This window comes from Simochromis diagramma, unplaced genomic scaffold (assembly GCF_900408965.1).
Source record: "Simochromis diagramma unplaced genomic scaffold, fSimDia1.1 OVJJ01000822.1, whole genome shotgun sequence".
Lineage (NCBI taxonomy): Eukaryota > Metazoa > Chordata > Actinopteri > Cichliformes > Cichlidae > Simochromis > Simochromis diagramma.
Genome location: NW_024387520.1, coordinates 8,720,975 through 8,852,493, shown reverse-complemented (window position 1 = coordinate 8,852,493; position 131,519 = coordinate 8,720,975). Strand labels below are relative to the sequence as shown.

Genomic DNA, 131,519 nt, shown 5'->3' with positions numbered 1-131,519 from the left:
ATTAGCTCCAAGATCAGACCATGCAACGTTCAGAGATACACAACAGTTACATCTCACACTCTACAGGCCTCAGTCAGTATGTTAAATGTTAAAGTTCATGACAGTACAATTACTGAACAAGGACGACTTGTTTGGAAGGGTTGTCAGGAGAAAGCCTCCTCTCTCTAAAATGAGCGTGGCAGCATGGATTAGGTTTGCAAAGTTGCAACAAATCACAAGACTGCTGGAACAATGTCCTTTGGATAGGCCGGAGTGCAGATGCTTGGCCATAATACACAGCACCATGTTTGGTGAAAACCAAATATCAGCACAAACACCTCATATCAACTGTGAGCATAGTGGTAGAGAGGTGATGATTTGGGTTTGCTTTGCAGGTCTAGGATTTGGGCAGCTTGCAGTCATTGAGTCAACCATGAACTAAATCTTTGCTAAAATTAGGTCATGCAATAGGACAATCATCCCAGTCAGACCTGCCTACAACAGAATGACTGAAAAAGAGAAGAATCAAGATGCTGCAATAATCCAGTCAAACCACTCAAATGCTGTGGTTGTACCTTAAGAGAGCTGTGTATACCTGAATGCCTGCAAATCTCAATGAATTGAAGCAATGATGCAAAGAAGAGTGTAAAGAAGTCATACTGCTGCTAAACCTGGTTGAATAAGCTGCTGAAATGTGCACTGTCCTGAGAAAACGTTCTTCATCACATGACCGTAGGCCTATTCTGCACAGATCAGAAAATGTTATCAATGAGTTAAAAGAAACGATTCTCTTTTTAAAACAAAACAAAACAAACTATAACTGTGAAGGACAGTAACACTATATTCAAGTTTTTGTGAAAAACATGTGGTCTCTCACCTGATTGTGAGGCATGTTTATGTTTCAATTACATTTAACAGCTCACCTTTTTCTAACTTCTAACTCTGCGTTAGCTTCCACTGACTTCCAAAGGAAGCATCAGACTGCTTCACATCTAGTTGAAATCTTTTTGTCCTTTTTAAAATATTATTTTCGCTGTCCCCGAGCAGACCAAAACCAAGGTTGATGATAATAAAGCGAAACAGTGAAAACAAAGCCGTTAGCTGGAAGACACTAACAAACTCCACAGACTTGAGGGGACCGCATGCAGAGTCAGCTGATGATTACCTGTGGGCTCATCACAACACCAGTGTGATCCATCTGTTACAACATAAATGTGTGACTTATTGAAATGCTGAACATTGTACTTGTCAGTGCTGAATAATGTGCACATCTTATATGTACCGCCCACCGTGTGCTGCTCCTTTAAGTCGCATTTTAAGCGAAGAGCACCGGGGTGAGCTCGATGTCAGATGTGATCTGTGCAACTGATGAGGGTTGTTTGTCATCGCAAGCTACCTGAGGCATTGTGGCATTTGCTCATTGCTGGGGTTATTTAAGGCCTCGGGGGATTTGTAGAACTGTGTTGCTGTGATGGTGTCAAGGATCACTTCAGCTTTATTCATGTAAGAGGCTGCGATACTGCAGGGGAGATTGTGTCACAGTTCAGACAGGAATTTAAAAGCACAGCACCCACAAAAAGGCACATTTGATTTATATGTAGTTTACTAGAGGTTAGTAGACTTACAAGACGGTGCGAACGAGACAAAGCGATCGGGTGTCCAACACAAACAAGCAACGACTGACATGAAAAGCAGACAATAGAGGAGAAAATTGAATATAAATAAAGGTCATGACAGAGTTTCCCTTTGTGGCTTTGACAGCAAAGTTCATGTTTATCTAGTGTTACCATTTCATTCACATGATAAATATGTTTTTGTTTTAAAAAGTTATAATGTAGGATTGCTTTATTTAAAATATATTATTGTTGGCTATTGATTTTTAGGCCAAGGGTGTCAAACATCAGGTCCTGGGATGTAAATGTGAAGGATACAAAATGCAAAGGAGTGGATCGACTTTAAGCTTTAAATCAGGAATGTCAAACTCATTTTATATACTGACCACTTTAAGTGGACCAGACTGGTAAAACTTTCTGTCAGTTAAAAGTAGTTCAACTTCATATTTAATATCACAGACATCTCAGTACAAGAAAAACAAGTTCACTTTCGTATATCAGTAAGTCTCTACATGATAAAGAAAATGTTTTTGTAGTTAATGAAAGAAATCAGTCAGCGCAACTCTTTGGGCTTACATTGTAAGAAATGAATGTGTAGCCCGTTGGATTACTATCCTGTAATTATAAAGCAGAAAGTTTTTGTTAATTCACAAAAGATTTATTTTATGTTATTTATTTTTACTTTGCAAAAAAAAAAAAAAAAAAAAGAAATCCCAGGAATTTCTATAGTGGTGAAAATGTTGCAGGATGTGGCATGGTGGAATAATTGAGAGAATCTCCCACTAAACATTGGGTTGGCATCATTTTCCATTTCAATTATTATTGGTTTGGTGTTTTTGTGGATTGTGTGGGATATAGGCCACACCAATGTAGGAGTGGAGTTTCCACTCTAGTCCAGCTATTTGGAGTTGAGTACAGGGAGTAGTTGATTGGTAATGGTTTTAAGCCTTATCTATAAAGGAGAAAACAGGAAGGAGTTTTTTCTGTAGGACACAGTTGCAGCAGGGAAGCTGGTTTAAATTTGGAAACTCCAGTGAGAGAAGTGAATATTTTAAAGGAAAATAGTTTTAATCTGGCCTGGAAGGTTTTGCTTTTAAAATAATCAAATGACACTGGAGGGAGGACTCGTTTTAATCAGGGTTCATGTGGATTTGTTGTCATAAAAAGACTGGATTGGAAACTGTTGGTGTGCTGGGTTCAAGGAGGAAAAGCCTACTCCGGAATTGGGAGGTAACCAATGAGAGGAAATTGATCAAGACGTGTAGAGGAGGAGCTTGAGAGCTGAAGTCCCAGGATTTGATGTGGAAACCCACTCCCTAGCAAGACAAGGTTAACAATTCTGACCGTGCTGACTGTGGGCCTTGGATTGCAGGCCAGAACTGCATCTTCAGCCACTAGTCTGCTTCAGAGGAAAAATAAATCTTGTGTACCCCATTTTCAGTTCATTTTCAGTTCAGTTTCATTAGAACTTATTGCTTTCTTGTATGGAGGCCATTTTTATGGCCCACTTAACATAAATTGGAACTTTTCTGTCATTTAATTGTTTTCACTACTTCGGTGTATTATCACTGTGGGGAAGGTCTTTATCAGAAAGACAAGCTGCAAAATTGATGAAATTACAAAATTCCTCCAAAGTTTCCAAAGACGTCCAGTGGGCCACATGGGGTCAAAATTCTTGCCCCTGAGCGTCGTGTTTGACAACCCCGTTTAAAGCTTTTCCTATTGTTAAAGTCTCCCCCCTTACTGTTCATAGTAATTAACTAACAGATCAACAATTAAATGACAGGAAAGTCTCTGCTTTCCTTTTATTTGAAAAGTCCACAGTTTAAAATAAAAGGAACATTTTCTGGGAACTATAAAAAACTTTACATTTCATAATTACAGGACAGTCTGAGCAACAAACTAACCACTTTTCCTGTAATTTTTCACAAAAGGTTCATCATGTAGTTTGATGGGTATGACCCACTTAAGGTCACCATGATATAAGTTTGACATCCTTGTTTTAGGCCAGCACATGATTATATGTGAGATTTGCTGTATTGTTTGGCAGCTTTTATCATTTAGATTTTGCCAAAAACAAAAATTGAAAACAAAAGCAAAGTCATGTGTAAAAACTAAATACACCCATACAAAATAAAATAACAGTGTTCCAGATTATTTGCCAGTGATAAGACCCTCCTTTGGAGAGTGACAGGTGGGAGCTGTCTTATCCAAATCTCTGACATCTAAGATGTGGTGTTCCCATTCTTAGTGAGGCATCTGCTGCTTTCCTGCCAAAATACAGAGCTCTCTTAACACCTTAAAAATGGCAGAAGCTATGCATGAGTCTGTCAAGATGTCTAAATACTTTGAAAGAAGTCTCTCCCTTTTGAAGAAAGAAAACATTTTCTGCCAAAGTACTTTCTCAATCTGCATGTGGCAGATGCAGAAAGATTTCAATCATCTGCCGATTTCTTTGGGACCTCCTACCTCTCCGTATTCAGCCGAAGAGGAGCCTCATACCAACTGTGAATCATGGTGGTGGAAATGTTATAGTTTGAGGTTTGCTTACTGCCCTCGGGGACTGGGCAGCTTGCAGTCACTGATTCAGCTAGAAATTCTGCATCATATCAAGTGTGAGGCCATCTGTTTGAAGGCTGAAGCATATCCTTACTCCTTTCATAAAAGCCGATTACATCTCTGGATATTTTTGCCCCATAAATTAGCTTTTAAAAGCCCAGTTTGCTTGTGGTTATCTTCACTTATGACACTATTATATATGAAAGTGGATCAAGTATTTCATTTCTCATAATGTCAAAACACAAAAATTAAATTTAGATGCATATAAAAAGACTGTAATTAAAAAATAGTCAGCATCCCACTTTCTCAAAAAGTTCAATTTCCCCATCTCTGAATGACAGCATGGGTAGCAGGACAGCTTTTAGTTAGTGCATAGATCACACTTTACAAAATCAGCACATACATGTATGCATAAGGTTCCTTATCACTGCCTGACATATGGATGTATTTATACTAACTAATATGTGCTGCAATATAAAATACTGGCATGGAACAATATTGCTGTAACATGAGTGACTGATCCGTTCTGTCCTGATCATTTCATGCTTACATCATAGGTGAGCTGTAAACAGGGCCATAAACTAATTCCCTAAAAGAAAGACCTTGATCTAACCTGACTGAAACGTGTGTGAAAGGTAAACATGAAGAAGTGTTCAAATTTACAACGGTGTCACTATCAATACACGGTGTGTCTCTAGCACCTTGAGCGTCATTTGTGGAACAAACAATCATAATTCCTTTTAGTCTTACAGATTAGACAGTATCAGCACTACGAGACCGCTTACTACGCTAACAAGGTTAATAAGAATAAGGTTAATAAAGCTGAATAAAAGAAAAAGGAGACACACAGCAGTAAAGAGAGATGCTTGAAATAGCTTGGCAGTGCCAGGAGTTGCACAATCATGTAAATGGAGGTTTGTAGACCTCTGTTCTGTTCTGAACATGTGCAGGCTGATTTAAGGAAACCTCTCAATTAAGCGGATTACAGTGTCACACTTATAAAAGGGTGTCTAGAAGTATGTTTGTGCACACAGCGTGCTCAAGCTGCGATTGATTTTACTCCGGGCCAGAAGAAATGCATCAGCAGTCTGTTCAAAGACTTTGACTCCCATGTGTCCCGCCAAGAATCTGCCAGATGCAAAATATCAAAGCGATAAGGACCTGGAACAACAACTTGGCCCAGAGTGGCCCAGTCACCCTCATAAATCATCACATATTCATAAGCACACTGTTAGTGATAAGCTATCGCCGAGAAATATCGGATGTCATCCTTAGCATCAGATCTTAAAATTTACATGAAACTTTATTTAGTTCCCACTCTTCTCTATATTTTGTTTAAACAAAATATAGTCCACACGCCTCCACAGGTGTGGGAGGAGTTCAGTGAGTGAACTCCTCCCACACCTGAGTTTTTGTTTCAGCTATAGGTGCCTGTGCGACGTTCCGGTTGGCCTTTCACAGGCTGCCAGGCATTCCCAGCAAACCCTCACTATACGTTTAGGTGTGGCAGAACATCAGACTAGCATTCTCCCACGCTACCTGATGGGTCTGTCTAGCAAAAACCCCTATTGCTGGAACGCCAAGACAATTCTATTATGACAGCAAAAGCAAGACGCAAGTCACCAGAGCTCTTTGTGTTACTCGTGCACGAGGGAGAGAACTGTGACGAGCGCTGTTCCTTCCGCTCGAACCCCAGTCGCTCTTGTCTGCTCCCTCGTAGCACTGCTCTTTATTGAGGTTACATGAATATGCATAAGTTCATTAACATATGACGTCTTACATAGGCATACATGTGAACAAAGAGTACCTTGTCTGTGTGTACGTATAGGCATGCGTGTGTGTGTGGGGTCAAGATGTGACTCTGTGAAGACTCCCCACACCTGCTGGCGCCAGAGTCCAGCAGTTCACTTAAACATAAGGCTGTTTCACTCAAACAGATATAGGTGTGTTTGCTATATCAGCAAGAGAAGATACAACCTCTCTCATGACCCTAGGAGGTGGGTGATCTATGCCAGAACACTCTGAAGAGGAGTGAACGTACTCCCCTCTTCACGCTACACAGGGTTGTTACAGACCTAGGATGAGACATTCTTTCAATATGCAATCGATTATAAAACTCTAAGCATATATGAGTATATATTTCTAAGCATAAATGACAATCAACAATATAAACCTAACACTATCTGAACCAACTCCCCACCAGGTGTTCATCAGCTCCTCTTCACCTGATTGTCGGGAACATATAGTCGCAGATCTGATGATACAATTACAGAATCAATCATCAATCTGTGACCTAGGGCGTCCTGGTGCCTCGTGCACTTATAAACATCCTTATATTCGAACATGGTTTTCCATATAGACCAACTGTGATTTGCACAGAACTTGACTCGGTTCAGATCAGACAGGCTGTTCCTCCTAATCGTGCCCCTATAGGTCTTTCATCCACTGGCAAGCTGAGGGGACACGAATACCCACCCCTGCCTCCAACCTCATCATGGGCAAGTCTAAAGGAGGAGACTGGTTCCAGAGCCCAAGTCATGTGTTGAGGTGAACCCGACTATATCTCTCAGCCTCAGACACGAGCTCAGGCTCCTTCCCCGCCAGAGAGGTTACGTTTCATGTCCCCCTGGTCAGCATTAATAGAATTGCCAGGTCTCCGCCCTTGGCTGCTGCAAAACACACATTGCACCCAATTCCTACAGCACCTCCTGAAGGTGGTGGGCCTACAAGAGGGTGGTCTATGTCTTTTCTTCAGGCTGCATCCAACTGGGTCCCATGGGCTAAGGCACAGTTTGCCTTGGAGACCCTATCAGGGGGCAAGCACAAAAGCCCCCCAACAACACACCCCCTGGGATCACTGGAACACACAAACCCCTCCAACACAGTGAGCTGGCAATTCGACAATGGGCCTGAGCACCATTTAAAGCTCAATTAAACTCTAATATGAACCTAGGCTGTAGTCTAATATCTTAAATTATTTTGTTAAGTTATTAAGTTTCTGATTTATGTGGGATTTTTCTAATGGTAATAAAGTGCATGTCTAAGTAATCTGTCGATGTGACTAGTTTCATTTATCAGACTGCCTTGCACAGCAGTATGACTTTCTTTCTTTCTTTCTTTCCTTACATACCTACATACAAATGCAACTGAGCAAAGTGTGACATTTCACAGCACCACCCTTCCTTCCTTGTTTTAGCTTGCTAGTGTTAAAAACTACACACACTTGTACACATACCTTATGTAATATAAGCTTTCTGTCCAAATAAGGGCCCTATTTGAATCAAGTGTTGTGTACAAGCACAGGGGGACTAAATAGCAGATATTGTGTACCAACTGCAGTAAGTGATCAAAGAGTGCTTAAATCTTTTAAGTGACAGCAAGATGATGTTTCCAAAATGTTTAGAACATGTTGTCTGTTTCTTGTTCTACCTTATCATGTCATGTGAAACAAACCTCCCCCTGCTTTCTGGTTGTGTGCACTGTGAACTGCGACAGCATTTTTGGCTGGAGAAGCAATGTTCCCTTATCCACTCGAAGTCTTTTTAGACTGCCCCGACTTTACCGGCCACACTTCCTCTTACCGAATCAAGCTGTCGCTTTTCAATCAAACAGACATGGTGACACATGCGGTCAGGAAACACAATTTCATGTCATAACAGTGCACAACTGTCTAGACATTAGAGATTTGCTCCAAGAAGTGTTTTCTTCTTCTCCTTCCATCAAAACAGCTCCAGTTCAAAGAAAACTCAAAATGTGACTGACAGCAGCGCTGATTGCACAGAGAAAGGGCGACCGCGGCCAAATAATATAGCAATATTGCAGTCCTGGAGCATTTCTTTTTTTCATTTCAGCAGTCCTGCTCTCCTCTGAAAAATATGTGCATAGATTTGTCGTCTTGAGTGACTTGAAACTCGTGTCTCTATGTCGAGTAAACACCCACAGAGCTCTGGTGGCAAGTCATTACACAGTTCTGCTTCTCAGACAAACAGCTATTACTGTTGTTTCAAACAGGCTCCTCTTCATACAGGAATGTGTGGGGACAGTGCGAAGATGCAGTTAAGAATCTGTTGCACAAGCAAGGGAGGTGCAAAAAAAAAGGGTTTAAAATAGTTCTAGGTGTTAGCTGCAGAGGGATCAGAGCTGCGAGCTTATTCGTGATGATGCTTCAGTCGGTTTGGTGGAAGAAAAGCCTGTGATAGGTGCATATGGCAGATTCAGAGAACATTGCCCCTGGGTGGTTAGCAGATATGCAGATCTGAGACATCTCACAGACAATCACAAAGGCTGGTGATCTTTATAACTAATCGGGAAGTCAGCTTATGTCTTAATGCAGGCAGTGTCTATCAGTATTCATTATCAAACTCTGGCAGCAGATGATTTTAAGATGCGTCTCACTGGCTTTGGGGACATAACACACAGAAAGTTGTAGGCACATTAGACGCTGACATTCACATCCATCCAAAATTCATTCTGCAGAACTATAATGAGTGAAATCCGTGCCTGAATTTCTCAGTTCCATATACGGAAACAAAAGCACAATTATGATATACAGTACCGTACAAAACTCTTCAACCACCCCTCATTTATTTATAATGGGAAATAGGTGCTGTGCAGTGATTCATTGAAACGTTTGCAACATAGCATATAGGACAAAAACAGAGTTTATACAATTCTAACAAGCTTGAAAGTCAGTACTTGCTATGATCACTATTATTCTTCAACACAGCCTGAACTCTCTTAGCTACGCTTTCTTGTCATGTCTTTAAGTACTCTTCAGAAATAATTCTTCAGGCTTCTTGACGGACATTCAAAGCTCTTCTTTGGATGTTTCTGCTTTTTGTTACGTTCACTGTTGAGATGATCCAACACTCCTTCAATAATAATATGGTTCAGACTCTTGGAAAGACTAATCCATGACACTATCCATGTATGTTTTTACTGCATTAGAAGCGTTTAGAGCAGGGGTCCCCAACTCCAGGCCTCAATGGTCTTGCAGTTTTTAGATGTGTCCGTGATGTGTCCACCGTGTTTTACAGATGACTATAGACACTTTCTTCATAAGGAGGTGACTTTCATATACTGTTTGTCTGCTGTCAACAGTTTTCTGTGTGTTTTACACCTGCCACTTCTTCTCCTGTCCTCCAGTTGTCAAGCTACCCCTCAAAGTTTTTAAGCACATGGTGAGATATGCCAACTTTTTTGCCTAGTTGTTATTTGTGTATTGCTTTGTTGGTGTAAAAATACTCTTTTATACCTGTCAAACTGTGTTATCACTGATATATATTTTTATAGATTCAACTAAAGAAATGGGAACAAATTACGTGTTTTGTGACAGACTGCTCTCCATTAGGTACAATTTTTAAAACTACACCTTTGATGAATTTCTTGTTATGTGTGGACAAAACACTGGTTCATCCCTTAAGTTAATCACCTTTTTTCATGCTTGAATGCTTGTAAGTCAGGGTTAAGTGAACAAAAAAGGGGGAAAAGGTCAGGAACAAGGCCTGAATTCACAAGACTGAAAAACAGCCAGTGTCCAAAGAAAAACTCTGAAATAGTTTCAGAAAGCCTGGAGAACCACTGATCAAGACCACTTTAAAGAATTAGCAGAAACTCAGGCTCCCTGGAAGCCAAACAAAAAAAAAGGGACGACCGGCTCAAGACTTTTGCACAGTACTGGATTTCATTCTATACTTTATTGTTATACAGCAAGCACTGTCTGGTTTTTTAAAATGCGCTAAAAAAAAAAATTAACACGTGAATATAAATTTACTGTGATATTACGGCAATTCCTCATCTGGGAGACATGAAAGCTGACGTCGTTACGAGAAACCTCCGCGTGCCCCTTTTCCAAGAAACAAAAACGGATCATCTGATGTCACTAATACATGTCTCCAGGCTTCAGGTGGGTACGGCCAGCGTCGGTCTGGCTGAACCAAACCATATATCAAACAGCTGAATTTCCCCACTGGCCCCCGTGCGTGTGCGAGAGCGCGTGAGTGCGCGCGCGCCAACCACGGAGAACTTATTATGTAAGATGTTCCCAGTCGCATCTCTGCCTGCAAGTGTGAGGCATGAGGTCGCTTTAAGAGACATCTCAGCTCCTACCAGTGGTCCTGGCAGGACACCACCTACCTCCTCCTCGACCACAAACTCTCAGCTTTGTCTCACTTGATGCACAGCGGCGCGAAGAAGTCCTGGAAGAAATAAGACTCGGTAAGAAACGGTGGCTAATTAGTGTGCCATTTCCTCTTGCTTCTAACTCTTGCAGGTGGCGATGGGAGTGAGTAATTAAAATTCCCAGGAAGGTTATTTATTTTTCATCATATGCTAAAAGAAAGCTCTAATGACCGTTTTCTAGGTGATGGCTCTCTGTAGGCTCGTGCGTTCTTGCGCGTAGAGTTTTTAATAACCTGATCGCTCGCGCTGGGATTGTCGATTCCCGTCGCTTGTCGGTCTCCCCAGTCCAGTGGGATTTCCTTCCTTCCCTCGAAATATTTGCCCCCCTGGTCAGACTGATCTCCAAAATGACATGCTTAAAGTCTAAGTGGAGCTTTATATTGGACATTTACCGGTTTGTGATGTGGAAATGATTGACGAGTCTCCCCCCCGGACAGAAAAGCAGTTGGCACCTACCAACAGAGGTCTCCTTCACCTGTCCGGAGCTGAGAAAGTCCGCCCAAGTGCGAGCAGACGCACAGCTGCAGAGGGACAGTGGATCCAGGACAGAGCTACAAAGACCGAGGGTAGGGCGCGCGCACACAATCATACTATCATCCTTTTCATTGATTTATGCGTTTCAGCCTCTGTAATAATTCATGTGCTGACTTTGTGTCTTGGCAAAGTTGTTTGGTTTGGTGACAGAGCAGGGATAACAACACTGGGTGGGGGGAATCTACATTTTGCATTCATCTCTATTTCGAGACAAATCCCCACGAGATATAATTTCTCCTTCTGTGTGGTTTTTTTTTTTTTTTTCCCTGCAGTGACTTCACACATTCCTCCCATTCAGACTATTTTTATTGTTTCCCCACCCAGCAGTTTTCTTACTTGTGTGTAATCTGGAAATAATCGGTATAATTTCCACATTAAGGATGAAATCTAATGTCAGCTTTTAGCAAAATTTCTCGTTACTTTTGCTTCTACTCCTCCGCCTGCAGACACCGCACAATGGGAAGCACTGCGTCGCTTCACAAGTCCAAATTCTGTCATAAATATTCTGCATCAAGGCTCTGAAGGATGGGTCTTGGCTACATGTCTGCCATATGCGTTGAAACAGAGTCAGACTAAGTTTGGCACCCAGAAAAAGATTGTGTACCACAAATGAATTCAAGTCATTTTAGCCTCCAAGTTCAAGTATATACCTGAGTTATTCTGGTTCTATCTGTGTACCGCAGACGAAGCGACACATTCTAATAGGACACCAGGGCTCATTATAGAGACAGCCACGAGCAATTAATGTCCTATCTGTCAACATTTATCATTGTTAAGGAGTGCTCAATTAAAAATGATAAATACTTTCCATCCTTTGGTGATTTAATTCTGTCAGCATGTTTGCAAAATTATTTTCTAGGGAACTGAGCTGTGGGCAAACATCTCAGTTAATCAGGGCTCTTTTTACTGCTGTGCATATGCACTTACAATAATTATACACATGCGGACACACACACTACTCAGAAGTCCTTGGCCTTGGTGGAGTGGAATTGTATTTCTGCTGTTTTCCAGTGCAGCCGTTTCTCAGGAACTGTAAGGGCTGTGAGACTTCTGTGAATGTCCAGTGACAATGAAAGCTGTTACGGACAGAATAAATTCCCATCACTTGATAAGAGTGATTGGAGGGGGGGTGATTGTTTCTGAAGGAGCAGTCATTATCACTGTTATTGTGATGGAAATTTGAAGCAGCATGCCATTACAGCGACGCCGCAAAAACCTAGATCTGTGCTTTTTCTCTTATGATATTCCATCAGTGCATCATTTATTCTCATTGCCTGCTTGCAAAGATTTATAATTTAAAAAAAAGTTGGGGGCCTGTGTTCTGCTCGTGATATCTGCATAGCGAGATTAATTATCCCCTTCATCAGTTTCTGTTTTTGTTATATGGAAACATCCTCTGCTGCGTGCGAAGTTGAATCTCCAATACTGAACACACTCTTTTAAAAAGACACTTGTGGAATGGCATCCTGATGCGCTGCACATTTTAAAATCCTATCCTGCAGCATGGCAATCAGTTCTAATGGGTAAAATGAGCTTTTTAGCGAGCGAAGGTCAATTTCCTGTCGTGCTGGTGTGTTTGTGGTTGCTACATTTAAATTTGAGCAATAAACCGAAGTCTTCATTTCTTAAAATTCCATTACTGTGAAAATTAAAATATACTCCAATGATGGAAAATTTTGTTAAAGGTTGCACATTTCTTTTCCTGTTTTCTTTTTTCCAGGCCACAAAGGAAGACTGCTTTAAAGACTGGCTGAGCTTAAGGATTAGGGAAAACTCTTATTTAAAATTCAAATATCATTCATAAAATAATTACAGCAGGTGCTGCAAAACAATCTGGTTCGATTGGTCCTCTGTGTTCGAAGCGAGCCTGGGAAAACCATTGCCATGGAGCTGCAGCACAGCACCAATCACAACCAAGCCTCATGGAATTCGACTGAGGACTGCTTGCTGTCGGTGAGTGGCACCACGTTACTCATCATTGCTTACAGTACAGTCATGGCAGTGGGGCTCATTGGAAACTCCTGCCTGGTGTTTGTCATCACACGGCACAAAGAGATGCACAATGTGACCAACATCTTCATTGTCAATCTGTCCTGCTCAGACATTCTCACGTGCATTATATGCCTGCCGGTCACTATTATCTACACACTGATGGACCACTGGATCTTAGGAGAGACCCTCTGCAAGCTCACACCTTTCATCCAGTGTATATCAGTCACTGTCTCCATCTTCTCCCTCGTTCTGATCGCCATGGAACGCTACCAGCTTATTGTCCACCCGACAGGATGGAAACCCATGGTAGCCCACTCCTACCTGGCTGTGGCTATCACCTGGATTGTGGCCTGCATAATCTCAGTGCCTTTGCTTTCCTACAACGTACTCATTTTGCCTTTTCAGAACTTCAGCACTCCACTCCCAATAAATGACAACTTTATTTGCATGGAGCAGTGGCCGTCAGTTAAGGAACGGCGAGCTTACTTCACCTCCCTGCTCGTCTTTCAGTACTTCCTCCCGCTTATCCTCATCATGGTCTGCTACCTGCACGTCTACCTTCGCCTGAGGAGGAGGAAGGACATGGTGGACCGCAGCAGGAACACCGCTCAGAAAAAGAACAAGGGCTCCACGAGGATAAACGCCATGTTAGTCGCCATAGTCGTGGCCTTCGCCCTCTCCTGGCTCCCGCTCAACGTCTTCAACACGGTGTTTGACTGGCACCATGAGCTCATCCCGTCTTGCAGCCATGACATCATCTTCTCGCTGTGCCACCTCACTGCCATGATCTCCACCTGCGTCAACCCGATCATCTACGGTTTCCTCAACAGCAATTTCCAGAAACAGCTCAAGTCCACGCTGCTGCGCTGCCGCTGCTGGGCCGTGGTGGAGAGGTACGAGAGCGTGCCGCTCTCCACCGTCAGCACAGAGGTCACCAAGGGGTCGATTTTGAGCAACGGCTCTGTCAGCAACAATACGTAAATCCATACTTTTTTTTTTTTTTTTTTTTTTTTTTTTTTAACTGAAAGACAAAGAAAGCAGCTGGTGCTCTTCAGCCTTTATTGTGTCACTCTCCGGAGATTTTCTTTCTTTCTTGGTTTGACATTTGCAAAAGGTAGAATCCTCAGGACGGCAGTCCAGAAGGAGCAAGCTGAAGAGCCCTAAGCAGGATGGCAGGTTGTCCTCCAATCAGTATGAGTCCACATGTAAGAGGAAAGAGAACGCAGTGATGGTGCAAAGGTTGGACAGGTTTACAGGATATTTACAGTATGTATAGTCTTTTCCCCCACGTGCTGTCGCATATAAAAAAGAGGAGATGCCTTTTTACTCTGTTACACCATGTTTTCTCTCTGCAATGATCTGCTTGGAAATCATGTTTAAATGCATATTAGCACCCCAAGAGAGTGCTGGAAGGACAAAAAAGCAGGTGGGTCGTGGAGCAGCAAATGTTTTTATTTTTTATTGTTTTTATTTTTTATTTTTTTATCTGGTGTTAATAGTGATGACGAAAACATCGAGGGGTTGTGAACTGCAACATGTAAATGATTATCAACAGAGTAGCTTAGAATACAACCAAAGGAGGGAACATTCGTGCATTAGATGTAGCTCTAGGCGGAGGACTTACTGGCATCATTTTAATGCATTTCTTATTACCTAAACCCGCCACCGTCATCGCTTTAATGGTCTTTTGCAGAGAACCTTGGCAAAAGATGAATGCATTTCATGCTGTTTGACACATCCATGCTCCCGTGTGTGTGTATATATACAGATGTGTAGGGGGGTCATAAAATGTGCGACACGGCCACCATTTCTCAATCGCAATAAAACAAAATAGAAGTGGCAGTAAAGGACAAGAGCGGGCTCCTTCCGTTGTATATAAGATAAAGCACAGTTTTAGCGTGTGGTGTGCAATAAAAAGCACTGTGTAGCATAGCACTATAGAAAGTATCTCTAGGAAATGTGTTGTAATATTTGGTTCATGTTTAGCTCTTGTACTGACTTTTTTTGTTTTAACTCTTTTCTTTGTTTCTGCCTTGCTTTACATGCTGGTTTGAAGCTGTCATCTTGCAGGTCAAGTTACCCAGGAAAGTAAATGCTACCCTTTGACCAGAAGGCTGGTCAGTTAGCGCTGGTTTGATATATTTTTTTGTGTTATATAGTGTACATGGGGGGGGGAAACCCTCCAAACCCTTCAACTTCTAAATATTAAATATTTCAAACTCTTTGTTTCTTTCTGAGGTCAAATTCTGTGTGCTGCCTCTGTGTGCATTATTTAGAAGGGGGAAGTCTGAGATCACAACACATTTTAGATGCGCTCGTAGTGTTGAATAAATCAGTGTTGTGTTTGGTGCAATAGATGTTAAACAGCACGGGAAGGGGAGGAAAGTGTATGAGAGATCAATGGGAATTAGTGCTGAATATTCATATTCGGGGAATGCCTGCTAACGCTCATGCTTCGTCCTGTCTGAAAGGGAGATCAAAGACGAACTGCGAGAGATTTTTATTTTTTTTATTTTTTTATATTTATTTTATTTTTGCTGCCAGGTGCCTTGTAGCTTTTATGATATTTCAGGAGGTCGAGTGTAAGATGTTTTCACACTTTACAAAGACCCAAACCTGTTCACCTGCCATGCTGTTTTCCAAAAGGCAGCTTAGCCCTGAAGAGAGCTCTCAGGTCCTTGTCAGCATAATTGACTGCATGCTTCTGCTGGCCTGTGCTGCCCTTTGCTGACTTCCAATCCCCTCTCCTTTCCCATATTTCACTCCTCTAGTCTGTTTCCTTTCAGAACACCAGCCGAGTGAAGCAGAAGTGTTCATTCCCCCCCCCCCTCTTGCATTAAAGGACCCAAGATGCCAGAGGTAGTTGCAAACTCCAGTGGCACTTGACAATGAGTGGAACCTAAATTAGCCCCCCCCCCCCCCCCCCCCCTTTTTTTTTTTAATTTTTTTTTTTTATTACATTGTTACCCATTGTAACCCAGTCTACAAGCACATTACTGCACTATGAAATGAAGCTCAGCTGGAGACAAATACTTAATGAGTCCACAGGGCCAGTCTCTCCTTGTCAGTCGAGCTGTTCCAGGAAGACTGGGATCTTGGCTCTGTGCATTTTAATTTAGAGAGATTCTCTTTTTTCTTTTTTCTTTTTTTTAAAAAAAGGGAAAAAAAGAAAAAATCTCTCCAGATCACAGGAACAACATGAACTAGTTGGCCAGAGATTTGCTCAAGCTGTTGTTGTGAGCATTTCAATTCTCCTCAGTCATATTCTTGCTTTCCTTTCAACAGTGAGAATGATGTATAATTCATCTTGCTTTACCTTGTGTCAATATTCATAGCAAGAGGATCAATATTACAGTGGAAACCTGAGGGGTTTGTGCTACCTGTGCCAAAGGATTTGTGAAGAATTACAATATAGATGTGCTACAGAATGATTCTTCAGCTTGTACTCTTTGCTGCAATCTCATGAGACAAAGTCAATGGCACCTCTGATCCCGGCTGAGAAAGAACTAATCTTTAGACTTTGGCAGATGAAAAGGTCAAAGGAAGACCAGCTGCTGATTTTCGAATCCCAGTCCTGGTGTTATGCAAATACCGACATCCGTTAGACATGTAGGTTGCTCATTTACAGGTCAAACACATAGATCGGCTAGGTCAATATTTTCTTGTTCCCTTATCATTCTGCTGAATTGCCCTAATGGTCCTCCCACCTTGTGTTCATCAGATCTTGCAGGGAAGCTTTATCGTGACAGTGTTCAGTTTCATCTGCTGATTAGCAGATAAAACTGAACAAACACCATGACAGCGAGAATACATGACCACCTCCAGAATACAATTCTGCGTGTCTCCGGTATTAAAATACATCTGGAAATTTTTTTTTCTTTGTAGACTGCAAGATATTTCTTGCCGTCATTTACCTATGTGTCTTCTGTACTATTCAAAATAACACACACACAGTTGCTTCTTGCATAATGCAAGCAGACTTGACAGCTTGGAATAGCAACTCCCTGATTGGTGTCGGCCAGGTTGTACTCACGATTTTCTGTTGCGTGCATGAAAAGATAGATAGATAGGGTCTTGGCCTCTGCGTCCGGCCTTCCATTTTCTTTGAGGAAAAGACCACAGCCTCTTTTAGTTGCCTGGTTACAGCTTCCTCGGGGTATTCAATGGGTCTCCTTCAAGCTGACACAGAGCACCAAGCTATTAAAGTCACTTTATTAAACACTGACAGATGAGCTGCACAAGGCGGAAGCAGTTCAGTGGACCCATGTCAGCCAAACAGTCCTACGTAAGACATGATTGCTGAGGATGCTTGATGACGCACAGCAACTTTCCTTTTGACTTGCACTGGCTTGTGATAGTTGCATCACAGCAAGCAGTATTTTTTTTTTCTTAAAAGAGCATTTCCGGAAGCTGTAGCAGGGAAAGCACAGGCGTGTGTACCTACATTCATATTGGCAGTATGTCATTTGCCTGTGTCAAGGCCAGTTAATATTGCATGGTTTATTGCAAGGACACCAGAAGGAAAGGCTTTATTAAAGGAACAGTTTCATATTTTGGCAAAGACACAAGAGTCAGATTGGAAATTTCATTGCAATTCTCACTCCTGAAAAGCAAATATGAGATGGAGCCAGGAGCCGAAGACGCTTTAAAATCTGATCCAGATCACCAGAGACAAAACCTTTTTGTTTCTGCTTCACAGTCAGATCACATATTAGCCATGGGTTTGGTTTTGTTTCTGCTATTATAAATCCCTTTATTATTATTATTATTTTTCCAAGAATGGATGATATTGAAGAGTTAATGTGCGTTCACAGACCATTCAGCTGGGGGAACAGTGCACCCTGGAGTAGCGCACTCCCAGCAGACAATATATAAGACCACCTGCAGAAGCTGTTTATAGCTTAAAGACTAGAACATTTGGGTCCTGTTCAAGATTGCCTGAAGTATAAAAATTACCTTTGCACAGAGTCAAGTCTTTTCCAGCCTTTATATAAAAATATAGCAGATAAAACAGAGTTGGTTTCTTTTCTAACTCTTCCCAAGATTTTTTTTTTTTTTTTTTTAAAGAAAGCTTACTTCACTGTAATTTCTTCGCAATACACTTTCTCTTTAGTTTCACACATAAAATTGGTCTCCAGATTCAAAGCCTACAGAGGCTGCCAGCTCCGTGACTTTAAGGCCCCTGTTCTCTCTTATTAGTTCATCTATTCTCAGACTGGTCTCAGTGAAACTAATTACAAGTAACCTGGTGGACCTCACAGCTGGTGGGGGGTTCATGCTCAGCAGCAAGGAGCTCATTTCCTTGTACAGTGTGATTTAAAATCTTCTGCTGATGTTCCTCTTGAGGGAAGCAACAAGAATAATAATAACAGAAGTTTCTTATAGTCAGTAATGTTTGACATTTCAAATGGAGGGTGGTTATTGTACACGAGGGCATTGATCTCCGGTCGATATTTCATGTCCTGCTGCGCTGTTGCGTTTCATAGATGATTCAGCCCTTATCAAAGCTCTTTAAATAAAGGACAATACTTGACCCATGTGGTGTGGACTGTATGCTCAACCAAAGTAGCAGCAATCTCATCAGTAACTACGGAGACGATTTTCTGTCGTGCGTGCGTGTGTGCGTGTGTGTGCCCCAGTAACACCAGAGTGACAGACAGATTGAACTACTGTGAGAAAAAACAAAAAACACTTTCCATTGAAGATAAGAGTGCAGCAGCCCCACTCGCTCTTCAGCAGGATATTACAGGCTGCTGTATGGATGTCAAATCGTCGTGATGAATAAACTTCGATTTCTTGTGCAGTTTGTTTAAAATTCGAAGCACACATTGGCCCGGCTGAATAATTGTGCTTATCAAACCATAAATAAGCACTTTTATAATCCAGAGGAGATTGCGGAGTGCACATGAAATGGACCGAGCGAGCAATGAGCTGTTGCGATACAGTAAATTGGCTTCGGGCACATGTCCTGTTGGAAAGCAAACACAGTAATGTACAGTAAATGTCATTAAATGGTACTCTTGACAGGATCCGGTGCAGTAGGGAGGGGGCGGCAGTGGCGGTCCTAGCCTGTTTGGCGCCCCGGGCGAACACTCCCTCTGCGCCCCCCCCCCACACACACACACATACACACATAAAACATATTAAGGATTATACATTAACATAAAACTGTTGTCGGAACCATACTGAATTTCACCAGAGAAACACACACACACATATGAAGAGAGAGAGAGAGAGAGAGTATGCATTGAATGCAAACGGCTACCAAACAGCCACCATAATTCGTCATACAATGAGAACAGGAAGAATCAACAATTGACGATGACTAATTAATATTAAAATCTGTAACATAATGTATTGTTTGGAGTTTAGTCTGTTACTGTTACTATTTTTACCATTTCTTTTTGGAGCAACTGTAACCCACATCATTTCCTTAGGGATTAATAAAGTATTCTGATTCTGATTGTTTCAGGATGACCTGCCATTATCCAATGACACATCTGCTTACCTGCGTCTTTTGCTCGTTTCTCCTCCTCTTCTTTTCTATTTTTTCTAAACTGAGCACCTGATGGCTTTGAACTTTTCTTGTCCATCTTCCATTGGTTTTAATTTTGCACTCCAGTATGAACACAAATCCCCCAACTCGAGGATAGCCACAACATAACCTAATAGACCTACACCTTAGTTCACAGATTCACTTTGTCTAGGGTTTATTTCTGGGATTTCACACAACCCAGGATTCAAATCATGAATAGATAATGGGCTTGGATTTACAACATTATGAATGAAATGTGCTCTATTTGGAAGCAGCAGGCCCCCCTCCCCTGTCGACGGGTTGTGTGTGAGACTTTAAATCATCAAACTGTAAATTATAAATTTTCAATTGTTATTGATCCCTTTACCCCGAGTCCTAAAGTGTATATTTATTTTCTTACTCTTCTTATATTTATTGTTTGTTTACTTGCACTGCTGTAACTGGAGCCTCGTCGTCTCGTCTCTCTATATACTGGACTGTATGTGGCGGAGATGACAATAAAGTTTACTTTGACTTCAGCAGCAAGCAGGCATACCGAGGGCTCTCGCGCTCACTTTTCGCGTATAGAATTTCGAAAAACATCGGCGCAAATTACAAGTCTGTATCATAATGTCTGGCGTTTTCGTGTTTGTTGTTTTGTTTTTATTTTGTTTTATATTGTGAGTTGGTTATTAGATGCTGCTCCAGCCAGCCAGAGAATCCCGCCCCCCACTATGATGCCGCCCCGGGCAACCGCCCGTGTCGCCCGTAGATAGTCCACGCAGTAGATAAAACCTCAGAGGTACTCGGAGAGAGCATGCAGACTTTACAAAGTTGCAGCTCAATTTGTGAACATGACAGCTACAAAAATATCACACCGACACAAAAACATGGAAAGATGGACTGTCATGTTGTTGTCTAGTGACCCCTGGTGGCTAGAGACGCTGCATCAGGCTCGTGTGTGCTGCTTGAGCCAAACACAAGTATTTAAAAAATAAATAAATAAAAAATCTATATATCTCTATATATCTCTATATATCTCTATATATATCCATCTCTCTCTCTCTCTCTCTCTCTCTATATATATATATATATATATATATATATATATATATATATATATATATATATATATATATTTTTTTTTTTTTTTTTTTTTTTTTTTTTTTTTTAACCACAAAACTACATTAGTACACACGCCCTTATTTTTATTCGACCGACCAACACACACACACTCCTGCTGGATGGTTTTAGTTGTGGGGTGGAAAGAAATGTGTACAGGAGGACCAACATTTGTTTTAATGCTTACAAAACCTACATGCAAAAGCTGCGTGGGAACAAACTGTGTTACCACACCCTGCGATGCATTACTAGGACAAAAAAAAGACAAGTAACAGCGGAAGACAGACTGGTTGGGCTGGGCTCCTCCCAAAGAGAAATAAAGGTAGGCACACAAATGATGGCAGACCAGCACAGTCCTCAGACTCAAACCCCAGTCAAGCTTGTTTGGGATGAAGCAGACGGATGGGAGCAGCAGTACTGACTGAACTGAAAGGTTGAAAATAATGAAGAGGAAACAGAAGATGTGAGAGGGAGAATTTAAAGCTGAATAGAAAGACAAATGTATAAGAGTATGAAGAAGTAGGGTGAAGGAAAGGATGGTGAACTGAAGGGATGGGGGAGCAAAAAGACCGCTTAAAAAGAGAGAGAGAGAGATCCAGGTGGAGGACACAAATGGCAGGTAGGTTCAAAGGGTAGGAAGATGACAAAGGTAGTGGTGAGGAAAATAAAGGATTATGAAGATGAAGGAAAACAGAATGATGAAGAAGGATAGGAAGCTTCTTCCCAAGCATGACCAATAAGGTGTAATTTATACTTACATTTGCATATGTCTTTCTGAGGTAGAGAGATGTAAAGGTCAATGAGTGTAATAGAAAGAGAACAGAAAGTGTGGAAATTTTAATATTAATAAGGAAAAATATGGATAAAAGGGTTGAGAAAGGCAGGCCACTCAGCGAGAAGCACAAAGATGACATCAGTAGAAAGAAAAAGAAGATGGGTAGTAACAGGAGAAACAAAAGGAAACTGGATAAAATGGAAGAAGGATGAATGTGGAAAGAAAAGAACAGGGAACAGACAGAGTAGTCTAATCCACAGAGTAGACGATTAGTAAAACTGATCAGAGAGAAAGCAACTAGTTGGAGGGGTACAGTCCTCCTCCTGAATAAAGATGAAAGAAAATTAAAGACAAGGTGAGAGAGAGTGTGGACAAGAGATATTGGAAGATTTTTGTTTTTGTTTTTAGTTTTTTTTTAAAAAGCCAGTAGAAGAGAAAGACTGACAATAGAGAGGTCGAGTTAAAAAACCCCCCAGAAACGAGCGGCGTGACAGGCTACAGAAAAATGGATGAAGATCTGTTAGATGGCTTGGTGAAAGATTAAAAAAACAAGCCTGAGTGAAAAAGTAAGACAATCAAGATAGAAAGATAAAAAAACACAGAACAGAAGGTGTAGAAGTGAAAACAGAAAGAAAGAAGAGTGCAGAGGGTCCAAAATAAGGATGTAGGATACAAAGTAGAGAGAGGAAGGAATGAAAGTAGACAGAAAAGGAAGGACACAGAAGCAAAGAAGATGAACGCACAAAGGCGGGGAGGGCAGAATGGGAAAAGAAAATGCTAGGAGACAGGAGAGGGTGTGACACAGAGACAAAAGAAGCTGGAGAAGTGTATTAGAAATACAGAAGGTGTGAGGTGAAGCTGGAAGAAGATGAAGAGGACACGACGATGGCAGAGCGATGGAGGTTAGGAATGAATTGTATAAGCAGAGCAGTGGGGAAGATGAACAAAAGAAAGAGAGGATGATTAAATGATGGAACAGAAGCACAGAGAGGAAAAAGTACAGACTGTGACTGAAAGGGAGATGAGGACGGGCTGATGGTTTTAGGATAGGAGGTGGGGGTGCAGGATGAAGGAAAAGGTAGATAAAGAAGGTGAAGACTCAAGGGAAGATGAAAGAGGGGAAGGAAGATTGCTGAAGGAGCACACTGGAGAGCAGTGGAAGTGTAATGGAAATGGAGAGCAAGGCAGGGTTCAGAGGAAGAGGGGTGCCAGAGGCCATGACAACTCGATACAGGATAAGACGATGTAAAAGAAAAATGTCAAACAAAAATTGACAGCTGGATGGAAGAGAGAGAAAAGCCAAGGGGGTGGGGGATAGAGGGGGCTGGAAATATAGGGTTTGCATAGATAAGAAGGAAAGTTAGAAATTTTGATGAAGGGAGATGGAAAAAGAGAACAATATGGCTGAGAAAGTTAGAGGAAAGGCAGATAGGGAGATAAGAGATACATCATGTGATCGTCTGTACCAGAAAACAAGCAATGTTGAGAGAGGGGAGCTGAAAGCAGGAGCCAAAGAAGACAGCCAGAGGGAAAGGCTGGATGGACGAAGGCGGGAGATACTGGAAAGAAAAGAGACATAATAATAATAATAATGATAATACATTTTATTTGAGGGCGCCTTTCAGAAACCCAAGGTCTCCTTACAAAAAACACAATTAATAAAAGGAACAGTAGTCATAAAATACATAAAATAAGTTAAAATTACAAAACAGAGCGTGACAACAGATAAAATCAGCATTAAAGCGAATAAGCCAGTTTAAACAGGTGTGTTTTGAGCTGTGTCTTAAATACGGAGAGGGAGTCAATATTTCTTAGTGCAGGAGGAAGAGAGTTCCAGAGCCGGGGAGCAGAGCGACTGAAAGCTCTGTTCCCCATAGTGATAAGGTGTGAGGACGAACGGTAAGATGAGTAGCAGATGATGAGACGAGGGCGAGAAACAGGGTGATATGGAGCAGGTCACACAAATATGAAGGAGCAAGATTTATGGATACATTTGAACGTGAGAAGTAAGATTTAAATTTATCCTGGCTTCATGGGCAACCAGTGAAGCTGCTGAAGAACTGGGGGTAATATGAGCACTTAACAGAGTGCAAGTTATGACCCGAGCTGCAGAATACATGGCTCTTTCCTGCTTTCCAGTTGGAGTCAGTCACAGCATCTACTACTATACACATCTACTAAGTCAAAAAAGGTAAAGAGGATTTAAATAAAGAAATGTATACATATGAAAAATATTTTTCATATTATAGTGCCATAAACACACACACACACAACAATACATATATATAAGATAAATAGATATATATAGATATAATATAATATATAGATACATATATAAATATATAGATATACTTATACGAATATATATATATATAGCAGATATAACATATATAAGTATATAAGTATATACATATATATATATATAAGATAATACATAATAATATAGTACTACTATTAAGAGATATATATATGTACTAGTACGAATAAATATACTATATACATATATACATATACATATATATATATACATATATACATATATAGAATATACATATATAGATGTACATATATAATTACATATATATATATATACAGAATAAGAGATATATACATATATACATACAATTATACAGACATACAGATAGACTATATATATAGTATATATATACCTCTATATATATATATATATATTATATATATAACATATATATATAATAGATATATACATATATCATAGATATATCTCATACATATAGATATATATATATATACTATATATAGCATAGACATACATACTATATATATATATATATATACATATATATATATATATATATATATATATTTAAAACAGAAGAACTGGTAACATTTTATGTTCCAAGAGTCAGGTGTAAGGTGTACAGTAATTAAATGGATTTTCAGTGTATTTTATTTGAAATTATTATTAAATTATTATTATATTTAGATTTAAATACTTCAAGGTCCACTGATGCACCAAAAAGTATCGCGTATTTACAATATTAGAAGCAGTATTATTGTTTTTAGCAGAATTAGCAAAAAATACATTAAAAAATACATAAAATTACTATTTTCTAAAATTATAGAGTGTTTCTGAAGAAGAATTATATTGTGTCATTTTTAGTTGCCAATTTGTAACAATCTTCCAAATCCCTACACGACAATACTTACTGTACATAATACCATTAAATATCCCAAATTTATGCATATTGTTGTCATTGAACTGTGGCTGTAAATTTTCTCCTTAGCCAAACTTGACTAAAAGAGAAATTTTCCATTTGACATCAAATACAAAGGGCTTTTTTTTTCCTGGTACTGTTTGCTTGGATTTGGGTCATAAGATGAAAATAAATAAATAAATCGAGGTGCTGTTGCATCAAACATTACAAGCAAACTTAGCAGAAAACAAATTAGGTGAGTTGAAAGCTTTTATTTATAGTTTAGATAATAAAACAGGAGCAACATTCACAAAAAAATGTTTTATGCTTATATAAAAAATTAAATGTAGAATCAAAGAAATCTTTCATTTCTTGAATGTCCGGTGTCCGTTTTCCCTTTCGGCCACACTCGCCTGAAAGGAAAGGAGAAAATTCTTTTTTTTTTAAAAAGAAGACAAAAAAATGAGGTCAGGTCTTTGCCTGCCTTTTGACAGCAATGACAGATGCATCAGTGAATCTAAACACTGAATTATTCAGGAGAAAAACTTACAAGAAGTCCTTTCACTCTGTACATTTTGGCAAAAGGTGATTCCTCTGCACAACCGAAAACACTGCAAGGTGCTTCGACGCGTGGGAACTCTTCAACCATCTTTTGTCGAGGAAAAATGAAGAAACATTGCAGTGAAAAGCAACAGCTGCTAATGTACAGATAAAGAGTTGCTGTTAGACTAATGCTTACATTGCCCAGTGTGTCTGAGAAGTTGTCCAGATCCCTCTTCCCTCCTGGGCTCAGTCCGTATGACCAGTGCTGACAGCAGCCCTGTGGAAACACCGTCCCTGCGAGCAGCAGCCACAGTGCCAAGATTTTTGCAGCCATTCTGAGGATAAAGCTTCACATTTTGCACGTAAGCATGTTATTGATAGAATTTTTCCCCCATTTAACTCCAGATATTGTTTCAGTCCTTATCACATTTCAGATAAGACCTTACCTTCTGTGTATTAGACAAGAACTTCTGATCTCTTCTGCTGTCCTTTGTGAAGTCTGCTGCACATGATTTTCCAAGATTTATATAACTGTGCTTTGTTTCCTCCAACACTTCACTACAGGGGGTCACAAAGTGGGATTAAGCAACACTTGGCAACTCTGGCAACCCACAGAGCTGTTTGAACAATTGCACCTGATGTGTGATTTTTGCAGTTTCTGATCATTTTATGATGTACTTTGAACCAACTTCACAAGATATATGACAGTTATTCCAGAACTGCTTTGGTATGTTTTTCACCTCATGTGTACCCTGATGTACACAAACATCTGTTTTACAGAGCTGCACGTCTCTGGGCAAAAATGCTATGTTGATGTGAGAGAATGGGCAGGCTGCTTTGAACGGATAGTAAGGCAACAGTAACCCAAATAACCAATTATAACAACCAGGGTATGCAGAAGAACATCTGCAGCAGCAGAAGACCACACCAGGTGCCACTACTGTCAGCTAAGAGGAGGAAACTGAGGCTACAGTTTAAACTGGCTCACCAAAATTGGTCAGCATAAAATTTGGAAAACATTCTGATTCACAAGTCTCAATTTTTGTTGCAACATTTGGATGGTAGGGTCAGAATTTGGTGTAAATAATGAAAGCATGAATGCATCATGCCTTGTATCATGTCCATTGACCGTGTTCATCCCTTTTGACCATAATGTACCAGCAGGATTATGCGCTAAAATCTCCTGAAAGTGGTTTCTTTAAGATGAAAGTGAGCCACTGGGGTTAAATGGTCTCCACAGTTCTTTGTTTTGTCCCTAGCTGGCGGTCAGCAGGGGAGGTCGAAGCAAATACGTCGTTGTGGGTGCCGTAGGGTTTCCATCTTGGTCAACAATGCACTTCCAGTCATTGCGATCTGCCTTGACCTTTGCTTGCTTGATGGTTAGACATCTTTGTTTAAGATTATCTTCAATTTGCTTGATCCAAGTCGTCTTGGGTGCATCACACTCTATTCTCCAGTGGGCGGGCGGTGCACTGCTGCAGCAGAAGGCGATATGGCAGGTGATGGTTGCTCATGCAGCAGACATGGCCAAACCATTGCAGTCGTCACTTCAGGGTCAGCTCTTCCATTTAGGGCTGCTGGTGACATTGACTACGTGTCACGCTGTTGCTGAGGCGGTCACGGAGGGACACTCAGAGAATCTGACGCAAACGGCCCATTTGGGAGACCTCGAGCTTGTTGAGGTCGCGCTTGAGGATGACCCAGGGCTCGGATCAGTAGAGAAGAATGGGCAATACCAGTGAGCAGTACAAGCGGATTTTGGTGATGAGGGTGACGTTTGTCTTTTTCCAGATGCACCATCGTAAGGAGGGGAATGCCGCCGCCGCTTGACCGATTCTTGAGTACATTTCCGCTGTTGATGCCACTTTATTTTCTTGCACCAGAGAGCCGAGGTCTTTGAATTCCCGCAGTTGTTCGATTTGCATGGTGGCTGCATAAGGTCTTCTCGGTTACCAGCTTTCAATCTAACAGAGCATCTTTGGGATGTAGCAGAATGGGAGATTAACATCATAAATGTGTAGCCGACAAATCTGCAACAGTGCGACACTACCACCCTGGTGCTAATAAGGTGTAACTAATAAAGTGTCCAGCGAGTGTATGTTTTCCTAATACTCACAACATAGACCTTTAGTCTTTCCAGATGTTGGTCGTCAGATGTTGTATTTCAAAATATATTCCAAGTGTGTAAGAGTAGAACTATTCGGCCGATAGGAACATTATCCATTTTGCTCATAAAGACAAGTGCAACTAATGACAGCTCAAGCTGTAGACAGCTGTGCTGAGTCATAGGCCAAAATGTCTAAAAACATTTGCAAATTCTAACAAAGAATGACAAATGCTCATTCAAATGAGCACAAGCAGCAGTTCTGAAGGATGTGACATGTTGTTTAGATGACTGTCATTCGAGAACTGAGCCAAAGCAACAGAGAAAGAAAAACAGATGACAAAGACTTTTTCTTCATAGCAGTTTATTTATAACAGTCATTTATGGAAACATATTTCCATGGTCGAGTGCAATATTCATAGACAGGGATAACTACACAACTCCCTGCCTCAAACAAATCAACCCCTGCCCCATATTGCATTCAGTGAGATGTATTAAAATAAATAACCATAGCTCTTCCATTGGTTTTCACACTCAGGGTGAAATACACATTATGATTGCCTTCATCATTCATTCTCACAGGCCGGGTACCTTCCACTTCATTGAGTGAATAATATTGCATCATTGGTGCAGCTTCGAGCTACGGCCAGAGAAACTTCACTGGTCAAAGACACAGCTTTCCCCCTCCCCCCTCACATGCAAACGGACACTGTGGAACAAGAACTGAAGTTAGATCCTTCAGAAAACAGCTGACAACACCTCTGTCTACTCTAAGAATGACTTTTTGGGGAAGTTTTGGAAGCACTGGATTTGCTTTACACAAGATTACATAAGAAAAGCACCAAACCTTTTTGGTGAAAGGATATACCACGTTACACGTTAACATATACATGTGCAAACAAGTTTAAAGCATGATTAAGTGACATACATAAATACACGAAGCACGTTTCCAGGCAAACCCCACTTTAACAACATGAAAATGGACTCTCCTGCCGTACTGGGGATCGAATAAATAACGGATGATGTGCATGAACATTACGATAAGCTTTGCCACATCCGAATGCATGCAGTTGTGGATCACTCACACCTCGGGTTAATAAGAGGTAGATTCACAGAGCACAAAACCAGGGAAAGCTTTTTTTTTTTGTTTTGTTTTTTTAGGAGACAGAAAAACGTCAAACTAGAAAAACAAACCTCACAGCTATACATCTTGTATTGCATACTCGAGCTGTGTTTAAAACGAGCCTGTAGCATAGTTTTATGTTGCTCTAACAGCACTTTTAGCCTGTTAGACTGTGCTAGTGTATGGCTTTGGCTTGCATTATTTCTTTTATAATAATATGTTGTATATCCAGCAATATTAAGTTACATACTTAAAGAAGAATATATATATTGACACAGTTATTGGTAATTAACCCTCTTCCATTTCTGCTACAGCAGCATGCAGTGAAGCTCAATGCTCTGAGCTTTACTGCTCAAAGGTAAGCTGACTTTGATTCCTATTAACATGTCAAGTAATATGAAATAAAAGTATGACTCTAAATGAGTATAGTCACTTGATTACATCCAGACACATCTACACAAACTAGGAACCTTTTACTTTTTTTGGTGATAAACGCAGCTGTACATTCTCAAAACATCCTACCATACAAACATACATAAGACAACCCTGGATAAATTCTAGTGCAATATATTTAAAGCTAACATAATATTGGTGGAATGCCAGGGGTGTGCATACGTATACCTGTACTGCACTGATAGGTATAGAGAGATTGAAAAAGAGCGACTTGGGGAAAGCTGTAGCCCGCATTGGACTTGCAGGTGTGGTGTTGAGTTATCTAACACTCTGTGACATGTGCAGAGGGGTCAGCATCTCTTCAAAAATGGCTCCCTTGACATTGGACCCTCTCAGGTTAGCTTCTTGTAGATCGCAGCCAGACAGATCACAGTTCTGGACAGGAGAAAAACACCAAAAAAAACCCCAATAAAAATTCCTAAGTAATGAGGCGAGCCTTACCGTCTTTGGCCTGTGCTGTTAACACTGTGTGGATTGTGACAGATCGACCGGTTTCTTGTAAGTTTAGTGAAGCTTTTAATCAGCAGTTTAATCATTTACAAATGTGCTTCAGGTCAGTGTCTATTTGCTCCACAATCATTCGAAAAGCACAAAGTTTGAGATCTTCAAGTTAAAATGAACATAAAATGGAGAAAGAGCGATAAATTAAACCTGTTTTTGCATGTCATCTAGTTTTAAGATTTCAGGAAACATAAAAAGTAAAAAAAAAAAAAAAACAAACAAACAAAAAAAAAAACGTGGGACTTTGCTTTTCGCAAGCTGCATCACATATTGGGAATTTTATTCAGATTCGCAGTGTCATTATTTCTGCTCCTGATTTTGATGTCATAAACAAAACCTGCCACCTGAGCCCACTTTATTTTGTGCTTTTAAAGATAATCCTTGACTCACCTCGAGATCTGTCCCTGCTAAAGTAGCTCCCCGCAGATTACAGTTCTTCAGCTTTGCATTTTTGAGAGTGGCCACACGCAAGTTGATACCGGTCATTTGGCTTCCTTCCATGTCGACTCCTTTCAGGTTAGCGCCTGATTTAAAAAAAAAAAAAAATAATAATAATAAAAATCGTACAGTTAAAACAAAAACAAAAAATAAAAACTAAATTAAGGCTGCCTCCTTTTTCCATCAGAAAAGCTTTTAAAGATTACCTTCCAGATTGGCCTTCAGTCCAGATGGATCTTCAAAATTGCATCCTTTGAGAGAAGCTCCCTCAGCATTGGAACACAGCATCTTCACCCCTTGTAAGTTAGCACCCTGCAACCAGCAGAGCAAAGAGCAAAAGTTTTTATGATAGTCTGACCTAACCTCTACAAATTATTAATGGAAAGATTATGGAGAAAAAAAGTGCTGTTTTTTTAAATAAGCTGAATGTGAGAGGAAGATTTGTAGCAGTATCTTTAAGATATTAAAGAACAGAGTAGTCCTTTTTTCTACACAAGTGAGGGGGCAGCAGATAGAGAGACCAAAAATCCTTAGACAAGTACATTTTTGCATCACCACAAGGCCAACATTTAAAAAACATAACAAACAAAAAATAGCACATTAAGATACACGGAAGGAGGAAGCATTTACAGACGTGAATGGATATGTATAAGATTTAGCCTGAACAACACCAGAGCTGCCACGCTTACATCCAGGTTGGCTCCAGAGAGATCAGCCCGCTCCAGATTGGAGCAGCACAGGTTGGCATGTGTCAGATTGCAGCGGCTGAGGTTAGCCATCTTGAAATTGATGTAGCGCAGGTCAAGTCGGGACAGATCAGCGCCACTGAAATTGAGTCCCTAGAAACATTAAGAGCAATAGGGTCAAGTATAAATTTGATCAGATGATATGAGAGTGAATTAAAACAGTTTCATCTAACCGTACCTGACAGCGGAGCTCTGACTTGGTCGGTGTTGCCAAAAGAAAACGGACAAACTCTTTGCGGGAAATAGGAGAGTGGTCCTCGGGTGGCTGCGAGTTCTGTTTAAAAAGAAAGCATGCAAGGGAGAGATCACATTTTTAACAACCATGTTTCCAAAGAAGCAGAGGTGATATGTAAAAATCAAAATTCTCAGTTAAATTTGGGCTTTCAGTGAGTTCCAAATGACTCCATACTTTCTGCATTTACAAAGAAGATTAATATTTTATTATCATAATTATAATGTTAAAACTATTTTTTTTTTTTTAATAAATAATTGAAAAATATATTCTGATATTGAATTTCCCAAAAAACTGTGGGGGGAAAAAAAGCAATCACGTGGCAGATCATAATATCAAATAAAGTTAATTGACAACAGCTCATTAGCATAAATGAGTATTTATCCATTCCACTGCACACAATGGACAAGACCAAAAACTTGTATTGTTGTGTTTTAGTAACACAGACATGGACTCAGGAACATGTCTGAAAACAAATGACGGTAAACTGTTTCCAGGTGCACCCATAAATGGAGCGTCAATACGGAGAGAAATAATGGGATTAGCCGGCTTATTAAGAGCACAGCTCAAAGTCAGCATGTGTGGTGGAGGTGCATTAATGCACATGGCATGGGTAACTAGCACATCTGTGAACACACCATTTAAGATGAATGGCATACACAATTTGACGTGACATATTCTACCTCCCAGTTGATTTGTTTCCTTTTCAAGGAAAGCCTCTACACCATTCATGTAAGACAATGCCAACCACATTCTATGGCAGCTGTGACTCAGGAGGTAGAGCAGGTCGTGTATCAGTCGGAGCAGCGGTCCCAAACCTTTTTTGCACCACGGACCAGTTTAATGTCAGACAATATTTTCACAGACCGGCCTTTAAGGTGTCGCAGATAAATACAACAAAATAAAATGATACAGACAAAAACTGTGGCATTATGTAAATATAATAATAAATTCAGCTGTGTAATTGTGTAACTTTATTAGCAGCGTCCTCCTGAAATGCGCCAACAACATTGAGAGTAACATCCTCCTCTCTGGTTGCTATGGTAACACGTAAATATTTCCTTCAAAATAAGACACGACTACAACACGGGAAAAGACCCAGGGAAACCGACTTAACGATAAAAACCCTGAAAACCATACATTTCACACCCGAGCCTCAACTCTCGCGGCACGGTACCAAACGACTCACGGACCGCTACCGGTCCGTGGCCCGGGTGTTGGGGACCGCTGAGTCAGAGGATTGATTCCCCAGCCGGGGGTAGTTGGGCAAGATACTCAACCTCGAGTTGCTCCTAATGCAACCATTGGTGTGAGTATAAATGCTAGACAAAACGCTTGGGTGTAAGAAGAAAAAAAAGAAGTGGTTATATAGATATATGTGTAACGGGTGAATGTGGCTTGTAGTTATAAGCACTCTGCATGCTCAGTTACAGTTTACCAGCTTCACATATCAACATGGCTGCATAATAAAAGCATCTGAATGTGAAGCTGGCATGGACTGAAAGACTAAAAACAAAAACATGCACAAAAAGTACAACAATTGCTTTCCCAGAGTGTTGTTTCTTTAAAAAAAAGAAGAAAAAAAAAACCATTACAGACATCAAATTCAAAATGAGTATGCAATTTTAATACTTCTTGTTTTTTTTCTTCTTTGTACTGTTCTCTATCAAATATTGGGTTTAACTGGTTTACAAATTACTTCAGTTTGTTTTTATTAACGTTTTTAACAGCATAAAACATGATTTTATTGTAAACTAGCTTTTTGACTTCTGCATTAAAAACTACCTTGATCGCTACTTCAAGCTGTTCAGCAAGCTGCTCAATTCCAAAGAAGCGAGCCTCCTCGAGGACACCTGGAAAACATTCAGGAGATTGCTACATATCCCTCCATTTTTTTTTTTTAACATTTTAGACATTAGATCACTTCCATGCAGGTAGACCTCATCATTTAGGAATAACATTTTTAAAAGAAGGAAAAAAAGAAGAAAGGTTACCTCGTATATTTATGCCTTCATTGATAATGAGCTGACCGTGTCTCAAGTAGTTGAGAATAGGCTCAAAGTACTCAGGGCTGCGGTCAATGAGGTAAGCCCCATGCTCGTCCTGTTTGTTTCCCCACACATCTGAAAACAGACACAACACAGAGCTTGACGAAACTTACTCAATAACATGGCTGAATAAGAACTGAAATGCTCATTGATCAGCTGGTCTCAGTACCCTTCTCTCGAAACATGTGAGCGAGCATACTCTCCGGCTCCTTGCTGACCAAGGTGCTCCTGATTATAAAAGAAGATGCATTCAGCAACCAGAGAACAGAGAAACAACGAATGAGATATGGCATGAAAGCTGAATTTAAAGCGCAAATACCTGGTGGTGGTGAAAAGACGGCCACCAATGTTAAGGGTTAGCCAGTCAGTGTGAGCTGCCAGCGGATCTGATGTAATCTTGGCTTCATTTTGAGGGTCTGTGACAATAAAGTGAAGGAAGACAACAGAGACATTGAAACCTCTGGACACTCTGACAGTGGATGAGACTCCAGCAGCAGACATGCCAGCACTCACCAATAAATGGATCTCCTTCTGACACATACAGCACGTCGTCATCTCTGGGAGAGGCACAGACGCACATGTCAGAAACATAATGTAGAGAGGCGACCTTCAAATTTGTTGTCACAGCTGAGCTTACCTTATAAGGGCAATGTCATCAATGAGACCACCCTTTCCATTGTACAAACAGGAGGCTTTGATTCCTAACTTATTGCTTGCTACAGATAGTAAGTCAGACAAGGTTCCGTATACTGCTACAACCTAAAGAGAGGGGGGGAACGATGGATTAAGGACTGAAAGCAAAAGCGTCACTCCAGCCTAACATACACATGACATAAATGACTCACGGTGGAAATGGTGATTGACCTTAAAGTTCAACGGTAGTTTATTTGTGGAAAAAATGTAATAAAGTCAGAGATTAACCCTGTCATCATATGAGTACATGATGTGGCGTTTGAGTATCAGCAGTTAGCAGTGCATCCTGAAACACCTTAGGTACGTACAGTGGAAAAAGCCAGTCATTCTGCGGCCCAAGCTCTCACACTCAGCAGCCTCATCTATTACCCACCTTGCCATTTTTACATGTCCCGTTAACAAATAACGTGACTCTTCTCATTCTTCACGCGCTATGGCTGAAGGTCTAGTAAGGCTAAAATAATAGGACAATGACGTATCCTTTCCCAGCTAGTCTCCTTTTCGTGTGCCGAAACAAATGAAGCTGACTAGCTTGCTGCATCAGACAACAACACGAGACAAAAGATGCCTTCACAGCTGTCGGGAAAACTAGATATTCTTTGCAAGTGTAACTTGGAGGAATACTTATTGGCACAGCTGAACTTGGGAGTGTTATTATTATATTTAAATAGCTCAATGTGTTTTCTATTGAGTCAACTGTATTAATTTATTGTATCTGTGCTGTTGTCAAGCATTAAATAGAGCTGATGGTGTGATATGTATAAGTTTCAAACAGCATACGTAATTTTTGATGCTTATAAAATGATAATGCAAGCGTGAGCAGTTGCAGTCGCTGTAGAAGTGCATCACTGATAATAATTATGTCACCACAGGTCAAAGTTAACCGCGGCCGCTAATTTGCCTAAACAAATCCATTAATGTAACGCTACCAAATCTGAGAGCATCTGAAGGGGCCTGTAAACAGCTCTGTAATTGGCTGAGAGGCTTCTACGTAAGCACGTTTCGTGCGTAAGTTATTTGTAGCGCTAGCGTTTAGCCATCCTGAAGGTTTTCGTTTCGTGTGAAGAAAAGCGCCACTCATTCGCATCGCATCAGCCTTTATCTTATTTCAAATGTAACATGTCAACTTGTCATCGGGCCAAACATTCATTGGCTCATTAACAGCATTTTTGCGGCTTGTTTGTTGCGACGTAGTCCTGTTGGTGGTGGTAATGCGCCACAGAGCAGCCCAACAATAGCAGTAGAAGAAGAACAGTGTTACTGTCAACAGAGTAAGCTTTGACAGCATTTCTGTAACTATAAACTTGCGTTCACCTTCAGGTTTGAATGTTTTCATTTATCGCGTTTTTAAGAAATGTCTGACAGACAGCATTGTTTGTGCTGCTCTCATCCCGTCTCCTCTGCTGGTGTTTACCAGACGCTGTACGAAATGGATTTTGAACGAGGTTTGCATTCACCTTTCAGGCATGTGGTGATTGAGTTAAACCGCACTGCTATCAAATATGTAGACTAGGCCAAGCAATACTATTTTGTTCTGATTTGAAAGATGTGTCAGTGAAGTAGGGTGCTGTGCGTCCTGTGCAGGTATCTGGTCTGCTGCAATGAATGGAGACTTGGAGCGGGTAAAGTACTTAGTGCAGAAGGGGACAGACCCTAATTTGAGAGACTCAGCTGGATACACCGCTCTGGTGAGTTTACAGAAGACACGTTTGGCTGCACAGCATGAGCTCATGTACCTAATGTACCCATGTACCTAAACTTGTAATTTACTAATGCTGTTTTCCCTTTTAGCACTATGGAAGCCGCAGTGGTCATCTCTCTGTGTGCAAGTTTCTTCTTGAGAACGGTGCCTGTGCGTCTCCGCAGACGCCAGGCGGGGCCACGCCGCTCCATCGATCAGCTTACTGCGGTCATCTGAATGTGGTAAGACTCCTTCTGCAACACAGAGCAGATCCAGCACTCTGTGATGATGATGGCATGTCCCCTTTACACAAGGTACAGAATTTCCAGCAATAACACAGCCATTCTGCTGAGATATAATCATTTAACTTGTGTCTGCATCTTTTACTCTCTTACATGGTTGAGCAGGCTGCAGAAGGGGGCCACGAAGAGGTCTGTCAGCTCCTTGATGAGCACTGCCCAGCACTCCGCAGCCAGATGAACAAGAGGCTCCAGCTACCCTACCAGCTGGCACAACAGGGAGACCTGCAGGAGCTCTTAAAACCCCCCTGTTGATGGCAGATGCACTGAACCTGAGGCATGCTGTGTTACTAAGATCACACGAATGATCTCCCACATTTTCCTTAGCAAGCATCAGCATTCATGTTTGGAAGAGAAAGTTACAGCTGTTGATGAGAACTGAGACGTGGTGAAGAAATGGATTCGGAAGTGGGAAGAATCAATCGAACACGCCCACCTTTTGAGCTGAAGTGCTCTTGGTGGCTTAATGTTAAGATAACTGATGGTGCATTATAAGCTTTGATGTGTATTTGTGGAATTAAATTTATATCCGGACTCCTACGTTTGGTACAAGACCCAAAACAGTCACACAACTTGGCAACAGCAAGACAAGGACAACATGCCAGTGCAGAGTGCAGAGATCATTTGAAGGTGCAATGATGTCACAGAACTTGAACACGGAGTGCAGCTTTTAAAAGCTCACAGAGGAAACCCCTTGTGAGTGTTACACAATAGTACGAGTCACCTGTTACAGTCACAATATCAGTTTTTATAATTGGCTCTGTTGAGCATATGGCATGTGTTTCTATTAAAACTGTACGCCAACTTCTCGCCTGTTTTTGGGTCACTTTTATCTAAAAGTGATCCTTGTTGAACTTTTAAACTCTTAACAGTAGGGGGAGCTGTTGTCCTAAAAGGGCTGGACACTTTCCCTGGGACACCATCTGAATTAGATGGCAACAAGCACAAAGTGACCTCATTCAATCCTCCCAGCACATTGCTGGAGAACTAAACAGCGTAACTGTGAGAAAGAGGGAAATCTGTTACAGCTGATAGCAAGACATCACAGAAGGACTCTAGTGTCCAGGCAGTTTATGTTTATGCAGCTGTACTGCTGATATATTAGTGAACTAATTCCAACAGGTTTTTTTCTGGTTTCTGGTCATTTAAAAAACAAAACATGGGCCAGCTTAAAAAGGATAAATGGACTGGTACGTATGTCACACTTTTTTACCCAAACTGTGCCTTCAGAGTGTTGTTCACAACAAGCCACATTCACCCATTCCTACAGCACTTTATTCTGTGTATTTAAGTGCTTTCTAACTATAAGGCTCACAATGGATGGCAATTTGGGTTTCAGTATGTTTCCAGGGATAATTTAACACATGAGCTGGAGGTGCTGGGACTCGAACCACAGAACCAATTGGCCGACTTGACCTCCTGAGCCACAGTGGGATGTTCGTTGTTTCTACTTTACTAGTTTTACGACTGTATTTGAGGAAGCTTGTGGAACCTTCTGCTTCTGGTGCAAAGCATTAACACTTTTCTGCACCGAGATGTTAGTTGTGAGTCTCAGGATTTCAGAATTAAGTTAAACCATATGAGTGTCTCACATTCTTAACGGTCTGCTGATTTTTAGCATGTAAAGCTTTTAACAAAAAAATAGCAATTATTAGCTGTTTTTGTTTGTTTTGTACTGAGATTACTTGTTCATTTTTAATTAATCAGACACAGGTCACATGACTGAAGGAGGCCTGGAGGTGAAAAACCTATGGAAGTATTTCCTTATACTGAAACAGATGGAAATACTTGTGTGACCATTATCTCACATGCTTACTTATTCAAAGCATGTACAATAAGTAACACATGCACATAGGAGAGATACATTTTCCTCTCAGCCTCCTACAGATGTGTGGGTATTAGTGCGGTCCGCACAGATACAAACCCACGACAGAAACCTCTCTCTGCAGTCTGAGGAACTTTCATTGGGTCCGCTGGTGGGTGGTGTTTCCAAACTACCTTCAAACCACATCCATGCTGTGACTGGAGGGGTGCCAGGCCACATCTGGAGCTGATTGCAGCTGACGCCACACAGCACAGGGAGATAGGGTGTTGAGGGGTAGATGGGGTGGGATTGGGGGTATTTTAGCTCCGAGAGCTAAGCCAAGAGAGCTGTTTATGCTCAGTGACAAGTTCCTCCTTGCACACAGCTGAGGAACTGTATCTGGGATAACCCGCTTTGATTGCCACATGTCTATAATAGCAGGGTGGTTGGCTCGCCTTTTTCCCCCCCTTTTTTCTTTCTTGTCTGAATGGCATTAAGGAGGGAAAAAAAGCACATTCTGCTCTTTGAGTTGAACCAGTAATTTTGACTGGCACACAGACTGTCGGACCCACCCACAGCACCCTGTGATTGCTCCCCTGCCAGGCTGTATGGAACACAATCAGAGTTGATGGTGATGCAGATTTGGTAGCAGTGAGTGAGCTAATGAAAACCCTCTGTGTCACTTGATAAAACTGGAGGAAACCTTAAGGGCCTTGGTCTTTAATTTTTCATGACCTGGTTTGAGTTTGAGAGTTGTTTATGTGAGAAAAAAATCTGGCCTGCATGAGTGAAAATCAAATGCTTGGTCAAGAAAGACCCATTTTTTGCCACACATTTTAAAAATCTCTTTGAAGCATCTGTGCTACTTCATTTTTCTCAGATTTTTCATGTTAAAGCAAAGGAAGAATGCAGTGTGATTTTAACGGCTGTTTTCTGAGAGGCTTCGCATAGTGTGAGGACTTGGGAAGGACTCCACAAGATGAGGAATTTGGACTGCAGCTCTGTTTAGCGAGATTTATTTGGAAAGCAATGAAACTTCCTGGCCCTGGAACCCACTTCCACCATAATGAGCCCAAGTTAAACCAGGACTGGATGTTATTTTCCTCAGAAATAGAAGGTGGTCTGTGTGAAGGATTTAAAGTTGGTGTTGGGAACTTTTTAGTCTAAGTATTGAGAGCAAATACTCCTCTGTGTATTTTTCTACAGATTGAGAATAATGTTAAAGATGTAAAAAGTAGTGGTTTCAGTGGTTATATAAATATTATTTTTAATGTTTTTATTTAGATTTCTGTTTTCACAGATAAAAAAGGTCATCTAGTCCTTATCTTTCCTGTGTTCAGCTGAACAAAAATAATGCTATTCTCTTGCCTCGCAGCTGCCCTGGCAGAGCCGGACCTGTCTGAGCTATCCCAAAGTAATCAGGTAAATGGCTGGCAGATGGGCACACATTAGGAGGTGCAGCACCAGAGTCTGGCATGGAAGACAGCTCCATGTTATCTGTTGTGTGTCGCGGAGGTAGGCGTGTGGATGTTGGTTCAGGGGGCGTGTGTAATCAAATATATGGGAGCTGTTCCTCTGAGATGCTGCATAATCCAATTTAGGTCCACTCCCACTTCAAAGAAGCATGTTGTCTGCTGGTTGATGTGATGTTGCAGATCCTACGCTTTCACTTTCCAGGTCAGCGGGTGATCAGATCCATGAGTCCAGAGGCTGCAGCTTAGCTCTTCCAGGCAGTCAGCTCAGTGACTATGGGAAATGTCAGGGTTATCAGGTGATCACCATGTGACACATGCTTGCTAGCTTTTTATTTCTGCAGGCCAGGTTTTTTCAACCACATCATAGATCAGATAGTCATTTTAACATAGGACATGTTAGCAGTGTTTTGGACTAAAATGGAGCTCTCACATCTGGACAATGTCAAAACTTCCTTGAGTAATTGTGTGCAGTGAACTGTGATTTTTGTGTTATTGTCTGATTTTTTTTTTCTTCTTTTTTATTCCCGGATGTTTTTTCTTTTGACTCTGGGATAGATGGTTAAATTTCTTTTTATTGATTATGGAGATGTAATCTTCTCAAAAGCATGGCCAGTGAAACAACCCTTAAGCTGTTTCCATATGAGTCAGAGGACAACTAATGAAGCTTGTTGGATCATATATCAAGGTTCTATCATAACAGACTGTTTTGGGAAACCATATTGTAGTGTATCACCTGCCAAATCTACAAATGAGCTCTGTGAATATGCGGTATATGATTTTTTTCCCTTTCCAGCATGTTCTTCATTTGCACATGTTGGCTTGCTGTTGGCTCAGTGGAGGTCTATTTTCCATTATTTCTTTTCAGTTATGTTCAGTTTTATTTTTATAGTGCCAAATCACAACGACAGTCACTTCAAGGCGCTTTATATTGTAAAAGCTTTGAGTAAGCATTTGGCAACAGTGGGAAGGAAAAACTCCCTTTTAACAGGAAGAGACTTCTGGCAGAACCAGACTTATGGTGTAAGTCATCTGCTGAGACCAGTTGGAGGTGAGGTGAGGGAGATGGGACAGAAGGAACACTGTCAAAAAAGAGACAGAGTTTCAAAGCTCATTAAACTATTTAAGTTTTAAGCCTAATCTTAAAGAGGGTGTCTGTCTCCCAAATCCAAACTGGGCACAGAAGAGGGGCCTGAAAGTTGAAGGCTGCCTCCCATTCTACTTTTAAATATCTTAGGAAGAACAAGTAAGCATGCAGTCATAGAGCAAAGTGCTCTTATGGGGTGATATGGTACGATGAGGTCTTTAACATAAGACAAGACCTGATTATTCAAGACCTTGAATGTGAAAAGAAAGATTTTAAAATTGATTATGGATTTACCAGGGAGCCAATGAAGAGAAGCAAATACAGGAGAAAAATGCTCTCTGTGTCAAGTCCCTGTCAGTACTCTCGTTGCAGCATTTTGGGTCAACTGAAGGCTTTTCAGGGAGTTTTTAAGACATCCTGGTAATAACGAATTGTAGTAGTCCAGCCTAGAAGTAATAAATGCATAATGTAGTTTTTCAATATCACTTTGAGACAGAATGTTTCTTATTTTAGAGATACTGAGTCAATGCAATAAGACATAGTTGTATAATATGTACACTGTAAAATAAATCCTGATCCAAAATGACTCCAATATTCCTCACGGTGTTACAGGAGGCCAAGGTAATGCCCTCCACTGGTTAGAAACCATGTTTCTAAGGTTTTTAGGGGCAAGTACAACAACCTCAATTTTACCTGAATTTAGAAGCAGGAAACTAGTGGTTATCTATGTGTTTTAAGACATTGCTATAGTTGAAATAATTGGTTTGTGTCACAGTGGAATGGCATATGGCATGGCCTTCTGATGCTGTTGATTATCTCCTCTTCTTGTGTTGCTCAGAGATGCTCTTCTGCATACCTTGGTTGCAATGAGTGGTTGATTGATTTACTGTTGTTTTCCTATCAGCTCAACGCACTCTGCTCCTTTGACTTCTGGCATCAGCAAGGCAGTTTCATCTTGGGAACTGCCACTCACGGGATATTTTCTGTTTTGGACCATTCTATGTAAACCCTAGAGATAGTTGAGTGTAAAAATCCTGGTAAATCAGCAGTTTCTGAAATACTCAGACCAACCTGTCTGGCACCAGCAGCCATGGCACACTCAAAATCACTTAAAAAAATTATTATAATTTCTTTAAGTAAATTTCCATGGAAATTATGTTTACTATCCTTTCAAATGAGGAACTTTATTCATAATTAAGCAGCATTGCTAATTATAGACGCCCTTAAAGGACTTAATTAAAATTATAATGAGATCTGAAAAAATGACAAGGTTAACTCTACAATAGAGCTACAGTTTCCCACATATGTTGTAGATTAACCTTTCAGTTTTCAAGTTTACATTATTATTTTAATTAAGTTCCTTGTAAGCCCTATTTTTATGTAAATCAGTTCAGAACAGAAGAGCAGAGGCAAATGGTTGTGTTTAGTGGGGATCATCAGTCACAGCTAAAGCAATGGAACTGGCACATCATTTATTAAGCACCTCTCTACAATACCAAACAGCAAAAAAAGGAGTCCCAGTGGTGGTGACAACACTTCCTTTCAGTGTGAATGACCAGGGAACGCAACACCGAGCTGCACGTGTAATTGAACAAGATGGTTACGCTGATGAACTAAGACACACAGAGGCACGCCGTTCCTCTGTCAGCAGGTGCCCTCCACACACTAACCCATTCATATGTGCATTCCTGTCTCTCTGCTCGCAGCCCAGCAGGTTCCTCCTGGCCACTCAGGACAGGGGCTGACACACACAAAGGGTCTTCAATCTGCCTCAGACAACAGCCAACATAAAGGCCCGGAAAGCCACAACAGCATTATGTCAAAGAGCTGGCTGGGGGTGGTGAGTATGAGCTTGGGGGGCCCTGTGTAGAACAGGGGCAATGCTGATGGATGGATGAGGGCTGGACACAAGGCGCTGTAGTGGAAGGCCCGGCTGAGGTTTTTGTGCATAAAGGAGGATATTTGTACTCGCCCGGTAACAATAGAATGCAAACACAAAAAGCGAGGACAATAAAGCCCCACTTTGGGGGCGATGAAGAAGCTGCTAGGCAAATCATCATGCAAAGCACTGATATTATTCACTCGGAGGATTGCATGACTCTGTGTTTGTCCACATGCTGATGTGCGGCTTAGCCTGCCTTCAGTTTGCTTTTGCATAGGGTATTCCCGGCTTTAACAGTGTCCGGAACATTTCCTTACGCTGAAAAGAATTGAGGAGTGATCAGAAATGCCCCACCTCATCTCGGAACAAACTATGTTTGGTCTGAGCTTTTGTCAGCTGCATCTAGGATCAACTGACTTCAAAACACACACAGTCCTGGCCCTACCTCAGATAATAACTAATTTACATTATCTCCTCCTTTGTGAACAGCTTGTGAGAATTTCCTCATAGATTAAAAAAAACCCTGAGATGTGTAAATCTTAATAAAAAAATAAAAAAACCCATCATAAAGGACATGTCGTCATTTTATGGCATGTGTGTGTTTAATCTGGTTGGTGAGCTCGCCTATATTTATTGGGCTACTGTGGCATGTACACAACACTGAGACTCGTTAATGATTAACGAGGCTTCTTTCAAATCAGCCCCACGTAAGAGTTCTGCTTTCATTCTTTTATGTGGTGCAGGGAGGTATATAGACAGAAAGCCTCTCCTACAGTGCTGTAAACAATCAAACACCATCTTTTATTAGTTTCTAGTTCTATTTCCATTTTTGTCTCCATTTTTGTCTCCTCCAAACCACCTCAGCTCACCCTGGGCTCGGCGTTTTCAACTCCTCTCCTCTAGTGAGTGGAAAAGAATAAAAGCAACCAAATGAATAAATGCTCACCATATGCTATGAATTCTGCCGAGGCCGTCCTGTCCCGTGTTAAACTTATTTTTCTTTAAATCACTCACAGCCTTGTGTACATCTCAGGGGAATTCTTTATCAGCGACACAAAAACCAATGCCTATAAACTATCTGCTTCCAGACTGCTGTTGCATCAAAGATCTTCTGGCTCGTGTTTTGATGCTGAAATCCTAAGATGTGGTCTGATGGCAGCACGTGCATGTCTAACTCTCACTATTAGTTACTCTCATAAACATGCTCGGTGTTTCTCTGGTATGTAATGCAGTCGTCAGACTTACGCTCCATCTGTTTTATAGTTAGCAGATCTCTTTGAAGTCGGAAGCTAATTTGAGCTCAAAGTGCATTTGTCAAAAGAATTTTAAAAAAGTTTAGAAATAATAAAAGTAAGAGTGTCTGCTGGTAATATGAAGCTGCTGTGTCTCTTTTCTTTTAAAGTCAGTCACTGTTACTTAAAGGAACAGTTGCTTTCATGAGAAGATGGAAACAACTCTGATGCCCGTATAGCTACAGCCTAGCAGGTACACTCCTAAAGATCTTGTTTTTCCTTTGTATAAATTACCAAGGTGTGAAAATAGTACTTTCTTAGCTGATTGTTTTGATTATTCCAAACACATTAAGTCTGCTAAATGGCCTCCAGTCCCCTGCTTGATGCCATTTATCAAACTCAACCCAGTTTGTTATGGAGACAGGCTGCATTCAAATGTTGCACATGTGGATTAAAGCTCCTGCGATCCTCCACACAGACTGTGATGTGTGACGTCAAAGGACAGTTCGTGAAAACGGAACATTTCAAACTAATCTTTACACAAGTGACAAACATTGGGTTAACACCAACAATGAGGTGTACTGTCTGGATATTGGATTGAGATCTGGTGACTGTGGAGGCCATTTGAGTGCACTGAACTCATTTTCATGTTTAAGACACAGGTTTGAGATAATCAAAGTTTTGTGACATAGTGTTGCTGGAAGCAGAAGATGGGTACACATCTTATTTACACTTAATTCTGACCCTATCATCCAAATGTTGCAGCAGAAATAGAGATTCATCAGACCTGGAAATGTTTTCCAATCTTTTGTTGCCTCATTGTGGTGAGCCTGTATGAACTGTAGCCTCAGTTTCCACCTGGTGCGCTATTTTGCTGCTGTAGTCTATCTGATTCACTTTACATATCTGTAGTTGTGATCTCTTCTTGCACCTTCTGTCCTTCACCTAAAATTTGAACTGTAATAACAGAATCAAGAAAGAAAGCCTACATCCTTTAAAACCATGCCAAGATCCTCCTCAGTGTTACAATCAGTCCAACGGCTATAAGATAATGTTTGCTTTAACTCCAGAGCACAGGTAGTAAAATAGCAGAGAAGCAGAAGTACAGAGCCTTTGTATGAGGTGGGTTTTTTTGTTTGTTTTTTAGCACTGAAATTGAAAAACGGATTTTAGGTCTCAAAGAAAAGATTAATTATAAAGTCATTAATTTCTTTTTAAAATGCCCTTAAACTGAAACAAGAATAACATTGCATGTAAGAGGCTAGCACATGTTGAAACACAAATCTGTTTCTTTGTCATCCCATTCTTTAATCTAGCTACGAAGCTGGGCTTCATGTGTCTCAGCAGCTTTAGTCGTCAATCATTTGTCAATTGTGATGTGAAATCAAAGACCACATGAGCTCTTTGAATATGAACTATGTGTTTGATCGGGGAGAACAAACTTTGCGTTTGTGCTGAGTTAGCAGACACATTTGAAATTCTGATGCTCTTTGAAATTCTGCCAAAGCATATGATCCCAGCACAATAAAGCTATTTTATAGTTTCCCCGAACAGGAAGTTGATGAAAGTGCTTGTTTTCTCTTGCTGAATTAGTATTCATGCTTGTTGTGTGAAATCCTGCAAGTTCTCTGTTCAAGAGCTCATGCTAAAGCCCACATTCAGCCAGCGAAAAACTGAGTAACCTTTCCTATTCCACCTCTACAATACAACTTGTGCTGGTGTGGTGTCACCACAGATTTTGTTATGATTTTCCAGTGCATTTAATTTTAAGGTTTACACCAAGTGCTCAGCCTTTTACACTGTTAATGTCACATGGGAAGCATAGTGCTAAAGTACAGTCAGTGTACAATCAATACAAAGTCTCCCGTGGCTGTCAACCGGGCGTTTTTCATGCATATTTCTAATAATATTTAATGTTTGTCATGTATTATTATATTGTTGGAATTAACTTTTTATTTTATTTAATCAATTAAGGTACTTAAACTGCAACACAGAAGTACTGTAGACGATGTATCGCTTGTGTCTTGTCTCCAGCTGTGCAATGCAAAGAGCGCAGTATGAGAGTTGGTGCTGCTGTGGAAGGCAGCGAGAGCCGGGAATCGACCAGACCTAATTGTCCTGCATCAAGATGAAAAGTAACAGCGCGGTTAACTACCGGAATTCCGTCTATTTGACTTTCAAAATAAAAGTTGAATGTCGTTTTTGTGAAAAAAGTGAATGACTCAATAAAATCCGCAATTTTTCCAGGTGAAGACAAGGTGCGCCCCCCACACACAAATGCATTGAAGCTCAGCTAAAAGTCTAGGTATAAGCGTAGTCAAAGCGATGCATAGTACCTGCCCTGAACATAACGTGACGTTTGCTCCCCGCTGTTGCTGCACTAGCACCCCGCTCCCAACTCCTCTTTTTATCATTTCTAAGAGGTCTCAAAGGGGGTCTCACTTATTAGTCGACCTTCCTGGGTAATAACCAGCAGTAATAACGATCCCTGTTTAGTGTAGTCCAGTAAATGTACCCAGCACATCTTTTTGATACCAGTACCAAGCAACCGCATCTACTTTATGTGAAACGTTGCCGCTTTGGGCTTTTAGTTTCTCAACAGCAGACCGGAGGTTCTTAGTGTACTGTGTGCAGTTTTGACAATGTTCCGGAGGATACGCATATTCTCTGATTTAAGGGGGGAGGTGTGGAGCTGCTCGGACTCTCGTTGTTTAGCCGTACCTCTCCGCCGGGAACGGTCGAAATACTTTCTAGGATTGATTTAAGCGCCGTTCTTTTGTATAAAAAAATAAATATATGTATAAGACTGGAGGATATTTCGTGTTCGGATATTGTGTTAGAGCGAGTTGAACAACTTTAGGACAGTTTTCTGAAGTGGGGAGACTGAATTTCATCGCAAGCGAAGCCTTTTGGGATAAAGGGACTGCTGGAAACTGCTGCATAGCCTGCGCTCTCGTAGTTTCTTCGGACGTGTTTACCCAGGTAAGAAAGGGAGAAAAGACGTTAGAAGTTAAAACGTCACAATTTAACACCATTTAAGAAGCTTTTCCGCTCAATTGGTTATCTTTCTCTCTCTTTCTTCTTTTTTTTTTAGTTGAACTTTTCCCCCTTCTTCTGTCGGAAAGTTTGTTTAAAAGAAGAAGAAGAAGGGGCGAAAAATATGCGCAAACCTGTTAGCTAAACGTCGAGCTTCGTTAGCGGGATAAGTCTGGATAAACAGTTTTCGGGGAGGTTTTCCTCCATCCAATCTCAGCTCATGAGTCTTCCTTATCTCACCGAGCCTGGCTGTTTCACGGCTCCCCGCCAGTAAGGTGAGCTGGTCGTTTTATTCCTTCACTCCTTGATTTAGCTTCATTTTACTACTTGTTTACGTGCTAAAAGGGGGCTTAGCTGTTGTTTGCTATTGCGCTGTTTTAACGTTATTGGAGGACCCTGAGTGGAAGTTAATTAAAGAACTGGGCAAGCAGACATTTAACCACATGTTACACTTGAGTAAATGGTCTTTGGGCAAGAATTTAGTGTTTTGTATTTTGTTTTTTGTAGGCATGTTTCTCTTTGGAGGGAAGAACAGTTTTCATAGGGTGCGACACTCACAAAATCTCCAACCATGCTTTAAAATGTTAGAGTACAAGAGTTAAAAGAGCCAAAACGTTGCCTAGAGGCCTGCTAAAACTGGTTTGGGTTTCTGTCTACAGCAACAGCAGGCGCCTTTAATCACATTAGATACGTTTCTTGGATAAATTCTAACCACATCAAGGAGAACACTTAAAAAAACAACAGCAAATGCTCAAACTACATGTGATGCTATTATTCCTATTTAACGCGTCGAGTTTGGTTTAGCTGATACATAACACTTCAGTGTAATCTCCAACATTTGTTTGTTTCTTTCCTTTATTGAAAAAAGGTGTGACTTATTTAGAAATGTTGTTTGCTTACTTTTTTATTTTGTTTTATTTCATTTTTTAAATTTTAAGGTTTTGCCCATCATTACTTTTTCTGTCATGAAGGCTGGATCTGAAGGGGCCAATTAGATGCAGCGTGGTGCTCTAAATGTTATAAAAGCAGAGGGAGAAGATGGATGGTTTAGTCCACAGGGACTTCACCACGGTGGAAAAGTTTTTTTGTTTTTTTTTCCAGAGCCCTTTAATTTACTAGGCTGCTGCTCTCCCTGGCAGAATTATTGTCACTTGAGCTGTATGTTTGTATTTGCCATAAATAAATTTGGTTGAGGGATTGCAGTGTTTACCTTGAAACATTTTTTTTTTTTTTTTTTTTTTTAAACAGTGACTTGCTCAACATCTTGTGTGGAATCTGTTGTACTCATGCTGCCATGGTTAGGAGTTTTGTTTCTCAAAATGTGTGTATGTGGAGGGGGTGGTGGGGGTGGCAGAGAAGATAAACAGTCACACATACTGAGCAGCCCTGAGAAGCAGTTTGGGTTAAAGTGTTAACCAAATGGCAGTGTCAGATTCAGATGGTCTTTACTTTTGACTGTAATCTCGTGACACCTGATCTTTCACCATGGTGGAGAACCTGTGAGTCAGATTGCATGGCTGCACAGAAAATGACGATGATGACAACAACAACAACAGCAAAAAAAAAGGCAGTATGTGTTTTTGTGAAAACGGTAGCTTTAGGGTAATGGTCTGATGCTCTTCTTCCCCTGAATTTGCGACCATGTGCAGACTGGCCTGCTGCTGACTGGAAGTGCACACTAAACTGGAAGGGGGGGCTACAGAATTTGGGAGCTGAGGAATTTTCTGCATGGATGGACAGTGAAATGTAATTATGGTGTGGGTCATGTTTTTAGGTTTGCCTGAAACCTTTGTCTTAATATAATGAGAAAAGCTGTCTCGTGTGTGTTTTTAATTTGTTTAGTGTAAGTTCTCTCTGCGCTGCCAGTGTTCAGGGAAATGCTTTTATCTTTTAAGAGTGGATAAATCAGTTGGTGAACAAACATTTGGATATGTGCCTTTTCTGTAATGCCAGTTCTCTGGCTGTATTTATTTCCCAAGCAGTCCTTGTTTACAAGCTAAATGTCTTTCTGCACTCCTTTTGAATTTTGGCCTCAAAAGGTATAAAAACTGGTTATTGAATTAAAAGGACCTATGTAAAACCAAATTATTAGACAGGTACTGGTCTTTGCGTGTCAGTTAAATGCTGCTACTACCAAAGAGTGGAGATTTGCATTTCAATCTTGATGTAAGATTTTAAGAAGATGTTTATACACTTTCATCCACCCCAATTATTAGGCGAGTTTTAGTTGCAACAGTACAGGGCTTTAGTGTTTGAGAGTTAGATATTTGATAGGTGTTTTCTTCATTTAGCCCATTGTGCCATCATTAAGACGGAGTTCTTCATTTTTATTTATTAAATGGGGGAATAATTGACATGAATACACTCAATGTGTTCAAATCAACTTTATTTTTACCTGGAAATGGTAATTTCTTCATTTTCAAATGTAAATGACATGGGATGAGTTTTTTTTTTTTTTTTTTTTTTTTTTGTAGGCAAATGTCATGTTTTTCAGTCTAGTGTGCACTCTAATATGTAACTAGCTCTTTTAAAATATTCACATACCAGATACAAAGTTTATTATTTGTGCTATTTATAAAATATAGTACCAGATGAATTGAAAAAGCACAAATTGATGGATGAAATTTTTCAAAGGAGGAAAAAAAAATGAGGTGGCATATTTTCCTATTGAGTAATAAACTGAAAATGATGACTTTGAGTCATTATTGTCAGGCTGCCAGTGTGTGGTTCAGTCTCAAATCGCAAGTTCAAGACCAGCATGCCTTGGGTGTGCGTAGTAAGACAGTGCATGTCTGACTAGTGCTCCCAAGGGAGCGGACTATGACAAAGTGTCCTGTCACACTTTGAAAAAGCGATTTCCTCCTCCTTCCAAATATTGTCGTAGTGACGAGGGGCTGGGGAACGTGGTCCGCTGCTCGTTGCGGTTCCTTCTGTCCGGCAGCAGAAGCATTTTCTTGGAGGCATCCCAAACACTGACTCACAGCTTGGAGTAGAGATGACCAAGCTTCTTTATCCCTCTTGGACCCCCCTGACCCAGCTCAGCTGCTGGAACACTAGGCCATTCTTGGAAAGTGAAATTGAATTGGTTTTAGGAGAACACAATGACTGCTTCAGTCAGGGAACACTCATACAAGTGATTACCCCTTAAAGAAAACCACAGCTGCTTCTGTGCTGGACTTTGTGAAAATATTAACCAAGCTTCTTTTTCTTTTCTTTTTTTTTAATCAGATGTGACCCATCTCTTTGTGTTTTTACAGAACGATTGGTTTTTAAAGTTGGCAAAGTCTGTCATCCAAGTCTTGTCTTTGACACTTATTAGCAGGTTATGCAAGCAAATTGCTGCAGCGGGTGTCATTCTGGGTTTGGAAAATAAAACCAACTGTTGGGTGATAGATTTTCTGTTTCCCTCTCTGGAAACGATGGCCTGACAGTCTTTCTCAATAAGGGTGTCACATAACAGGCTGTAGTATATTGGATTTTTTTGTTTTTCTTCTCCCTTTTGTCTTTAACAAATTCTGTGAAGCAGATTATGAGCAAGTGTTAATCTGTGTGGCCAGATGCTGCAGAGGCAATGATTTAAGCAGATGTGCATAAGGGGGGTACAATACAAGCACCTAAAATGACAAACCTTGCTATGTTGTTGTCGGGGTGCAATGACAATCTTTAAGATTTCAAGACTTAAATTGCTACTTCGAATTGAAAACATCAAAGACATTACATTCCTGTGAACTGAGCACGACACAGCCAACATTTGTTTAAGTTATCAGTGGGAGTCTGGAGCACTGCAGTTTCTTATCATGGTTTTCTGCAAGCAGGCCTAAATACTGAATTATCTACCTCAAACCTCTTAAACATACAGAATATTCTCTACTTTTTTTTTTTTTTTTTTTTTTTTTCTCTTTGTGGTCATGGAAATTCCTTGTCAACAAACATTTAATGTGTTAGAGTTTATTTTGCTGTTCTCACATCGGGTTTTGCTAGTTCAGTTTAGCTTCCTGAACTGTTTTACACTGAAATATCTTGGACAATGAACTGATTTTGATACATTTAAAATAAATATTATTACTGAGAACAAACTTGTGAAGAGTTAAAGCTTGATAATGTCATAAATTTATATATATGTATTTAATTATTTTTTTTATTTTTTTATTTTAAGCTGTGGACTGTGGATGCACTGCTGCTGATGTCCCAAACACCTGAATGGAGTTCCAGTCGCACAAAAGCCAACAGTCGTAGCTCCCTCAGCAGAATGCTGATGAGGCCAAGCATACTTCTGTTTCTAGCTTTATTTGCTCAAGTTTTAAGGACCCAGTGCCGGCCTGCCAGCACTGATGAAGGTAAGATGCCTTACTAAATTAAAGCTAGTTAGTCTTGGGTTTTCTGAAGTTCTGGGTGTAGTATTATTAAAGATCGTGTAACTGTTTGAACTTTATAAACTTATTAAGTGTGACTTTTCCTGACTCTTGGCTTGAGAAGCAGTTCATTGATAAGCCAAAGCTTTGTTCTTTGTACAGGAATGTAATCCTAACACACTCCAGACTTTTGTGAAGCCTGTCCTTTACAGCGTCAGTGCTCCCTCACCACCCCCGTTTGCCTGAGTTTGAGTTGTTTAATCGCTCTCTACTGCGTCATGTGTAATACAACTGTTTCTTACTAATTTATTACTAATGCCCTTTTCTGCCTATTCAAACCAGTTCAATGTTTTTAGAAGTGGATTCACAAAAAAAAAAATCTTACACACAAAAACAATCTAAACTGGAAACTATTACCATGAGACTTTCTGTGAAGAATTTGGCTCAGTCTTGCGGTTACACAAGCTCTGTTCTGAAAAGGGGAAAGAGGCACTGAAATCAAATCCTTAAAAAATGTGTTTCTTGGACACAGTCCAGCAGTGTAATAGCTGCCTCGACTTGTGGGTAAATGGGTTTGGATGTTTACACTCTGAAGTCGGAAGTAGAGAGCAGCAAAAGAATATGATAAAGCCTAGCATTATAATGGAAGTAATTACGCACAAGGGTCTCTTTGGGGTTTTAAGCCCTAAAATAAACCTGGTGTTTCTATGTTTAAGCTAGCAATGGGACAGTGAGGACTAAATGACTTCCATCTGTATTCCAAGGGCAGCTCTACTACCTAGCAGTCCTCCTTTGTAATGAAAAGGTATTTGTTGTCACTGAAAGAGGAGTTAACTGCCAGGGAACTATAAATTAGCCTGTTTTTGAAAAAAGATGCTATGCTACATGAAACCCATAAGGATGGGCTTTTGGGGAGCATGTTTTTCTTCCAAGGTGAGCCATAAATTTCCACCAGGGTGTGGGGGGGTTTGTCTTTCATTTACACTCCACCCATTCTTGATCACCAAATGGCCAGGTACTATCCATGCACCTCATTGCTTTTCCTCTTGCTCACCCACAGACTTTTGCTTGGGTTTGGTTCACCCCCACCCCCCTGTTTCCCTGCTGGGTTAGGGATGGCTTCAGCTGTCGACGAACAATCACAGCAGAGGCATTTGGTTGCATTCCTTTTGTCTGGGGTGGAGAAACAAAATAGTTATATGGAAATGTTCCTTTTTTTTTTTTTTTTTTTTTTTTTTTTTTAATGTATGCTCCATTGTTTGTCTTATTGTGTTTTGCTGGGTGTTGTTCAAATAAGAATAGAGTATTCCCTGAACAAACTAAGTTCCTTGAATTTCTCAGGAGGTCATGTGAAGGACTTAAACTTTCCTTCATTTTGAGCACTTGAAGCAACTTTTACTGTTTTGTTTGTTTTTACACTATCTTTAAAATCATTTGGATCTTCTTATAATGTTTGTTTAATTGCTCTCTTTCTGACAGTTCACTGTCTGCAAGTTATGTCTTTCTCTGTGGATTTGTTTGACTCAATCTTGTGCTGTCTGTCAGAGTAGAAAAGCACTGACCCTTTAGCTTTTATAAACCAGAGCTGCCACAGTCTTGAGTAAGACTCTTTTCAGACAGAAATGAAAGCCCAGAGGAGCAAAGCTCTGCTGACGCTAGAGTAAGACTAAAGACCAGTTTTCGTGTGAAGTTGCTTTGCATTCATATCAGACTTTTTAGGTATTTTCTGTGTTGTTCACACAGGAAGTTTAAGGCTACTTCCACACTTGGCACCATTTTCAGTTGAATGTGTATATTTTGTTTGTTAAATAAAGAGCACTTGTACTGTTTCAGAAATGATCTGGCTCCATACTAAGAAGCCTCAAAAAGATCACGTGGTTGTTCATGTACATGCCTCTTGCTCATATAGACAATAGTAGCATGGTAAAATGCTGGATTTAAACAGCACAACAGCCACTAGCATACACTAATCCTGCCAGGCTTTGCCATCCATGTGTCATTAACCAATTTAGGTTTGTTTAGAAACTTGCCAATTACAACTAACATGAATAAAGCTGTGTTGGAAAATATTAAACCTGTACTAACATTTACAAAATGTTCTGACTAAAAGTATACCTTCATTCAGCTTTCTTCCATAGGGCACTGCTGTGTGTAATGCAGATAAATTTAGGATGGTGTGATTTACAGGGGAAAATAACTATGTAACTAAATAACTGGACTTAAAATTGGCACCACTCAATTTGTTTTATACAGTTGGATTTGGTAACTGGAATTTCAATGTAAAATGAGAAAAATGGATAAAAGCATGATCTTATTTCTATGTAAAGATGGTAACTGTTAAATAGCCCAGTCAAACTTACCCTAATAAACCTCACATAAGAAATGTTTGTGGCCTTCATTACTTGACTGAAGTGTAATAAATAATTTTTCTTTTCAGTATTGTATCTTGATCTGCTTGTTTGGGGTGGTTGTGTTTTTTTTAAATTATTGTTTTGTTTTTCTCTCTCTCTCTCCCAGTTGGGATTTAAAAAACTTGAGCTTTCTTATTACATGAAGTTGGGGAAAATGCCAGGGCAGTTAAGTTCACATGCAGCATCTACTGGAAACCCTAAAAGTTGATTCTTTTCATCTGGACGTAGCATTTTCAGTGGATGAGTGACAAAACGTTTCTCCCACTGAAAATGCTACGTCCAGACAGTAATTTTGGGAATACTTACCTGGATTAAGCATGCATCAAGACATCTACTGGAAATACTAGAATTAGTTTAGGAGAGGGTACTGACTGTGTAGCACGCACAGTGGCTGTCCACTCACTAACAGTGAATTTTTCAGATTGTCAGCTGTGCTATAGATGGACATCACACACACTGGGGAGCTGGCAGGTTAAACAATGTCTGAGCTTAATGTCAGACATTACCTCTGTAGGGTAATGTCTGAGGAAAGCAGTGATTCTGTGAGATTGCTTTTGACCTGAGTAAATTCATAGTGGTGTGTGTGGGGTGTTTTTTTTTTTTTTTTTTTGTTTTTGTTTTTTGTTTTTTTTTTTTTTTTCTCCTGCCAAGAGGAATTTTTGCTTCCCCCAAAAAGGCTTCAGCCACCCCCATTTTCTGAAACAAATTATTCATTGAGAATATAAAATAAGCCAGTCATATCCTCTCCAGCAGTTTATCAAGCAACACTGACATAAATAACAATTTTTGACTTCTAGCAGTAAGTTCCCCCTCTCATCCACAGCTACTATATTTTAGCCACAAGATATGATATACTTGATAAGCTGCATTATTTTCTCAAGGCCTGAACTGTGAAGTTGGCGCCTGTGGAGTCTTTTATAATCCAACGTGAGGCAGTGCTGGAATTTCCCTGCGGTTTCAAAGGCAATCTTTTAATTGTAGTTTTCTTTCTGAGCTAAAACATTTGACTTCTTTTCTGATGTTTGGTGATAATGGTTTTGGATTAGATGCTAAAACAACCATGTCGGTCTTTTAGTCTTTCTTTTGCCTGCATGTACCCCAATTCTGTTTTATCATGTAGAACTTGTGTAGTCCAGTTAATCAGTCAAGCATGAAAGGAAGATGAATAGATCTCTCCAATGGGGGGGGAGAGAAAAGTTATGAAACCAGGGCTGAGATTTTTTTTTTTTTTTTTTTTTTTTTAAAAAGGAAAATGGTTATAAATCCAAACCACTGATAAAAGACAGAACTGTGATATAGGAGAAAAGTAATACTCCTACAAATGGGGGAACACAGCCTCCTTGTGTTTACTGTACATGGACTAATCATGCTCACTGTCTTGCATGGTCACCCCCCAAAAGGCCCCTTTTAGAGCTATGGAAAGCCCTGCAAAATCTTTCAACACCAATAGTAAAACACAGAACATAGCTAGGTTCTTTTGAGATCTTGGGTTTTTGTTTTTCTCCTTTAAAGACATAATATGAGGCTAAATGTAGCTGAACTAATTTGAATGACACTGCACCAACTTTGCTTTGCACACAGTAACCCTTGTAGCCCCCGACCGTTAATCCATGCTGATTGCCAATGGTTCATTTAAGAATGAAGAGGTCCTCCACTGGAGTGCTTTAAGGAAGGACACTCACTCTTTGGGAGCTTGCTAATGGGCATTGTCCTATTCTTTTGCTTCCTGCCAGAGCTACTATTGTCTCTTATCAGTTCCCTCTCTACATCACCCACCCTTTCGCTCTGGTGTGGTCAAATCAGCAGAGGAAACTTACCATAGCCATTTCTGTCTGCCACTGCAGAGCCTCAACTAGTCTGACTTTCCTGCATTCAACCATCACTTCAGTGAGAGCAGGAAATCCCAGAAGTCATTCACGCGGCATATTGCTTCCTATGTTGTAGTCAGAGAAAGTTCCACAGACTGGCGCCAACTCGCCCCTTTTAGTTAGTTTTGCATGTTCGGGCTAGTGAGCTTTCCGCCCCTTGTTTAAACGCCTCTCACTATGTTCTTCTTGACCAGAATTCCTTTCATAATTTGTGTAATTAGGCTGATTTTAAATGATGTCAGTCAATTTTTCCAGTTGGGTAAAAGAACCCATGGATGGCTTTTCCAGGTGGGTTGCTTTCTGAAACTATGGCGCTTGATCCTTTTTAATCCAATCATAGTTGCAGGTAGATTAACTGAGATGAAACATCTGCAAATCCAGAGGTACTTACCTCTGCATGAAGAATTGAAACAATATTTTGTGATAGAAGTTCAGCTATGTGGCAGCAAGGCATTTACACAGAAAATAATGTTGGCTCTGACTTTATTTTTAGAAAACGATTGTGTTCGTATGCTTAAAAACGTGTTTACATGATTACGGTAGTTTTGAGATGGTTGTCACAGAAGCACACACTGTCCTGACCGTGCCCTACAATAAAACGAGTAAATTTTACAGCTTTATGGGTGTTTTACGATGTCTGCAGTCACATTAACAACTGGGATGTTGACAGTCTTATCAGTGGCATCTCCGTTTGGAGGGCAGGGACAGAAACGTCACTGTGCAGAAACATTGTGTCCATGTGCAAAGCTATAGCTGGTCACTATCACTATGTCCATATCAAACAGTTTCCTCAGCTTTAATCTTTTATGCAACCTAAACATCAAAATCTGTCTGTTTACAACACTGAATATTTTTCAAACATCAAAGACAACTTTCTGCTTGTTTCTTGGTGCACGAGCATACACATAACGTTCATTTAAACTGACTGGGACACGACATCTAGAGATGCTTTTCTTTTTTCTTTCTCTCTCGCCATTTTAGATTTATAGAAGGTAAACAGCTGGTGCCAATAACCTGGATTATAAAATCTGTATTGTATCAGTACTGTAGTGTCCTAACATGTCATGTTTCTGGTCTGTAATCTGGCTTTATACTTTTTCAGAAAAATGTGATCAAATTTGTTTGTAAAACACAGGACTGTGGTTGAAAAGCAGAGGAGCACACTTAACATAGGTGCAGTGGACTCTTGGCAGAGTAATGCACTGTGTGATGTTGGGTCTCAGACAGGCATTAGATAATGACAGTGGTAAAGCATAGCTGCTATCATTAACACGTATTTGTGTTGATTTTATCAGGCAACGTCCCAATTATGAAATGATTATGTTAGCTGTGCCCTAATACATACTTGCTATGATGCCGTTTAAGATAAGGAGTGCTATTTGTCCAAGTTCAGTTTTGTCACTATAGAGAGGAGTCTCTACAGATCAACCTCAAATCACTTAAGGCAGGGCTCCAGCACATGAAAACGTGCATAAATGTGCTTCTTTCCAATGTTGCAGTTGCTGAGTTTTCAGTAAGTTAGACATGTGACTTTCTTGTATATAGATGGCTGAAAACAAGATGGTTTATAACCAGATGTTGTTTAGCTAATATTATGCAACACTTACCAGCGGAAAAGTTCTGGAAATCCTCAAGTCTCCTTAGTGTTTCTGTCATTTTTGAGTGAGCTTTATTTAATTGATTTGTCTCCTTTCACAAAGTTTTACAGTCTCCTTCAGAATAAGTAGTTGTGGACGTCTTACACCCAGCATTATGAGCTAAATGGTGATCTGACAGCCTATCCTCAATAGATGAATGCTGGTTAGCATATTTTTATTGCTAAATGTCTTTGTGTACACAGTATATTTTAACAAACTAGTTATGGTGTAAAGAGGGTTAAAGGTCATTTTCTAAACTAGGCAGTTTATGAAGAAGAAGTTAGCTACTTTGGGGTCGTTCACATGACTCGTTGAGTGCGTGCCACCATTGACTAGCCAGTTGGTGGCATAAAGTCTGGCGTTAAATTTTCAGTTGGTCTCAGCTAGCTTGGAACCTCGGCTGAGCAGGTACTTGATAAGTAACTGATACCAGGAACTACCCCTAATAGAAAATGCTAAAAGTTGAGTCAAGCTGAACCGAGTAGGTACCAGTGGAAAAGAGGCATAATTCCTCTAAATCAGGGACAAGCAGTACATTTAAAAAAAAAAAAAAAAAAAAAAGATCAAATATTCATCTCACTGCTACTTTCATAAATGACATCACAGTAATTTGCCACATATGACCAATAAGCAGAAACTATCTTCGTTCTCTCTACTAGTGTTTTGCGCTCTGAGATCTACACTTTAACTTGCATCGTTTTTTGTTTGCTCAATCGGATTATGGTCAAAGCTGCACTTTATATCACTGTGAGAGTCTAGATCCCACAATGCAGTGGAAGCTGGCTGAAGCGGCTACATCGTTACTGTAGGGGAAATGCGACTAATGTGAATGCTAATAGTTCTCACATGAAAACAGCATTTTCAGATTTAGCACGAGCTTAATGTGGACGTAATCTAAATTTCTCCTCTGCTTTCCCCACTTCAGTTTTGTTTTTGAGGAGAAAGTTGATCCTACCCCCTGGCCCCTTTTCCTGCTGGGATTAAGAGCCTGTCAGACATATGTGATCCAGGAAATACCTTAACTAGGCCCAAGTGGGGTCACCATAGCAACTGGCACTAGAACCTGCCACTGCAGGCCCTCTCTTGCTCGCTCCTGTGCACATGCTCACTAGCCTGCTCTCTCTGCTCCCTCTTCCCCTTTATTGTTTGGAGTCCTTTGTTGTTATGCTGGGAGGGATTAGTCAGGTTAGCTGATGTTGTCCTGAGGTTATTCAGTGTAGATGTGCTTCCTGTTTTGATCAGTAGGTAGTGTTTATAAAACAGTGTGCATTGAGAGGAGTAGAATAATCACGTCTTGAGGCGGGGTCTTTCACCACTCTGGGATAATTCAGTTTCTGTCATAATGCGGAAGGGACTATGTAGAAAATGGAGAAGCAGGACAAGTATGATTACTGTTGTTTAATCAGAATCAGAATACTTTATTGATCCCTGGGGGAAATTATTTTTTGTTACAGTGCTCCATTATAAACCAACATTAAGACAAGACAGACAATACGCTAACTAAGAATAGTACAATATATACATACATAAGTCACTCATAAATAAATAGCTGGAAAAGAAACATGTGTAGTTGTAGCAGTAACCAGTGTGTTAAGTGGATGCGTTGTACAGGGAGATGGCCACAGGCAGGAAAGATTTCCTGTGTCGTTCAGTGGTGCTTTTCGGTAATCTCAGTCTCTCACTGAACGTGCTCCTGTGACTGACCAGCATGTCATGGAGTGGGTGGGAGGTGTTATCCAACATTGTCTTTATCTTGGACAGCATCCGCCTCTCCGACACCACCTTGAGGGAGTCCAGCTCCATCCCCACAACATTGCTGGCCTTACGGATTAGTTTATTAAGTCTGTTGGCATCTGCGACCCTCAGCCTGCTCCCCCAGCATGCAACAGCATAGAGGATCGCACTGGCCACAACAGACTCATAGAAAATCCTCAGCATTTTCTGGCATATGTTGAAGGACCTCAGTCGCCTCAAAAAATAGAGACGACTCTGGCCCTTCCTGTAAAGTGCTGTGGTGTTTTTAGCCCAGTCCAGTTTATTGTCAATGTGTACTCCAAGGTATTTATAGTCCTCCACAATGTCCACACTGACCCCCTGGATTGAAACAGGGGTCAAGTGTTTCCTGGTCTTCCTGAAGTTCACGATCAGTTCCTTGGTCTTTGCCACGTTGAGCTGCAGATGATTCTGCTCACACCACGTGACAAAGGAGTCAACCACAGCCCGGTACTGTCTCATCATCCCTGCTGATGCATCCAACCACCGCAGAGTCATCAGAAAACTTCTGAAGATGGCAGGTCTCTGTGCAGAGGGTGTAGAGGGTGAAGAGGAAGGGGGAGAGGACAGTCCCCTGTGGTGCCCCTGTGTTGCTGATCACCTTGTCAGACACACACTGTGGGAGACGTACATATTGTGGTCTTCCTGTCAGGTAATCAACTAGGGCTGGGCGATGTATCAAAAATTTATCGTTACCGAAATTTATGACTCTCATCGACGTCATTTTGCCCATGTTGGTAAATTCGGTATTTAAAAAGAAAAGGCATGTGCTATGTTCATGTCCCTTTAAGACGCTGTGCTACGTTACAGACTTGACGGGGTGGAGTCACATGACTCTACTACCTGTAACAAGACGAGACACGGGTGAACAAATGGAGGACGATTTAAATGTTGAAGCACCAGCGACGGAGGTAGAGCTGGTGGAGGAGGAAGAGGAGACGCTTGTTAACAAAAAATGCATCATCAATCGTTTGGCAACATTTTGGATTCAACAAGGATGATATTGATCAAAAAATTGTTAAATGTAAACTCTGCAAAAAGACTGTTGCGTCAAGTCAAGGTAACACAACCAACCTCTTCCACCACCTGCAGCACAACCATGTGATTCAATTCGAAGACATAAAAAAAGCTCAAAGAGAGTAGGAGGACCAGCAAAAACGTCTTCCTCCACCAGACATTATTTGTTTACAAGTTATAGTACCTCAAGGCCTTAGCAGAGATGGGCCTTTGTCCATGATGGCATTACATTTGCACAATCATTGTTTACTTTGTGAATAGCCAATGTGAAACATATTTATTATTAAACTATTTTGTTTACAAGGGATACACATTTTTTTTAGAGAGCATGGTTACATATTGTATCCTACACTTTTTATTTTGTTCAGTTAATAAATCTTAACCACTAAAAGTACTTACTACTATTGTCTTCATTTATTTTCAGTGACATTTTACAGTCCTTTAAAGTGGTAATAATATAATTGCAATGAATAGGTCTAGGGGGAATAATATTATCAAAATAACTGGAGGAACTATGCTGCCTGCCACAGCCCCGTCAAATGAGGAAAAAAAAAAGGTTTTGTGTTTTTTTTTTTTTTTTTTTTTTTTTTTTTTTTTTTTTTTGTTTTGTTTTGTTTTGTTTTTTTTTGGCACTTGGGGTGGTTATCGTCCATTTATCGTTATCGAGGTTAACTGCTCGATTTATCGTGATATTGATTTTAGGCCATATCGCCCAGCCCTATAATCAACAATCCAGGACACCAGAGAATCATCCACCTGCATCGCTGCTAACTTATCACCCAGGAGGGTCGGCCTGATGGTATTGAAAGCACTAGAAAAGTCAAAAAACATGACCCTCACAGTGCTCGCCGGCTGGTCCAGATGGGTGTAGACACGATTGAGCAGGTAGATGATGGCGTTTAAGCTTTTATTCTTCCTTAGATGGAAGGAGATGCTAATTAGAGATGCAGTGATTGGTCAGTTATTCAATTAGTCAATTTACATGAATTTAAAAGTATTTAAATAACTTAATGATTTTAATTTATTATTTCACATAAAGAAAGATGGTAAGATATCATTTTAGGCTTTGAAAAACTGGTATTTACTGACACTGACTCTGTGGATGTGAGAGGCTCAAATAATAAAGTTAGCCATTTCACTTAGATAATTTTGCTAGTGTACCTTTTGGCCAGGAAGTGTGATTCTAAAGTACGTTGGTCAGTGACGAGCTTTACCGCTATAACTAGACAGACAACACCACACGATGGACAACATGTCAGCATAATTGGGTTACCTCCCTCCTCCTTGTGTACTATGTAGTCATTTAGAACAGGGGGGCTCAGGTGCCTTGCTTCATGACACCTCCCCTCCCTTCATTCCTCTAATTGAATTTCACCTTCCTCTTCCCAAGTAGCTCCTTGCCTGCCTCAAGATAGGGCCTTGACCTGGATGCAATTTAATTTGGGAGAGCAGTTGCGGAGATGCTATGATGGAAGAAAATCAACTGGTTGTATTTCTGAAGTTTACAGTACAGAGATGGTCTTTTGTTTTTTTTGTTGTGAGGGCTTTAAAATACTAATACATGTTACTTATTATGACATGCTGATCTTTTGTTTTGGTTTTGTTTTTTGTTCCCCCCCCCCCCCCCAATCGAAATAAACCATTGTTTTTGATTGGTTTTGGGGGGTTTCAGGTGACAGTAGTTTTATTTGTTTTTCCCCTCTGTTCATGAATCTGTATGATTGAATGACTGAAAACATAAAGTCAGTGTTGTATAGCTACTAAGTAGAACTTCCTTCATTCCTCTGTAGTATCTGTGGAAACGCAAGCAGAGCTGTACACCCTTTCCATTGGGGATCGTCTCGATCTCAGTTGCTCTGCCAAGGATTACCTCCATGCTGTCAACTGGACCAAAGACCATGTGGCTGTAGTGGATGGAGAACATACACGTATTCGCAATGGCCAGCTGGAGATAGAGTCTGTGGAGCTTACGGACTCCGGCCTGTACACATGCACCACCTTTGGCAACCACAGCATCTACTTCAACGTGACAGGTAAGGTTACCATTGTTCTGTGCAGAACGATAGAATAAATGCCCCTTGGTATGATAGTACTTTGGCGACTATGTCACAACAGCTAAATGACCAGCAAGCAATTAATCTGTTTTTGCATATTTTGTTTCAAGAGTTTTGTGTTGTTACATTTTACTACAGTGTAACATGTAGTGTTGAGTCACAGAGCAACAAAGCCAGGTTTCATTTGCTATGACTAGCAGATAATGTGTGTCTTATGTGTCTTCATTAGGAACCCCTGGTGTTTACTCTGCATATGGCACTTTCACATGCTTTTACAATGTATGATATTAATACTATATATTAAAATTACAATCAAATCACAAGAAAGAACTGATTTTATAACAAAGTGAAGTGTTGTACCACTTACTGATGCTACTTGGCGTATGCTTTGTTTAGTGTAAACTGTACCCATCATTCCCTCTGTTAATTCATAAATGTGACATTTTTGAAAAATGTTTTAAAAGTGTAATTGCTGCTGAAGTGTTGTGATTAAGAATAAATTGAGTTGTTCTTAAATTACTTCCTGTTTAATAGTTCATATCTCCGCTTCATCTGAGGACGATGACGATGGTGAAGAGTCCTCATCGGAGGAAAACAAACTGCTGGGCAGTCAAAAGCTGATGCGTAAGTGTGCTGAGCTCTTTAGGTGAATCAGCAGTGACCATTTGTTGCAGCAGCATTAGCTACATAAAGTCACAAGCGTATGAGTAATCGCCTGAAATGGTCAGTGATTTGAGAGCTTTAAAATTCAATTATCGTACCGCCACGTGTGTGGGTCACATCTGGGCAAATGATTTCACTCTGAATCAGAGGGTTTTTACTACCTCAGTGACAGCTTTTACACAAAAAATAGTCTCTGGTGACTAATCTTGGTTAACCTCAGATGTCCTCCAATTTGTCTATAGAGTAATTAAGACACTCTGGCTTCATTTTTTTGCTGCTGCTGCTTGCTCTGCCCACAAAGAATGCAGCAGCCTCGAAGCGTGACAAGCATGCTGACCTTATTTTGTACTCTTGTCTCCAAGAGCTTTATCTCCCAATGCAATTTGCACATTGTGGTGTAACAGAGGCAAGAAAAATCATTTAGGATTAAGAGTATAAAGACTATTTTTAGATAATTTTTCAAATAATAAAATTCCTGCTAACTTTTTTCTCCTCCTTATTTGTCTTAGCAATGGCTCCACAATGGGCTCATCCAGAAAAAATGGAAAAGAAGCTTCATGCTGTTCCAGCCAGCAAAACTGTAAAGTTTAAATGCCAGGCCAGTGGCAACCCAACTCCAACTTTGAAATGGTACAAGAATGGGAAGGAGTTCAAAAGGGACCATCGTATTGGAGGGTTCAAGGTTAGTAATTAAAGAATTTGGTGAATAGCTATTTCATGTCGATACTGCTCTACACATTCCTTAATATTTCTTAATTTCTCCATACTCACTCAATACAAATGGAGATTTCTTTAATTTTTTTTTTTTCTTCAGATGATATCATCTTCACATTAGATCACCACCCTGTCCCTTGTACTTAAGCTTTTTCTGCTAGTAAAAAGGAGAGACAGGTTTTCATATCTTGACCCGAGAAACGATACAGGATGAAACCCTATGCTACAATAGGAACTTTTTGTCATAGCAATACTTGGTGGGGAATCCTAGACATCCGTTAGGATATAGGAAAACATTGCCTGTCCTAATTCTGGGTATCACGATCTCAGACTGGCAAAAAAAAGTTCTTCTTATAAAACATCACTGAAAATAGTTTTAATTACAAACTATGGTATTATTTAATTACATGTCTTACCTGGTATGACTTCATTTTAAATATTTTCATGGTAAATTGTAATTTTATGGGTTTACAGTTCCTTTTTAGATTACAGTGTTGGATTCTCTGTGAATAACTGCATTCAGTGGCAGTTTCCCTCACAGGTGTGGAATGTGTGCATGTTCAGACACTAAGAAACAGCCCTCCTCCTGTCCTACATCTGCTCTTCCCATCAAGGCGTGGGCTAGTCCAGCCTTGTCTTGTGCTTCCCTTGCACATCTCCCTCTCCAGCTGGGACACATTTAGGAGTTTCCTCTCAGCTGCCTGCTGCCATGGTCAGCCCCACCCCAAGTCCCCCACCTAGCCAAGCAGCACATTTAACCATAGGACTGCCATGCTGGGTTTTTTTTTTTTTTTTTTTTTTTTTTTTTTTTTTTTTTTTTTTTTTTTTGTGTGTGTTTTGGGTTCCCCCCCCCCCCCCCCCCCCCCCTTTCTTCCTTCTCAGTCAAGGTGCAAAGGTCTGCATCTGCGATTGGGGACGTCTACCATATCTCCCACACTTCTTAATTTTATGGTCGGGCTTCTATTGTTCATATCGTCTGCATGGCGACATGCAGGAGGGAGGAAATAATGTAGACCACATGTGTATGAACCCGAGCACAACACATCTGGCAGCAGGCAGCTGGACTCCCTCACCACAATTTTTTTTTTTTTTTTTGTGCTAAATAGGGGAAACCGTCTGTATACATGCATGTTTGATGTTGCCATTGCCTTAGAGGTTTGTTAGCTAATCACACACTGCCGGTCTTGGCAGATTTATGGAGGAAAAATTATAACGCGTCTAAGGAAAAAAAGGAGCCAGACATCATTTGGCGCTAATAAGACATGTTGGGGCAAAAATATACACACAACCATTTCCAATGGCAGCTGTTGGGTAGGACAAAGATCTGCTGCATTAAAACTTTGTCACAGGAAGAGGGTGTAGTGTTATCTTATTATCATCACATCACACCTCATTATTAGCTATTGCTTTAAAATGAAAAAAGTGATTTATGATCATTCATATTGGGAGAGAACAGATGGGGATTCAGATGAATGTTTTCCTGATAAACATCTCTGTTGCCTCATTTGTAATAATAACATTTTATTGAATATTTGAGTTTTGAATTCACATCTTAGAAATTGTGGGATATCACATTATTTTAAGCTATTTTATGGTGCGCTGAAACTAAATCAAGCATTTACTGCAAATTAAAGAATCTCCACCCAGATCTAATGTTTCAGTTACTGACTCATAAAGTTACTACTTCCTTCAGATTTAAATTTTAGCCATCAAGTGCTATTGTATAGACATTAAACTTTTTTTTTTTTTTTTTTTTTTTCTCTAAATCACTTTTAGGTCCGTGACCATATGTGGACCATCATCATGGAATCTGTAGTGCCCTCTGACAAGGGAAACTATACCTGTGTGGTGGAAAACAAGTATGGCAGCATTAATCACACCTATCAGCTAGATGTAGTCGGTAAGATTCGTAGAAATTGTTAATTGTATGTAACTTTCCAGTAAAACTGCAATTGTTGTTTTAGTCACCTATTGAACATTTGTGAATCTCAAGTTAATGAGCACTTAGTTTTCTAACTACTTATCTGGACCGTATTCCACTTGACATTGGGTGTTCCCTGGACTTGTTGCCCAGTCCGTCAAACCACCAGGCACAAGGAGATCATGCAAACTTAACAATCGTTGTCTCAATATAAAAAAATAATAATAATAGTAATAATAATAATCATAGGACTCATGAATGGCAGCAGGGTCTACAAATATTCCCTGCAGAAGTCTAAAACAGGCATTACTTGTGGCAGAAGTGATGGGTACAAGTAGAAGAGAGAAGTGATTACTCCTCTAGGACCTACTCTTTGACTCGCTCTTGCACCATTGGGCTTTATAAATCATGGTTCCACTTCCTCCACCACTGGTGTCCCCTGGGCTTTTCCTAGCCTCAGGCATCTGAGCCTGATGAACATTAAGATTGTTCTACAGTGTGGAGAAAGCACTGTCACAAGTGCTTTCAAAGTCCCCCATGGATGTCTCGGTAAGGAAATCCTCCACAGCTGATATCCTGCCAGGTTCTTGGCCTGCAAGTTTACTTTGGAGAGTTATTAGTCATCAAAATGGGTCTGCAAGAACATTTCACTTCACCGTAACTGCACCAGAGGAGGCATTTAACTTGCTTTCCTGCCTGATAACTCTTAATAATTACACAACCAGCATATAGCTGAGGATGCACTCACATTAAATCTCCATTATGGTGTGTAATTTAGAAAGTGTAGCCTGAAAATACAGCGTCAAACCAAATGAGTGAGCCTTCAGTCCCAGTCATTTTCCAGTAATAAAGCAGGTGACAGTAGTTATTAGCTTTTGTTTGAAAATCAGTCACATTTTTGTACACACAGCTTTTTTTTTTTTTTTTTTTTTTTTTTATATTATGCGCTTGCTTTACTGATGACCAAATGTCAAAAGTAACATTTGTCTGTTTTTTCCGGTTTTGTTGCAGAGCGCTCTCCACACAGGCCCATCCTGCAGGCTGGCCTGCCAGCTAATCGCACTGCAGTAGTAGGAAGTGATGTGGAGTTTGAGTGCAAGGTGTTCAGCGACCCTCAGCCCCACATTCAGTGGTTAAAACACATCGAGGTCAATGGGAGCCGTACTGGTCCAGATGGGTTACCTTACGTCCGCGTCCTCAAGGTAGGAGATTAGTCTGTCATCCTGAAGCAACAGGCCAAATTCATCACTTAAAAAATAAAAAGTGAAGTTCCTTAGCGTGGAGTAATTTGTATGTTACTTTCTGTAATACTTTTTTATTTCCTCCAGTCGTTTTCTATAACTGTTAAGAACTGTCTGTGAAGTCTTATTGTTTGCCATTTTAACTGTGAAATAACCCACACAAACCCCTCAGATATCCTGTGTCGACATCCTTTTTCTTCTGTGTTGCATATAACTTGTTTTTGTTTCCAGCATTCTGGGGTCAATAGCTCGGACGCTCAGGTGCTGACCCTCTACAATGTGACAGAGGAGGAGAGTGGAGAGTATATATGTAAAGTGTCCAATTATATAGGAGGGGTCAGTCAGTCGGCCTGGCTGACTGTCATCAGATATGAACCCACAGGTAACCACCACGCTGTAGCACAGGACGACACAGTGGAGGCGCTTCTAGGACCACCTGGAAAAACTAGACCCGCATAACTTGAGACAACCTCAGCTGTTTCTCTCCTCCCTCCCTTCCTCTATCCTTGGTGCTCCTGACTGTAAATGACGCTATGGAAAATTCCCAGCAGAACAGTTGAAAGTGTTTAGTCTCAGGTTTATGTTGGACCAGTTCTCATTCCTGCCCCAATCCTGTGCTATGCCCTCCTAATAAGGGCCTCTCTTGCCATCTTCCATTACTCTCGCTCCCTTGCCCTTCAAAGTCCTCCGTACATGGTTCACCCCCTCCCCCCCCCCCCCCCAAATGTTTATAGTTTGTGTGATTGTGAATTTGTAGCTTGATTTATAGTCCTCTTTTAAATCTACACTGTCTCTGCAGTGTAGTAGAAAACCATATTGTTATCCTGCAGGCACTGCCCCATAATGTAACTACATGTTGGGGTAATGTAGTTCATAATATCTGTGATTGGTATGCTTGGCAGCAATGCACTTTGTAAACACAGCGTATTGATCTGCAACAAGATACTGCTGTGAAGCAGACTATATGTAATGGGCTGTAGCTATATCTGGCAATCAGTTCTGATGACTTTTCCGTACTGCAGTAATTTCAGTTAAAGTACCATTGTTATTTTTATTAGTACCAAATTGAGCACTAGTTTTGGCAGTTGTAGAGTAAAGCAGTCGCACCAGTCAGCAGGTATATATTCCCACAATGTTGCTGCAGCGAAGTAAACTATAACATAACATGGATTCAACACAGGGCTATAAATACATTGTAAGTGTGGTCTGTTCTGCTGTGGAGTTTCCATGCCCATCTCTTGCATGTAGAGATGAGACTAAGGTATTTGATGTGGTGATGGTGTGGCCCTGTGTGAGGTTCCACAGTACAAACTTAACATAACCATCTTTCCACTAACAGATACAGGGGGGTTCTCTCTGAGCAGTCCTCTGCAGGGGCTTTAGGTGTTACCTTTTTGGGCAGATGGTGTTGGATCAAGGAGGAGAACGCTCCTCCATCCACTTTCGCTTTCAGAATCCTTTACTCATGGTCCCTTTTTCCTTCTTGGGCCTCTTATTGGGTGTGCTTCCTTTGTTATTTTCTAGACCGCTGGCGTTAACACCACGGACAAGGAAATGGAAGTCCTTCAACTGAGAAATGTGTCTTTTGATGACGCTGGGGAGTATACCTGCTTGGCAGGCAATTCTATCGGGTTCTCTCATCACTCTGCATGGTTGACCGTTTTTGAAGGTATCAGTGGTTCTGTCTCTCCTCTATATTCCCATTCCTTCCCTTTTTCAACGCAAGCCTGGCTGTCCACCTTCACATTTTTACCAGTTCTGGTAAAAGTGTAAGGGGAAGCCAGGGCACATTACAAATACTAAAAAAAACTTTGCTCTCTCTCTGTGCTCAGCATGGTTCCTGCTCCATCTAAATTCTTTAGATGGGCGAATATGAATCATGCTCTGTTTCTTAAATGATATCAGAACATGCCAAACAATCCAAGCACTGTCCAGGGCCAAAGGTTTTTTGTTTTGTTTTTTTTCTGTCTTCCAGGCAGGAATACATTTTAATGATCACATTTTTTTTTTAAAGAAGGGTTGTTTGGCAGCTCTGATAAGATTTCACTTCAAACTGTCTCTTCCGTTCTTCCCTTTAATTGGTGTTTGCATTTGGTTTGCTGTTAAGCTGATTTTCTTTGACAAGCTCTACAAATGACATGTTTTGCTGATGTCATTTCCTGCTGTGAGCGCAGCGGCTGGTTTTGATAATTGGCTGTAGTGGATGGTCTCATTCCTAAGGACTGGAATGGGCATTTGTCCAATTATCAAGCTGCTTGTCAGTCAACTTCTTCACACAAGTGTAGCTCTCTTGTGTTGCTGGTGTTGGCTAGGGATGTAACTGTACACTTCAGTCGGTATGGCATCTTTGGTTTGAGATGTACGGTTTAACATATGGCACAGATTATTTGGAGTGGGTTTTTTGTTTTGTTTTCCCCTCCTCCTAGCTAGGCAGGAGGAGGCATTTTTCATAGGTAATTCTTAACTTATCCGAATATAAATAGTCATCTAAAATACAAAATTTTGGGTAGACGATGGGAAACTAGAGTAAGTCTTTCAAGAATTTATATCCACTATGAGCAAGCTGTCTTATTTTGAAAAAATAAAATCTGACATTAAATTGGCCCTTATTTTTATATTTATATTTCTGTTCTTTTATTCTACTAGAGCAACTTTTTGTGCTGTAGCCCCTGAGTTCATCCTATGCCTTAATCAAGCTATTTTAGCTTTCTCTCCCTTTAAAGGCCACCATTATTTTAAGCCAGCTGTATTTTGATTGGCTGTCCTCTGCAAATATCAGCCAAAGCTGCATGCCTGAGGTGACCATAGTAAGGATATCCCCCAAATATAAAGAGCCAAAGCAGTTTGAAGCGCAGGTTTTGGCTCCTAGAATTTTCTCCTATAAGAAAAAGAAACTCTGAACAAATGTCCCTAATGTCCAGCTCCTAACTATAAAGCTACATTCCAAACCAATGTATGATCAAACCGTTTTTTTCTCCTACTAAAACACCCGTATTTACTGGTATGACTAAAAGTTGATGTTTTCACAGTTTGGGAGGAAAAAAACAAGATCTGAACCATAAAATTTGTTTTTAAGTTTTGCCTTTTATCTATTTATTTGCAATGTTTTTCTTTTCTGTTTTTTTCTGTAAAAAAGTTGTCACAAATACATTTTGTATTGATCAAGTGAAGCAGTTAAATTACCGCACTGAGCTCATGCTTTGTGGTTTGCTGCTTTAGGCCTACAAATAGAAACAGACTTACTTTTTGATGTCGAAATGATGTGCACTTCTGAAACATTATGTGTGAAGTGCTCTACTCTGTGTGAAAGTCCGAGTCTTTGTCACCATTACTCTTACATAGTCATTAATACAAAATGGTTCCCAGCTAAATTTCTGCACTGCAATTTATGGTATATCCTCAATACACAAAGTATTTAAAGTAACTCCCTGAGTTTGGGGGCGTTCAATTCCCATATGCCTTGGTGTGTAAGGCTCTGACTTTTAGACATAGACGTGTGTGTATGGGTTGGTGGGTGGGTGCGTGTTTGAGTAGACTGTTTTTAATTTGTGATAAATGGGTGTGTTTGAGTATGCAGTCAGTTTATTGATGACAGCTGACCTTTTCCCTCCCTGCTCCTTGTCACCCTGCCCCCTTAAACCTAGCACCCCCACATTACTCTCCAGCCAGCCACACCTACCTGGAGGTGGTCATCTACTGTGTGGGCTTCTTTTTCATAGCCGTTATGATTGCAATTGCAATTATTGTCAAGATTCGCACCACCTCCTCAAAGAAGAGTGACTTCAACAGTCAGCTAGCCGTCCACAAGCTGGCCAAAAGCATCCCTCTGCGCAGACAGGTAACAGAAAGTAGATAGGGGGTTTGGAATATTTATACTTAACCACCATTTGTTTTCACATATATATATTATTTATTTAGTTAGTTATTTTAATTCAAAGATTTTCAGTGTTTATGTTTGACGTTTGTGACTGACTTGCACATTTTCACCATACCCCTTTATCAGTACCAGCCTAACACTTAATGTATTTATGGAGCTTTCAGGCTCATTGTAGATCCTTGAGTTCTTGTACATCAGGTAAGTTTATTTATTTAAGGAGTGCTTAGACTCTGGACCTGGCATGGTACACAATGCCTGGACCACAAGGGTGGTTTTTACATGGTACCTTTTATTGTTTCAATTCAATTTTATTTATATAGCGCCAAATCACAACAAAAGTCGCCTCAAGGTTTGTTTGTGTTTTTATCCTGTTCTCTGCTATACAAACTCCTAAAAGTGTTGGTTCCACTGTGAGAGGAGTAATGTCACTGTTTCTTACCTCAGGTGTCTGTGGACTCAAGTTCTTCCATCCACTCTGGAGTGATGCTAGTCCGTCCCTCCCGCCTCTCTTCCAGTGGCTCTCCGATGTTGTCTGGAGTGTCCGAGTGTGAGCTGCCGCAAGATCCTCGCTGGGAGCTTCCTCGGGACAGGTACGTCTAGGGCTAAACATTCAAAGATCAGGAACATGGAGTAAAGTTGCTGCATTCACATGGACAAAAAAAAAAAGTTGCTGTCAAGGTAATCTTATGCAACACACTTAAACTGCAGGCCTCAGAGTTGAGGCAAGAGTTTATCTCACACACAGTCGATTTGGAGGCAAACTGCACTGTGTGTGGAAAAACTGTCTGGTGCCTCTTCTCCCCGTAGACTTGTTCTTGGGAAGCCACTGGGAGAAGGATGCTTTGGCCAGGTGGTAATGGGGGAAGCGGTTGGTCTGGACAAAGAAAAGCCAAACCGTGTTACCAAGGTTGCAGTCAAAATGTTGAAAGGTAAGTAAATTGTTCTTCAGTGGGTACACAGTAGATTGAGGAGAGTGATTTGCTCAACTGGAATAAGTTCTTCACTGTAGAGTTATCAATTTAACTCAAGTCCAGGCAACAGGAATGAGAAGGCTTGAACAAAGTGATTAACAGATTCTGCCACTGGATTCCAGCCATTGTACGAATTGGAGAGTGAAGTAAAAAATTTATTAGGACCTTGACATCCTATATAAAATAGTGTGAAGATTCAGAGAAAGTATTGTTTATTCTCTCGCACTTTAAGTGCTTTTCCCCAGGGAGTGTTTCACAGGCGGCAGCCAACTCCTTACGAGCTCCAGTGTTAGTGTATATACTTTGCAAGGTGATTATTGTGAGGCCTTTTTGGCCTTTTCGCAAACAGAACATGGACTAATCATTGAAATTTATTTCCCTCATCTTACAGCTGATGCAACAGAGAAAGACTTGTCAGACCTTATTTCAGAGATGGAGATGATGAAGATCATTGGGAAGCACAAGAACATCATTAATCTGCTGGGAGCCTGCACACAGGATGGTAGGTCCAGTTAGGGGGCTGCAGCCAACCTGCCCTGTTCTGCTCACACTCACCCCTCAGATAACAATGTTGCTGTGAACCTTACTCTGAGGGATGTGTAGAAAAGCATGCATAAATGATTCTGACACCAGCTTCCGAGCTTGCAGTTTGAATCGACCGCAGCTGCTGTCATTTCTGTCCAATCATCCCTGACGAAAAACTAAAGGAAACTAGTCTCTAATGACCATGCTGTGCACATCGCTCTGTTGCCTTCACACTGCTACACAAAGCTCTTTGTTCATTTTACTCAACTTATCTCATGCTATAAATACACACTCTTGCGCATGTAGTTTATATTGTCCTTACTGCCCTTGCTGTCATTAGTGTCGCTATAATTTCTGTTGTGAAATCTTCATCTATAATTGAATAATGCATGGCATCGTTTTATGAATTTAATGATTATGTTTCCTTGTACAGGGAAGCTGTATGAACTGACCCTGCATAAAATCTGACTTGCGCTTGGATTTCTTCCAATCATTTTAGGTCCTCTATATGTGATAGTTGAATATGCATCCAAGGGCAACTTGCGAGAGTATCTACGAGCTCGCCGCCCGCCGGGTATGGAGTACTGCTACAACCCTGACCAAGTTCCTGTGGAGAATGTGTCTATCAAAGATCTGGTGTCTTTTGCTTACCAAGTGGCCCGGGGCATGGAGTATTTGGCTTCCAAAAAGGTAACCACAACTAGTAATGCTCACCTTTTCAGAAATGAATAAATCTATTAAAAATATTTATTGTCTACTTTTTATCATTGCAGTGCATCCACAGAGACCTTGCAGCTCGCAATGTTTTGGTAACTGATGACAATGTGATGAAAATAGCTGACTTTGGCCTAGCAAGAGATATCCACCACATCGACTATTATAAGAAGACCACCAATGTGAGTGGCCTTATTTGTTTCATGTTATTCACATATGAACCTTTTGTTTTTTGTAAATGGCAAAGTAATGTGCATATGTTTCCTAAAGGGTCGTTTGCCAGTGAAGTGGATGGCTCCAGAGGCTCTGTTTGACCGAATATACACACACCAAAGTGATGTGTGAGTATCTTGTGCCATACTCTGCTAATTCAACCTTGATGGAAAGTGAAGTTAACATTTAGTTGTGCAGAAAACTAAAATGGCCCCGCCTATTTCCTCCTCCAGCTGGTCATTTGGGGTGCTGCTTTGGGAGATCTTCACACTAGGAGGCTCTCCATATCCTGGCGTTCCAGTGGAAGAGCTGTTCAAGCTGCTGAAGGAAGGTCACCGTATGGACAAGCCTTCAACATGTACACATGAGCTGTAAGGAATCACCACACACAGAAAACCAGAATGTTCTGCAGACTTTTCTAGCATTTTCATATTTGAAAAGGTAAACCAAACAGGGAAATGTGAAATGGCACATTTATTTTCTTTTCTTTAAATTAATAAATCTAAACTATAAAAAGCACTACCTTCTTCCAGATTATAGCCCATAAATGTAACAAGGATCTGAGCTACACTGTATCTGATCCATGTTATTCATGTATCAGTAGCGTAGCGACTGAGGACTGTGGGTTGTTTGCATTGCATTTTGTCCAATTTGCTTTGTCATTTAAAAGTCAAAGCCACTGATAAGTAATGCCTTTTAGTACAGGAAGGTGGGTGTTGTCTAACATGTCTCTTACACAGCAACTATACCTGCCACAGTCGCCCAAGTGCATTTTGCAGTTTTTATTTTTATCCAAATTAAAAAATAATAATTTAAACTAGTGGATGATTCCCTCACTCTTATTTTGAAATTTCAGTCATAGCTAACCAGCGAGCACTGGCCCTTCCCATCTCATGTTTCCCTACCGGTGGATGCATTTAGTACCCAATTAGAATCTCTCCCCACGATCGAACAGAAAACCCCAACATTGTAAGCTACTGTTGGTCACAATAGTCCACATTCTGCTTTTCTAGAACCCACAGAACGTGGAACTGATTCATAGCAGAAAGAATGCTATTTGGTAAAGTGGTGCAAAAGTGCCGCCTTTTGCATGTAAGTAGCCGTGCATATAAATGGACAAATGTAGTGTAATTGTTTGGGAAATGATGTTTAAAATAAACACCCTCTAACACTTTCCATGCTTGGTTTAAACAGTTAGGATTTATATTTACATTACCTACATCTTTGTATATCGGAAAAATCCTGGCGTGCCGATAGATGCTTTGTGACTTTTTATTTATTCTTTTGCTGTGCTGGTGAAATGAAACTCTTAAACACTGAATTATCTCCAGCTAAAACATGTTGTCCAGCTGCGATGGACTGTCAGCTGCAGCTGAGTTTCAGTTAAATTGAATGAATTTTCAGTCCTTAAAGGTTTAAAATTCAATCTTTGATTTGGAGTTTAAGAATGTAAGGAGAAATGACAGACGGCTAGAATGATAAAACCAAGCGGTGTCATTTTTAAAATGTATATATTTTGCTGATTTCCACAGGTATATGATGATGAGGGATTGCTGGCATGCTGTGCCTTCTCAGAGACCCACATTCAAACAACTAGTAGAGGACCTGGATCGTGCTCTAGCTATGACATCCAACCAGGTCAGTAGTGGTCCTCTCCTCAGCAAGCACAGAAGCAGCAGATATGTCTGCCCTTTTTTTGGGGGGGGAGTGCAATGCTTAATTTTTTTTTTTTTTTTTTTTTTTTTTTTCTCTCCCTCTTACTGCAGGAGTATTTGGAGCTTTCAGTACCTTTGGACCAATATTCGCCCAGCTACCCGGACACCCGGAGCTCCACCTGCTCGTCTGGAGAGGACTCGGTTTTCTCGCATGATGCCGGAGTGGAGGAGCCATGCCTGCCCAAGTTCCCTCCTCACTCCAATGGGGCAGCCATCAAGAAACGCTGATACCTCCTGTTCTTTCAGACCAACACTGACACTTTCTCCACTCCCTGCCTCACGGGGTTGGACTCCTCCCCATATTCCCAGAGATGAAGCTAAAAAGAAAAGAAATAATTTTTTTTTTTTTTTTTTTTTAAACCCACTGGTGCTTTGCGGAGAGGGAGCTCGGAGACACCTTGTTGAACTTGCTTGGATCACATGAACTGCAGATTGCAGCCATTTCCCACTTCTTGTTGGTGACTGTGTTCATGAGCACTTTGTATTACTGGCTCACAGCACCAGAAAAGAGACTGACTTTTATCATCACTCTGGGCATTCTGAAGTCGGGCAGGAGGATCGAAGGGACCGATTATGTTGGGGTTTTATATGTTTGGGTTTATTTGTTTGTCAATGTGTGTTTGATCAGAGGTGAAGGGCAGCACTCTGCTTTTCAGACCAAATCAGAGAAGATACTACAGAGAGATGTGCAGCACCGTGGTCCACTGCACCACTCATTATCATCTTGTACATACAGTTAGGAATTTATGAATACAAATATATATTTACACTGTATTCTTATTTTTATTACCATAATTGACGTACTTTATTTTGTACAAGGATGCTTCTGCTTGATCCATTTTTGACTTTAGTCTTTAGGGGCAGTTGTTCCATGAGGGTATTTTAAAAATTTATAACAATTACATGGCCATTTTTCTTGCTCACTGTGTCACAGCTCTGAGTTAACCCCCCCAGTATAGTGTGTGTGTGTGTGTGTGTGTGTGTGTGTGTGTGTGTGTGTGTGTGAATGGTCTTTTCATTTAACTTCAAGGATGGTCACAACTGTAAATATTTCTGGTTGTTAATATCAGAACAGTTTGCTTCAGTCATGGACTTCCACCGTGCGTACCTTCTCATGTGATGAACTTGTTTCCTACTGTAAATGCTTTAACAGGGGTTACATTTGCTGCCATATAACTTCTGACAAAAGGGTTGCAGAACACGTATGTCATCGTAAAAAAGGATTACATTAAATAAAAATGCTGTTGATAAACAAACTAGCGGCGCTTTCAGCGGTTGAACTCTACTCCATAAAGTGCTCTATAAATATCAACATTTTTATGCTGGTGATGTAAATTATGTTTACAGAGATGGAACGATGGCCACTTCAATCTCCCACCCAGTTAACACGGGTTGCTGAGGTCTGATTAGATATGATAATGCGCTGCTGACATCAGAAGAAATGTTGGAAAGTGCAGAGAGCCCACAGCCAGCAGTAAACATGTTATTTATGGCGGTGTGAATGGCTTGGCAAGTGCTGTTGCTGGTCTTCCATCCATCAGCCGCACCAACCTTGGTGCCCGTGTCTGCCTCTGGCTTCCTGCCACTGGCTGATGCATCACCTGGATTGCAGTCTCCATGCAACAGGCTAAAATCGGCAGCACGGCTCATTCGAGCCTTTTTAAAAGCCTGCTCTTACAGCTCGGGTCACTGCTGTTAGCCTCCATGGCAATACTGTGCTACTGCAAAAATGTAGAGCAGTTTATTTGGTAATGGATTAAAAATCTATATTAGTTTTATTCAGATGCTTATTAACAGTTGAACTGAAATGCTGCCATTTATGATGGCTTTCAAGGATACCACCTCATCTTACTGATGACGAGGTGGTATCCTTGTGCCCACTTCAAGGATTCAAACACCTCATTGGTTTTTCTGACAAATTTCATTCACTCCTGGAAACCTGTCCTTGTATCCATGTGCTGTGGCTGAGGTGATCCTGAAGAGCTGCATTTAAGAATATAAAGAACGTGCAAGGATTGTCTTTATAACCTTCTAATGGTGCTGAGTAAGGAGCAGGGGTGCCATTAGGTGAAGGGCATTATCACCTAACAGATGGCACAGGAAGAGTTTTGGTAAATCATCCATACTCTGGTAAAGCAACAGTTAAACTCTTCAGCTGATGACTGTGATTTACGATCGCCATTAGAGCGTGTCCATATTTTGCTCTGATGACACATGGGAAGATGTTTACTGCTAGTGTCACATTCTCCAGTCATAACAGCTAACATCTAATTAAATGGCTTCTGAGATGAGCGAAGAAGGGGTTTGCTATATCCTGTGTTTGCCTTCGCGGACTGATTTGAGGGGGATACAAACTGATTTGGGAATACCGGAATTTAAACCATCCAAGCACTGCCCAGCTGGAACTGGCATGTTAAAACTCCAGCAACACTGTTGCACAATTCTGGACAGCCTGATGAAATGCCTCCAGTTACACCAGCTGCTTATTTTGAAGACCTTGTGCTGCAAACGTCCTGTCCTTCCAAAAACAGATTAAGTACTCATTTACACTAACTGCCCTCCTCATTAGGTATACCTGCTCGGTCACTGATTAACACAAATGTTTAGCCAATCACATGACAGCAACTCAATGCATTTAGGCATGTAGGTCAAGACAACCTGCTAAAATTCAAACAAAGCATTTGAATGAGGAAGAAAGGTGATGTAAGCGACTCTTACATCACCTTAGCCAATTTTTCCTGCACAACCTCTCAATCTCTATGGTTTACAAAGGATGGTCTGAAAAAGAGAAAATATCCCAACTCTGGGAGAAAATGCTTTGATGAGGTCAGAGGAGAATAGCCAGACTGCTCCAAGGTGAAAGGAAGGTAACAGTAGCTTAAATAACCACTACATACAGCCAAGGTATGAAGAAGAGCATCTCTGAATACACAACATGTGGGCTACAGCAGAAGAAGACCACACGGTGTCTGGTAAGAACGGGCAGCTACGGCTACATTTCACACAGGTTCACCAGAATTGTACTATAAAAGATTCAAAAAAAATATTGGCTGCTAGAATAAATCTTGTTTTCTACTGCAAGATGGGGATGCTAGGGTCAGAATTTACCCTAAATGATATGAAATCATGGATCCATCCTGCCATGTATCAGTGGTTTAGGCTGGTGGTTGTGGTGTAGTGGGGTGTTTCCTTGGCACACCTTGGGCCCCTTAGTACCAAATGACCATCATTTAAACACCACAGCCCTATCTGAGTATTGTTGCTGACCATAACCATCCCCTTATGAGGACAGTGTACCCATCTTCTGATGGCTGATGCCATAACGCACCTTGCCACAAAGGTCAAATAATCTCAAACTGGTTTCTCGAACGTGACAGTGAGTTCTTTGTGCTCACGTGGCCTCCACAGTCACCATATCTCAGTCCAATAGAGAGCCTTTGAGATGGTGAGCGGGAGATTCGCAAGTCAAGTCTGCTGCAACTGTGTCATGATGTCATGTCAATATAGATCAAAATCTCTGACAAAATGTTTTCAATGCCAAGTATTAGCACTACCACCCATTAGCCATGTGTTAGTCGAGTTACTAAACTAAAACAAGACTTAACCCATTAGCCTTATTAGGTAAATCTAACTTTTTAAAACTGTGAACTTTAAATTTGATTCATTTTTAAAAACTGCAGAGTCTGTCTGCTCAGAACCTCTTTGGAACATTACATTTCTTTTACTTAGCTGAATACTTCAGTTAACAGCATACAGACACAATAATGTGTGGGCCTTTGTGAACATAGCCATCACATCTTGAAACTGTATACATTCTCTGAAAGTCAGTAATATAAGCAAGATGACTTTTGTGCATATTCCCTTGGTGGCCTGTTAGATGAATTGCACCGCGCTCTTGTTTACCAGAGACGGTTTGATTTATTCCAGCTCAGGATTATCATCAACAGGAGTGGGCGGGGGGGAGTCTGATCATCGCCATTAATCTCCACCCTGTGTGTCCCTTCAGCAGAGACAGATGACCTGCCCTTCACCTCTCCGCCACCTTTGCGGAAGAGGAGATGCCATGTCGATCGGATCATTTCTCAGCTTTGCAGGGTTGGGTAAGAGGGTCCTGGGACTCATGGCCCTGATGATGCATGTGTGTGTTTCTGCTTTCTTAAGACTCTGAGAAACAAGGGACTGTGACACATCAGGTTCTTCACAAATGAACTGATTATTTATGGGAGCTGTCAATGCACACGAAAAAAAAAAGACTGATAGAGGGGTTGAGCAGTACAGTACTGGAACTCATGAATATCATTCTGGCCAGCATCCATATGCAAGGTGAAGGAGACGTGTCTCTTGTCCTGACATTCCTCCTTATGCCAAGTACATAAAAAAAGGAGCTAAGACAGTTCAGGCACTAAGTGTGTGGGTAACCGCAGCAGACAGGCTTAGCTCCAGAGCACCACAGATTGTTGATTTCAACATGGACGTGGATTTTAAATTTTCTTGTTGTTTGCTTGCTGTGACAGATTCCCCACCCTTGGAAACAATAGTGAAGATGGCGTACAGCTGTTTTGGGTCTTTATGTGACCGCTGTGGTTTCGGGTGTTGTTTGCTTTTTTCTGCAGAATCAGAAATCTAATATTGATGTAAATATTTTGTCAACAGATTGTGAAAGCACGTAAGCCTTCTGCTGGCCTTCTCAAGTAGAAATGACAGTCAGAGTCCTCATCCGTGCACTTTGGTTGTTGATGTTCCAGTATCCGCGGAGGATCGGGGCCTCTGTTTGTGAGAAGACTTGTCTTTATGACAGGTCCCCGGTGCCCCAGCCGCTCTTGGGGACAGACATGACAGACGGGGGTGAGCCCAGGGCACGCCCTGTCACTCACTGCGTGTTTCACTATTTTCTGTCTCTACATCAAAAAAAAAACATTAGGAAAAAAAAAAAGATTCATGGGGAAGTATCTGTTTCCTATGTGGTAATTACAGTTATAATTATGTACTGCAAGGTATCATTAAAAAACTATTTCTCATCTGGTATAATAAACACAGGGAGAATGTCTAAAGGCTGTTTTTGTGTTTTGACTTTTCATTTAGTAACTAAGCATTCCTACTAGTACTAAAAAAGAAGGAAAACTGTGGGATAATATTGAGACAGGGCTTTTTAATAGCGTCAGTTATTATTTAAATACTGTTACACTTGAAATACTTAAATGTTGGCTAAATGGCTGAATGGATTGATAGATGGACAGAGAAGGAAATGATAAAAATAATAATATAATAAGAAAAATAAGTTAGAACAAAAAAAAATGCTGGAAAGTTTTCAAATGTCAATAAAATGGCCTAATGATTTGTACTATGTACAAATGGTACCATATACACAGAAAGACACAGCATAGAGATGTTTTATATGTAAATGAAGTGAGAATGATGATATGTATTTCATAGCTGGTATTTATCATATGTGGATATTTTACAGTCTGAACAGGTACACCCATTTAACTGCTTGTTAACACAGTCCTCTAATTCGCCATGCACAGCATTTCGGTGCATTTAGGCATGCAAACACATCAAGACAGCCTGCTGAAGCTCAAACAGAGCATCAGAATATTGAATGTGTATCCTAAAACTGTGAAACGTCCTTTCAAACCCAGATTAAGACTATTTGAAATACTAGCACCTTTGGGATGTGGTGGAAAGGCAGATTTGCATCATGGATGTGCAGCCAGCAAACCTGCAGCAACTGTGTGAAATCTCTGAGGAATGTTTCCAGCTCAATGTTGAATTTTTGCCACAAAGAATTAAGACAGCTCTGGAGGCAAAAGGCAGTCCAACCCAGCACTAGCAAGGTGTACCTAATAAAGTGTCTGGTGATTGTAGGTCTGTTGCCTCCTGCTCTTTAAGTATCTAAATGTCCTGATAACTCTGGAGAAATACGCCTATAACAGCACTTTCCTGCAATTTCCAGTCTGACCTTTTGAACCAGCATTGTTTACATAAATGACCCAAAATACACACTGCTGCATGTAAAATGACAGCAACACACTGTATTTAAACAAAAAATGTAAAACACTGACAGTATTCATTTAGGATCTGCTACTGTTTTTTTACTATATCTATATATTTCATCTAGTTTTAACAGCTTCCTGATATTATTTTTAACTGCACACAGGCTGTAAAATAAAACCAGTCTCCTGTTAGCCCATTTTTCAAAGCAGTTATAAAGTGCTCCGTGTGTGGGCTACAGCACTTTATAATAATGCCGGTGATTTACAGTATCACTTTGATGTATGGATCGGGTACTTACTTAGTCCTTGGCGGTTGTTACTGGTACTTAAATGTAGGTGCAGAGGATCACAACAAGACTAATGGCAACAAGTGGATGAGCGCAGGGTTTTAAAGGTAAGGAGAGAGAATGTTGTAAGTACCGGGTATGCCTGCACTATGTGACAGAAAGCTGGGAAGCATTATTAGTAGTTTTTCAAGTGTAAGCGTTAAAGCCACTATGATGCGTAGTGACTTTAGTCATAGTGTATACTTTACCAAATAAAGCCTGCATTAGAAAAAACTGAAAACAAACAAACAAAAACCAGTCTTTTGTATGTCTGTCATGATTTGTCCAAAGAATATTCATGGCGTCTTGAGGCACAGGTGTGGTCAGGTAAATGAGATGGGTGAGTGTGTTTGTTTGGTGTTAAGCTTGCAGAGGGGTGGAGAGGGGGTAGTGGCAGTGGTGCCTGCCTGACAAGGTGTGTGTGTGTGTGTGTGTGTGTGTGTGTGTGTGTGTGTGTGTGTGTGTGTGTGTGTGTGTGTGTGTTGGCGTCCATAGAAAAACTGACGCCTACAGGCATGGTCCCGCCTCTTTCCCACCAGATCGACTTTCTTCAGCACAGGAATGGGACACAGACACCTCCTCCAGGCTGAGACATATAATCTGGGCCTGTCAGGGCCTTTATCAAGCGAGATCAACTGGCGTGCCGGGCCTTCCTCCACAGTCCCCACAGGCGGCAGGATACCTGCATACGCATTCCTCCGACACATCCCTGTCCCAAGAGGCGTATCGCTTGTCTTTTATGGCAGCTCCGCTCGAAGGGCGGGGGTACGGGGTACAGTTGCTCCTCTGCATTGTGACGAATGGAAACCAAGACAGTAGCACAGTCTTGAGTTTAAGAGGATTTTCCTGACGCTCAAGGTCTCAATATGACAGACTGATGATAAACTGAAAAATATGTAGCATTTTCTTGTCTGCTTAGATGAGCTAGAGCTTAGTTGTTTCAGCACCAAATACCCCCCCCCCCCCCCACACACACACACACACACACTCACACTGTGAGTGACCAAATGAAAGAGGGTATGAATCAAAGCTGCGGCGTCCTCGTACAGAAGACTCTAATCATATCACTTGCCCCCGAGCCATATGTCTTTGTACTCTCTTTAATTGAATTGAGCCTAGGATGAGATGGGCTGACATACCTTCCAGCGACTGTGCCTCACTTAGAGATAGCAGGGCAAGGAATTAGAGCAATTTGGAATGGTTGTTTTCTTGGCACAGTTTGGGAGGAAACCTTGAAAGTATCCAGCCTGCTTGTGCTCTGTCCCTTGCTTTCCATTTCACTGGCTTAGTTGGAGTAGTAACACCTGACTGAGAGCTCTAGCTTTATTGTCTTATATAAAATGATTATCAGTTTTACTGGCATGTTTGCGACTCTGCGATTGGCCGTCGAAGACAGGTTCAAACGTGATATATTCGTGTGGACTGTTGTGACAGACACTTACTAACTTATTGAATTTTTGGTCACGTGTGAATGCATCAATGGCTCCTGACTCACCAGGCCTGACGTCAGCTTGTCCTCAAATTCGGCCAACTCAGTTACTGGCATGAATCGGCCGACGGCCTCATGGAGACACCTGAAGATGAAGTTAATGATTTAATGCCTCAGAATCACCTGTTTATTTGTGCCCTTGTCTATCTCTGTTAATCAACTCGTGTAAAGAATTCCAGAGGAAGTGCACACGCTGCGCCGTGTCTGCGTGTGCGCACGTTTGACTGAAGCCTTGACAGTTTTGTGAATCCGCTGCCTGGAGCGGCTCTGGTTTTCCCTGAAAAGAACTGAGGTGAAGCAAATTTCACCTCTCCTCCTACTCTGTTTTTTTTCTCTTTGCTGTTTCCTGAACAGTCACCATGCCAAACCATGAAAACCAAACAGAAATTGAAACAGAGTGACAGAGAGGTCTTTTCAGGCTGCTTGGCACATAATCAGAATGGGATGTGGGTTTGAAACGGAGGAGAACGGGGACGCTGTTCAACAGAGTTGTGACGTAAAGTTCCAGTTGTCCAAATAGGGTTGATTCCCGGTAAGGCAGGGCTTTGGGGAGAAGAGGTGACAAGTCTGGATTTTAGAACACCTTCGTGCCAGACAGCAGAGGATATAATGGGATGGTGAGAGTTTGGCAGACGAGAACACTTGTAATGTTCGATGACTAATTTTTGCCAAACTCAGCAAGTGTTCCTCTTAATGTTGAGCTCTCAGAGTGAGTGGTAACTTGGCTGAACTTTCCTTGATTGCCCGAAGGGCTGATATGAAACAAAGCAGTTCAAAAGGCACAGCTGTTAATTCCATATAATTCCTGACTGAGAGATGTGCTAAGGGTGCACTGCCTGTAGAAGCACAGTCCTCGAAGTTTATCCTCGGGGCTGTTAATGCAGTTACAGAATAAGCCTTGGATTATTCATGTTCTACTCGTCTTATGAGAAAAAATATCAAATTATTTATTTCTGCTGGCTATAACTAACTAATTGAAACAAAACTATGAAGAATTAAAAGTGAAAATGATGCGACAGTGTGCAACTTTTTTCTGTTTAATAGTGTTTTATAGACAGTTTTTGCTCAGTGTTTGCTATATAGGCCACAAATGTTATACACAGCTTCATTTGAACTGCTTTAATCGCAGCCATAAACAAGCAGACAGGGATATATTCCTCTGGAATAGGCAGAGACCAAAAGGAGGGCTAAAAATGGGTAGAGATGCGATATTAAACAAATGATGACACACACACAAAAGCTGTAGTATTATTTGCTTCTTGTTGAGATTCACAGTGCTGTGTAACACTCTTGACCCACCCCTCGTTTCTTTATATTTTGCTAGGGAAATAGGAAGTAGGTGCGGCAGTTTACTGAAACATGCAAACATACACGGATTTCCATGTATGTATACAGTATATATGTGAAAAAACAGAGTTTGCAAAGTTCTACAAAGCTTGAAAATCAATATTAGGTATGACCATGGTTATTCTTCAACACAGCCACACTGCTTCAATAATACGTGTGTGTATTTTTCTATAGGTATGCTTTTCCTGCATTAGCAGTATGTTTAGGATGATTAGCATGCTGAAGGATGAAACCACTGCCAATCTGACACTTATTGGTACTACATGGTTAATCAAAATCTGACTGCACAAACTATGACAGAGCCTCCACTGTGTTTTACATATGGCTGTAGACACTGCTGTACCTCTCCCCTGACCTCCTCTGTAAATACTGCTGACAATTTGAATGTTTTAAAAACACACTGCACTCCACCCTAAAATCCCGAGCCACGTTTCTGGCTAATATGTCCTTGTGAGTAATCTTGTTGATAAGAAAATAATATTTTAAAGCTGTCAGACTGTGTTATCTTTGGCATTTTTTTCATGGATTAAATAATTTAGTCTGCTAACAACAAAGCGCCTAAAGATACAATTTAAATTTGCTTCTTTGCCAATCCCTTGATTTAGGTGCCTTTTTTAAATGCTTGATTGATCCACAGGTCAGTGTTAAGTGGCTTGACAAACAAAAAAGATTCCTTTGAGAAAGGGTCAGATACAAGGACCGGACTGACGATGAGTGAAAAAGCAGCCAATATCCAAAGATCAACTTTGCAGTACACCTGGAGAACTATTGCTCAACATCACTTCTCAAAGCAAAATATAAAGAAATGAGGGGTGACATTTTTTTTTGCACAGTACTGTAGATTGTAAGCTCGGTGCCACTTTGGTGCACTTCTAAAACTGAGTGATACTTTGTTCTAAGCTGAACTAAAAGCCTGCTGTGGGTACACTCACATCATGACTAAAGCTGACTGGAAGACTTCTCATCTATGTCTTGGCAAACAAAGCAATTCAGTGTTTAATTTTTTAAGGGTTCATTGTTTAAGACACTGAAATCATGCATGCTCTGATGTCATGATCGACTGAATTCACACAGCACATTTTTCCAAAACAGTATTTAAAACCGAGACCTATGATTTACTAAGTACACTTGTATGGGGAGAATTTTGTGGATTAAGCTCAGCGGCATTTCAGATTCCTCCGCATGGGCCATGTTAGGGTTTCCAGCTGCTGTTTCATGCTCCCTTCTTTATGCCATGCAATTATGCTGGTTCCCACCGGAGGTTTCGGATTGGGTGGAGCTCTGCAAGGACTTAACTGCTCCTGACTTGGCATAACTTGCATAAATCTACAAATACAGTTAGCACAAAAAAAACGAGACAAGTGCAAACACGCCACACGGAGTACAAAAGAAAATAAACAATAAAAATAGCTACTGTACAGGAAATGGCATTCCTAAACTGGATGAGGCACAAAAGAGACACCACCCAACTTTGTAACTGCTTCTGGAAAGCTGTTGCTGCAGCTTCCCGGGTTTGAAGATTTCTTTTCAAAAACACCACACTCTTTAGAAGCTGCTCATAGATATGAATCAGACTGTCCCAAGGCAAAACAAATATATGCCCCATTCAGACATTTTTTGGTATTTTCTGCTTTTGGACATCAAGTAATGGGTTTGATTGTGTTTCATACAGTAAATCAGAAGAGAATATGGGACTGAAAAAACAAAAGCAAAATCACACTTTTGGTTACATGTGTCTGTTAAGAGTTACCCTCTACTTAAAAAAAAAAAAAAAAGTACAAAGAGCTGCTGCTTTGAATCAGATGATTAAAACCACATGCTGTGCGTCTGGGTTGGGAACAATGTGCTGAGACCTGGACAGACAGCACGTCGCAGGGTCTCTGCACTTGTGACAACAGAGTCGTTGTGCAGGAAAGCTGGTAATGCCTGGCACTGAGGTTGCAGCCCCTGCCACCAGCTACTTGGCCACAGTGCAGCTGACAGCCCTAAACATGCTGTACATTTTATTGACAACAGCACCACCTGGTGTCTGGAGGCAGTACTGAGTTTGACAGGGATTACGTCTAATTCACGCTGGCAATCTGATGTTTATCAGATATTAGATGATTATCTTCATAATCCTGTTGCTACTTCTTTTGATAAACAAAATGAAAATATTCTAGAGAAAAAAATATTTGTTTTTGTAGAAAGGCACAAAGAGAGACTCTTAAAGCTCCCATTGTGTATTTTATTGCATTTAGCAGTATGTGTTTTACAACATTTAAGCAATCAAGATTTCAATTTATTATTTAATTGAAAACGCTTTTTTGAACATCTAAAGCTCACCTAAAAAATTAGGTGATGGAACTTACTTTTAGGGTAATTGCTGTGTAGACAGTGGTTTTAGTTGTGTCAACACAAATAGTACACTTTTCTTATATTTGTAATTGATGAGTCTAAGAAGTGTCCAACGGTTTCATATTGCACATTTGTTTATTCTGATCCCCATTACCTGCATTATATATTTGAATATATTAAAGCAACGTGTATCACCATATAAACAATCTGTAGCAATAACACACAAAAAACAAGGGTTTGTTTTTCAGCCATTGTTGTTACTGATTACACTTTTTCCTGTTTACTTACACATTTGACTGCCGAGATTGAGAAACTCATTTCAGATTATTTCATAACATAATAATACACTTCTGTATATTGGGTAGCATTCATATTCTCCTTCTCACTTTTTTCTTCCTTCTTTTTGAGTCATGTTTATTTTAATACCTTCAAAATAAGAGAAATCTCAGCACTGGCTGCTGTTTAGAAGCTGACAGAATAAAAACACCCTCCCACACATACAACCACTGACACATGAAGTCATGCACGCACATATTGCCTGTGTCTTTGATGCCTCCTTGTCTGCTCTCCTGACTGCAGAAGCTTGACAGGATTCTGCACCTGATGAGACGTCTTCTACAAGACCCTCTCTTTATCCCGTCTCTCCCTGCTGCTGCCGCTGTTTTAGAGGTTTTCTGCATGCGTAATAGTAAATAATTCACTGTCAGCGGCACTGCAAACAGGTCCTGGTGGAGAGAAAGCAGCCTCGCTCATCATTCCTGCAGTGTGCATCCTGGCAGCAGCTCCTGACAGGGACACAGAAAAAGACTGCACAGATCCAGGGAGGCTGCAGAGCACCCACGCCCACCGAGGATACACAGGATTACCCTTATTCGCCCTCCTTTCTACCTTCCTTTCCTCTCTCACCCACATCCCATCTTATCTCTCTCTCTCTTTCTCTGTCTTTTGTGCGCTTGTGTTGTAGGCAGGCTGACCACCGCCTCTCAAACACGCCACTTGCTACTGATCTAAAACTTTAAGAAGAAGCTCACTCAGACAGCTCCCCTTTCCTCCCGACCAACGATGCTGGAAATCGGACCGAGATGGGTGAGGCTAGCCTGCTTGTCGGTTCTGTGTCTGTTTCTCTGCCTGCCAGGGCAGTCAGACAGCAGGAGAGCCCCAAAGATACCCCGCTGCCCTGCAACCTGTTCCTGCACCAAAGACAGTGCCTTCTGTGTGGATACCAAGGCTATCCCCAAGAGTTTCCCCCCTGGAATCATCTCTCTGTGAGTTCTCTGTTTATATGTTTCCCTCTCGCTCAGCAGAAGCATCTTTATCTTAACCTGTGTGAAATCTCGGCAGTTTGCAGGCTGGCACCGACGGCTACATCACTGATGTCACCCTGCGTTATGTAATGATGCATGAAAAACCCCTCACTTGCCTTTTAGTTACTTTAAAGTGAACAAAGGTGCGTCTCCTGCTGATGTTTTCACAATGCAGCGTGCCTCTGCATTGGCAGTATTATGTAACAGTGACAATAATGTCCCTTTACGGCAAAGGCATGGTAAACTTAGTTGAGGGAGCATGGCAGTAAAAATCCTATCAAGCTCCAGGGAGGAATACTAACAATAGCTCCCCTCTCTCACTGCAGGAGACCTGCTTCTCCTCTGAGAGATTTAATCTTGAAGAGGGCACAGAGAGCTGCTCGGTAAATGGAGCACAAATAATGAGGAGTGAAAGCTTGACTGGGGCAAGGTTATGTTTCACCGAAAAGGTTACAAGGCGCTGATGATGTTAACCCCATCACTGGTGTTTGACTGTTGGGTCAAGGGATTTGAAGAGCACGGGCTGGTGGTGGTGCCCTCATTTAGTAAGAGAAAAAAGTAAAGTTCTGTTGGCCTATCGAATGATGCAGCCACGACTGCAATTCAAGCTGCAAGCACATGACAGGCAAAGATGACAGGCTTATAAAATGACAAAGAAATGGTGCAGTAAATATTAAGAATATGGTGTTTTCAACCCTTAAACACAAACATGGCGTGTGACACATCTGATGACATTTGCTGTTGTTTGTCTACACAGGACAATGGTGAACGCAGCCTTCACTACGATCCCTGAGGGAGCCTTCTCACACCTTCACTTGCTGCAGTTCCTGTGAGTTGCCTGACCGCGCTACACCCTTAAAACTGCACAACATTGCAAACTTTTGACTCACAAGCTCTCAAGCAACCAGTGTACAGCTATTACCCCCTTTATAAAACGCACACACGCTGTCACGGCGCTTTGTCACACAGGTACGCTTTCATACAGCACGCAGGCATCTTTTGTTTAGCAGGGACAATGAAAGGACTTGAGCCACTGTACTAGAAATGAATGGTTATTGAAAACAGTGGTGACAGCGCAAGTAATAAGGGTTAAGTGGCTCTGTATCAGTGTCATTGCCAATGACTGACTCCCTTCACTTGTGCTCTTCTAAACAAAAGGGCCTTTATGTCCTCAGATGCAATCATAAGTAAGGCGCTCGTGTGCACATCTGCATTTGTGCATCTCCTTATAGTCCTAATGTGTTATTGTTCAAAACATTTGCCTTGCATTGAGATTTACACACTGAAATTGTGACAAATCGTTTTAGGATAGCAGGACATTGGCTTTTTTGGTTGTTTTTTTAACACTTTAAATGGCAACCAGCTGCTTTGTGTCTTCTGTTGTTGGACATGTAGAACTCTAACAGTAAGGTGATTTAACTTTTCCTTCTTTGCGCAGACTCTTGAATTCCAACACCTTCACTACTATAGCTGATGATGCTTTTGCTGGTCTGGCTCACCTGCAGTACCTGTGAGTGTCTCACTTTCCTCATTTGCAAATTACTTTTATTTTATTAATTTAGTCTTTAAGGCAATAAAATTCATTGTAGTATCATATTTCAGTTTACTGTCTTATATGCACTGATAACAAAAATAGTATCTTTGGTTTTTGTTTTAAAACAAGAGTTTGTATAGTACAGAGCAAAAATCTCCAGTCACCCCTCATTTCTGTATATTTTGCTTCCAGATTTTCTTGTGATTTCCCAAAGTGGTCTTGATCAATAGTTCTCCAGGCTTTCTGAAAGTCTTTTGGAAGTTTCTTTTTTTTTTTTGGACATTGGCTGCTTTTTCTCTCATTTTCAGTTCAGTCCTTGTACCTGAAATATTTTGTTTTCTTTGTTTAGTGTTTTATTACCAAACTCACTAAACAATTTTGCTGACCTTTATGTAGTTACTCACAAATATAATTTTAATTTTAATATTAATCTTAATAAAGCTAGTGATGCTTCTGGACAAGATTTTATTTTCACCCTGGATAGCTTCAATCTTTGTTAGATCTGTTTGAAAATGTGTTCATCTTCCTGCCCACATTAAGGGCTATATGCTCGATTTAGTCTGCCGTTCTGGGGTCACACCTTTTCATTTTAATGCTGTGGAGTTTCTCATCTCAGATCAAAGCTTACCCTCTGTGACAATATTTTGCCTCTAAAAAATCTCAACAGAAACATGACACTTCCCCCTCAAAAGCATTAATCTCACCATACTCACCAGTTTAATTATTTCCTCACCCTTTATTTCTGCTGCTGCTTTGGTAAATGACTATGATTACAGTTTAACCTGTGCATTCAACTCGCTGGATCTATTTAAAACCCGCACTGTCAGAGTCTTCTTCATGATAAACCTCTGAGCTCTGCCAGCCTAAACCTGTGGGATGACTCAAAAGGCTGTCTAAGAAAATTGAATTGCCTGTGCATGTAGATTGGCTCAATACTTACAGATACTGCCTAATCAACAAATTACTCAGCTTGGATGAGACAAATGGAATAACCTTATATTCAATAACCTCAAACAGCTCTTGTTAAAATCACTGGTGACCTCCTTTTTGGATTAGATCCCATGCTTCTCATCATCCTTGACATTCAGTCCCAATTTTGATATAATTCTCCATCCTCTGTTAGAATGACTGCCAGCATTGGAATCCAGGACACAGGACTACAATGGTTCACATCCTACTTTTCTAACAGGAAACAGTTTGTTCAAGGCTCTCTATCAGCCTCATTCACACATGGTGTCCCTCAGAGATGCTGGGACTCAGAATTTATAATACTTTCATAATTTATTCATAATTTATTTATAATTTTGGAATACAGTTTTATTTCTATGCTGATGAAACACAACTTCATGTTTCCAAAAACCCAACACCTATGTTCCCCCTTTTATCCCCACCACCTGCCTATAAGCCATCACCACTTGGATGGTGTCACGGGGCCAAGTGGCCTGTACTGAAACAGGACTCAGGTGCAGAAACCCAGAGCAGAGACAGCAGATGATGTAACAATTTATTAGGCTTAAGTGCAAAAAAGAAAACGTAGCAAAGACAAAAAAAACAATAAGACGTGGAGTTTGACGAGGCGTGGCCTGGGGAACGTGGCTAGGGCGAGGGAATGAGGCCTGAGATGCGGAGTGGAGCTGAGCAGGGAACCGTCACACTAAAGAGAGAAGATAGAGGAGTTAGGGAGGTAGTGGAGGCAGCTCTGAAGTGGCCAGTTGTAAGAGCAGCAATTCTTACTTGCAGTAGGGGACATGGAGTGTTGAGAGGGGGGTGATGAGAATCCAGAGGAGGCTGAGTGGCGTGGAAAGGCTGGTCTGAGATCCGGGGCTTCAGATGGAGTGTGATGGCAGGAGGGCAGGCAGGTGAGGCACAGAGAAATTTTCAGAATGATTGCTTGGTATCCTGAGTCCAGAGGTGGAGCGTGAGTCAAGGTGAATACAGCAACTACAGCACAAGAGAGTCGTGTTAACAAGATAGATCACATCAAGAACTTGAAGTATAAGGCCTGTTACCAACATGTGTTGATGACAAACTGGCAGTGAATGAACATCAACGTGTGGTTTAAATCCCTCTGGTTTGATTGCCTGCAATAGGCTCCAGGTGTGCAGGAGCTGGAGTTGGCCCTGCCCAGGGGCGGATCCCAGGTCAGTTCAGGAGCCTTATGGAAATTCCAGCCACCCACCGCAGACCATGACAGATGGCAATCAATCAGGTCAAACTAAGTGAAGTTATCCTTATTGGCTCAAAGTAATCTCTTTCAAAAATCTACCCTTTTGTTGTCTCTATAGATAGTTGTTGGGTCCACACTTGTACAAGTGTCAAAAGTCTTGGATTCATCTTGGACAATACTCTCTCGTTTGCTGCCCACCTCAGTGATTATTTACTGTCAGCCTTCTTCCACCTGTGTAACATTTCCAGACTACGCCTTTTTCTTTGGATTATTTTTAATGCCATTCTCGTTGGTCTACTTAAAAAACTCATTCATCAGCTCCAAATGGTACACAACTCTGCAGAACAGATCATCACTAAGTGTAAATTTAATGGATTGCCATTGAACTACGCGAAAAAAAAATATTTTGCTCATTACTTTCAAAGCTCACAGTCAGTTGGTATCCCAAAATCTCTCAGACCTCCTTTTTCTCACAAACCTTTCTATATTCTACTTTCCTGACTGGTCCCTGTGTCAGTCATAACACTGTGTGTTTCCAGTCATAGCAGACAGTTCAGAAAAGAATTAATTTCAAAATATGACACTTCCAATGCAGTGAAAACATACCTAGACAGGTAAAAGATACTGCAACAGTATCGGTCATGGATTGGCCTCCACTGAACCTCAACCTTATTGAAGCAGCATGGGATCATGGTGACAGAGATCAGAACAAAAGGCAGCAAACATCCAAAGAAGAACTTTGAATGTCTTTCAAGAAGCCTGGAGAACTATTATCATACCAAATATTGATTTTTCATTTTATAAATATATATTGTGTTTTCCTTATATACTCCATTTCCATAATTTCAATAAATTTACAATAATTTACCCATTTCAATAAATCGCTGCCCCTCCCATTTCTTGGTAAAACATAAAGAAATGAGGAGTTTTGCACAGCGCTGTATTTTTGAAATAGAAATAACATATTTTCCAAACTAATAAACTGAATCTTACTGTGCTACTGTTACATTATGTTTAAAAATAATTATTTCATTGGAGCTGTCAGGGATTCATTAAACTATGTCTATAAAGTAAGTCTTTATATATGGAGGACCACAACTGCAAAACCAACAAATAAATAAATAATTTTAAAAACCCAACATAAAATGTAGGAGACATTAGCAGGTTTGTTTCAGTTTGTGTCTATATTTCTTTATATTTGTATTCATTTCCATATTTATTTTCACACTTTGATTAAAGAATTCATTTTTCTCTTTACATAGCAAAGCAAAAGTGTAAAAATAAAACACAGAAATACGTTTTATTAACAGTTTTGGGGAAATAAAAAGGCAATGTGAAAATAGTACATAAGTAGCTACGTAAACAAATTACTTTTAGATAATAATTTGATGGATAAAAGTCAATGGAAAAAAATATATAGCTAAATAAATACAGAAGCAGTTTCAATGTTATACAATAATTAGCTAATTCAATCACAAGTATATTCATTTAGTCAGTAACGGTCCTCCATAGAGGCCATCTTATTTCTCAGTGAAGTGCATAACAGTAATCTGCACAGAATTCCGCAGTATGGCAAAGAATGCCAAAAGTAAACCAGAAAATAAATTTGCCCGCGACAGCAAGTGTTTTGCTTCTGCAGTGTGATCAAGCTGAATATGCCATCTGTGAATCGATGAGCTTTAGAGAGTCGTTAGCTGATGCTCTGGGGTGTGCAGCTTTCCATGATGGCTATGCCTCAGGCTGCTGGCCTGCATCACTGCCAGTACCATCGCTACCCGCTGTGAATTCTAATAAAGTAATAATATCATATCCAGCCAGAGAGTCTGCATATGATGTACAGCATGTCCTCGGATGTCAATAGACAAAGACAGAACAGGATCAAATGATGCTGAACACAGAGCTCTCTGTAAGACTGTGGATTTTAATCAGATAAAGCTAAGACGGAAATATATTTTTTAACATTTAGTGTTTCAATTCCTTGCAGTTAATACAAGGACCATTCAATAAGAATACATCCAATACAAAAAATACAAAACAAAAGAAAAAGTCAGCCCTTGAAAAAAATTGACTAATCCCTGAAAACCCTGCTGCTGCTACAGCCTCCGACCAATGACGAATGGCTGAATTTCAGAGTTTAACATCACTGTGTGACATATGAATAATTTGTTCCTTCCTCAGGTTCATTGAGAACAACGACATCCAGGCTCTCTCGAAGCATACCTTCAGAGGACTCAAATCTCTGACTCATCTGTGAGTACTTTTCTGGTAACGCTTTCCAATAAAGAACCTGTTACTTAGCAACACGACCGAGCTAATAATCTATGCATTTATGCAACTAACGCAGCCAACTGCTTACTACAAATCACGACACGATGACAACTCTGTTTTTTCAGCTCTCTCTCAAACAACAACCTGCAGCAGCTGCCCAGAGATCTCTTCAAACATCTAGACATCCTCACAGATCTGTAAGTGCACCCACACTGAAATCCGCCTCAACATCTCGAGTGCTTTGACCCTACAGTCTGTCACTATGAACAGTGGTTTGCTCAGATTCCTCCGAGGCCTCAGTGGAGCGCCACACTCCAGCCAAATGGTCCACAGAGCTGTCTGACTGGAGCATGAGCTTTGTTTCTATTTCAGTTTTTGTTTGAAACACACACGTGTTTTTAAAAAATGAACTGTTTGATTTGCACTCTTTGCTGAAAGATTTAAGTTTGAGCTTTCAAGACTGAACTTCACATATTTTCCCTGATCCCCACCTGCTACTTAGAGACCTGCGTGGGAACTCTTTCCGCTGTGACTGTAAAATCAAGTGGCTTGTAGACTGGATGGAGAAGACCAACACTTCTGTTCCCGCCATCTACTGCGCCAGCCCCTTTGAATTCCAAGGACGCAGAATCCGTGACCTTACACCACGAGACTTCAACTGCATCAGTGCAGGTTTAACCTTAATCTTTTATTAGACTACTAAGACTGAACTCCTGACTGACTACTTAGACTTCTCTTATGTCTCTGGCCATGACGCTGCCTCTGGTTTCTCCTCCTACAGATTTTGCCGTATACGAAACCTTCCCTTTCCACTCTGTGTCAGTTGAGTCCTATGAGTTCAATGGAGATCAGTTTGTGGCCTTTGCTCAGCCTGATTCAGGGTTCTGCACCCTGTATATATGGGATCACGTGGAAATGGTTTTCAGGAGGTTTCACAACATTACCTGTAAGTTGCTGAGGATGAAGGCATATGAGTGTGTACAGCGCTGTGTTAAGGAACGGGTCCTGATGTTTTTTGACTTCCGTGTGTCTCTCTTGAAGCTCGTTCCGCCGTGTACTGCAAACCCGTGGTGATTAACAACACACTTTACATGGTCGTGGCTCAACTTTTCGGTGGATCTCACATATACAAGTAAGATTTGTTAGTTATTTCTCACATACCACTAGTGACCTGTAAAATGTCTCCAGTATATTAAATATGAGCAGCTAAGTACATAGTTCTTTATTTCCCTTTATTTTTGAGAGAGTAACTCCACTCTAATATCTGCTGGGGTAAATTTGAAGCTTGAGTAAATACAGGGAAACAGGGAGAATCAATGGAGCTTTAAATAGTGCAGGAACGCCACAGATCCACACACACAGGTCAATATTGTCTTTAGAACTTTATGCCAGGTTTTTCTGACACTTGGATAAGAGTGTGAATGGGGTCTGTTTTAGCCCAAACAATGATTCTTTCTTAACCCTAACCAATAGTTTTGTTGCCTAAACTTATCCAAGTACTTTTGGTTCTTAAACTGTGTCTGAAAACTGAAACACAGATCTTTTGAAAAAAAAAATCAACACTAAATTTAGGTTTACTGTGGAATTCAAACCCGCATTTGCCATTTATCCACTATTATGTCATTCTAATGTGGGCACGTTTGTCTCTTTATGTACTACCTCTCCTGTCTTTGCAAAGCCTTTCTGGCAGAAAGCCGTCACACAAATGAAAAAGATTTCTGAGAGGTAGGTACAAGGATGAAGCTTGACCAAGTTCAGAGTGCAAATGGAGTAGCTCAGGCTCCATTCATTAGACTCTGCAGTCCGCAACACTTGCCAAAAGGAGCAAACAGCTGACCCACCTCTCAATAGCCACACTGCACCCTAGCTAAGGCTGCGGTTAGTGGCTTGTGGCAAGAAGCAGTCATGTTAGCAGTAAGCTGTCAGTTACAGTGAGCGTTCAGCAGTACAAGCTGCAGTTTGTTTGAAAAATAAATACTGCTTGGCAGGTGTATTTTTACCTTTATAATGTAAAACAGACTCGTCAGATCACAGTGTGAAAGCAACTGTGATCTGTCACACAAGGTTTTATCAAAATATTTTCACCTCATAGCCTAAAATTACTGATGCTTTGCAGCTTTTCTGCAAGGCTAAGCTGACCTGCTGCTCTTACCTTTATCAAAGATGTGATAAAAGAGTCAGTGAACCACTCATCTAACTTTTTGATCTAATTGTTTAAAGTTTTGGGAACGCACTGACAGCATTTCTGCTAACACAGGTGGGAAGAGGACCCGCAGCGCTTTGTAAAGATCCAAGACATTGACACCAGTCGGGTAAGGAAGCCCAACTTTGTGGAGACCTTCCAGCTGGACGGCGAATGGTACTTTGTGGTAGCAGACAGCTCCAAGGCGGGCTCCACTAGCATTTATCGGTGGTACAGCAACGGTTTCTACTCCCACCAGTCCCTCCATCCCTGGCATCGAGACACCCACGTCGAGTTCCTTGACGTTGGGGGAAAGCCTCATCTCATCCTCTCCAGCGCCTCTCAACCACCAGTGGTTTACCAGTGGAACCGAAGCCAAAAACAGTTTGCTTTCCACTCGCAGATCACAGAGCTGGCCGATGTACAAATGGTTAAGCACTTCTGGGTGAGGAAAGTTCTTTACCTCTGTCTAACACGCTTCATCGGTGACTCCAAGATCCTCCGCTGGGAAGGGCAGCGTTTTGTGGAAATCCAGACTCTCCCCTCCAGGGGCTCAATGGCAGTGTATCCTTTCATCGTGGGCCTTCGCCAGTACCTCATTCTTGGAAGCGATTTCTCCTTCTCCAGGGTATACCTGTGGGATGACCTCACTCAGCGCTTTCAGCCCTTCCAAGAGCTCAACATGAGAGCCCCAAGGGGGTTCAATTTGGTGTCCGTGGACAACAAGGATATCCTGCTTGCCGCCAGCTTCAAAGGCAACACCCTAGCCTACCAGCACCTGGTGGTGGATCTCAGTGCCAAGTAGACACGTGAGAGCAACAAGAGGTGTTCCTGGATATGTGTCAAACGTGCCAAACGAGTAAAAGACTGTTTTTGCCATGGAAATAAAAGTCTGCTGTTTCCTCTGATGTTTTAAGCGAGGCAATTAATTAAATGAGTATTTAAACTATTTTTATGCACTATCCCTTGATATCTGAAAGAATAACATGTTCTTTGACTTAATAACACAAGTGTCATGTCATTGCTGCATCACTGCTCCAGGTAATGTTGTTTTTGGATTACGTTGTATATCGTACTAATGTGACAATGAGATGCATGTGCATCTACTGGATCATTCACTGGTAATTGTACAATTGACAGTAAATCTTCATCAGTTTTCTAACTTCCAACATCTTGGCTAGCTGATCTGAGTAGCTACTTGCATGATATTGTATATCTCTATAAAACAATGCAATAACATAAATCCTTGACTATCTTTATCTCTACAAATGAGATATTCATGGATCTGTTTTGGATCTGCATTTCTAACAAAGGGTCAGAACAGATCTGAGGACGCATGAGAAACAACCTAAACACAGAAACTACGTAGACCTACTTGAGCATTGGGCAGTTCGATTTTCTTATGATGTTTATAAGATGAGTTTACACAGACATTCATTGATTTTGTTATGCTGCAGATTTCCCTGCTTTTCATGACATTGGGACTTAAATAATGGCTGAGTTGGAGGTCATGTACAAAACTTTGGGATTTGCAATACCATACCGTCTCTCTTTCTTCTTCTTTTGGCTGCTCCCGTCACAAAAGCAGCTCATCTGCCTCCATTTCATCCCATCCGTAGGATTCCCCTCTGTCACACCAACCCTCTGTTTTTTTCCTCTTTCACTACCTCTGTGAATCTTCTCTGCGGTCTGAACCTTTCCTCCTGGCCGGCAGCTCCATCTTCAACATCTTTGTCCAGTATACCCACTATCTCTACTCTGCACATGTCCCAACCAGCGTCTCCTTTCTAACTCTGTCTCCACGTATTCATTTCTAATTCTGACAGCTTGCCCTCCTGTCTTTCTGTCATTTCTTGTCTCCAAACTAACTGCCTCTCACACCTCCACCCGCTCCACCCTGCCTTCACTCTCTTCTTTACCTCTCTTGTGCATTGTCTGTTGCTTTGGATGGTAGATCCCAGGTATTTAAACTCCTTTCACGTTTCCCAACTATCCGACACTCTCTATGGAACTATAACAAAATCACTGAATTATAAGACAAGGTCAAGATCCTGTCGCAGTCTATGCTTTGAACAGTCACAAACTGTATTAATTCTTGCTGTGTACATCTGCACATGACTGGGATGGCTGTATAATTAAATCCTATAATTAATTAAATATGGGCTCCAAATAGTCTTGTGTCTTGTATTTTATGTGGTTATGCGTTGGGACACACCTTCATTTACACTGTGAAATCTGGTCCATGATGGGTAATGTCCATAGACTCCATTAAGAGACGTTGCGTACCTCTCGTATGCTCATAAGCGGCGCAACCGTAGCATTTCACGAGCAAGTTGAAGGGGCGCTTGCTTTGTTGTTCGGGGTGTCCCTGTGGGTCGACTTGACGTTTTTACGCAGTGGAACGACTGTTGCCGCCTCTCCGTACGGCTGAGAATTGTGAACTCATGTTACCACACATTGTTGTTGTTGGAATGTGGAAACGATAGCTCGCGTTAGCGAGATATTTTATTAATGGTTAAGCAGCTCAGCTTGCTGTGGCAGGTGGCATGTGAGTGGTAGGATTAACCCAGCAGGTGACATCTGGACTTACATGTTATGAAACGTTAAGCGGTGATATTCTGGCTCTTTTTAAAGGGCTCCTGGTGGATGTTGCTAGCTAACCAAACGCTGCTTCGGTTTTAAGCTAGCTGCCTCAGCTGTCCGATTGGCAACAACAGCAAGCTAGCCGATAAACAGGTTTACTGAAACTTTAGCTTTGTGTGTTACAAATGTCGAACTCCGCTGAAATTACGCTCCCCCTCGAATGGGACGACGATGAGCGGATGAATTTTATGTTCTCCGACTTCAAGGAGAACCGAGACGTCAACACTACGGACTGGGACAGTAAGATGGACTTCTGGACGGCTCTGATCGTGAAGAGCTGCAAGGACCGCCGCACCGTCTGTGTCAATCTGCAGGAACTGAACAAAATCTTCAAGAGAAAAGAAAGGTCACCGCTTGGCTTGGCTACTGTCATCCAGTCCATGGCCACGTAAGTGAATCTCTGCCCCCCCTCACTAAGCCTGCCAGTCTGGGTCAGTCTACTTAGATTGTCTGTATTTTTCTTTTTCGGCGGACAGATGCGGGAAGATCCAGAGGGAGTCGGAGTTTGCTGCTAATGTGGACTGTGGCTGGTTGTCCTGGGGTGTGGGTCTGCTGCTAGTGAAGCCTCTAAAGTGGACCTTCTCGGCTCTTTTGGGTAGCAGCCGGGTGCATTTGGAGGAGTCTTTTGTCATCATTGAACTAGTAAAGGTTTGTTGTTCTCATTAAAGTTCACATATTCATAGCAGCTTTTTTTTTTTTTCTCGCCTGTCCCGTTTGGCTCTTTTGCCATCAGAATTATTGTCTAAAGGCAAAGAAAGATGCCCAACGGATTTACTTTACCAAATTGACCATCCCAGCCTTGCCATGGTCCATTTGATTCACGTTTTATTGTTTATTTTATTTTCACTTGTTGAATACGGGACAGACTTGACTGGGGGAAAGAAGGGGGAAAAGAAAGAGGGAAAGAGAAACAGCTGAGAAGAGGGACGGGGGAGAAGGGCAAAAAACAAAAACCAACAGAATGGGCAGAAGAAAAAAAAAAGAAAAAAAAAAGGGAAAAAAATGCATATATCGATCACCTGTTGAGAAAGAAAAAAGAAAACAAGCAGAAGAGAACAAGAGTAATAGAATAAACAACATCACAATGATAAATGGGAATATGACAGTAAATACTAAATATTAAACATTATTGTGCAGCACATAAGATCAACAGAACACAGTGTGCTTTGAGGTAGGAGCCAAAAAGGGTGTAGTTTGTGGGTGTGATCACCCGTGTGTACACCTGTGAGCATGGACGCGCTTGTTTTTTTTAAAAGGCTCCTTCATGTAATGATCTGCTAGAGGGTGTGGGGGGGCCACTGCCCCGTCCTCCAGGGCATGAAGCAGGTATGGAGGAGATCAAAACTCCAGACATCCAGAGGCCCCCAGAACACAAGAGACCAAGGAAGACTAACAGAGGGGCAGCCGCGCCACTGTCCCAGAAAGAGCTGAGGAGAGTCCCAGATGAGGGCTCACTCAGCAGCCGCGGAGCAGAAGCCAGGGGGAGTTGCAGTGACGTGCCCGTGAGCTCCGCCGGCAGCCAGCTGTGCCTGAGTGACCGAGCCCCCGGCCGAGAGGCCCGAGCGAGCCCCAGGCTCCAGGCCCCGATAAGCGGCCGCCAAGGAGTGAGCCGGTGTGTACCTGGACGCCCATCCCCAGACACAAAGAACCACCAACGCACCGATGTCTGAGGGAGTCCACCACTGGCAGGGGAAGTGGTGGTGGGGGGAGATAGGCCTCCAAACCTTGGAGGGCCTGAGATGTCCCCAGAGAGGTGGTGTCTGATACCCAACCTGACATATAGACACAGACATACAGGCACACACAGATACAAACATCCATTCCCACCCTCATGCTCTCATATGCACTTACTCCACACTCAACCAACGTGGAGACAGACATAAAGAGACACTGTACACACAATCACACTCCCCAAGCGTACTCTAAGCCCCAGGTCTAGGTACCCTTGCCCCTGGAGGGGGGAACTGCACCCAGACCCAGGTGGTGTTACCCTTTTCCCTGCAGTGGGGAGAGGCAGACCGCCCCGACTCCGCAGCAGCAGGGAGGCCCCACACTCCAGACCGCAGTCGGACGGCCAACTCCTCCTCCTAGCCCCCCCGCTCCAGCAGGCCGCAGAGAACGGGGGTGAGAGAAGACTCCAAACCTCCCTCTACCCGCTCATTGTAGTGTTGATGCATGTGTGTTCTAAGGTGCATTTAAAACCCAGGAGGGCATGGAGCTACCTGCCAGAGAGCAGCAGGTAAGCGCATAGCCCCTCCTGCTAGCCCTCAATGTCTACGTGTATTTAAAATTGAGAGGTGGGCAACGACGCCAGGGGTGAGGTGTACACCCTGATGGTCTATTGGAGTCCGTGTATCGTGCCCACCCCCAAGATCCTATATGTATGTGTAATGAGAGTGTGAGTAATGTGAATGTCTAAGTTGTGGGATAAAATTGAGGCAGAGGCAGCCGGGGGGGGGGGGGGGGGGGGGGTAGCCTCCTCTGCACCCTGGTGACATACCCCTACTCCAAGGCCCTGCATGTGTGGGTGGTTGTGGTGGAGCTGCTATTCATAGCAGCTGACATCCATACATTCAAGCCACTGAGATCTTTACATTTTTAGTTATACTGTCAATAACTTAGAGAAGTTATTACTGTGCGCATTTCTTATCTTGATCTCCCATAATGCACTTTAAGTTTCATATTGCAGTAGATGTCAAGCCCTGATGCTGCATATTAGTGAGCCAAATTAAATGCATCTTGCATATTTTGAATTGCAGCTAGGATGAGGGATTTCTCTTTCCATTTCTCCAGTATTTGGCAGCCATTAAAATACAAAATTCTCTTTTTGTTCCCCAGGAGAAAGCAGCAGAATTACTCAGAGTCTACCGCAGCAGTGAATTTTCGAGCTGCTCCATTGTGTCATTTCAAGATCTCTGCACCCTCTCCTCTAACATCTGTGCTGATGAGAGCACCCTATGCATGGCGCTCCTGCAGCTGCAGAGGGACAAGCAAGTCATGGTTTCGTTGCACGAAGGCGAGAAGGTAAGTCTGCCCACCATTAACAATCTGCACATTTAACATTTTCAGCGACATCTTTATGTAAGGAATATCTCTGTCCTTGTGTGTTTTCTCTTACAGATTGTTAAGTTTTGTCTACCTGGACAGGACCGGTTGTCTGCGGTTAGTGACGTGGACATAGGCATCTATCAGCTGCAGCGCAGTGAGAAACTGCTTGGAGAGCGGGTTGAGAAATTGGGCCTCGAGGCTGACAAGTAACTCACATTTTACAATAAACGATTGATTTGGTTTGTGTGCTACTTCGTGTCATCAGATTTCTTTAAATTTTATTTTATTTTTTAGGAACAGTGATTCAGAAAGACAGATTGTTGCTGAAATTGCTTTACGTGATCTAATTGCAGGTGCAAAGAGGAAGCAAGGATTCTGCTGCGGGAAGGGAAGAAATCACAGGTTATTACTAATGTTGACTGTTTAAAAAAACAAAAAAAAAGTCATTTAAGCACTTGCAACCAAATATGTGATGGCAGTCACAGCACCTATTTATGTTTGCTGTCAATCCAAAAAGGCACTGAGGTGTTTGAGAGGTCGCAAGAGGGTAGAAAAGAGAGCAGACAACTTATTTGCCAAGCTGGAGTCCATCAGGGAAATCCTGGATCGAATAGCCCAGTCACAGAGTGATAAGATGGTAAGGGCAACACTAACAGGAGCTGCCACAGCCTTATTGTACAGCTGTTTATAACCAAGCTGGTTGTTGTCTCATGTCTTTAGGTTATGCAAGCATATCAGGCTGGAGTGGCTGCCTTGAGGCTCTCTCTCAAAGATGTGACTGTGGAGCGCGCTGAGAGCCTTGTGGATCAAATCCAGGAGGTACACAACTTCTTTTTATGTTCAACTTAATTGCATGTTTTATTATTTTTAAGTGGGACTCATTATGATGTGTTCAGAATTTGCAAACTGATGATGACACACAGCTCTCCCCTACATAAGCTGCCTTTTATAGGTTAAAAGTAGTGGTATCAGTGCTGATATTAGATATACTTAGGGATGGGAATTGATAAGAATTTAGCAACTCTGATAACATTATCAGTTCTCATTGGCTCCACTTTGACAGTCACCACCATCTCTAAAGCAGCATAACAAAGCACCTAAAAAGGGAACTGCTTCAAAAAAACTCCAACAAAGCACAATTCCTGCTAAATATGAAAACAACAAGTAAATGTGTTTTCACTGTACAAAAAACATCACTGAGTACAAACAGGCCATGGCGGAGGAGATGATAGCAACTGGGGATGTGCAACTCTGAAAAATTACTGATGTGATCACATGGTGCAAAAACAGAATACAAAATACAACAACCCAGGTAGAAAATACTTTTCAGTGTTATTATATGACAGCATGGTTAAGTTACTTTAATTATTGTTGGACTAAAGTCTTAAGTGGTTATTTTATACTTTTTCTTAAAATTTACATGTGGACTGACCTCATAACTTGAAACTTTAGTCATAATTAATATGAGAATGCATCACTCTAACAATATATGAATGACAAAAACATAAGGAGAAGGCATAATAGATCCACTTTAGTTAACTGCAGCATTTAACGATCTTCATGTATCCTCTCTGTAAACAGTTATGTGACACTCAAGATGAGGTGAACCAGACTATATCCAGCGGTGTGACTGCTGCAGGTAAGTCATTCTGTTTGAGCTGTATCTACAAGATGCTTTATATCTGATTTTAATAGAGCTCTAAGTTAATCATGTCTTTTTGTGTTTTTGTTCTGTAGATGAAGACATGGATGAGCTGGAGGAAGAACTGAAATCTTTGTTGAATGATTCAAAGCCAGATTCCGTCTCAGGTTTACCCACAGTCCCAGCAACCAATCTGCAGCCCTCTGCTGAGTCCATCCTCAGTTCTCTGCCGGACATACCTCAACGCCCCTTGAATATTAGCACCGAGCAGCTGGAGGAAGAATTAAATCAGTTGACTCTTACAGATTCAGGTTTGCACTTTGAGTTTTGTTCTCTGTCCAGCTTTGTTGTAAGTCTTTTGAAATAACACACAGTCATTTCTCTGTCCAGGCTTTCAACAGAAGAAATTGACATCGCCAGCCAAGATATTAGATCCTGCACAGTGACAGAGCAGGCAAGACGTGGCAAGCCTGAAGGTCTTCATCGCATATCAAGACAAAGTGAAGCTCTTAGAAATTAAAGCGAGTTCGTACAAGTTAAAATAATACTCAGTAGTGATTTGAGGGATTGTGAAGCCAATACCACGTTGACAACAAAGCACTTTCTGTCATTTGTCGTTGAAAAAAAAAAAGAAAGAAGATTTCCTTATTGTGGGGGCATGCCAAAAAGGACTTTAAAAAATATATATTTCCCCCTCTGTGCACTTTTTAACTTGGGCGCTTTCAAATGCTCTCAAGTCAGGAGTGAACATTTTAACCCCTTGAAACAGGCTCTTTGGTATGTCACCACTAGGACATAATTTTATGCTATTTTTGAGAAGAGTAAGAAAACAAACTGTATTTGTTGTTTATTGTGTGTTTATTATTGTGTGTAAATGTCCATCAATAGCAGTCCTGTAAAGTGCATTAAGTGGCCTTTTGGATTGTAAATATGAACCTAAAAGTAAAGAGAATGTTATGCCAAATGATTTATAAAAACTGCATTTAGTCTCAATACAGAGTACCTGTAAAGACTGAGAAAAGCCTACCATAAGTGAGTTTAACCAAATATGCCATATCAAAAATAAAATTTATTTTAATCACTCATCTGTGGTGCTCGTGCGTCGGTCCCTGTGCTCAGGCTGTGCAAAGGAGACAGTTAGTAGTTGTTTGGAGCCACCTCTGGAATAAACAGAGAATAAACAAGTGTAATTTGAATTGGGCAGACATAAAGCATTTTTCTATTAGAATTGACCACAAAAGCCCTCTGGACTGGGTAGGGAAGCCCGCACAGGACGGCCCACTAGGAAATTTACTTCTTGCATCAAATGTGACCCTAAATATAGTTGTACTGTAAATATTTAGGAAATTACTAGCTTTTCCAAAACTTCTGTCACACAGTATCCACTCGTCAGCCACTTTAACAGGACCTCCTTTGAGTACAGTGAACCTGCTGGAGGCAGCCATCAGACTATAGGTACACTGTGGTCCTGGTCAGCAACAATACTAAGGATATTGTTGCTGACTTAAAGGATGCTCAGCTAGTGCTAACAGGCCTAAGTGTGTCAATAAATATCCTGCACATTTTCACACCACCACAGGCTCAATGGATATATTCATGCTTTCATGTCTTTGTGCCAAATTCTGATTCTATTATCATGTTACAGCAAAACTCGAGACTCATAAGACTAAGTAGACATTTAATCTTAAAGTAACATTTTTGCCCTAAGAACTGGTTCTTACAACCAAATCGTTGAAGTAAAATATTATGTTTTACAAATGTTTTTTGGTCTATGACTTATGTTTTTAAGGTACTGTTTACATGTAATGCAGTCTTTGTTTTCATACAGTGACTAATATCCCTTCAGTGACATTTTCTTTTAAAAATTGGGACACCTAGTGTCTGGTAGAAGTACATACACAGGTAAGTATAAAAAGGCAGATTTTTTCCTGACGTGATTCAGTTTTTATTTTTGTTTAAATCTAAGAACAACAGACTCTGTAAGTGGGTCTGGCATAACGATGGTATTGTGAGTTATAGTCATGTGACTGCATGGCTGCTGGTGTAGACAGATGTGCAAAACAGCCACAGTTTGGATCATGGAGAACACTTTCAGTGTGGCCTATCAGCCACTAACAGAAACCCAGTAACCCTTTGAAAAAAATCATTTATTGTTTATTGTACTGTTTTGTATAGTTCAAGGACAAGTGACCTTACAGTGAAAAGCAGATTATTTAGTGATTTTAATTACCGTCACATTGGTGGTGTAACTACAGTGAATATCTGAGGTGTTGTTGTACTTTCTATTGAGTCCTACAATCAATAATAAATTAAAAAAAAGGAATTCATTACAAATGTACAGCTTTTATAAAGTACAATTAATAATATCACAAAAATCCTATTACAGCAGTGTTTTTGAAAAAAATGCCCTTGCATGACAACATCAATGGATAAATGTTGAAACTAAAATTTAGTTGTCACAGTGGCTTACACTGTCTCTCAGAAACACGTACTCGCTGTCGCTCTCTCTCTCACGCCTATTGCTGTTTCTCCCAGTCAGCAAAGGAAAAGATGAGAGTCCAGTTTTCACCTTCGCAACCGCCAATCGTCTAATTGCATATTACGCAGCTCATACCTACAGGGCTGTTATTATACTGATATCACAAGCAGATGAAAGACATTCAGGGAGTAATAGTTTAATTATTTCAGCTCTATCCTAAGCAGCTGCACACAGCTTGTTATACAGTTTGTTGATATGTCCAGAGAAGATGAAGAAGACAGATATGTAAATATAACTATTAGCCATGACTACATTATGCAGCTCGTGTATGGTAAAACTGGTTCAGCAGGCACTGATGCAGATATTTGGCTAAGAATTTGTTGTGTGCACCATGTAAGACAGAATGAAGTGAAAGCCTAAGCAAAAAGTCAATGTGTGATAGTACAAGGACTCACTGGGGTGTACAGTAAATAAACATTTGGCATGCTTTATAGTAGTCCATTTCTACTGTATATGAAAAAAACAAAAGTCCTAAAGGAATACCATCACCAAATCATAATATACTTTGATAATTTCTTTTTTAATATTGCAGTGTTGCGTAAAAAGCAGGCTACAAAGTGGTTCAGGCTGCTTCTTGTTCTTGCAGTGTGGTGTGTATACAGTAGATGTGCATTTAAGGTGCAGGTTTGCAGTGCAGTGTTAAACTGTCCTGTCGGCTCCCGAGCGCTTCCGCACAACCTTCTCCTCGTTGACCTGGTCCACTGCCAGAGTCTCCACGTCCGCCTGTGGCGGAGCCAGGGGAGGAGTGCCATGTGGAATGCGGTGTGCCACGCCCACGTGAGCCCTGTACTGACGGTCCCGTGCGGGGCTGTGTCGCGGACTTGCCGTAGCGCCCAGTGGAGGAGCATGTGAGCGCTCAGAGGCAATGGGAGGGATGACAGCAGGCCGCTCACGAACTACCTGTGGTTCAGGAGACTCTCTGCCTGCCTGCAAGAAGGGTGTTGGGTCAGGCATGGCATCCACTGTCTCCCGCAGCACCATCCGTCTACCGTCCGCTCCAAGGCGATACACCTCTGTCAACTCTGGATGTAGAGGCTGGGAGAGGCTCTTCTTCATGCGGCGACGTGGGGTTTCAGGCTGCCTGTCCTTGGCCGGTGGAGGCGTGGGCTTGTACGAGGTGACAGGACTGGCGTTAGGGCTGGCCTCAGAGGAACTGCTGGCTAACAGCTTTTTCTTAGTGGCGTGTAGTTGTGAGGTAAGGTAAGCAATGGTACTGGCTCTCTGCTCTAACTCCCCAGACAAAACAGCCAGTTTATGGCTCTTCATCTTAAGCTCCTCCAGGTACTTCTTTTCTCTCTCTTTGATGGTGTTTTCCAGGACAGAAATCATGGCGTTCTTTTGCTCCAGGTCCCTGAGAAGCTCTGTGTTCTCCTCCTCTTTCTTCTTCAACTGGGCCTCCAGCTCCTCACACCTCCTTTGCAGCTCCCTGCATCGGGCCTCGCTGCTGTCTGCACACACAGAAAAAACCCAACAGCTCTTACATGGAGTACTGTGCAAAAGTCTCAAGCCACCCAACATTCCTTTATATGTTTACAGGAAAATAGGAAATAGTGCAGCAATTACTGAAAGATGCAAACATACATGTAAATACAGAATAAAAGGAAAAATAGTTTGACAATTCTAACATGAAAGTCAATATTTGATATGACCACCTTTATTCTTCAACACAGCCTGAACTCTCTTAGACAAGCTTTCTTGAAATTTTCTTTAAGCAGTTTTAATAATGTTGAGGTCTGAGCTCTAATGAGGCCAATCCATTCTGTGTTTTTCTATCCAACTATGCTTTGACTGCATTAGCAATCTGTTTGGGATCTGAAAAATAAAGAAAATAAAGCTGTTGCTAGTACGTTGTTACTCCAGATGGTGCTGCAATGGTATTCTACTTTTCTGCTTTCATAATTGCATCAATTTTGATGAGATCCCAGAACTCCACTTGCTGAAATGCAGCCCCAAACCATGACAGAGCCCCCACTGTGTTTTACGGCTGTAGACAATTTCTGTTGTCCCTCTTTCCTGAATACCTCCGTACATACCGACAATCATTTGAACAAAAATAAATAAAATTAATTTTAAAGAAATTTCAAGTTTGGAATCATCACTCTGTAAAGACCTGTTGCCACTGACTATCAGTCCAATTCTTCAGCCTTTTGTCCTCATTTCCCTTGCTTAATAACAGCTTCTTGACAGACGCACTTCCACTGACATCATTTCTGATGAGGCTTCAGTGAACAGAAGATTAATCAAATGAAGGGTCAGATGCATCTCTCAGGTCTCAAGACAGGTCTTTCTGTTGGAAACGACTTTCAGATACTGTTTATCTGGTGTAGGTCATTTTTAAAACCTAACATTTCTTCTATCTGTCCTCTGCTTGTTCAGTTTTAAGGACACTGCACACCATGCTGAGACATGCCAAGTTTTCAGCTAACAGCTCTTTGGGAATCACTTTGTTGGTGCAAAAATACTCATGTAAATCTTAACTCTCTTAAACTGTGTAGTCTTTGGCATTTTTCATTTACACAACTAAAGAAACTGGAAGAAATTTTGTGTTGTTGTGACTGCTAGTAACAAAGTGCCTAAAGATACAATTTAAAATAGCTTCTTTGCTGGTTCATCCCTTGACTTAGCTACCATTTTTATGCTTGAATGATTAATGACAAAATAAACAAACAAAAAATAACAACAAACCACCACTTTAAAAAACTACAAGAAAGTCTGGCTCCTTGGCAGCAAAATATTAAAAATGACTTAAGAGCATATATATATATATATATATATATATATAAATAAAAGCACAAAGACCACCGGACTAATCATTAGTGCATTAAGTGCAGACGCTGACTATAGGCTGACAGAGATGGTATGATCCTACAGAGACTCATCTGCAGTGGGCAGAGAGCTCCTGTCTCACATTACATCTCTGGTAGACAGAGTACTCCCATGTGATCTCCATCACTGCTGCCCCCACCCAGCCTTGCCCCACCCAGGTACAATCAATGTATAGCTATGTTTGTATATGTGCAAAAAATATGGAATGAAGCACATTTGTGTATTTTTTATTCAGTAGAAATCCTCAATCCTTTGCAATTCCTTCATTCAGTCTAATCAAATACAGGGGTGGTTACAGCAATGTTATATCATTTTTTTTCATTTTCTGAAGGAGGGGCTGGTACATGTTTGCTACAGCTAGAACAGCTGGGCCCTGCTAAAGTGGCATTTAGCAGTGTGTGCATTAGTGCTGTGACACATAATCTCATTTCCTGCACTCCAATCTCTGAGATGTCCCCCACTAACATGATAGTGCTTCTGACTGGAGGCCTTGACAATACTGATTGAGGCTGGGCCTTTAAGGACACCAACAACGTAATGTGCTCCTGGTGACATACTCACTTGCACACATCAGTGTGGCCATCAATAGTTTGTACATAAATTAAATTGTATTCTGCCTACAGGTGCCTTTGAGGCTGTGCTGTGGAGCAGCATGTGATTCAGACCAGTGATGTCACTCCATGTCATGGCCCTGGTTTTATGGGGGAGGGGCAGGTGGCAATGAGCAATGGGAGCTGCAATAAACAGCAGGGAGGCCCACACTGCAATACTTCTTGGGTGGGAACAGGGAGAGTGCTGTGCTCCCAGGCCTGTCCACTGACACAGACCTCTATTTCAAAGGAAAAAACACTGATTTACAGCCTTTACTGCTGTGGGGGTTTTGTGCTGCACAGTTTGAAGTAGTTACAGAAAATGTAATATATCATTCTAAAACCCAAAAGACAAAGAATAAAAAAATATTTTACCTGGGGGAAGTGAGTATAATTTGAAACAGTTTTTTTAGCTTCTCTTGTCAGAATACCAGTGTCATGTCAGAAGATTGAACTAATAAGACTGACTGGTCTAAAAAGAAAAGGGCTAGACCAAAGGGCTCACACTGGGCAAAACAGTGTGTAAAGCATTAGCAGTAATCACCTTTCCACAGCAAATTAATGGCATCGCTAACTCATGACAACAACACTGAATGCCAGTGGTATAACTGGTGCTTGTGTACTACAAATGATGCTTACCTGAGGGATCGGAGCTTCTGATAGTGAGCTCATACGTCAGGTCTATGAAAGAAAAAGAAGAGGGTTATTTACAATGCCTGCGCTACATGAGGCTAGAACAGGGCAGCTATCTAACAGCATGCTCCTCACATACTAATTAACAGCAAAGCAAGTTTGGGGAAAACATGTCTGTGCTTTCCATATGGCAGTGTTCATTTAATAAGATTAGTGAGAGCTCATCGTCAGCTTTAGTAAACAGGTTAGCCCTGGATACAGGAAGTCAGGGGCAGATCATGCTGTTTTCTCCTTTTCCTGGGCGACCATATTTATGTCTGCTGTGTGTATCTATTACTGCCAGTAAGTCGCCATATTTTTTCAGACATATTTAGCACTGGAAACGCATCATCTTGCTGACCTTTAGTTCCAGGCATAAGCTTAGGTTCAGCAAAAGCCTCTGTTTTAAATTCATGAGCACTCCCTACCACAGTTGAGATTAAATGTGTTGGTCTTCCGCAGCAGCGTGAAGTCCTACTTGTGGCCCTTCTCACCTGTGCACTGCTGCTGTAATCTGCGGATCTCTGCATGCAGCCCCTTCAGCGTGTTGGCGTGGTCCTGCTGGAGGAAGAGCAGGTTTTTCTGTGCACTCTGCAACTGATTTTCCAGTGTTACATTTGCTGACGCCATGGTGGATTTTGTTCGGACACGCAACTGGCCTCGCAACCTCCAGGCGGACATGACAGAAAGGAGACGAGGTAGAGACAGAGAGAGTAAAAAAAAAAAGAGAGACAGAGAAGAAGACCATAAAAAAAGTAATCACATCAATTCTCACCCATTTGGCTGTAAACGTGAGATTTAGGATACGGTCTAACTTTGCTTTCTAAGCAAACCAGCCAATACGGGATGATACCATTAACCCCATTTACAAAGAAGGGCATTTTACATTTAAACTGATCATCCAAAGGCAAAAACGGCAACTCTGTTTGTTGTTTGTTATGCACAGTAGCTGTGTCGGATATCATTATTGCCTAGGTCAATGCTAGAATAAGACTATAGCAGAGAAAGGCCAGTAATGGCTTGCTGTACTTAACGACCAATCACTGAAATTAGGCTATTGATTTATAATCCAGAGTGGGCCCTGCTGGCCTTAAAAAAGGCATCTGAAAGGTAACACTAATCTAATACGTACTAATCCAATTTACATATTATCTTGTAATTTGATAAAGCGACGCAGTGGAAATATTTTTCCTCTGTGAGAGTCTTTCAAATTCAGAATATCTAACAGACCCCAACAGTGAAACAGCATAACATATGTCTCTATTACATAATCCTCTCATTAAGTGTCCATAACACCATCAGTCATAACACTAAATCAAAGCTGAACACATTAACAGATGTCACAGTGAGTGACACTGGGTGTGGCTTGCCCCACCTTCTTCCACACTCTCTTCACTGAACATCCTTGTCTCCAGAGGCGAGTCTCAATATCTCCACCCTCTGTTAAACTGTGCTGAGGCTTCAGAGAACACTGATCTCCGCTAAAATCCCCTCCTGTATACAGAGGCAGCCTCTGACTGCAATCATAAGTGTGTTTCAATAAAACATCTCTGAGCTTCCCACTCTTACATCATCTAACTTATATGAATAATACATCCCATGCACCTGACCTAACATGCTCCCTAGTTTTAGCTCTCACGCGCCTGTGTGTTTTTGCCATGAAAACATGTGATAACCAAAACACAGCCTGGCACATACAGCTGGGGGTGTGTCACAAAGGCTGAGGAGATAATCTATTATTGATGAGTAATGTGCGGTCCTTCCGGTAAACCCTGCGCTGCAAGCATATCTCTCATCCCATCTCCTTCCTAGAATAGCTTTGATAGCTTTCCGCTTGCAAAGACGTGACCTCAGCCAACTTTAGTAATATGGCTCATGCCATAGCATGGAGGTGATTCAAAAAGTGTATGGATGCTCAGTGAATTAAAGAAAGACAGTTCCTCTAAGATGTAAATCCTTGCCATTTGAGCGTGTTTACTTGACCCTCTTTTCCTAATGTTGCAACCAGTATTTCCCCACACAGAGAATATAAATAATCAATGAACTGCAGCAGCAGAACGAAACATTAGCAAATAGCTACTATCCTCAGCCACAACTCCTTCGCTGTCACGCCCTGTAATGACGCTGAAACTGCACGCAAACGTGGATCCTTCAACCTTGGATTCCACACTGTAAACAGAAGCTTCCCTTCCAGCATCTTCTCGAAATCTGTTGCTTGTATTTTATGGAAAGATGCAGTCTGGGTTACTCTCCACAATAATCACGTCCTCACAGAGAGTCATGTTTATGTCATGAACAAAAGCATTAAAAGGAAAACAGAGGCAGCTAAAGCTTAAGTGATCTAGCTACAAACAACGCCTGCAACTGCAACAGGACAGATAACGCTACGTGTTATTAGACTGCGCTCCACGACACTTTTTCAATTTCAGCACCTGCATTGCGGACAGCACCCCGAAATGAAGCCTCCGCTGGTCCTGGCGGTAGCTGCCAGAGGATCATTGTTTTAACGTTAATCTTCATCCAGAGACTTAATTCTCGACTTGACCTTCTTTATCTGTACCGAAGAATAAGAGAAAGTCGTAAATCAGGCCTGGCGAGCGGTGGAAGTGAAAGGCTTCAAAACACCCCACTTTCTGTGGTCTTTTTGACTCCGCGTGCTGTTGGATGCCATTGCTGCGTTTCAAGGGGTCATTACAAAGGCTGTCCTTGCAACCAATGCTATGTGCGACTGTGGTCCAGGGAGGAGCTGACCAGTGTCCAGCAAACAGTACATTTTCTTTCTCTGCTGGGTCACACCAAACCACACTTTACAATCACCCAAAAACAGCCTGCTGCACGCACAAAGCAACCGACCAATCCTAGCATGAAGATGGGGTTTTATTTAGCTTTGTGGAGGTGGTCAGGTAAATTCGGGATACACTGAATACATCCAACAGGGCTTATCCGTACTTTCGATGAAAGTCCTGCAGCAATGCGCACACATTAGCAGGTGCCATGCCATTATTAACGACATTAAGGCTTTTTCTGACGTGGAATAGACAAAACAATTTAAAAGTTAAAATGTAGTTTTATTGAGTGTGTTTAGATTAATCCCAAATAAAACTGAAGCACACAAAAATTAGCTTCAGATAAACGAAACATATATTTTAATGTGCCGATAGCCTCCTTCGAATAAAACGGGGTAACTACGTAAGCTATGAGGCTTTCATTGATGCTAGCCTAGCTTAACTGCTAACAAGGCTACAACAGTACCTTGACGTTATATGGCGGAGAGCTTACCTTACAGCTAAAAATACTCGGCCGTCGAATATCTTCTAAAATATCGGGAAATGTGGATAAACAGACTAGCCACACCGGCTAAGTGCAGTCCGCCTTGTGGGGCATGTCAAGGATGCTGCTGTCAGGGGTTCGCCTCCGCTGGGTTAAAGAGAGGGGTGGCTGTGTCAGTTTCCTATCATCTCCCCGAGCTACTAGACAAAATAAAGCGGTGCATCATGGGAAACCTGAACGTTAAGCGATACAACCCTAAAATGTTCCAGACCAGTGACTTTTGACCAGTTACATTAAAGTTAAAGGTTAGAATCACAGCTTGAATTTACGTGAGCTGAAACTAAGCAGCTCACGTAAAAGTAGAATAGAGTCTACTAACCTTTAAACGTCATTAAATGTGGAAGTAGCAGCTCTTACGGACGTGCCACCGTTTACGGGGAGAGCGTCGTCACCATAGCAACAGAAACTGTCACTTGTTAAGGGGTGAGGCGTACACGCCATCTAGTGATAGAGTCGAAGTAAGTAGTTGTTATGTCAAGTGTGACGTGTCATAACTTCTTGATGCTTATGATAGTTTATTCAGGCGCTAGGTTTGATGTTTTGTTATGTCAAAGCGCCTGGAATGCGTGAAAAAATAAAAATGAACGAAAGCTGTTGGACAGTACAGCTGCAGGGCAGCAGGGGGCAGTATTGCCCCTCAATTACTGTGTAGGCGGTAAAACAACAGCAACAGTTTTTTTCCTTCCACTTATCACGTTTTGACATTCCACTCTCTCTTTCTCGTTTTCGCTGCACTAACAGAGTCACAATCTCTAATCAACAATTAAAATGATCACTACCCAGTTCATCACATTAACAAATAAAAACAGAATAAAGGTAAATTAACAAATATCTGTTCAAATTAGGAGAGAGCCAGTTGAGATTAAATGTGTTGGTCTTCCGCAGCAGCGTGAAGTCCTACTTGTGGCCCTTCTCACCTGTGCACTGCTGCTGTAATCTGCGGATCTCTGCATGCAGCCCCTTCAGCGTGTTGGCGTGGTCCTGCTGGAGGAAGAGCAGGTTTTTCTGTGCACTCTGCAACTGATTTTCCAGTGTTACATTTGCTGACGCCATGGTGGATTTTGTTCGGACACACAACTGGCTTCGCAACCTCCAGGCGGACATGACAGAAAGGAGACGAGGTAGAGACAAAATGATCACTACCCAGTTCATCACATTAACAAATAAAAACAGAATAAAGGTAAATTAACAAATATCTGTTCAAATTAGGAGAGAGCCATCAATATCAGATCTGATATAATGATTATCAAAGTCAAAGTCAGTGCTTCATGTAGCTTTGTCTGTCAGAAATTTTGTCAATGAATACAATGAAACAAATAAAAAAGTATTGATAATTCTATAAAATATATTAAATAATAGTTAAATAATAATCTCTTTTTATCCTCAAAATTGAGATCATGTGCATTCCTGTTTCTGATCATCTCTCAGATGTTTGTAAAAGTTGATTGTGGTAAATTCAGTTAATTAGAAATGATTTGGAAAGGCACACACCTGTCTATCTATGGTCCCATAGTTGACAGCGCATGTCAGAGGGCAAACCAAGCCATGAAGTCCAAGCAGTTGTCTACAGACATCTGAGTGTATCAAGGCACAGATTTGGGGAATGATACAGAAAAGGCCCCAGTCAGCACAGTAGCCTCCATTATCTGTAAGTGGAAGAAGTTTGGAACCACTAGGACTCTTCCTAGAGCTTGGCTGCCCAGCCAATCTGAGTGATCAGGGTAGAAGGACCTTAGTCAGGGAGGTGAACAAGAACCCAGTGGTCATTTTGACATTATTCCAACATCTGTGGAAAGAGGAAAATCTTCCAGAAGGACATCTAGTTCTGCAGCACTCCACCAATCAGGTCTGTGTGGTCGAGTAGCCAGACTGAAGCTCCTCCTCAGTTAAAGGCACATGACAGCCTGCCAGGAGTTTGCCAGAAGACACCCAAAACACTCTCAGACCATGGTCACCAAATTTCTCTGGTCTGATTAAACAAAGATTAAACTCTTTGGCCTGAGTGCCAATCATATTTGGAGGAAATTTGGAGGCAGCACTATCATCTGGCCAATGCAATCCCTACAGTGAAGCATGGTGGTGGCAGCATCATGCCTTGATGTTTTTCAACAGCAGGAACTGAGAGTCTAGTCAGGGTTGAGGGAGAGATGAATGCAGGTTCAGCAAGACAACAACCCTACAAGCTGCTGCAGTGTGGGATTTTCATGAGCTATTTTTTATAATAATAATAATAATAATGGATTGCATTTATATAGCGCTTTTCGGGACCCCTCAAAGCGCTTTATAATACTATTCATTCACTCTCACATTCATACACTGGTGAAGGCAAGCTACAGTTGTAGCCACAGCTGCCCTGGGGCAGACTGACAGAGGCAAGGCTGCCATATCGTGCCATCGGCCCCTCTGGCCATCACCAGTAGGCGGTAGCTAACATTCTCTCGTTTCCCCAGCAGGCAGGCATGATTTGGGTTTATTTTCTTTCTTTGAAAGGTCTAACCCACTGTGCATTTATCTGTGCAGACTCCACCAAACCCCTTCTATTGTCTGAACTTTGAGCCAGTTCATGACACCCACTTTGACTGATGTTTCTACTCTCACTAGCCACTTTATTAGGTACAGTTGTTCGGCTGCTTGTTAACACAAATGTCTAATCAGCCAATCACATGTCAGCAACTCTAAATATGCAGACATGGTTAGAATGTGGAAGAAAAATCATTTAAGTGACTTTGATTGTGGTATGGTTGCTGGTGCCAGAAGGCTGAGTGTTTCAGAAACTGCTGAACTACTGGGATTTTCCCACTCAATTGTCTCTAGGGTTTGCAGAGAATGGTACAAAAAACAGAAAATATTCAGTAAGTGGCAAGTCTCCAGGTGAAAATGCCTTGTTTCCAGATTGGTTGGACTGCTTCAAACTGCAGTAACACAAATAACCACTCGTTTGCAGAAGAGCATCAGAGCGTCAGCAGCAGAAGATCACACCTGGTGCTACTCCTGTCACCTAAGAACAGGAAACGGAGAATACAGGCAGCAACTTGTTGAATCTATGGAAGCAGAGCTGAAGCTAAAAATCCAGCCCAGTACTGGTAAGGTGTACCTAATAAAGTGGTCAGCAAGTCTATATTATATTGGCAGAACTGGCAGAATTTCCATCAACCTAACTGCATTTCAATGGTATGATATGTATGTTTATTTACAGTGCTATACTGATAGAAAGTGTGGTTGGTTTGTCTGAAAGAACTAACTGTGGAAACTGTTGTACCAAGTGTGAAATAAATGAAATGAAATTTAATGTATTTTGTTTCATTCGTTAAAATATAATTTTCCAGAGGAATAAATGAACCTTGTCTAATCCCACGTGATATCAGCAAGTTTGACTTAACTTTGCCCAGGGTGTAGTGGAGAAACAGTAGCCTTTTCATTAGTGACCCCAAATATCACTTTAAATTATTTCTGGCTGGATAAATTCCTCAGTGACACAGCTACTGAGTGAAATGATACAAAACAAAAGCAACAATTTTCATTCCCGACCTGAGAATGAGTCTCGCATGTACAAAAACAAAATATCGCGTGGTATAACTGAAATTATTGTCCAGCCTCCAGGAATGTTATTTTTTCGGAAGCGGCCTTTAATATCGCCCTGGCTTTGGCGTGTTTGCGATAGGGATTAAATTCTTCTCATTTCTTTATTTTTAGTGAGTTTGGCACGCTTCCCAGCTTCCCACAGAAAGTAACCAATTTGAAAGAAGCAAAGTTATCCTCACACCAGCAAAAATAATGTGAAAAATAATTCCCCAACAGAGACCCCTATACCTTCTGTGTGATTTGTTTTACTTGCACATTGCCTGAGGCCTCCATACATCATAACTGGTAGTTAAAGAAGCTCGTTGAGAGAAACTAACCAAATAAAACATGCAGGATTGACTTGGGACTCCTGCAATTCTAACCGCTGTTTTTCTTTTTGGCCTTTGCCTGCGGGGGATCCACTGACCAAGGCGTCTCTCCCACCTGAGGCGTCCACAGTGGCTTTTCCTTTAACAATCATCAGCTGCAATTAAATTTTTTATTGATCATCTGTTTTGTTTTGTTTTTTAATGACAAAACCTAGGAAATGCATTCTTTCGAACACAGTAATATTTCCAAGTGATGGTGCACAGACAGTACTGGAAGGTACCCAGGCCCAAAATGGCATACTGATGGAAAAGCAATGAACTTCTTAGCACCAATCACACTTATGTTATTTTTTATACAGCGGACAAAGAAATGATACCATTCCTGATTCTTACACGTCTGTTGTTGGTAATGCCTCTGGATTATTAACAGATAGCGCCGCTTCTCATCAGAGAAATACAAATGAAACGTCAACCTGTCTCAAATGGCACTGTTTTACTGCCCCTGCTCTGACAAGCTGCCAACACCAACACTTCTCAGTTTGTAATAGTTTTACAGTTATTATATTGAGGTTGGCAAGGCAAAACGCAAAGCTCTGAAAACCTAATTTGATTTTCCAGGACCCTTTTTTTTCCTTTTCTTTCTTTTTTTTTTTTTGCCTGCTTAAAAGAAGACAGTCATGAAAGTGTGATTTATCTAAATGCTTCCAAATGTGCCAACTGCACTTTTATAATGCTACATTTAACGCTTGAGATAACAGCATCTGAACGTAAAATGCAACCACGCTTATAGTCAAAAACTAGTCTGGATACAGATATATGTAGCCTTACAAAAGCAGTGGTGCAGGCCTTTTTATGGGGCAGATCCCTGTGTTTTACTCATCTATTCAGTCATTTAAAGATATTTGCACTGTTTTTTTTGTTTTTTTATCACTCGGTCATAGTAAATGGACCCAGAGGTTTTCCTGCTCATACAGAATGTACAGTGTGAAAGCGCTGGTAGCATCTGGACTTTATATGAGGCCATTTGAAAATAAAGTGGCAGAATATGTGAAATGAGCACTTAAAGTAAAGGTTATTTCAACAGCAATCAGCTTCTCTGACAAGTTTAACCGTCCAATTTGTTCATGACAAATTTACTAGCTGACAAAACACAGGTGAACACAGAGAGGAAATTACAGCCAGCATGTTACATAGGACCCTCATGGAAAGCCCTGCTATAGAATCATTACACAGCCACTGCCAAAATGTCACCGCATTCATTCTAGTAATGAGGCTGGACTTCATAAAACTATGTTTTCTATGCAACCTTTTTTTTTTCCTTTTATAGTCCAGAGAGAGCAGCGTACTCAGTGCCATTTAAAGTGATACTTCAATTACCAATGGTTAATAGACCCTTACACCAGACTTTGAAGTGGCTGTAACTCACAGTGCCAACTTCAGCAGGAAAAACGTGGGCCATGCATGGTTTACTCCTCCCACTCACACACACACACTCACACACACACTAGTACGAGACAGTGTGATAAGATACAGATGTGACTAAAATGAACTAATGAGATTGCGAGGGCTCACTGGACAAATCAGAGGGACGCAGTTATGGAAAATGCCCCCCGGGAGTTTTGATGTTTTTTTAACAGTTAAATTAATACACAATATAGGAGTATTTAAAGTTAAGGAAGTTTATTGTTTATAAAGCCACTTTATGGTCATATTTTGTAATGAATGATGTACTGTATTCCAAAGTTAGAATAAACTTCTTTTTTATCTGCAGTTCTCAGACAGGTCACAGTTATGCAGTGATTCTCTGTGAAAACACAGAATCGGTAGCTTCTGAAGAGTCTGTGGTTTTGTAGATAAAATTTAGGCCCCAGAAACTTTCTGGTTTATATTCATAGTTTGTTCGTAAAGCATTCATATTCGGGTAGACTTTGGCCGAGTGCAGATTAACAAACAGATGACGACAAAAGCGTGAAGGGACTGCATTACCATGAGAAATCATCTAACGATGATGTAGTTCTTTTTTAGCCTTCATTTTATTCAGTGGTGTCAAACATCAGGCCCAGAAGTCAAAACTGATCCAACAAAGACTCAATTTGAGCCCACTGGACAGCTTTGTGCTTGTATGAATGGGTGAATTACGCATGTTGTGTGAAGTGTTTTGAGTGCACAGGTAGAGTAGAAAAGTTTTAGAAAAACCATTTACCATTACCATCTCTCGACAACCATTCATATCGACCATATAAATGTATGGATCCTATATGTTACACCTCTGTGATCGGAATCTAGAAATGGAAATCATGGCCTGAATATCCATTAGCTACAATGAAAGCTTCAGAATGCTGCACTGTGTTATAAAGTAAAAACAACAACAACAAAAATTAGAGTACTTAAATAAAGCTTTATCAAACATAGAATTTATTTGCTTTGTCACATATGAAGTAGCTATTTAGAAAAAATATAAGCAGTCTATAGGCTAACTTTTGTGGTGAGGTTATGTGCAAACCCTTTGTTTGTGGTGGGTACACACTGCTCAGATTATCGCAGTTTGAGTCAACAACCAAAAGAGAAGCAGAAGCACACATGTGTTTCCTGTATTCAGAGCATGTAAAAAAAAATCCCCCAAGCTCCTATTTCGACCACCTCAGCCATTCACTGTACCACCATAATCACTGCTCCGAGATAGAGCTCAGAGATTCTGTTTTTCCAGAGACATAGGAGACTGGCTGTAGGTTTTTCCTGTTTTCAATAGAAACTTTTTATCCTGGTCTTTAGTCACAATAAGGATGAGAATTGTGCTGACTTCTTCATTTCATGTGCCCACTTCTATCCATCCTCAAACCACTGCTGGGGTACGCCAAAGGAGCTCTTACAACACTGGACGTTTATATGCAAACATCCAAATCTTTACCAGGACTCAACTAAACACATCCCTAACACCTCAAAGAGTGATTTCACATGTTGGAAAGTGCACTTATTTGCTCCCTTGCTAAAATTTCTAGAGGTCCACTAAGGTCAGCTGGGGAAGAAAAGACTTTGTTCCTTTTCTTGGCACCCAAATTCAGGTGCGTATACGTGGTTTTGAAAACAACTTTCCTCAGACAGCTGACATAAAAGGAATGACTGCAAAACGAAAGCGTAATTAATGTGAAAAGATATATGCAGACCAGAACAAAGCATTAAATCCATAAAAATGGATAAAATGGATTTCACTGGCCCATTGTCTCACCAATGACTATCCACTCCTTCTTCTAGTGACATATTTTAGCACCTACAAGGTCCGCTACTTTAGCTGTTAATTCAATTCAAAATTAAGAGAAAGAAATGGCACTGAGAGAGGACAACTTAAGCCAAGCTCAGGCAACAGTTTTGTAATTTTGTTGACCGACTTGTTGGAAAAGTGTCATCCTCCACTTTTCCAACAATTTTCATGAAACGAAACACACCTACATGTGCCATACATATCAGGAGCTTTAATTATATCAGTAAAATCACTCTCATGCTCCCTGAGTCTTGGTTTGAGTTTCTGTTTCTTTATTTTCTTCTGGTTCTTTGTGAAGGGAATTATGTTCAACTTTTGTTTGTATTTTTGTTCCATTTTTCTTTAAACTTAGTGTCATATTTTTCCTGGTGTTATCTATTATTACCTTTCCAATGCCCTGTTTGTATTTTCTCAGTTCCCTGGACACTTGATAAGTCAGATGTTAAAGTGCTTCAGAATAGACAATGGTGAAAACTTAGCAGCACCAACATAATGGCTAATTTGCAACCTTTGTTATACATTACAAAAATACAATCTAGGAAATGTCCATTCATCTACTTCCACTTATCCAGTTTAGGGTCTTGGGAGGGGTGGAGGGCTACACCCGGGACAGGTCACCAGTCTGTCACAGGGTTAACACAGCAACACAACCATTCGCATGTTTTGAGCCTGTTGGAGGAAACTCACAAAGATAGAGGTAGAACATACATACTCCACACAGGAAGGCCCCAGACTGGATTATAAAACCCAGGACCTTCTTGCTGTGAGACACCAGTATCAACCACAACAGTGCCGCCAATAAGAAAACTTTTTCTAAAAACATCTAAGGCAATAATTAGGACATCCAGCTGCTGAATTTGTTTTCCTTTTAGATCAACACTAAACAATTTTAAACGTTTTCAAAATTTTATGTTACTCTGGTAATCTAAGGAGCTTGGAAAGAAAAGCGTCTGGACTCCACCTGGTTTGAAAGAGGAGTGAAAGAAGCCATTTATGTCCACTGTGAGCGATCATCTTTGAACAGAGGCGGTGGTTTACGACACCAACTGTCTGCCATCTATAATCCAGTTTTGAGATCCCTTCCCAGACGCCTAAACGCCCACTCACATCCTGGGCCATCTGACCTCAGGAAATCACATGATAGGGTGGGGCCAGGTTTCACAATGAGCTCACTCGAAACCCTGGCTGATTGTGACCCACACCCGTTTTCACACCTTGGCTCATGTGATTAGGTAGGGGATCATCAGGGGGTCCTTTGTCCCTCTTTGGGGGGAAACTCCCACTGGGTTTAGATCTGGGACTCTCCACCATTTGACCCTTAAAACTGAAGAAGCTTCTCGGATGAGGGGTGAAACGTCTTCAAGCAACTTAAGGAAGTCCAAGCTCCTTACGATGACCTGGATGACTGAGAACCTTCACAGACATGTTACTCTGGTAACCACTGCATAAAATAGCCTAGCGCTCAACTTTAACCAAATAAGGAACAGGTGCCTTGCTTGCTGCAGTGCACAGCTCATGCAATTGCTAGATGCTGTGGACTCGTAGCATAAAGGCTTGAAATGCAAAAAGACAGTTAGTCTAGCTCTACTCAAACATAACAAAATCCACCTAACCACACCTCTAATGTTAACTATTTACAAATGTTGCTTGTCTAATCCAGTGAAGACCTCCATAAAAAAAAAAGGTTAGTTAGTTTAACAGGTTAGTCTGACTACCTCTCCTTGAGGTTTGTACTAAGCGAGGCAAAGCAGCTGCTAGTTGTAACATTATTAACCTGACATTCATGTGTGATAGTGAGCAAATGAGCACATTTGCCAAATTGTCAAACATTCCTTTAATCTCCACGGACCCTGATGTTGGCCAGAACCTGGCTGCTTGACGTGCTTACATCCTATAACCTCAAAATCTGCAGTAAAATAAGAAGAGAGTGATCAATTATATTCTGGGGAAGTAAAATGACTAAAATGGCAGTGATGTCTGTAAACCTTGCCCCAGCTTATGGTTTCTGCATGTGTTTCTTTACATTACAAAGCCTAGATATGTCAACTCCTCTTTCCAGAGTGTGGCGCTAAGCATGAGACACATGCTGAAAGATCAAATGCTGTAAATAAACACTGTCTGCTGTTTATACATCTCACATATGGATTTTAGTGCCTGTGTGATCTCAAAAGGCCTTGGGCTCTCTCCAGTCAAGCTGGGCTACTCATCCTTTAGTGCAGGACTCCAAATAAAACAGAGCTGCTTAGCCAAGCAAAACCCACTACAGAGCTATTTTCCACCATCTGTGTGGCCAGGCAAAATACGAGGAAACCATTTACCCAGGCCTTCTCAGATCAAGGAACGCTAGATCAGTCGGACTGACGACAAGGCCCAATCAACGCACTGTCAAGGCCCTTCCTAAAGTTGTCCACTTCCTCTGTGGGGGTAAATGAAAAGCTTCGCCTATCCCTGTGCCTCTCCCAACAGGACAGCTGCTTCACCACGTCTGAGTAACCCTTCTGAACTAAAAATATTTGCTTTTGAACCAGCGTCTTTTATTTCTTCCCACCATTTGAGTCAGACACATTTCACCAATATTGACGACATCCTGAGTTCCCACGTTGGGTCAAGATGTTCCAGTCCACTTGCCAGATATTTCCCTTCATACTGGTCCTGCATTCACCTGCTGCCAACATCCCCACGAGTCTCCCAGAGTCCCTTTCTGCAGGCCTGTTTTTACATCCTTGCAACAAGGACATCTCTCCTCAGTGAGGCTGCAGTGGGTGTATTCTCAGGGACTCACAGAGGGACTAAACTTGACTATCCTCTTTCAAAGAGGGCTGAAGGAGACCACAGAACACCCTAGCCCAGCTGCTTGGATGGAAACTCAACAACAGCTGGTCTCTGTGAGACTAGTAAGCACAGGAAAGCCATGGATTACAGCCTCCACTGCCACCACCGTCTTTACGAACGTCGCTGTCATCCGTGGCTATCAGTCCACTTGAACTCAACAATTTCAAGGTCTAAGTCAATATAAACTGGGGGAAAAAATGTAATTTTGCATTGCATGTAAGTAAACTATCTACTGAACAGAGCTGCCCTGCATAATTCTGATTGTGCCTCCACTATTCTACAGAATTGCTTTTAATAAGCCCCTCCAATCCAAGACTTTGCAGATGATTCCTCCAGTGCATAGTCTGCTGTTTAGTGGCAAAAGTGATTGAGTTTCATTTCAGGAAATTCTTTCCATTCTGTATTTTCATTCAGGCAGGGGCACAGCTCTGCCTTCAAACTCTGTGACTGCCCTGCTCCAGTGCCCCAGAGAGTGCAATGAAAAGAGTCTTTATGTGCCACTCACTCAGACTCATTACCATAAGTGACAACATGTCAGCAACGCTCAGACAAACAAATGAATAGAGCATCTCTTTGGCTTAACAAATAAACGCCTTTAACCCGTTTGAAAGCATTTAAATGAGTCTTAAAAAAATTGGCTGTGATTTTAAATCTGATGACGCAAGCAGCTGCTATACACAGACAATAATTTTAGAATTCCATTCGATTTTTCCTGGAGCAATATTCCTGATAAACGCACCTTAACATAAATCAATCCGTTAACTGTTATGTTTTGTTTTTCTTGGAGGAAGAGCACTCTTAATGAATCAAATGCTTGGCAGCGTCTCCTGGCTTCGATAACAGCACCATCAGATGGCTCAGTGTTCTGACTTGCCTCTCTAAATACCAAAACATGAATATGCCAGGGTGACATTGCTGCAGATCTGTATTGGAAAGAAAAACTTCAGTAAGGTTGACTTAGCACATGGTGCAAGCACAACAGGATCTGTTATGTGGTGTGAAGCAACTGTGGACTAAACCGTACAAATCACTCCACAGAGGTGTGGAACTGTGACCATCTGTGACCAGAGGTCTACTGGTGTGGTGTGTGCTGAAGGAAATTACACTGACATGGGTGACACGCATGAAATAAACTGCACAAACGTGATGCAGGGAGAAATTGGAAGTGGGGGTTTGTGTAAACAAAACTGGAGGTTGCGCTGTCAACTCAGTGCCGGCTGAGCAGCTGGTAGGCCATCAAGGTGAAGTGAACAAGGCAGGAGCAACAACATGCTGCCAACCCAGCTCCTGCCCCAGGAGAGGCAATTACCAACAGAGCAAGGTTAGACCAAAAGTTTGGAGAACAAATTTTAAACATTTACTGTTTTTAATAATATATTTATTAACAATAAATTATTGTCAATATGAGTCTTAAGAGTATGGTGAAACTCTAAAGAGTTAACTTGAGTTTCTGTTGTTGGTCCAAATTCTGTAGGAAGAGAGTACAAATAGGTTTTTCCTGCCCACTGTCACCAAAGCACTTAATCATAGGGGGTCAAATGATTGGTGGGGTTTTCTCTGTTTTCTCTGTATTATTGTAGCGCCCCTACCTTACAATATAAAGAGCCTTGAGGCAGCTGTTGCTGTGATTTGGTGCTATATAAATAAAAGTGATCTGGTGTCAAGATCCTGTGGCTGCAAAACAAGCCCAAATCAATCCCTCTCCACCACCATGCTTGACAGCGGGTTTGAGATGTTTGTGCTGATATGCCGTGTTTGATTTTCTCTAAACATCTCCACTTTGCTCTCATCTGTCCGAACACAGTTCCAGAAGTCTTGATGTTTGTTCAGATGCAATTTTTCAAATCTAAGCTGTGCTGCCACGTTCCTTTCGGAGAGAAGAGACTTTCTCTGGTCAACGCTTCTGAACAAGCCACACTTGTTCAGTCTTTTTCTAGTTGTAATTGTCCTGAACGTTAACATGCTACCTGGGGCCTGTAGAGTCTGCTATGTGGCTGTTGGGGTTTTTGCTGTGTCTCTGAGCATAGCATGGTCTGACCTCAGGGTAAATTTGTTGTCTTTTTGTTTGTAGACTGTTCCAAGTTTATTCAAATTTGATTAATTTAAAATACTTTAAAGACTGAATAAAGAGAGTTGAGTGTGAGAGCGTTTTTCAGCTCAGAGATTAACTGACCGGCACAAAAGTATCATTTCACTTAAATTACTTTCTTTTTTGTTTCTGTGTCTATTAAAATTTGTGAACTTGAAAGGTGCTTCTGACTGATCCAGACTAAGCTATACTAGGACAAACTAAACTGCCCAACAGCTGGTTACTTTAAGTCTTAAAAAGAAACCCGACGCATGTATATCTCCAAATGCTGAACTTTTCATGCAAACATCTTAGCACTAAATATTTGCATGCAACATTTTTCAACTCAGAAATATTAGTTTCATTTGTCAAATGTCTGCAAGCTGCAGGTAAGACAAATGCATTGAGAAAACGGGAAGAATCGGATGATACTGAGAACCAAAGCGAGGCGGAGTGTTTGTGCACATTCCTGAAAGCCACAACTCCTGTTGGCAGGTTGTCCTCCTGTGCCGGTTAGCCCTCCCTGACCCACATGTTTATGTCTAGGGTTTCTCTCCTTCTCCCATAGTTTCCAAATATTTTCTGATGCCACTGAGGAATGCTCTGATGTTATTGAAGCTCAAACTCAATGAGCAGGATCCTTGTTTTTATTTCAGAGGACTCTTTATAAAGAGGCCGCACTTATCTTTTCTAAATCTAAGGACCAAAAGCTCGTGTGAAGAGGTTCTTTTTTTCTTTTAAACTGATGAAACACACACACCAGTGCAAGACTGTACAGTAGCACAGATGTCAATATGTGACATGGTTTATTTCTATAGCTCTCTGAGAAATATTTGCTTTTGGATTAACCTGAATGTCTTCTTTGTTGAGTTGAAGAATGCTTGCTAAAAATAAAACTGTGGTGTAATGGAGGTTTCTGAGGCCCAGTTGGTTCTCCAGCCAGTGGGCTCACAGTGGGTCTGCAAGACCTCTCTAATTCAGCCCACATATATTTCTGCATTTTTCATACATAAATAAACAGAAATCACGCAGTCTGGCAGCGATGTGACAGGGGAGGTGTAAACTACACAACCACAATATAGGGGCTAGCCTCACAGAACTTTACCATGCCACTCAAGTTAGACTTGGTGGTAGCTGTATTTACAGCCTGTAGAGGGTAATTACAGGTAAAGGAATATTTTCACATTGTGGAAAGAAAACACATACACTCTGCCACTGAAATTTAGCAGATCTATACCACTCTTGTATCTGTGCATTAAGCCATAAACTGAAGCCACAGATGCATTTAGCTTGGCACAAAGCAGAGGCTGGAGTCATTCACACATGTGCAACTCACAAGTCATAACCTGACAGTTAGAGAGTCTAGCTGAGCTGCTGGAGCGCTTTCTCCTCCAATTTCCATACAACACAACTGAAATCTCAGTTATCCTTCCAGGTGTATATATTTGATCTCAGATGATTTGTTCTGATCAAAATATCTTATTTTCATGCATTTCTGCAGTCCCGCCTTTTCAGGCAAGTAGTCATGTATTTGATAGGGCACAATCCTAATAACTCAAGAAATGGAGGAAAAGCTTCAAACATAATGCAATGTGATGTTCCCGTGTCGAAAAGGTAATAAATCAGGGTGCACTTTATTGCATTAAATTTTGCTTTGATATGAGCATGTACTGTTTTTGGTTTCTCAGTCTCAGTTATATATAGCCAGTGATAATAAGCACATTTTTAATAAATCAGTTAAACTTCATTAAAAGTAAATGTTCTTCAAGATTATTTGAAAAGTTTTGGAGGCTGTTCACATCTTTTGATATATACATGGACGTGCACATTATTGTGGCATCTAATGACGTGAATGATAAGTGATGGCTTACAGGTGCAGTACATAAATAGCCACAGCTATGCTTGCAGCAGTGGGAACAAGTTTTAATATGCAAACAGGGCAAATCAGGTAATTCTGTTCATGGCAAGTTGCCTCTGCTTAAGTCTGTTTGCTGTGTTTTTAAATAGGACAACATGCTGGTGACATCTGCCCGCTACTCTGTCATATTATGTGTGTGCACACAACATACATAGCCGTACCACCCAATCCACTTTCTTCCACTTTTCCTTTTCAGAGTCGCCAGAGACTTTCACAGCTTTCGCAGGTTACACCCTGGACAGATTGCCAGTCTACTGCAGGGCTAACACAGAGAGACAGACAATCATTCTCACTCATAGCCAACTTAGAATCACCAATAACCATAACCCAGTGCATGTCTTTGGACTTTTGGGATCACCTGAGAGATCCCACGCAAGCAAAAAACATGCGCACTGTACATGGTTGGTGGATTCAAACCTTGGTACTTCTTAATGTGAGGCAACAGCACTAACCACTGCACCACCGTGCAGCCCATGCTGCGCCATAATGGGAATGTTAAATCTTTTAAAAAAGACTTCAATGAATCCACAGATTTGGGAATGTTCCCATTCCCCATTCAGTGGAATAGGTACATTACAACATTTGATCACGTCTGACTCATCCATTTGATTGAAGTTTACGGTCACTGAAAGTCATGATTTAACTAAATAAAAAGAATTATGAGCTTTTCATTCCAGATGTTTTTCTTTATGAGTAACAGCTGTAATATCTGAAAAATTCAGATGATCTATTATCCATAATACATTCAATAATCTACTTAAAGTTTCAGTTTTCTCTCTGGATGTGTTACTGGATGTTATTTAAAAGACCCAGCAGATTTGCCTGCTTCAAACAAGCTTCTCCCTTTCCCACAGTAACTCTGTCTCCCCTAAACCAGCAGAGACGGAGAGGACACATCTGCTGCAGCTGTGCAGATACAAAGCTGCCTATTACGGCAGGTAAACTCGCTCATTACAGCGCTGAAATTGAAGGGCTGTGGCTGCCAACTACAATATTTCAACACTGCACAGTAGTTTCATCACTTGTGATAAACAACATAAAAATGTTCCAAAGGGATAATATATTGATATATATAAACTGTGCATTTGAGGTTGATTGTATGATTTGTGTTCGCAGCTGGCAGAGTATATTTAGACCTATATGCTTGGCAAATTGTACCAAAGCGTGTCTGCTCTGGAGTGTTTCAGGTGCACTTGGATATTTACCTTTCACCCTTAAGTCATGGAGGAGAAAGCTACCATCCAGAACAAGCTTCTTTAATCAGGAGCTGTTTGGTCAGGTGAACTAGCCCCGACTGAGATGTTTTCTGTGTAATCAGTGAACTACTAATAAAGAGCTGTAAGCCTTTAAAGGCTAGTACAAAGCAGACGGTGCAAAGAAAATCATACCTATAATGTTTTGTATGTGCAGGAAAATTTGATCTCTCCAGCATTAGCAAGAAAAATAAGTTACATTTGATTTATTTACAGCATTTATAGTTGCATCTCATTTGTTGATGCAACATAATGACCTGTATTTTTAAATTAAAGCTCCCTAATTAACCAGCAGTTTTAAGACTTTTAATTAACCTCTTTACGGGAGCTTTTCTTTACGACTTTCTCTCAGTGAGAAGAGATGTTGAGACCGGCCCACAGGTCCAAGCACTTAAAAAAATCCCACAGAATTAAAGAAATGTTTTATGAGAACAAGCAGATTCATAACAGGCAAGCAGTCAGGGAGTTTTTCCACTCGGGGCATGAGCAACGCAGGAAACTGCAATGAGCAACAAAACAGCTGTTAAAGTTTATGGGCTTGGAGCAATTTATTCATACTGTGCATTAAAAGAGCAAAACTTTGAAGAGGGTGTTTACTTGCGGTCATAGAGGACAGCCCATGCGGTAAGAAAAAGACAGACATGAGGGAGAAATAGTGGGGAACCCACCTTTTCATTTTTGAGATCACAAAGATTTAGACAGTGTGAGTAAACATGTAAAAACATTTACTTTTACTAAGGTAAAGGTTTTAAAATCCTAACAAACTAGTGCCAGTCAAGATGCTGGCATACAATGCTACACTTACCAGTGAGTGACTTAGTTTCCTTCCACGTTTTAAATACGGGTAAAAAAAAAAAAAAAAGAAGCCATAATTCTTTTGCCAAAAGAAAAATGAGGCCCAAATTGAGATTTTCTGAACTTAAAATTTGTACATGCCACACATCGGCTGTTTACACCCACTCTTGTAACACCAGGGTTTCTGCGGATTGACCCCAGGTATGAATATGACCATTCCCCTGGTATGATACTTTCCAGACCAGCAGACTTGTCTGTGACACCCACTGGTCTGAACCATTTGTTATAGTTCCCTCAGCGGTCTGGAATTCATCAGGCACTGTCCTGGAGTGTCTATCATCTATACTTACTTGTGACATTTAATAAACAAGCATTAGTCTTGCACCACAAGCAAGCCAAAATGTTTGATTTATCCAGTGGCACAACTTCACATCTACAAAACAGACTGGTACAATTTTTTTTTGGATGGACATTCACAGTTTCCAGAATATGACTCTATAACTGCCTCGAGTACAATCATCTGTTCAGGAATTTAATTTCCACAGTTCTTTTTGTATTTCTTTTAAATAAAACACATGCTGAACTAATGACATTAATATCACAGACTGTATAAAAAAGATGGACATAGATTTCAAAACAAAAACGATGCATAGGGACACTCTCGTTTTGAAGCCTCAAGTGGAGTTCTTTTACATTCTCGGTGGTTTAAAGGTGAATCCATAGACCATAGACCAAGTGTGTCACGGTCCTGGGTCGGATCGACCCAGCATTTTGAATTCCTTATGTTTTGGTTTATTTTTAGAAAATGGATTGTTCTTTATGTTTCTCTGGTGCTTTGTTGATTTTTATTATGAATCTGTGTTTCAGTTATTCTGGTATGTTTCTGCATTATGATTAAGGTTCGGGTTGTATTTGGTTATTATTGCCAGTTTAGTTCAGCGTCTTGTCTGTCTCACTCTGTCGAGTCCGTGTCCTAGTTAAGTGTGTCTTGTTTCCTGTTTTACTCTGAAGGTTCATGTTCCTGTCTTATGTCAGTGTTTCTAGCTTGTTCCCCCCGTCTCATTAGGTCTTATTCCTCCCAGCTGTGTTCCCCTTCTGTCTTTAATTCCTTGATGATTTCCTCAGTGTATTTAAGCCCAGTGTTTCTTTGTGTCAGTGTTGCATTATACCCTCACTTCCTCTGTGTTCTGTTTGCCAGCCTGCCAACCTGTCTAGTTATTCTGTACTCCCAGTTTAGTTAGTGTTTTTCCTGTTCTGCTTCATCCCAGCAATAAAGCTGTGTATTTTGAGTTTCTTGCGCCTCCGTGAGTCCTGCATTTTGGGTCCTCTCTTCCTGCCTGCCTACACAGAGACATGACAAAGTGCTGTTTTTTTCAAATGAATCAAATCAAAAGAACCAAAAGTCAACAAAACAACAAACATGGTCAGTCCTGTAAAGGTGAAACTTAGCAGACAGGGACAGACTGCAACAGCTGTGTGAGCATTTACTTACCAGTAAAGCAGCTACACACTTAACTTAAGCGTATATAATATTTTAACAGGTAAATTATATTAAAAATATTAACCTTGGTATAGCTGTCATGAATGGGGGATTAGCTATGGAGAGGAAAACAGTTTTTATGTGCTCTAAACAGTTGTCTTCCATCGAGGCAAGCACAGCAAATACTGCTTGCCCAGTGAAATCTAAAAATAGAAATCTAAAAATCAATTAATCCCAGAGTGAAACCTCTCTTTCCATCTCAACAGTATTCTGTTCCATTAGCATCTTTCATTGCGTCCTTTTAATTGCTGCTATCATGTGGCCACAGTTGGATATTGTCTCAGAAAGCAGGGTTAATTCTGCTTGCCTCCAGTTCCACTGAAATCTGCAGTGAAGGTTGATTTCATGGGCACATCCATTTCCTTTTAACAATGGCTTGAGGACTGAGCAAAGTATACAAGCTTGTTTACTAGCACAGGCAAGTAAACAAGAACATTGTGCTACAAATTATTACCTTTATTTTTTATCATTTATATACAATTTGCCAGTCCATATGTGTGCTGAGGCATTCCCATAGTGTTTTATGGTGCCTTTAAAATGAACAATTAAGTAAAATTCCTCTAGGATTCATCATTGTTAGCTAATAGCAAATATTATAAAAGTAAATTATAATTGTTCAGTCAGGAAGCATGTGGATGTTACTGTTTAGCTCGAGGCAACTGCTGTGCTCAAGCACAGTCTCACAAAGAAGCAACACAAATATTTTCTTCAAAGCAAGTTATATCTTGTTGCTCTTTAGAAAGACGTCTTTCATCGTCATAATTATCCTGTTTTTTCTTTGTGTTTTCTTTTGATAAAAGTGAAATTGACTGCATGCTTTTCTTAACCAGTTGATGAAGACTCCTGCTTTGAGTCTTTTATTCTAACCAGACATTTGACATAAAATAGCATCCTGCTCCTTATCTATCTATCTATCTATCTATCTATCTATCTATCTATCTATCTATCTATCTATCTATCTATCTATCTATCTATCTATATGTATATATATATATATATATATATATATATATATCTTTTCTGCATTCATTAGTTGCAGATTGCTGAATCACATACAGCTATAGTCTCTGAACTATAAAGAGCTATAGCTGAGAACATAAATGCAAATAAGGCAATAAAATATACTACCACTGCGGTCTTGGCTTTGATGCAGGCAAGATCCTTCTTCTGTCTGATAAACAGGGCGGTTACTGCAGACTTTACCAAGTTCACCAGTGCAAAATTACAAATATAGAGGCTTTACTCATACAGCTGTCATATTTGGTATACTATTTTATAAGTTCGTCATTTTGGGTAGCTAAACGTGTAGCCTTGTGTTTAAAAATGTCCTCAAATGTGTCTTAAATTGAATGTGGACTCTCCTCTGCTTTCCCTCTCTCTGTATGTTTGTACAGGTGCACGCGTGATGTATGCGTTGCAGCCACTGTGTGACTGTGCACTGACCCACTTCCAGCATTTGGCACACTGGCACTACTGCCTCTGTCCTGAGTGGAGAGACGTTGAGGCCCAGCAACAAACAGCCCTCTGTCACTGGGAAGAAGTCGTACTTAGTTTTAATGGCCCTAAATTCTGCTCGAGCTCCTAAATTTATAATTACTCCAAGATTTCTGAAGTTACTGTTCTGCTGGTGTGCACATGTATAAATTTGCACACATGCACAGAAGCTATAAATCTGCACTGTAAGTGTCCTACAGAACTACCATTGTTATAATTAACACCTGCAGCTCTGCTGATGACCCACCATCACCTTTACAAACCCTTTTACAGATTAAAAAAACCCAGCTAGAGTAAGGTTTGACAAATATAATCAGCATGGCAGCCATCAGCATGATGGGATCTGCGAGGTGAGTGGGGTGCATAGTCTGGCAGTAATGTTATTATAAAACTTGAACTCTGGGGTTAACTCCTGAGCCAATTAAAGCACATTAAATGCTGGAGACTCATCGGGCAAATGTACCCCTGTGTGTCCCATACTCTGGCTGTTATTCTTCAATGATCCCCTGCAAAGTCTCTTTGCTGTTGGGGTTAACAGATATTAAGACATCTAAAAACGTTGAAGAGAAGAGAAGAGAAGAGAAGAGAAGAGAACTTTATTTGACTCTCAGATGACGAAGATGTGTTTTCAGCTGTGATGTGTTTCTATGGTTAATATGGGCTTTGTATTAAATCCAAACAGGCCACTAGGGGTCTCCTGTCACTGCTGGCAAACACACTCAGCCTCTGGCGCTACATAAATACATGGT

At 41.0% G+C, this 131,519-nt stretch overlaps 8 protein-coding genes and 2 long non-coding RNA genes across 20 annotated transcripts; 6 read left to right on the top strand and 4 right to left on the bottom strand.

Annotated features, from left to right (window-relative positions):
• The first annotated feature begins 9,948 nt into the window (after positions 1-9,948).
• Positions 9,949-14,768, top strand: npy8br (neuropeptide Y receptor Y8b). 2 transcript variants are annotated; one of them, XM_040019631.1, is made up of 3 exons: positions 9,949-10,367; positions 10,769-10,897; positions 12,586-14,768. In XM_040019631.1, exon 3 carries the CDS (start codon positions 12,750-12,752, stop codon positions 13,836-13,838), a length of 1,089 nt encoding a protein of 362 aa, XP_039875565.1. In that variant the 5' UTR covers positions 9,949-10,367; positions 10,769-10,897; positions 12,586-12,749; the 3' UTR covers positions 13,839-14,768. The 2 variants fall into 2 exon arrangements, with proteins under 2 accessions (XP_039875565.1, XP_039875566.1); XM_040019632.1 differs by lacking the exon at positions 10,769-10,897.
• A 9,617-nt stretch (positions 14,769-24,385) lies between these two features.
• Positions 24,386-25,329, bottom strand: LOC120726202 (progonadoliberin-1). Its single transcript, XM_040019609.1, has 3 exons — positions 25,184-25,329; positions 24,995-25,093; positions 24,386-24,857 (listed from the first exon to the last, which is right to left on the bottom strand). Exons 1-3 carry the CDS (start codon positions 25,319-25,321, stop codon positions 24,810-24,812), a joined length of 285 nt encoding a protein of 94 aa, XP_039875543.1. The 5' UTR covers positions 25,322-25,329; the 3' UTR covers positions 24,386-24,809.
• A 2,109-nt stretch (positions 25,330-27,438) lies between these two features.
• kctd9a (potassium channel tetramerization domain containing 9a) lies at positions 27,439-33,909 on the bottom strand. The gene is made up of 12 exons (XM_040019608.1): positions 33,699-33,909; positions 33,270-33,391; positions 33,146-33,189; positions 32,952-33,048; positions 32,802-32,860; positions 32,579-32,707; positions 32,370-32,437; positions 30,531-30,626; positions 30,296-30,445; positions 29,813-29,918; positions 29,559-29,692; positions 27,439-29,042 (listed from the first exon to the last, which is right to left on the bottom strand). Exons 1-12 carry the CDS (start codon positions 33,744-33,746, stop codon positions 28,926-28,928), a joined length of 1,170 nt encoding a protein of 389 aa, XP_039875542.1. The 5' UTR covers positions 33,747-33,909; the 3' UTR covers positions 27,439-28,925.
• A 381-nt stretch (positions 33,910-34,290) lies between these two features.
• On the top strand, positions 34,291-36,916 carry ankrd39 (ankyrin repeat domain 39). 4 transcript variants are annotated; one of them, XM_040019745.1, is made up of 5 exons: positions 34,291-34,596; positions 34,743-34,770; positions 34,910-35,013; positions 35,117-35,320; positions 35,414-36,916. In XM_040019745.1, exons 2-5 carry the CDS (start codon positions 34,755-34,757, stop codon positions 35,558-35,560), a joined length of 471 nt encoding a protein of 156 aa, XP_039875679.1. In that variant the 5' UTR covers positions 34,291-34,596; positions 34,743-34,754; the 3' UTR covers positions 35,561-36,916. The 4 variants fall into 4 exon arrangements, with proteins under 4 accessions (XP_039875679.1, XP_039875678.1, XP_039875677.1 ...); XM_040019743.1 differs by having other exon boundaries at positions 34,295-34,596; positions 34,678-34,770; XM_040019744.1 differs by having other exon boundaries at positions 34,292-34,770; positions 35,117-35,248.
• Positions 36,917-45,451: 8,535 nt separating this feature from the next.
• On the top strand, positions 45,452-77,789 carry fgfr1a (fibroblast growth factor receptor 1a). 5 transcript variants are annotated; one of them, XM_040019735.1, is made up of 19 exons: positions 45,452-45,764; positions 45,877-46,093; positions 49,975-50,155; positions 60,667-60,909; positions 61,465-61,554; positions 62,103-62,275; positions 64,084-64,207; positions 65,240-65,430; positions 65,701-65,851; positions 69,114-69,307; positions 69,791-69,936; positions 70,154-70,275; positions 70,709-70,819; positions 71,342-71,532; positions 71,616-71,738; positions 71,827-71,897; positions 72,003-72,140; positions 73,302-73,407; positions 73,536-77,789. In XM_040019735.1, the coding sequence occupies exons 3-19, from the start codon at positions 50,002-50,004 to the stop codon at positions 73,710-73,712; spliced, it is 2,505 nt and encodes an 834-aa protein (XP_039875669.1). In that variant the 5' UTR covers positions 45,452-45,764; positions 45,877-46,093; positions 49,975-50,001; the 3' UTR covers positions 73,713-77,789. The 5 variants fall into 5 exon arrangements, with proteins under 5 accessions (XP_039875669.1, XP_039875670.1, XP_039875665.1 ...); XM_040019736.1 differs by lacking the exon at positions 65,701-65,851 and adding an exon at positions 66,994-67,138 and having other exon boundaries at positions 45,453-45,764; XM_040019731.1 differs by having other exon boundaries at positions 45,453-45,764; positions 69,114-69,313.
• A 7,283-nt stretch (positions 77,790-85,072) lies between these two features.
• On the top strand, positions 85,073-95,273 carry lgi3 (leucine-rich repeat LGI family, member 3). Its single transcript, XM_040019737.1, has 9 exons — positions 85,073-86,241; positions 87,038-87,109; positions 87,719-87,790; positions 92,160-92,231; positions 92,375-92,446; positions 92,752-92,921; positions 93,031-93,195; positions 93,291-93,381; positions 94,507-95,273. Exons 1-9 carry the CDS (start codon positions 86,039-86,041, stop codon positions 95,234-95,236), a joined length of 1,647 nt encoding a protein of 548 aa, XP_039875671.1. The 5' UTR covers positions 85,073-86,038; the 3' UTR covers positions 95,237-95,273.
• Positions 88,512-91,750, bottom strand: LOC120726287. Its single transcript, XR_005694309.1, has 2 exons — positions 89,549-91,750; positions 88,512-89,468 (listed from the first exon to the last, which is right to left on the bottom strand). It is a non-coding gene; the product is annotated as an uncharacterized LOC120726287 (long non-coding RNA).
• Positions 95,274-96,878: 1,605 nt separating the features above from the next.
• chmp7 (charged multivesicular body protein 7) lies at positions 96,879-102,849 on the top strand. Its single transcript, XM_040019738.1, has 10 exons — positions 96,879-97,462; positions 97,551-97,722; positions 99,913-100,098; positions 100,195-100,328; positions 100,476-100,524; positions 100,640-100,759; positions 100,843-100,941; positions 101,704-101,761; positions 101,860-102,075; positions 102,155-102,849. Exons 1-10 carry the CDS (start codon positions 97,200-97,202, stop codon positions 102,208-102,210), a joined length of 1,353 nt encoding a protein of 450 aa, XP_039875672.1. The 5' UTR covers positions 96,879-97,199; the 3' UTR covers positions 102,211-102,849.
• A 1,985-nt stretch (positions 102,850-104,834) lies between these two features.
• Positions 104,835-112,900, bottom strand: ccdc92 (coiled-coil domain containing 92). 2 transcript variants are annotated; one of them, XM_040019739.1, is made up of 3 exons: positions 112,639-112,900; positions 108,359-108,400; positions 104,835-105,751 (listed from the first exon to the last, which is right to left on the bottom strand). In XM_040019739.1, exons 1-3 carry the CDS (start codon positions 112,871-112,873, stop codon positions 104,943-104,945), a joined length of 1,086 nt encoding a protein of 361 aa, XP_039875673.1. In that variant the 5' UTR covers positions 112,874-112,900; the 3' UTR covers positions 104,835-104,942. The 2 variants fall into 2 exon arrangements, with proteins under 2 accessions (XP_039875673.1, XP_039875674.1); XM_040019740.1 differs by lacking the exon at positions 112,639-112,900 and adding an exon at positions 108,886-109,051.
• On the top strand, positions 108,977-115,565 carry LOC120726286. 2 transcript variants are annotated; one of them, XR_005694308.1, is made up of 3 exons: positions 108,977-109,089; positions 112,607-112,842; positions 114,666-115,565. It is a non-coding gene; the product is annotated as an uncharacterized LOC120726286 (long non-coding RNA). The 2 variants fall into 2 exon arrangements; XR_005694307.1 differs by lacking the exon at positions 108,977-109,089 and adding an exon at positions 112,065-112,179.
• Positions 115,566-131,519: the final 15,954 nt, after the last annotated feature.

Bases quoted from the DNA above. Each gene is read 5' to 3' on its own strand.
- kctd9a (XM_040019608.1), bottom strand. From the start codon at position 33,746: ATGAGAAGAGTCACGTTATTTGTTAACGGGACATGTAAAAATGGCAAG. The intron at 33,049-33,145 runs GTGAGTGCTGGC...TTATTGTCACAG, and splicing joins AGAAGGAGATCCATTTATTG to ACCCTCAAAATGAAGCCAAG. The intron at 30,627-32,369 runs GTAGTTTTTAAT...CTTTTTAAACAG, and splicing joins AGCTTGAAGTAGCGATCAAG to AACTCGCAGCCACCCGAGGA.
- lgi3 (XM_040019737.1), top strand. From the start codon at position 86,039: ATGCTGGAAATCGGACCGAGATGGGTGAGGCTAGCCTGCTTGTCGGTT. The intron at 93,196-93,290 runs GTAAGTTGCTGA...TCTCTCTTGAAG, and splicing joins GAGGTTTCACAACATTACCT to CTCGTTCCGCCGTGTACTGC. The intron at 93,382-94,506 runs GTAAGATTTGTT...CTGCTAACACAG, and splicing joins GGTGGATCTCACATATACAA to GTGGGAAGAGGACCCGCAGC.
- LOC120726202 (XM_040019609.1), bottom strand. From the start codon at position 25,321: ATGGCTGCAAAAATCTTGGCACTGTGGCTGCTGCTCGCAGGGACGGTG. The intron at 25,094-25,183 runs GTAAGCATTAGT...CCTCGACAAAAG, and splicing joins TCTCAGACACACTGGGCAAT to ATGGTTGAAGAGTTCCCACG. The intron at 24,858-24,994 runs GTAAGTTTTTCT...CTTTCCTTTCAG, and splicing joins ACAGAGTGAAAGGACTTCTT to GCGAGTGTGGCCGAAAGGGA.
- fgfr1a (XM_040019733.1), top strand. From the start codon at position 50,002: ATGTCCCAAACACCTGAATGGAGTTCCAGTCGCACAAAAGCCAACAGT. The intron at 69,937-70,153 runs GTACGTCTAGGG...TTCTCCCCGTAG, and splicing joins TGGGAGCTTCCTCGGGACAG to ACTTGTTCTTGGGAAGCCAC. The intron at 73,408-73,535 runs GTCAGTAGTGGT...CTCTTACTGCAG, and splicing joins TAGCTATGACATCCAACCAG to GAGTATTTGGAGCTTTCAGT.
- ccdc92 (XM_040019739.1), bottom strand. From the start codon at position 112,873: ATGAACTGGGTAGTGATCATTTTGTCTCTACCTCGTCTCCTTTCTGTC. The intron at 108,401-112,638 runs GTGAGAAGGGCC...TTTCTTTCATAG, and splicing joins ATTACAGCAGCAGTGCACAG to ACCTGACGTATGAGCTCACT. The intron at 105,752-108,358 runs GTAAGCATCATT...CTGTGTGTGCAG, and splicing joins CAGAAGCTCCGATCCCTCAG to ACAGCAGCGAGGCCCGATGC.
- ankrd39 (XM_040019743.1), top strand. From the start codon at position 34,680: ATGTCTGACAGACAGCATTGTTTGTGCTGCTCTCATCCCGTCTCCTCT. The intron at 34,771-34,909 runs GTTTGCATTCAC...CGTCCTGTGCAG, and splicing joins CGAAATGGATTTTGAACGAG to GTATCTGGTCTGCTGCAATG. The intron at 35,321-35,413 runs GTACAGAATTTC...ATGGTTGAGCAG, and splicing joins GCATGTCCCCTTTACACAAG to GCTGCAGAAGGGGGCCACGA.
- npy8br (XM_040019632.1), top strand. From the start codon at position 12,750: ATGGAGCTGCAGCACAGCACCAATCACAACCAAGCCTCATGGAATTCG.
- chmp7 (XM_040019738.1), top strand. From the start codon at position 97,200: ATGTCGAACTCCGCTGAAATTACGCTCCCCCTCGAATGGGACGACGAT. The intron at 97,463-97,550 runs GTAAGTGAATCT...TTCGGCGGACAG, and splicing joins GTCATCCAGTCCATGGCCAC to ATGCGGGAAGATCCAGAGGG. The intron at 102,076-102,154 runs GTTTGCACTTTG...TTCTCTGTCCAG, and splicing joins GTTGACTCTTACAGATTCAG to GCTTTCAACAGAAGAAATTG.